This window comes from Zonotrichia leucophrys, chromosome 8 (assembly GCF_028769735.1).
Source record: "Zonotrichia leucophrys gambelii isolate GWCS_2022_RI chromosome 8, RI_Zleu_2.0, whole genome shotgun sequence".
In the NCBI taxonomy this organism is placed as follows: domain Eukaryota; kingdom Metazoa; phylum Chordata; class Aves; order Passeriformes; family Passerellidae; genus Zonotrichia; species Zonotrichia leucophrys.
Window position 1 is genome coordinate 19793058 of NC_088178.1, and position 111620 is coordinate 19904677.

The 111620-nt window shown below is 51.0% G+C and overlaps 3 protein-coding genes and 1 long non-coding RNA gene across 14 annotated transcripts; 1 reads left to right on the forward strand and 3 right to left on the reverse strand.

Moving 5' to 3' along the window:
• Positions 1-7339: 7339 nt before the first annotated feature.
• LOC135450987 (uncharacterized) lies at positions 7340-11036 on the reverse strand. 2 transcript variants are annotated; one of them, XR_010441190.1, is made up of 3 exons: positions 10338-11036; positions 7901-8026; positions 7340-7704 (listed from the first exon to the last, which is right to left on the reverse strand). It is a non-coding gene; the product is annotated as an uncharacterized LOC135450987 (long non-coding RNA). The 2 variants fall into 2 exon arrangements; XR_010441189.1 differs by having other exon boundaries at positions 7340-7707.
• Positions 11037-11442: 406 nt separating this feature from the next.
• Positions 11443-21110, reverse strand: MED8 (mediator complex subunit 8). Of its 4 annotated transcripts, none has more exons than XM_064719735.1 (7): positions 20979-21110; positions 18226-18344; positions 17042-17186; positions 16595-16735; positions 16126-16207; positions 14904-15152; positions 11443-11913 (listed from the first exon to the last, which is right to left on the reverse strand). In XM_064719735.1, exons 1-7 carry the CDS (start codon positions 21075-21077, stop codon positions 11849-11851), a joined length of 900 nt encoding a protein of 299 aa, XP_064575805.1. In that variant the 5' UTR covers positions 21078-21110; the 3' UTR covers positions 11443-11848. The 4 variants fall into 4 exon arrangements, with proteins under 4 accessions (XP_064575805.1, XP_064575808.1, XP_064575807.1 ...); XM_064719738.1 differs by lacking the exon at positions 20979-21110 and adding an exon at positions 20832-20978; XM_064719737.1 differs by lacking the exon at positions 20979-21110 and adding an exon at positions 20571-20924.
• SZT2 (SZT2 subunit of KICSTOR complex) lies at positions 21071-73932 on the forward strand. 7 transcript variants are annotated; one of them, XM_064719726.1, is made up of 72 exons: positions 21071-21105; positions 21300-21425; positions 21585-21758; positions 22105-22275; positions 24089-24220; positions 26162-26321; positions 26795-26901; positions 27057-27267; positions 28299-28469; positions 33493-33724; positions 34379-34508; positions 35737-35879; positions 36436-36588; positions 36937-37051; positions 39544-39749; positions 40138-40362; positions 40796-40874; positions 41172-41269; positions 41516-41684; positions 42172-42286; positions 42774-42887; positions 43378-43578; positions 43700-43812; positions 44297-44438; positions 44958-45116; positions 45719-45923; positions 46107-46219; positions 46666-46924; positions 48260-48425; positions 48510-48602; positions 48779-48860; positions 48992-49273; positions 49638-49776; positions 50015-50131; positions 50240-50303; positions 50663-50848; positions 50921-51253; positions 51381-51570; positions 51967-52041; positions 52201-52339; positions 52575-52695; positions 52934-53063; positions 53170-53322; positions 53439-53541; positions 53897-54014; positions 54245-54356; positions 54764-54882; positions 55346-55510; positions 56121-56205; positions 58493-58681; positions 58793-58990; positions 59330-59499; positions 59669-59835; positions 60250-60347; positions 61161-61293; positions 61403-61530; positions 61823-61953; positions 62143-62325; positions 62752-63022; positions 63220-63299; positions 63627-63752; positions 65464-65669; positions 65788-65881; positions 67223-67303; positions 67706-67780; positions 68645-68858; positions 69135-69318; positions 69617-69739; positions 69977-70478; positions 70798-70914; positions 71014-71082; positions 73217-73932. In XM_064719726.1, exons 1-72 carry the CDS (start codon positions 21076-21078, stop codon positions 73358-73360), a joined length of 10908 nt encoding a protein of 3635 aa, XP_064575796.1. In that variant the 5' UTR covers positions 21071-21075; the 3' UTR covers positions 73361-73932. The 7 variants fall into 7 exon arrangements, with proteins under 7 accessions (XP_064575796.1, XP_064575800.1, XP_064575799.1 ...); XM_064719730.1 differs by having other exon boundaries at positions 65791-65881; XM_064719729.1 differs by having other exon boundaries at positions 52578-52695.
• A 582-nt stretch (positions 73933-74514) lies between these two features.
• HYI (hydroxypyruvate isomerase (putative)) lies at positions 74515-77429 on the reverse strand. The gene is made up of 8 exons (XM_064719740.1): positions 77222-77429; positions 77034-77145; positions 75836-75950; positions 75611-75689; positions 75382-75431; positions 75137-75206; positions 74830-74964; positions 74515-74644 (listed from the first exon to the last, which is right to left on the reverse strand). The coding sequence occupies exons 1-8, from the start codon at positions 77415-77417 to the stop codon at positions 74556-74558; spliced, it is 846 nt and encodes a 281-aa protein (XP_064575810.1). The 5' UTR covers positions 77418-77429; the 3' UTR covers positions 74515-74555.
• Between the last annotated feature and the right edge of the window lie 34191 nt (positions 77430-111620).

Here is a 111620-nt window from a genome sequence, read left to right on the forward strand (position 1 = left end):
CTGGCTCGAGGGTGGTGGTGACGGCATGAGGGAGACCAGTACAGGTCCGTAAACCTGCGGTGTCACAGGCTTTTATCCCGCTCGTGACACCGCAACAGGCACCACGAGCTTTCGGAGACACCGGGCAGAGCCCAGAGACGCCGGTCCGGACCGCGGGCAGTTTCCAGAGGGTTTCCGTCCTGTGGCGCCTCCACAGCCAGGCCAATCTGCATCCTAAAAAGTGCCCGGGACTTGAGTCGCGCTCATCTGCTCTGAAGGCGTTTTCAGAACTCACTATTCTAATTGTTAGGAATCATCTTCTCATTTCCAGCTTAATTTGATGCACGGCTGGTTTATAAACACTTATTCCTGTGCCAGCGTTGTAATTTATCTCACCACGGTCTTGCCTTGGTGTTCATGCTGCAGTGTGTTTGTAGACTGCAATCATCTCTCTCTCAGCCATTACAGGGAACACTAAACAAGTTTTTCCAGCATTTTCTTACTAGTCTGCCTTACTGTTCCTGCCCCTAATGCCATGGTAGCTCTTTCTGCTGTTCACATTTCCTCTCCTGAGGATGGGGGACCAGGAGCAGTTACAGACTTGCGCTCACCTAGTGAGAGTTTCCCACCTGGACACAGGCAGGGCTGCATTTGCAGAGGTAGGTCAGTGTCTCTTCTGGTGACTTTCTTGCCTTTTTTGGTGGTACAGCATTCATTTACTTTCCCCTACATTGTCAATGCACTACAACATTCTGATTTCATCACGTTACACCTAATATTTGTGCCAGTCTTTAAGGAAAATAATTTATAAAAATATCCACAAAGTACCTCAGTAGTAACCTGTGTGTCCTGATATGCTCCCTTTCCTCAGTCTTTGCTTCCACTCCTTCCCACATGGAATTCCTGTGCTTGTTTCTCCCCCAACACCTACCATGGTTACCTAACTGGTCCCAAGGTTCAGAGCTGCTTCCCTGGAAGACACACAGGGCCTATAGCTTTATAGAAAGGGGTTTTTTTAAGCTGTCAAGTTAGTCGACAAAATAAATGTTATTTTATCCTCCATTTCGTGCCTGTGTTCTGTGTTACTCTTTAACTGGATACTGTTAACACCAGACTGGCAGAGACAAAGCAGTCTAGATTGCTTTTCTCCCTTGTTAAGTATAGGCATCAGCCTTGTTTGTTACTCTTCACTGCTTTTCTTTTTTGTTCTTTTATTTTGCAACATTATTTTTAGTTTATTTGTGTTTCAATTCAATGGAAACCCTGCTACAAAGTTTGTAATGAAATTACAGATCAATGGATTCCTTCAGACTCCCTCATACTGGATTATTTTCCACCTTGTATCCTGCATCACATAGCTTTCTCCAAGCATTCCTCTCTCCTCTGGATCCACCCTTGCTGGCAGGCTTGTCAGGCTCTAACAATGAGCCCCAAATTGCACATCCCAGCCTCTTCCTGCTATTGGAATTAATTTCCAGGTCACTGTCTTTTCTTCTGCTCTGAATGCAATTTATTTCTCCTCTCTTGGTCCTGGATTCTACTTCCCTGTTGTGTCTGCCACATCCATCATTTCTGTATGGTATTTGCTCATCAGTTTTTTCATTTCTATTGCACCTTCTGCTTCACTCCTTAATTCTCCAACACATCTAGTAGATTTCACCATTTTACTTCTCCTCCATCAGTTTGTTGTTCTTTTCACACTCACTAGCTTTGATGAGTTCCCTTTGTCTGCACATTGGCCTTTGTTTACTTCCCATGCTCAGCAGGTGTGTGGGCTCCTTGGTGCTCACCCTTCCCACACGTTGGCAGTGCTGCAGCAGCCTGGGCAGGAGCTCCAGCTGGAGCAGGGACCCTAGGCTGCAGGAGCACCCTGGGCTGCAGGAGCACCCTGGGCTGCAGGAACATGGATTTGGTGCTGTGCTCTCCAAGGGGTGATGCAGGGTCCCCTCCTAACCCCTGGGGACAGCCTCCAGCAAGGACTTGACTAATGTGGTATGTGTTGTGGATCTGGGTTTCTGCCTTCCAGTTTCTTTGGAAGCAAGGTAGCACAAGAACACATAGCAAAGAAAATCCCTCAAAAAAAAAGGGAGGTTGGGGGACACAAGTGGTGTGACCTGTTGTGTACAGCCTGATCTTCCCCAGGTGTCTTGGGACAGAATCTTTCAGAGATGAGTAATCTTCTGCTTGCATCGTGAATCCTGCCCATCTGAGCTGAAATCTGGGGAGAGAGGCTGTTTGCAGCCAGCCAAGCGTGTCACCCTGACTACAGTCTGGACCACCAGACCAGAGATGATCCTGTCACATGCCTGCACGAGGGAGTTCTGCCTGCTCTAGCCACTCCTGCAGCTGGCACAGCCCTACAAGTCATTAATTCTTCATCTGCAATGCAAGAAACAACCTGAGCTGGCTCCCAGCAGCCTGGGCTGCACCAGACCCCAGTCTGGAAAAGCTTAAGCTCCTTCCTCCATTTCTTATCCTGGACAACAACATAAATTTTCACTTTAGCTTTAGTGAGGGTCTTGCTGGTCCTTCTTAGCATGGGGACTCAGTCAGATGGAGGTGGGTGGGAACCTCTGCATTCCTCCTTTGCACTGTTCCCTCCACTGCTCCTTGTCTCCTGCTTTCTCCTTGCTCCTTGCAGAGCCAAGGGCGCCTCTCCCTCCCCTCACAGCTCTGCCCTGGTGCAAAAAGCAGGCGTGGGCTAATGTAACTTGCTGAAGGCACAAATACTGAAGCCATCCTCAGTGCACACAATTACCAGACTATCAGATGGGAAGGTCTGTAAGAACTAAGCAATGGAAAAGGAATGAAGTTCATTGAGAGGTTATGACCTCAGGGATTAGTAATGATAATTTTTTTTCTGCATGTAATGAGAGATGCTGGTGCAGTGTTGCACCTTTTCTGGTGCCAGTCTTGAAGACTGGTTTAGGCTCACCATGCACCTGGGTGGGAAGGAGGTTTCAGTCTCTTCAGGTGTCAAGTTTCTCAGTTTTTTGACAATTTAGAAATTCTAAAAATCTTTGTTTTCTGGGGAACTAAAATATCCTTTTTATCATGCCTGCTTTATATAGTAAATTTGTATTTTCTTGTTCAATGAATTTATAGCTATGAATTTTTTAAAATACTGATCAATTGAATGGTGAGAGGTTTGTTAGGCAAAAACATTAACATTATTCTACTTGAAAAAATCTAAAAGAAAATAAAAACTTCAAATGAATTCAGTGAAATTAAACACATAAACAATTGGCCCTGTCATTTTTCAGTAATGTATTTGACACACATAGTAAATTTACACACCTTAATACACTTGAGGAGTGGAAAGATGATTTACAGGTCCTCCCATCCTTTTCTATTTAATCCTGAAAAACCAAAAATTTTGCATGTGATCAGATAAAAACAGTGAATGTAAATTGGCTCTCTAATGTTGTTTTACCCTTCTCCCTTTCCCTGAGGTTGGGCTCTAAAGCAGTATCAACCACAAATCATTGCTGCACACTTTCTCTGTGGCTCCATGGAAAAAATGGTAAGTTGAACTTGCTCACAATCTCAATGCATCCAAGAAATGCTCCTACAACACCTCTGTCTATACTGAGAGAATTAAAAAAGCCTTTTATGGCCACTAAAAGTGGTGAGAGATGGCACTACTCAGCACCTGAAGGCCCATTAAATGACATCATGTCACTCTGCAATTTCAGAAAGTGGAGGTGGGCAGGTAGGCTGTGCCTGGGCATGTGTTCAGGCTGATGTGTTGCCTCCTTCCACGGCTGATATCAAGATTAAGTGACTCACCTTGTGAAAAATTTTTGTTATTTGTGCTGATTACATTGTAGTGGCAGTAAAGGCCAAGTACCCCATTACTGTTGCTCTCTTCCCTTAAGCCAAAAGAAATGCTTGCATTCCTGGAATCTGAGTTCCCCATAAGCCCCTCAAGCTACCAGCAAACAACCCACAACATTTCTGTAGCCAACAGGCACGAAATGGCCCCACTGAAACATGACAGTATAGATTTACATTAAAATGCCACCTACAAAAAGGCACTCCCTGAGATGGAAGGGGCAGTGTGAGCATCACCTGGGATCTTGCTGGCACTGTGGTGGTGCCCTGGAGCTTTGACAGCAGACTTTCACCCCGGTGTGTTTAATTGCTGGACTTTGCCTGCCAGCTGGGGTGGGCAGCACACATGACTGTTGTTTCCTACTGAGACAAGAATTCTTTGTCAGCTGCATAGCAGCCTCTCCAGTGTGAGCCCTGCCACCCACTTCCAAGGGTTGGCAGCATCACCCCAGCAATACAGGGCACCCTGGGGTCCTCCACAGACATGCCAGAAGTTTCAACCCACTCTGGACCTGTTAAAGCATCCTTACTTGTTCCTGTGTCCTAGAGGATAGTCTTATGGAATAATGGTGCTTGTTTCAAATCCACCAAATCATGGGGCAGGGGGAGGGAAAGAAGCTGAGCCATAGCCACAGCAAGGTGTCTGAGGATCCTAAAAGCTTGGAGAAGCCCATTCTTCAGTGTCTCTGCACAGCAACAGGGATGGTAAATACTCCATAATACCTCAAATACCTTGAGGTGGTCCCCTCAAGGCCCAGAGTGCACTGGCAGGAGGCGGGAAATGGTCAGGAGGTCGGAAGGTTTCAGGACATGTAGCTCAACAGGAGTCCTTGGTTACTGTACAAGTGTTGGTGCCTGGCCACAGGCCACACCTTGGCAAAAGACCACAGGAACTCTGGGAGCTCTGTCTCTTGTAGGGACATGAAAACTGCCCCTTCTCAGGGACCTTTCAAGGCTGGGCACATGGGCACATGCTCCTGAAGAGAGAAAAAGCAGGTGATGAGAAAGCCACGGCCCTACTCATCCTCAGAGTCCCCTTTCCATACGAAGTAATTTCATTTCACCTCTGTGATTTAAAGCCCACAGGAGTTGATAATCTCTGGCAACCTGTCCCAGACTGCCTGGGGCCTGAGGGAGCAGCTGGGTGAAGCTGTGTGACTTCTTCACTCAGGGAGTTGGGATCACAGTCAGATTTGGTGACTCGACACCCATACGCCACGCTCCACAGCTGTGTCCCAGGACTGTCCTCCTAACTTATGGAACAGAGGTGCCATGCAGCTCCATGGAGTGACCAAAGGCAGAAGAAAAAACCCTCTCAAGTGCTTCAGGCTGTGCTGGGGACTTTCCTGAGAAGATTTTGCCTTGACCTGAAGTGGCCACGAGTCTCAGCAGAGGCTGCCCAGGGCAGGGGTCGCAGGTGCTGCACCTTGGCCATGGGGCAGTGGGGTGTGAGCTGCCAGGCATCAGGCTGAGCATGCTGCTGGTCACTCCACAGGGACTAAGCCATAGAAAGGATATTGTCAGAGCAGAGGATTGTTCTGGGAGAACAGGCTGCACAAAGAGGAATTGTTTTGCCATGAAATGAGGCCATGTTTAGCTCCAGCCAGGGCTGGGCTTTGCCTGCCTGTCTGGGCTGGAGGCTGGCAGGGGATACTCTCCTCTCTGGCCTGCCTGGCATCTTCTCTGCTTCTGAGGTTGTCCACTGGCACAGTCAGCAGCACAAGTACCTGTCCTGAGACCCACGGTGGGTCGGGAGAAAAAGGAAATTGAGGGATAAGAAAACTTGTGGCAGGTCTGCCATGGCCCACTGCACCTGCCTGGCAGGTCCAAGGGGCACAGGGAAAGGGGAGAGTAGCAGTGAGGCAGTGTCCATGGCAAGGGGCTGCACTGTTTCTCCCAGTAATAGGTGTAATAGGTATACTCACCTCTCCAAAAAGTGTTGTTGATAGCCTCCTTGAATGCGTGTGAGGGGACAAGCATCTTACACCTGAGCTCCAGCAAGACACACCAGGGAGCATAGGACACAGAGGCAAAGGGAGAGGGAGCTGCGTGCTCAAAACGTGGGTTGGAACACTCCAGTAATTTCCTATTGGTTTTACTGCCTGTGTGAGTGAATCCCAACATTTAAGTGGAATGGTGGTTGCACCCACAGAAGCATTCTGTGAGTCATTATTTCCCCAGCAGCTGCAGTGGGGCTTCCGCAGCCCGTGCTGCCCGGCTCCTCCTGGGGCTGCCCGGCTCCCCCAGGACTGCCCACCTCCTCCCGGGGCTGCCTGGCTCCTCCCGGGGCTGCCCGGCTCCTGCCCAGCTGCGGGGGGGAGCTGCACACGTGGGAGCTCCCGCACAGCCCCGTGTGAAATCAAGTCACAACCAGGTGCATTGTTCTGCTGACAGAGCAAAACAGGCTGTGCCATCATGACAACGATGATGATGATGATTGATGCTGTTTCTACTGCTGTGATGTCCATAGAGCCCAAATACACAAAAACAAGACAGCCAAAATTGGTTCCACAGTCTCACTTATGCAGAACATGTTTCTCAGGGGGATGCAAACCTTCCTGTGTTAGCTACTGCCATGGGTTCTTGGGGCAGTGCTTTGAAGTCCTGCCATGATGCTGCAGCAGAGCAGGAGACAAGAGCTGTCTCTCATATCACACAGCAGGACCACCCCGACTTCAGTACCAAAAATAAACTCCACATAAACATCCGCTGCATGTTTCAAAGGCAAATTCCCGTGGGAGCAGCACACCTCTGTGCTGCAGGCCAAGGTGCGCAGAGCCCAAGATTGGGAGGTGGCAGGGGGAGACAGACATGTCCCACTAAAGCCACCTGGCAACAGGCATAGAGGTCTGCCTTCAAAAGTGGAACATCCTGGGAAATGCTGCAGCTTTGAAATAACACCCACAGACAGCAAAGCCCCAAAGCACGGCCTTTACCCCAATGCATGGCCAGCAAATAAAAAACTTCATGCAAAAGTACCCTGGGGCACAGTCTTTACTCAGAGGAAAGCAGCTACCATACCAGGCTGGACTTAGCACCCACTGCTATTTCAGTGCAGAAACTGCTTGGACACAATGGTAGCAAAGGGAGAAGGCTTAGAATCAGCAGGTAAATCAATGACAGAATCTGAGCAGCAGTGATAAGATAGCTGCAGCAGGAACTACAGCTCTTGAACCCCTGACTTTAGAAAATATGCATCTCAGTCAGAAATATACATGCAGTAATTTCCTTTCTTTAAAAAACACACACCAAAAATATAAAAAGGACAAAGGCTTCTCCTTCAGAGGAGCCAGACAGCATGCTTTGCATTACGCTTATATACAGGGTTACCCCTAGGGAAATTGCAGAAGGTTTTCATTAATTTCTAAGTGCAGGTTTCCACCAAGACAGTGTTCCTGGATCCAGCCAGAGAGCTGCAGTATCATAGGAACAATAAATAAACTGTGGAATCACATCAGCTTGAACTATTTTTATGGCATGTATTACAAACACATCCAAACATCCCATTTCTTGAGCATGAGCTTTTACCACCACAGCATCTCTGTGAGGTACAAAGTGGTAACATTTTATGTCCAAGACAGTTGAAGATTTATTGCCCTTGGGGGGAAGGAGGAGATCCATGGGATTTTTTGAAAACAGCTGTGTATTCATTTGTAGGCACTAGCTGTCACATAGACAGGCTCTCCTCCCCTGGGACCACCAAGCTCATGCAGGGAGCCCAGGGAAAAGCAAAGACCCAGACTGGGGAGTTGTTTCCAACACTTGACCACTTACCCTGTGCTTGTGCCTTTGACTTCCAAGCAGTCTCTGAGCTTTTCAGAGGTCAGTTAAAATGCATCTTCTGCTGCTGTTTCCACGTGTTTGTCTCTCCTCAGTGAACTGCAGGTGAAGCTGCTTTGGAAACAATGCAGATGAAAAAGTTAGCTGAACACCCTTTGGCAGCACTCACCCCATTATCTTGCTTCTTAGCATAAAAAGTGCTCTGGCTTCCTCAACCCAACCACCACAAGACTTCTTCTTTGGTCCCAGATGTTTCTGGCAGAAAAACCCTATCCTAGTAGGAGGATGGAAACCAACCCTGCCTTACCTGTGGTATGGAACTGAAGAGGTTCCCCTCACTCCTCTGTCCCCCTATATTTTCAGTTGCTTCTTCCCTCACATCTCACACACTTCACTTCCACTATAAAGGCTTAATGACATCAACTTAAAAGATCTGTAGGTTAAAAAAACAAACAAAATGTTATGATTTGCTTGTTTAAACAGAAGACATCTGTGTGCACATCGCTGCTTGGGGACGGGACAAGAGAACAAACAAGCAGCAGGTGTTTGTCGTGCTGATCACTGGATGCAGAGAGATGCAGGGAAGTGGTGGCACCACTCTGAGCCTCATGGCTCCCAGGGATGATGCAGCCCAGGGCAGCAGCAGGACAGGCTGTGGGCACGACCCAGCATGGCTGCATGTGCAATACAGACTGGGAACAGTGGGCCTGTGGGTAGCTGGGCAGGAAGGAAAGGCAATAAATATCTCTCTCCTGCATTTGGGAGAAGGCCAGATGAGGCATTCCTGTCATGAGGGTGAAACACTTTCCACTCTAACAGTAACTCAGGAGGATGTTAAAAAACAGTTGCATAAGGCAAATGTTGAAAACTCTTCAGTCTGGGTATCCTGCATCTAAAAAATAACATTCATTTTTAAACATCCAAACTATTAATGCTGAGATCCAGTACCACAAGGAAACCTGGAGAAGCTCCAGAGAACAAGCAAGTTGATGTTATGCCAGCATATTAAAAGAGTAAACAGGATGGCCTAGTAAACAGGTGTGTCTATTCAATAGACATCCTATGGAAAATAATGACCAAAAAATATGTGATCATATTGATAAAGACTTAAAGCAGAGAAATGTAAATACCAATCAACAAGGATTACAGACAATAAGCCTGTCAGACTAACATGATAAATTTTTTGGTACATTCTTCAGTATCAGAGAGCTGGTACAGCAGTGTGTGCAGTCAAGGAACAAGCTCATGGGTGGCCTGGCCAAGTGTGAGGCAGGAGAGGAGCTGCTCCCCTCCGGGAGCAGGCACTGAGCCTGTGTTTGCAGCAGGGTAAAGCTGGTTATAGGTACTGAGGGGAGGTTTGGGGGGCCAGAACAAATCTGTGCCCTTCTCCATCACTCTCCTGCACCTGAACTGGAGCCCAGACACCCTAGCAGCACCTGTCATTCCAGGTCTGAGCTTCCTTCCTGCCAAAATTATCCTGCTTGGAAGAGATGAGTTCAAAAGGGATTGGATAAGGCAGGGGAAAAAAACACAAGAGTTCAGAATGGCAGCACATCCCATGCTCACAGGAAGTGTGCTTCCCAATCACCTACTTGGCTGCTGCAACAGCAGGACACAGCCTGAGCCTTTGCCCTGACCCAGCAGGTCACACTTTTATTCTGACACAGTGCACTGGGAACAGTGAATCCCTGTTGGACATGCAGACCACAGTGACAAGCAGTGGACCATGAATTCCACAGTAACTTTATGGGTAAAAGGCTTGTCCCTGTTCCCTGTTTAAACATTCAAATACTAGCAGCGACTGGATAAGGAGGTTAAAGTCGCTCTACATCTGAAATTCCCATTCCCACAATTAGAATAGCATGTCCTGGTCCAGTGTCCCAAGGGACACAGATGCATAAGAAGATTTGGATGTGAGTCAAGAAATGGAAAATATGCCTTAAAGCAAAAGGGACTTTCATCAGTTCAGTCTGTCTTAACAAAGGATCAGGAAAGCTTGATCATAATATCTGACTCCTCTGGTACTAACAACTCAGAGGCTCAGTTCCTTCCTGAGAAGATCCACTGACTTGAAGGAAATTAAAGAAATGCATCTTCAGTCTAAAGTGAAACAAGGAAAACAGTTTCTAGAACAACCTACCAGCCACTGTAGCAGGGACACACCAGTTTAAAATCAACTGTTTTCCTAACAACAGTGCTCTAATTTACACAAGAACTAATTCGAGGCAGCCTGTGTCATGCAGGAAGTTACGCTGGGAGCCTGGCCAGCCTCCCTGCTTTATAATCTACGGAAAAAACCTGCCTGTGCTTCCCTCCCTGCAGTCCAATTGTGTGAAAGGTCTGGCCTGCCCCACTGGAGGCGGTTTGGGAGGCGTGTTACTCAGGCTGGCGTGGGCAGCAGGCATCCATGCCCTGCCTGTGTCCCGGGCTGCCCGAATCGCTCCAGGCAGCTGCTGGCCCTGCGCTCTGGCACCGAGGCATTTTAGCTTTATAAGGAAGCCAGTCTGAGGGGATGAAGCAAAGCAGAATCCTAGAGCTGAGGCTCCATGAATGATGAGTGCCAAGGATCTGACACATACAATATTCTGCCTTCCTTTCCAACCAAAGCAAGGACATGAGACAGAGCAGGGAACAGCCATCCCCATGGTTCTCAGCACGCCACAGGAATAGCCCTGCAGGCTCTGATTCCCCAGCTGCCAGGCTTGGTTTTGCACAAACCACTCACACTGGAACCAGTAACCTACCTCCACACCAGTTCCCTGCTGAAGTCAGTGGCATCCCAGAGAGCCAGGACCTCTGCATTCATTAGGACCAAAAAGCAATTGCACTAGTCTGGCGGGGATGCTGCCACTGCAGACAGACTCATTTGTAGTGGAGCAGCTTTGCTATTGTATAAGCTGTTTGTGCTTCCAGCTCAACTTTCTGCTTCCCAGCTCAGTGCTTTTCAAGGGCCAGCATGTCAAAATGGGTCAATAACTGCCCTAGTCACAGCTTTGTGGACGGTTTTGTTTTGGGAGAACAGCTCACAGCCTCCACAAATAAGCTGGATCTGATTAGCTCAGAGGCAAGCAGTGCAGGAGCAGCTGCAGGCTGTATCTGCTGAGTGGAGATTTCCTCACCCAAAGATTGCTGACAGATGCTATTGAGTAAAACACACTGCTGGCTTTCAACACAAGTCAGAAGGAAGTCCATGCAAGAGCAACCATAGGCAGGACATTTGTCCTTTAGGATAGTGCTGTATGTACTGACAGGCTCCACGGCATATGTCCCCACCCTTTTGTCTCACGGGAATCTCTCATTAGGCAGATTATATGTTACAGCTCAAGGGCATAAAGTAGAACAGGGATGGCTTCACACTGCTCAGTTCCTAAGAGAAATGGGCCAGACTTCACAACCTGGCCCATCCAGAAGTGTCACAGTCCTGCTCACATTGAAATACCTTTCTGAAGTGATAAATGACTCCTGAAGCAGCTAATAAACTTTATAGAAAACAGAAGCAGAGAAGCACAGAAGTGAAATCAGATCCAGCTGGGATTTGCTGCAGCATCAGAATACAAAAGCTCTGAGCTTCTGTTCCTCAAGTGCTGTCTTCTTGCTGTGGGCCTTGAAATCGTCCTTCCCAGTATCTTGCATTCTGGAGTAGAGCCATAATTGGTTTTTGATGCACAAGATGGTTGCTGCTTATGTTTGTACCCTGCTGACTCACTCTGCTACACCCCTTTACACACAGACCTGCAGCTCCAGCACTTGGCCTCCAGCATTTTCAGTGTGGTTTAGACTGAAGCTGCTCTGTAGCCTTACCCAAAGGGAAATAAGAGTCCTTATGAGCCAAGAGATGGACACAGTGTCTCACAGTGAGCATAACAAGGTCTTTATTAAACAAGACCGAGTAAAGAAAGAACATACCAAATGAACAATCAGAAAAAAGGAGCTCTGTGCAGCTCTTCAGGGTCTCTATCAGGAAAGGGTAGCGATCCTCCAGAACAGACCTGGAGAAGATGGCATCCATACCAGAAGCAAAGTCCTCTGCTCTGGCTGAACAGAGAAGTACTTGTGTCCAGGAGACATGGTCAGCAGCAGCTCCACACAAGCCACCCAGCACTAAATAAAATCCAGGGAAGGGCCTTATAAACCCTGTCTTCCCAAATATGGTGTGTGGATATGCGAAGGGACTTGGAAGTCCTAGAAGGAATCCAGGTGGGATGCCTGCAGCAGTAACAAATGTTGCTGTTCCCCGGGTCTGGTTCATCTCAGCTCATCTCTGATACGGATGCATTGAGGCAGATTTTATATTTGTTTTTATGCCACTTGGCATTTTTCCTGGAGAGAGAAAAGAGAAAAGGTAGTGCAAAATCAGTAATATGAGAGGACATTTGCTCAGGAGCACACAAGACTCACAACTACCCTGTCTGGGCTTTTTCAGTTCCACTCCAGGCTCATTGCTACAGAACCTTTCAGCTTCTGACCTACACGATCAATCTCTTCCACAAATTTGCATCTTTCTCTACTGACAAATCTCCTTGACAATTCCTGTGTCCCCCTGCTATCCCCTTCAATTCTATTACTTTTTCATCCTCAGTAAGCCTTTCCCTTTGTCAGGAGGGTCCTGCAGGAGTGTTGGACTTAGTCTCACAGAAGCTGCTGGCAGCAGCACACACAGAAGACCCCAGACTGTGTCCACTTCCATTTCAGAGTCTCAGTAGCCCCTTCCCTGCAGCATTATTTATAGTCAGGGTGTATATATAAATTACTAAGCCTCTCTTAGATTTCATAATTTCTTGTAACCACATCCACCCTCTTGGGCATTATTACTCTCTGCTGATAGCAATCTCACTGGGAGTGTCTTCAAAGACATCTTACTAGCAGCTTACACTAAGTAAGTAGAGTGTTAGACAAAACTGAGATGATCTGAAAAATAAATAGTGATTAAAGAGCAGCACAGAGAGATATTATAGAAACACTCCTTCAGTGTCTTCAAACTGAATCAGAAAAAAAGGGTAACTTCTGAAAGTTAAAGTTATAGTGCAGCAGGATGAGAAAAGATTTGATAAGCAAAAGCCTAAACCAATAAAGATAATTAAACTTTCTCAAACATATTCATAGTGGGTCACTCCCAGCAATGAATGGACAGGTAACTGATAGACATCTAACAGTAACTGATAGATACTAAAAATCAGAGACAAATACTGTTAGATATCACTCCAAAAGCAACAGTGAACCAAACTGTATGGTTCACCCACAGCTGAGACACTGTGAGTGGCTGTGGTTTTCCCAGCCTTGAGAACAACCAGAAAAAGTGCATGTAAGAGTGAAAAAGAAGATCCAAGTTATAATTTTCACACAAAGTCATAATAAGGAGAATAGGACTTAGCAAAGGGAAAACCACCTAAAAATAGATAAAGGAAGGAGACATGACAGATTTCCAAAACATGAAAGCTAGTATGGAGGAGGTAACTGAGGAATGATTATTCACCATTTCTCACAACATGGGTAAAAAAAGAAAAATGCAATAAAATTATCAAGCAAAATATTCAAACATCAAAAAGATTTTAAGCAAAATGTGATAAAGCTGTGGGACATACTGCCATGGGTGTTGTAGAAGTCAAAACTGCAATTCAAACGGGAACTGCAAAAATTGATGGCTCCTGGACCCAATGGTATCAAACCAAACACTGGCTTAAAATCCCTAATAGGCAACTGTGGTAAAGGTATACTTTGTTCTTGTATTCTTTCAGGCTCAGCTATGGACACTATCAAAAGCAGAATAGTGCCCTTATCAAGAGGTACTTTCCCTACCACACAGGCTGGACAAGTGCTCTCGTTATCAGTGCACTCTCTGCGAGCCCTACAGAAGTGACTGCCTCCCCAGCCTGGATACAGTATCTCTGGGTATTCAGGAGGAATCACAGGAGGTCTTCTTTGTTACCAAATTACAGTGGAAATTACTTTCTAACTCTTACATAAATACATATTTAACTTAGGATCAATACTGTTGCTCAAGTACACATCTGAACAACAGTCATTATATACAGGCAAGAAAACATCAATTAGGATATAGGATATCCTAAACTTCAATTAACATAAACATTCTGACAATACAGCCTGCAGGTCCCCCAGGCCAACCCCATTCCTGACAGCAGAGGATTTTTAAGTAGGAATACCAGAATAGAGCAAGCCTGCAGTGACATCCCTGCAGAATACCTATTCTGCTTCTAACATATTGTGCCTCAGGGTCAAGGAATCAGAGTTGGTATCCTCAGGATTAGATATTGACTAATTTTTCATCCAGAAGTCTATCTACTTCTTTTTCCATCTCATATAAACATTATCTGCCTATCACACACTAGGCAATGTGCTCTACAGTGTAATTATTTAGCATTCAGAAAAGTATCTCCCTTTCATTCTAAATCTACAAGCCCACATTTTGATTGGTGCAGTTTCACCAATCCTTCTGTATCATGGGAGGCAAATGAGGCTTCCTGCAAATGAGGCAAATCATTACTCATTTGCCTGTTGTATATAATTTGGGATTTTATGTGCTTCCAGTTTCTTCTCCCTAGCCCAAAGCTATGCTCACTAGCACAGGAGATATCAAAACATAATATTGCAGATGTGGGTACCCAATGGATTTACAGAATAGCCTAGAGATATCCTGTTTCTCTGTTCCTTTTCTAGACATTCCTAGCATTTGGCTTGCATTTCTGCCCCAACTGAATACCAAATTGTTGCCTTTACAGAACTCTTCTATCATAGATGTATTTCACAAACACAAGTGACTAGGTTAGAGTCCAGGTGCTGGATGTGTAGTCAAATTTCTATGCCTATGTATTTCACTTTATATTCAATGCAAATGTCATCTACTGCTGTTAAGCAAAGTCATTTTGTATAGGAAATCCTTCTACCTTTTTACAGAAAACTTTCTTTTCTTACCTTAAATAACTCATTATCATCAAACTTCTCCATTTTATTACCTACCCACAACTTAAATTTCACAGGAAAACCTCCAGTATCCCTGAAAACTACACTGTGATCTCTCTCCACATTGATTCCTATGTTCACTAAGTCTATTATTAAAACAGTATTGCAGTGGGAGTTAAGGAGCTGAAGCTGGTTGGCTGGGATCCACCTCACCCTCTGAGCCAATTTTAAACAGGTATTACTCCTCTATTATAACCTGACTCATATCATTAAGGCCCAAAAGGAACGTCATACTTAGTCACATCTAAAAGGTGACTGGGGAAGAATCTTCACATCTGCATTTGTCTTTCCTGGTCCCTGGGTTTCAACTGATCTCAGATCTGGAACTTTACCTGGCTGTCCTGCTGGTGCCATCTGCACTCCTGCCAGCATTGGCTGCTGCTGAGCTGGTGCACCTGTCATTGGCACCTGCTGCATGCCTGAAGCACCTGCAATGATGGTCCCAGCTCCTGGCTGGCCTGACTGGACAGATGCCCCAGAGCCCGGGGGTCTGCGGTTTGACAGCCCCTTCCCAAAGGCCACAGCTGCTACCAGGGCATTGGTGTCTGCAGGGTTGAAGGTCTGCTTGTTCTGTCGTAAACCTGTAAAAAAATGAAGGTAGTTTGGAAGTTATTTTTAGACTTGGCAATCAGGACTAAGAAGTAGCATAGCTGGTCCTGAATTTACTTTTTGGCTCCTTTAGTGCGTGCAATAGAGATGAGTTTCTTACAGGCTGTCCTACAGGAGTCTCAGCAAGGTCAAGGAAGCTGCAAAATCAATGGACACTGGTGATCCAAGAGCTTTTTCACTGAGAGCAGAGCATAATCTGCCCGTGGAAGGAGGATAGAGTGACCTAACTCCTCCATGCCCATAAGAAGCTGCCACTAAAGGCTATTGAATGCTGAATCCTATGGCAGGTAACACTGTGATTCAGACAAACAATAGCAACACCCCCTTTTGGAAGCTCATAAGCAAGGTGGTGTCTGCAAGTCTTTTTGCCACACACTGTTATTCCCAGATAGTGGACAGAACCTGTGCTCAGGTCCTGTGTCAAAGATGAGAGTAAAAACAATGCCACTGCCTTTCTGGGTAGTGTGTGGCGCTCCCAGGAATAGTGAACACCACAACCAGAAAAGGTTGGCCATGAGCCTGAAGCACCTATTATCTAGACAGGATCACACAAAAGCCTGCCAACATGGGGACTCCTTCAGAACATAGCTAAAGGGTTTCTCATTCACTGCTGCTGCATTTTCACAGCTATTTTTATTAATTAAAGTTGATTGGGAAATTTTCTTGGCAGATACTTATCACCTCCTCAAAGGTGGATGTGTCAAAGGGCTGGAGTGACCTTCCTGCCATGCACAGGTCACACAAGGAAAACACATTGCACCCACAGGCTCCCTTCTCAAATTAGGGAACTCCAGGACAGCCAATCTTGCATCTTCTGGAATGTTTTCATTTGTGCTGCTCAACTGTGTTTCCCATACTTCAGTCTCTCCAATATACCTATTTTTCCCTCTAATCTCTCAAATTTGCTGCTTAGACCCATACCCCACTCCCACCTCAGTGACATACCTCCACTTTCAGATTCACGCTCCTCTTTACTGATTTTCTCCAGCAAATTTGAGCACATTTTGTTCAGACTTTGGATCTGTTTCTGCAAAATGAAAACTGTCAGAAACTGCCAGGATACCTCCAACTCAGTACAAATCAGCAAGATAATTGAACAAGCTTTCCCTTCCCTGGATCCATGTAACCAAATATAAGTGTCTGGTAGCTGAGCTTAGAGTGCCCAGTGCTAATGCAGGAGGGTACTGTGGAGATGGGACAGCCTTCACTTCTGACTAGTTGGACAGCCAACTGGATACCCTTGTGAAACTGTGGAGGAAATCAAACCTCAACTATGGTCAGCTGGAGAAATCTCAGACAGGAAAGGACACAGAGGAAAAAGAAAACTGGCAAATGGAAGGGTGGAGGAAGCAGTTAAAAGGCATCTCGTGCCCTAGGGGTAAGAGGCAGAAGTATCAAACCCTCTTTTACCTACCTGTGCTGCATCAGGGCTGATTCGAGCTGCATCTGTGATCAGCTGCTTCTCCTGCTCCTCCACCTCAGGGTCGGGCTTAGTTCGAAGGTGGTCGGGCACCACTTCATGGCTGAACACTGGCACACGTCCCTCTGTCTGCCTCTGCAATGGGGCACAAACCTCACTCAGAGCCTCTCCCTCCAGCCCAGCAGCAGGCAGCTCCAGACCAGGGCATAGGCCATGGTGCTGATCAAGGGAAAACCTTGATTTGGGGAGCCTTAGGAAGTTTCAACAACTTGTCTAGGAATTTGCACTGTGCCTGTTTAGTAACAGCAACATATTTATTAACAGCAACACCTCCTGTAAAGTGTATCCAATGCAAGTGTTTGTAGGTGAAAACCCCACAGCAAAGCAGCTCTCAGACAGAAGTACTTCCTGCCCTTTCTGATACTCAGGGGACATGCTTACCATGATCTCCTCATCGCGGTCTGGAGACAGCACCAGCGGGATGATCACCTGGTTCCGCAGCAGCGGCGTCTTCTCGTGCTTTAGCACTTTATTCAAGGTGTTCAGCTGTCCTGAGAGCAATGCAAAGCTGTCCAGAACTGAAGGCCTGGAAAAGCAAATAAAGAAGATAGAACATGGAAAGGAGATGTCACACAGGGCTCTTCTCTCTTCTTCACTCAAACGGCTGAGGAGCAAGGAAACAACACTGTCAGTCCTCAGATCAGTCTGCTCCAGACAGTAAGCAGCAAAACCTAGGCTGAATATGCAGGTGTGGACAAACCCCAGTCCTAACTGGAAAAGGCTCAAATGGAGCAAATACCTCAGGGACATTACAAGCAGTACCACTGAAAGTGGCAGTTGTGTGGGATTTCAGTAACACACAGAGAAGCAATTCTTTCCTTTCACCACCTCTCCCAGTGAAACTCCGGAGTAAGGTCTAAGAAACAATTTCATTCTGAAGCAGTACAGCCAGGGCAGAAGACATTTGTAGCTTGGTTAGCCAGACTAAGAAACAATGAAGCTAAACAACTGATAATCTTTTCAAGGAGGTTCTCTCCATCTTAGTTTCTGTGCTGGATTCATCAGCTCTCCTGCCTTCTGCAACGTGAACTATAAATGTTAACTTGTCTGGGAAACTTTGCTGCAGTGGCAGACACTAAGATTACCATATAGTTTATTAAGCTGCATCTATAACATCTTTATGTTCCATATTCTCCAGGAAGAGAACGCCATCTTGCAAGGCTCTCAAACTGCAGCAAAGCAGAATCAGCAAAACACAAAAGCTCAGTTTATATCAGAGCCATAAAAAGCCAGAAAAGGTCAAGAAATGCAGAAAGAACCATTCCTCATTTTATAGTGTATGTGGGTCTCTAAGGTCTTTCATTTGAGAACTCCTACTCACTGCAGATGCAAGTCTAGTTCCCATCAAATGTCTGGATTAAAAGGTGTTAGTGTGACTCTAATTACTCTACAACATGAAGCCAATGGACTTCAACTGGTTTTCTTGTGGAAGATCTGTAATGGTTCCTCCAGCACAAATTTAAAAAGAAAATTGAAACCTATGGACAAGAAGCTAATGTTTTTTAATTAATCCTTTGAGCCAAGTCTGAAGAGCTCTGGCAGTGATCAACAGTGAGACACTTTACCATGTGAGTCGATCATACTCGTTCTCCAGCTTGTAGATGAAACTGACCAAGGAGTTCTTCAGGTCGGCCACCTGACTGATGAGTGCCTCCAGGGTCAGCTCCAGCTGCTTCTCCTCTCTCTAAAAAAAGACAAGACAGACAAGGGAAGAGAACAAAGAAGTTGTGAATCCACACCCATGCATCCATGATCCAGTCTGTCCTACAGGCAGCCTCCTTTTCAGAGAAAGCAGAGGCAATGGAGACAAAAATCCCATTATTTCACACTGATCCCTTTCCGTTAGGTCAGGCTACTTAGGCAAGAGACTTGTGCCTGAGACAAAGGCTTGGCCAGCTGTCCTGCTAAAGATCTGGATGAGTGTCTGAAAACACAATCATTTACACCTGCTTTTCACCACATCAGGCAAAGTCATCAAAACTAGCTCACGACACCTTTGTAAGCTACTTAAGCTAACCTAGATCAAAGTAAGCTTTCCCTCAGCCTTTTCTGAAGCAGCTGTGGGTGCTGTGATGTCAAACATCCAAAACATCTTTGTAAAATGACTACCCGGACCGTGGACTACTGAAGACTCCAGTTTGTGTAATTCTTTACTTTCTTTCTGCCCATGTGACACCTGCAGCTGCCAAGGAAACTGGCAGCTCCTCCTGGCACTGCCCTGCCGTGACACAGACTGGCACTGTACCCACACACACCCCTCACCTCCTGCCTTTTGCTGGGATTATATTGTTTAAGAAATCTTCCCCACTGACATCCCCTTCCGGGTGAGGGAGGATTGGTGACAGACAAAGTGTCAAGACTGGGGATGTGCTGCTGAAGACATCAAGGCATGTCCTTGACTCTTGCAAAATCCCTCTAAACTCATATCTACTCTAACTTACTCATGCGACAGTGTTGTGCAAAATATAATTAAAGTCCCAGCCCTAAGGAACTGCTCGTGTAAGTTGAGAACTGTACAATAATCCAAGAGGAGGGTGGGACAAAGCAATCAAATAATAGAAAGGGAATACCGATTGGAGAAGCAGATAGAGTGACTCACATCGTTGGCATGCTTGCTATTGGGTTTGTTGTTGCTCTGTTCAAATACACTGGCCCAGGGTAAGCTTCATGGAGAGATTATCAGGCACCTTCCATGTTCATGAGAACACAACATTATTCTATTTTATTTGTACTCTGACAAGTCGGTAATCACTGATGGGACTTCATTTCACTTTAACCACCTTAAAACAAACAGCTGAATAAACCTTATTAAAATGTGATCCCCAGTCCATGGAGTGGACTCATGAACAGATTGCTGCTGGCTGTTCCACCTAGAGATAAAAGCACTCTCCTTCATCTTGCGACGGGACTAGTCAGTTCCTGTCCAATTAAGAAACGTGCCTGCAACAGTTTGTGTGCCCAGCGTTTGTGCAAGGAGGTTAACTACTGCCTGCGTTACAGGCCGGGCCGGCAGCCAGCGTTTTACTGCAGAGGTGCAAGGCTGCGCACCCACGGCCATTGCCCTGGCGCCCTGCCCGTGCTGATCCAAGAAGGCCTCAGGAGGATGAATGAAACCCCATTGCTCAAGGAGCACTCTCACGCAGCACGGCACTCCAAGCCTCCCTCGCCAGGCTCCTCCCAAAGCCATCGGGAGCTGGAGGCACACGCAAGCTGTGCAAGAAGCACCCAGTGAGTCTGACCAGCGATTCCAAGGAACGCTGTGCCTCCCCAAGAGGACACTTTGAGGAGTTTGTTAGCAATGTTACACTGGCCCGAGGTAGTAAAGGTAGGGCTTATGGTAAGGGCTCTGAAGGACCTCCTGATACGGAGTAACTGAGAGGTAAAGGTGAAATACAGAGTAGGTAAAGGTAAAACAATGCAGGCAGAGAAACAAAGGAGAAAAAAAATCCTGGCTGGCAAAACAAAGGGGGAAAAAAACCCCATGACTTTCTGTATACAACTACATTATCTGAGCTGATAACGTTTTAACTCTATAAGATCTCAGAATTATCTGAGGGTAACCCATGAAAATATCTGCCCAATCCTGGAAAGGCAGTCAAGGAAGTAAAGGCGACCACAGGAGTTATTAGGAAAGCAACAGAAACTAAGAATCATTATGTCACCACATAAATATATCCCTCCTTTACATCTCGAATACTACGTGTCACTCACTCTTGTTCCCCCCACTGCAAAGGAACAGAGTAGGAATATGTACTGATAAAGGTAACGAGGATGATGAATATCCTTAGTTCCAAAAAAAAAAAAAAAAAACCAAACCAAACCAAAACTTTAAAAAAACCAAACAGTGAAAAAGCAGTAAAAAGCCTGGCATGACTAAGTGGCTGAAGCAAGGAGAGACAATGTAACAAACCCCATAAACGAGGAATAGCGGGACAAGCTGTTTTCACTTTCTTTTCCAGCGGGACAACCAGAACATCAGTCTGAGGCCAGCCAGCTGCGCTTTCAAACAAACCAAAGGAGGTGGATCTTGTCCTGTCAACCTGCCCTTAATACTCTTCTCTTTGGACAGTGCGGATGCCACAAATTCACAGCACTTCAAAATTCGGTTCTTTTCCCATTAACAACGTTTCATTCAAGCGGGACGGGGGCACTCAGCCGCACACACGCTCACCCCACGGCCGTGCAGCAGCAAGGGGCTGTGCACAGCAGAGCACCGCACCGGCTGCTCGGGGACGCGCTCGCGGCAGCCCCGGGTGCGCCCGGCTCGGCTCGGCTCGGCTCGGCCCGGCCCAGTCCGGTCCCGCTCCCCGGCCCTCACCTGCATGGCGGCGACAGCGGCAGCGGCGGCGATGGCGGCGGCGGTCCCGCCCCGTTGTCCCGGGAGAGCCGCACTTCCGGGGCGGGGCCGCGCGGACATGGCGGCGGCCGAGCGGCCCGACGGGGAGGTGGGTGCGGGCCGGGAGCGGGGCTGGGGGAGCCGAGCCGAGCCGAGCCGAGCCGAGCCGAGCCGAGCCGAGCGCGCAGGGGACACGGCCTCCATGGGGAGCAGCGGGCCCGGAGCAGCCCGGGGTGAGCGGCGGCGCGGGCGCTGTCCGGGGCTGCTCCGGGACTGACCTGGGCCGCTGTGCTCCCGCCGCAGGTGGAGGAGGCCGGACACGTGTTCCTCCTGATGAAGAAGGACTATCGCATCTCCCGCAACGTGCGGCTCGCCTGGGTGCTCAGCCGCCTGCACCAGGTGATCCGGGCCGTGCCCGAGCCCGAGCTGGTGAGTTGGTGCTCAGGGCTGCACGGTGTCACCGCCGCTGGTGCTGCACCGCCCAGCAGCACCTGCACCCTGCAGGGCACTTGAGCCCCTTTCCTTTCTCTGAGTCTTCCTTTGGTGTTGCTCGATGTTCTGTCATGTTCCGTTTGCTTGTTCTGGCAGGTAAATTCAGAAAATGAGCTTGATGTTCTCAGCATCCTGCCTAACGGGTGGCAGCCCGACGAGCCGGTCCAGCCCAGGCCCTACCTCCTCGTCCCCTCCACACGGGTCACCTTCCTGGCCCGCCAGTACCGATTTGTGATTGAGCTTGATCTCAGCCCTTCCACGGGGATTGTGGTAAGAGCAGAAACTGCCTCGGTCTGGGGTGTTCGGCATTAAAACAGAAACCCATTTCTATTTGCTGAGAAAAGGTTTATTGTTCTCAGTGTCAGTCTGAACTTTTGCAGAAGTCTTGCTTTTCCTGGGAGGGAGCCATGCTGTGCCCTTGGCTGGGAACTTAATGGCAAGTCCTGTTTCTCCATTGGATGCATAATGTGTGACTGCTGTTTACAGGAGTTGTCACTTTAATCCAGCTGCCATTGCAGAAGCATGTTTGTGGTTGGGTTTGCTCAGTGGGACAACCACCAGTGAGACTGAAGGTCCTAGGAGATGAAAAAGCCATTCCCTTTCTCTCTTTCTGTAGGATGACTCAACGGGGGAGATAATTTTTGATGAAGTGTTTCATGCCCTTTCCCGGTGCTTGGTGGGATTGTTGAGACCCTTTCGTATCCCTGGTTCAGACATTATCTACCAGCCAGAAATCTTTGTCACCATTCAGGTGTATTCCTCCATCATTGGCCTGCAGTCCCACCAGGTAAAGTTCAGGTTCTGCCTTGGCACGGTGTGAGCAGCTCGCTGTGCTGTGCAGGTGTCCTGTGAGCACAAGGGAAATGGGGCAGGTGGCAGCTGGGCTCTGCTGCAGGCTTGTCTCACTAGAACACATGGCCTGGCATGATGCAGTGTGTGTGTGAGCAACTTCTCCTTCCTGGGCAAGAAGCAGAGGTTTCTCTGGAGATTGCTTCCCTCAGGCATGATCTTAGAATTGGGCCACAGGAAATATTTACCTCATGTCGAATGTGTGCTTATTGTTGTTGTTCTTATTTTGTTGTTTGGGGGTTGTTTTTGTTTTTAATTTCTGTTGGTTAATTCTTTTTGCCTGTTTTAATTAGCTTGAAGCATTCAAGAAGAACTTGTATGACCAAAACCTTGTCTCCCTATTCCAGCTCTGTAGCAGTGGTTAATTCAAAGATAATTGCCTCTTCCTACAAACCTTGGTTTTTTTGCACTGGTCTTGAATATGCTGCTTCTTGCTGAGGGGACCAGCCAACCCCAGTGTTGAGATTTTTCAGTGAGATTTTACTTGTGTTATGGCAGGTCTGTTTAATAAATTTGAGTCTGGTTTATGGGGCCAGTGTGTTTTTGAAGTTCATCCTTGATCTCTTCCACCTTTCAGTATTTTCACATAACTTATGTGTTTATGTGTATTTCATCCCTTTGCTAACACCAGGGGAAGTGTGTGGTAACAGGAGGAGCTTGTGCTTGTTCCCTGCCTCCCCTTCCCCAGCCCTCCCTGCCTAAGCCTTCTGCCAGGGTTTTGTTGTACCTGAGGAGTGTGGCCATCACTTTGGTCTGTTCTGAGGTGCCACTGGAGTAAGTAAGGAATTTGTCTATTTACCATTGATGTTTCATGTGTCATCTTGTCCAGCAGTTCTGCACACCATCATGCTGTGCCTCAGTATCTCCCCTATTTACACTATACTGAGCACCCTGAAATTGCTACATTTTTCTTCTTTGAACCTCTCTAAATTCCCACTTTGTATATGAGGCCATGAACTGTGATTCCCAGGAACAAATGGATAATTCTGTTTCTTTTATGGAGGAAAAGCCGTATGTGTGTATGTATTGCTCATCCAGGAAAGACTCTCTGTGGTGATCATTTCTTTCTCCTGTGTCACTGTGACGTCTTGCCCATATGAGGCTGAGGGATGTGGGTAACATGCAGCACCCCACCAATCTGCTGAGGTCTTTGTCTGCATGTTGTATCTTTGTGTCTGGCTGTGGACAGGGATTGCCTGTACCAGGGTGACATCTGTAAACAGGTGTCATGCCTGTCACCCTGGGGGGTTGCTGTGGTGGCAGGCTTACTCTGTCACATCACTCAGCTTCTTGTAATGTCCACTCTAATTGTTTCTTTTCTTTATTTTAATTTGCTGTTGCCCTTGGAAGATAATTTGTTCAGTCTATAGGTAAGGTAGATTTGAACAAACAGGCTTTTCTTTAGAAGCATCAGACTGCAGTTAATGGTTTTAACAGTGATCCCACATCACCTTCTCCTAATAACTGATTATCCTGGAGAAAGCCTAATGAAGTAGAAGTTTCTTGCCCAAGAAGGAGATTCCCCAAAGTGTCACATAGGCATCTGCTGTGGGATGCACATTAATTGCCATGAAGTACCACTGCTCACAGGCAGTTGCTTTTGAGCAGGAACAGAGAGAAGTGGCCTGTGCTGTACCCATGCTTTGTCAGGGATGTGTTTGACCTTCACTGTGCAGAACTGTGTTCCTGTGTACAATCTTGGGTGCTATAAGACCTTAACTTGATGCCTGACATGTGTGTCCTTGGGCCAGGTACTGTTCCAGGGCTGTCAGCTGGACGAGACGAAGCGTGAGGCCTTTCTGCACCAAGTTTACACACAGCTCTGTGCCTTTGAAAACAAAGTGGCAGAGATGCTTCAGCAGCAGTATGAGCCCAAACCACAGGTAAGGAGGGCAGGGGTGTCTGGACTCTCTTGGCTTCCTGGAGATGTGCACTCTGAAGCCCCTCTGAGGTGGGGTGACAAGAGGAAAAGCAGCATAGGTGTGCAGAAGGAACAGCTAAGGACTTGGTGAGATAATATTGTGGGATCCAGACATGAACACTGAGGAAACAGAACCATTAAGTGTTTAGAAGGACTGGTGAGAATGGTTACCTTCCCCAAAGTTAAGACAGCCTGACTGTAGGTCATGGGAGAAATGGTAGGATGTGCTTTCTCTCTGAAGAAGGTGGCAGGAGAGGTGATTATGTCCGTGTAACTAATCTATAAATAGCAGCGAATATGCCCTGTTACATTTCTTGAATGAAAATATTTCTTTGTTACCATGAAAACTGGCCATGAAGCTGAATAAACAGCCAGTTTTTTTCAAGTTCTCCTTGAAATCTGTGACAGATGTTGCTTAGTAGCCATGGATATATGTATCAGCAAACTAATGATAGAGTCCTAGTATGGTGTGGGTTGGAAGGGACATTTAAAGATCACCTCTCTTGACCTGCTGGCCATGCTGCTTTTGATCTTGTTGCAGTCAAAGTCATTGCTGGTCTGGCTGAGGTTATTTGGTCCTTAGTCAGCATTAGTTATTAGAATTCAGGCAAAAAGGAAAAGAAAAAAGGCCCAAAATCAGATGACCAAGAGGCTGTTGGTGATGTATTGCAGTTGCATATCTGAAGTGCTTGGAATCTCATATTCTAGCTGAAATTTGTATGTTTCAATGCTAAAACTGCTGGCCCTGAAACAGAAAGTAGATTGCCGGAAGTAAATAACTCAGCTGGTGAGTCCAGATGGTGTTTTTGCAGTGCTTTGTATGCATTCCTGCTTGATGCAATATTTCTCTCATGGTAAACTACCCTGTAACTTCTTCCATGCAAATGGGGGAGAGAGACGCTCTTGCAGGCCAGAGGGACTGGTGAGTCCTGCCACAGGCTGTGGGGTGGAGGTGGGAGGCCCCAGGGGAAGGGCAGGGACTGAAACTTTTTTCACTTTTGAAGTTGCACTTGCTGTATCATTGTTAACAAGTATCTGAGTTTAAAGCATCTGGCAAATTAGAGTGATGGACAGTCAATGTTTTTTTCTCACAGGCACAAGCTGCTCCCATTTGTTCCTGGCAAAAGTTTAGTTAGTTCTAGTTTTATTTTCCCAGCTCCAATCATCTGTAGCTTTGTAGAGGGGTGGGGGTCTCAGCCATTCTGTGCATTAGCTGTAAAAACAAAGACATGTTTTATTACAGGGTTGATGCCAAAGCCTTGTGGGGATTAAGGGACTATGAATACAGTAGGTTTCTCACTGGTGTAATTATACAAATTTCAGGCTTTGCCTAGGGGATATTTTTCATAGAAGGTGCAGAAGCTTACCTGCATTTGTTTATATCAACACTGCATAATGAGAGCCATTTGAGTTAAATACATAGACACTAGACTTTGTCTTTAGGAGGCTCCTTGCTCCCTCTGCTGCAGAGCTTCACAACTGAGACACAGCTGCCTCTGCCTCTCCAGTGTTTCTGAGCTGAATATAGTAGATTGAGTAGATGCTGAATAGCTGCAGCTTCTAAATGACATGGGGAGAAGGAGGTATTCACATCTCTTTAACTGGGAACTGCTTTGCTCCACAGAGGAGTTTTAGTGACCCCAATTTTCCCTTCTATTAGAAATCAGTTTAATATCAAGCTCTGAGCATGTTGTACCTCCACCTTCAAGCAGCCTTGCCCAGCTGCTCTAAGGGGCCCAAGTGACCAGGAGTTTAAGAGCACCTGGAAGTTAAAGCTACGGGTGGAGTCTGCTGCAGTGCTCCAGAGTACCAGACTGAAGGTGTTTGGAAGAGCAAGAAGTAGATTTGAGCTGAAATCTGCCCCATGGGGCCTTGTGTTTTGGGGGTTTTTTAACTTTTCCAGGTGGATTTATCCCCCCTGAGCCAAGAGAGCCCTGGTGATGTGCAGGAGTCATCTGGGAGGAAGCCCAGTGTGTCTGTGGTCACTGCTGACGTTGGCCTGGTCAGCATGGTCCGGCAAGGGATCCTGGCCCTGCAGCTGCTGCCCTCCAACTCCAGCGCAGGTTGGCTGCGTCCTCGGGGTTAAGGTTGGCCTGGTTGTTTGTGAAGGGTTCTGTTCCTCCTGCTGTAGGCTGAGGTTGATTTTATAAGGGCTGGTGTGTGCATAGATCTTTCTATTAAGCATGAAATTTCAACTGAGGCATTTACTCTGCATTCTGGGGGCAAATTGTGGTGGTGGGAATGGGGAGGACCACACTGTGCCAAGTGCTGTGTGTCAGTGTTGGGGAGTTTGTGAGGCAGTACAGGTGTGACTGTTGCTCAGGGCAACCTGGGCTGTGAAGAGCTGTGCCCTTTCTGTGTGCTGTGCTGTACCTAATCAGGATGTTTGCCACCTCCATAATGCTTTGGAAGCTCTAAATCACCTCAGGATTTTCCTTCTACTTTTGCCCTGCCTAAACTTTGCCTGGTGTATTTCCTGGGACAATGACAGCTGTTTGAGATGGAGGATGGCACTAAGGTGCTGCCTTGTTTCCAGGTATTATAATAATTACGGATGGTGTGACCAGTGTCCCCGATGTGGCTGTGTGTGAGACTTTACTGAACCAGCTGCGCAGTGGCACTGTGGCCTGCTCCTTTGTGCAGGTATGTCTGCTGCTGCCTGCCAGTGTGGGTACCACAGGGATAGAGGTGGTGATGCTGTTCAGCTCCAGAGGGGAAATGTGGGTCCTTGACCAGCTGTCTGCTTTGTTCTCAGCACTGCTGTTCTCTCTCAGGTGTCTCCTTTATCCATCCCATAGGTGGGCGGTGTCTACTCCTATGATTGCAGCTTTGGCCACGTTCCCAATGTGGAACTGATGAAATTCATTGCCATGGCCACTTTTGGTGCTTACCTCTCCACGTGCCCTGAGCTGGATCCCCTGAGCCTGGATCTGAATGTGTATCACAAGGCATTTCTGCTGTACTCCTTTCTGCGTACTGGGGAGTCCCTGAACCCAGAATATTACTGTGGTGAGGAATGTGCATGTTCTTGTTCCAGTAGATGGATGTCTTAGAGCACCTCTCTTTGGGGTGACTCTCCAGGCTTGGTTATGCTGATACTCTCCCTTGTCATGCCTTCTGTAGGCTGTGGGCACAATGGGTCACACAGCCTCCCCTCTGGGTTCCAGGAGTTGGGTGAACCAGGGAAAACAAATGTCCTATTTTCCACCACCCCCTAGCTCAGCAATCTGAAGTTAGGCCCACTGTGTTGGGATGTGGAGGGGGTTGGAAGCTCTTGCTCACCCTTCTGTGCACACTGGCTAGCTCTCAGGTGGGGATGTTCTGGAGAGCTTGTCCTAACAGGGCTTGCAGATGGCAGTTTGGATTGAAAAACTAGACCCCTGAGAACTGTCCCAAGTGCCTCTCCTGGTTGTTCTTATTTTGTGACTGTTAGTGACTGAGAGTGTGCTAAGAGAGATTAGTTTAGTTACCAGTAAGACATGGAAACACCCTTTCATCTCCCAGTGATATGCTGGTGCCATCTGCTCTTTCTGTGACTTGGCAGCAGAAGCCACATTAACTGGCAAGTTTGAAGAGTGTTGGCTTGGGACTTGAAATGTTGAATCTTAAAAAGATCAGCTGTTAGTGGTTTAAGCTCCACATCCTGATACCTTTTAAAAAGCACCTGGGAGCTCAGGATTTTCCAGGGAAATCAGTGAAGCCCCAAAGCTTGCTGTGTGATTGTTGAAACAGATGTGCAGTTTCTGCCTGTCTAGGCTGAATGTGGAATTCCAGTGCGTGCCTTATTGCAAATGCTGTCCGAGAGGAAGCAGTGCCTGACACCGCACCCTGTCCCTTTCCCAGGCCTCTTGGCCACACTAATGAACCTTTTTGCAGTATTGCAGAATCGAGAGTGGGTGTAGGTGGTGCCTGAAGGATGTACTGTTCCTCAGGAGAACAAGTGTTCCTGGCAGCTTTTATGAAGCTCATGGGGAGACCTGTTCCTACAGGATGGGGCTCAGGGGAGCTGCTCCCTCACAAACCCATCTCTGCCATTGCAGTGTCCCAGCACAGGCTGTTCAACGAGCACCTGGTGTCTGCAAGCAGCAACCCTGCTCTGGCCATGCGGAGGAAGAAGCACACGGAGAAGGAGGTGCACGCTGACCTCGTCAGCATCGTTTCGGTCCGGCTGCGCGAGGGCTACAGCATCCGGGAGGTCAACATCACCAAAGGTGACTGCTGCCCTGGGGGCTGGACACAGCTGGGACTCTGTTCTCAGCTGCTGAGAGGAAAGCACTGGGTCTGCCAGCTCAGCAGTGCTGGTGTTGTGGAGGAAGGAGCCATTTTCCCCAAACTCTGTTTCCATGAATAATTGCCTGATGCAGGGCTGCCCACTATTGTGCAGTTATGCACTTGCCAGGCTCACCCTCTGTGGCTGTGCCTGGGGAGGGACAGCCAGTGATGCTCTGTATCTTGGAAATGATTCCCCACAACTGCAGAGAAACTAGTGACAGAACTGGGGTTTGCAGAGTTTTTTTTTCAGATTTCATCTCTAGTTCTCCTTTTTTCATCCCTTTATATTCTCTGCTAGATGCACTCCAAAATACTAACATGAAGTTGAGCCCTTTGGTACAACAGACTTAATGCCTCCAAACTACAGTCTTCCAAAAGAAGAAATTGGGCAAAACAAGGATATTGTTACGTGAAAATGTCAGATTAGTCAGGACCATAACCAATTCTAGAAGACCATAAAACCTTCCAGTGATCCCGTTCTCATACCTGGCTCACTAGACATGGCACCTGGAGTGTGAGAACTAGCTGCTGACTGGGGACCTTGAGGGTTTGATTATCCTTAGGAGTGCCAGTAAATCCTACCTAAATTTCCATCTCCAGTTGTGACTAGTGATAGTACTTTAATTGAAAGGAGACATGAAAAAAATCCGAAAGCGAGCTTATTAGTACTCTAGAATGTGTTTTATATCAGACAATCAGTCTGTGATCTAACTCCAAAACCATTCTAAACTTGCCATGTGATGTTTTCTGTGAATTTACCGTGGTCTGCCTAAAAAACATATAAATCCCCTCTGCCCCTCCCTGGTTGGAAGGCTGTCCCAGGGCTTCCTTGCTCTTTCTCTAGCTTCCGTTCTAAACTCCCCAAGGCCAAGCTAGACCTGTGTGACTATTATCTTTAATTAACTTTATCCTCCTTCTCTGACTTGCACGAACATATTTAACAACATCTTTCTCCTTGTAACCTTTTGGCAGGTTAATATTAAGCAAGCCAATATTTCACTTTCTTTTGTAAGGGCAGGCTGTGTTGTTTATTCAGGTTAATAGCTCTTATATTTTTTCCCTTAAGTTGTTTTCTTTTCACTTTGATCTCTCATTTCTCAAAACAGTTGATAAGAGTGTAGTAAGTGTGGTTTAATCAATGCCTTGTTCAGCAGTATTAATATTTCTCTGCTTCTGAAGTAAAATGCCAAATCTGATAGATGAGGAATCACGTGGGCTTTCTCCATGACTGTATTGCAGAAATCCCTGAGTCTTTCACACACCTTTTCTTTCAGCTGATGAGTCCTTGGGGATGTTTTTTGGGTTTTGTTTTTTTAGTAGTCCCTAAATGTGCTGTCCTTCACATGATATTACTCCTAAGTTTATCTTGCTCAGTTCACATACCCGTTCCTCTGTGATGCCTGGCAATTTCAGTTCATTTGCCTTGATGCATCTTACAAACTGAATGGATCTAAACCACCTTTTTTGGGGGGAAGATTGCTAACAATCATATTAGGTGGGATAATTCCTAAATTTGGTCTTACATTAATCTCTCTAGTTTCTTGTTTCAGGAATTTTCTGCTAAATTTTCCAGGTGAGACAGCTATTCTGATAACGTCTGCAGGTTGTTTTCACTAATGTAGGTGAGGCATGAGATTACTTCTCTTAAATCCAGGCAGGTGAGATCCATTGCATTCTCCTTGGCTAGGAGTGTCTGTGAAACAGTGTGACAAGTCCATTCCTGTCCTCTGTGTCTTTTATTCTTCTGTGCACAAGTTCACTTACAGCTTGAACAGGGCTGGATAAAAAGCCTTTCTCTTTAATCTGGCAGCAATGCTGAAGTGCTTTTGGTGGCTGTGTAGTCCTGTATAGAAATGCTGGAAGAGCATTCACCAGGTATGAATCATTCAAAAAGCAGACAGACAAGTTCATGTTGTATCTTTTTGTGTAAAGGTATAGCTGCAACCTTTGGGTCAGTATATTGTAAAGCAGTGAATTCCTGCACTCTGGAGGAATGGATTAGAAATATCACCACATGTTACCATACTCCCTGCATTTTCCTCCAGATATTTGCCTGCTGGCTTTTACTCCTTGGAATGCTAAATGGATTGGTCTCCCATTTTTACAAGAGCAGAAGAGCAGCTGGATCAGAGTGACCTTCTGTGATGAATAACTATGGGCAGGTGTACAGGGAGGAGTAAGAGCAAGATAAACACACATGATAATAATCTCCATTCCCCTTTACTTTTTTCTTCCTTTGAAGCCAGAAATAATTTCTGTGTATTTTTTTACAAAAAAATTAAAAATGAAATGTCAGAGGTTTCAAAAACATGGAGTGTATTTCTATGCAGCCTTCAGACTAGTAGCAGATAATGTTACTTAATACTTGGGAAAGGCTAAATGCTCTGGGGAGTTGGTGAAAATTTTGCTGAACTAACAGGTTAAAGTAGAGTTGAGAAATTATTCAAGACATTTAGACATTCAGCACTGCCTTTGCTAAGGAAAAGCATGTTTGGCTAATCGGGGTTCTCTGAGCCATTCTACAGAGAAGTGTATAACAAAGAACAGTTAATTAACCTGGATTGCCAAAACTTGCCAATTAAGGGCTGTTAAGGAGCCAGCTGGCTGTGAAGCAAGAGGAAAAAAGTGTAGCTGTGGACTTTGACACTGTCAGTTTTCTCCTTCGCTTTACCAAAAACAAAATAGAATAAAAAGCTAGCTTTGTGCTCAGAGTTGCCTGGAGAGGTTGTTTGTGATATTTATAAGTACTCTGGTTACCCTCACTGTTTGATTTTTAAATATTTAGGTATTTAGGAGGCAACTTGGTTATTTAGGAATGCAGAAGTACATGTGAAGGGGAAAGGATTGGAAGGTATGGAGGAGAAAGAAGCTTTGGGGTCATGGTGTGTAATGGAGCCCAGTTCTTTTACTTTCTGGAACATTGTTGGGGGATCTCCCTCTGTAACAAAAAAAAATTCTCACTGACCATTTTGTGTTGAGGACAGCCTGGAGGACACTTTTCAAAACATAATCTTCCTCTGTGAATCAGTCCAGCACCAAAACTGGCTGGGCACTAGCTGAGCTGTGAGAATGGCTGTTCTCTAGTGACAGGAATCATGAAGACAAAGTGAGCTTTCTGAAAAAATCAGAGCTGGACGTTGTGAAGGAAATCAAAGTAGAAAAAATTTTATTTGCTATTAACTCAGGAACCAGAAAGATATTGCTTTGCAGTAAAAAAAAAAACCTAAAGCTTAATCTAGATGTAACTTCAAACTAAGTAAATATTTTGCCTGTGTTTTTAGTTCTGCTTGTGTGGGATCACAGGAGTGAAGCCAGGATGACTAATGGAAACAGAAGTGGAAGTAGGAAATATTTTCATTTATGATCTAAGCAAAAATGTGGGAATTTATTTATCATGTTTGCTGTTGATGAAGTAGAAAGGCTTTATTATGAGAACTAAAATATTGTGCAGAAAGCAGTGGATGAGCTCTAAAGCAATAAGAATGAGGTGACAGTATGAAATAAAAAGAGATGAATCCATAAATTCTTGTTTAGCCTCTCTGATAAACAAGACCATCTTCATAGGAAACAACAGATGGTGCAGTCCTGGCAAGTGCATTTGTGGTAACACAATCCATCCATTTTAGAAAGTATTACTGACTTTAAATAAAATCCTACTAATTCCCCAGATCAAGTACAGGTAAAATACAGTACACACTTTTGATCATCTTTGTTCAAGACAGGTGAATTCTTAAGGTGCAGGAAGATCTGGGTGTGTTAAGGGGAATGAATGTTCTGTCACAGTAACAGCTGAAACTGGGTATGGATTTCTCAGTACTGCACACTCCTTGTCAATGTTATGGAAATGAAGTTTCTCAGAATAAAAATAATCTAATCAAAAGAACAACCAAGCATGAATTTGGCATGTACTCTGGAAGGTTTCTTCTAAACGTTGATGGGGGAAGAGTCCTTGGAGGGTACCTCCCTGCAGGGACCATGAGAGCAAAAAGATGACTTCAAAGTGGAGCTCAATCAGCCCATGAAGGAGATGGCATGATGTGTCTATGACAGCAGCAAATGCAACTCTGCAGGAAGCAGAGCATCAGGCTGATGATCTGTTCAGAAGGTTTCCAGCACATCCAATCACTTATCACACAAACCCTGCAAGTCTGGCAAACTGTAGAGCAGGCTGGACATAGAATAGATGATGGAGCAGTTGAAATCACAGCGTGGTCATGTGTTTCCCTGGGATGTTTCAGTACAAATACACATGCACAGTCAGCAGGAGTGGGATAGTTCTCTGCTCTTTTGGCTCAGCAAGGCCTGCTGTCAGGTGTTTCTGTTAATCTTGTTAGACAGGCTCATTTAAAGGAAAAGGTTAAAAGAAGGATAGGTGAATATTCATTCTTAACATCTTAACTTTGGGAAGAGAAGGTAAACATGGTGAGAAGCTTTGAAGATTGAAATTCTAGATTGCATGAAATACAGTCTGTGCAGGATGAATAAAGGTTAATTCAAGAATTAGGCCTCATCTTCACCATTGTTTGTGATCTGTGTCCATCAGGTACCTGTGTTTCTGCAATGGGATGGATTAACTTGGCAGTGTGGATGACAAAACTTTATAGTTGAATGGCCCTGCTCATCTGTGCAAAAAACCAGTTTTCTTGGAAACAAAGATGAGGCTGTGAAGAAGACAGTCCATTGCAAATGTCAGCACCTCCTCTGAGTTTCAGTTACCTTCTCTAGTATAGCTAGTGCATGTACACTTCAAGAATTGCAAACTCTTTGCCAAGTGCTTCAGTGCAAGCAAAGCCTCCCTCAGTTGGAGAGGAGAGAGTGACCAGCTAAAGCAAACAGTTGTTAGATTGCTTTGTTCCCCTCAGCAATCAAACAATCTCACGGTACTCATAAATCCCTGGTCTGAGATAATGCTCAGATGTGTACGGAACAAGCACCTGAACTTTCTCTTCTTCTCCCATGCAGGTGGGTCTCAGCTGGAAGTGAAACTAGTGCTGCTTTGGAAGCATAACATGAGGATTGAGTACTTAGCTGTGACACCCTGGCCCCTGGACCCATCAAAACGCAGCACTTGGGTGGAAGTGACCATGGAGGGAAGCTATGACATTTTGCACGACATCAGCTGCACCATGAGGAAGCCCATCACCAGCCTGTACCGCACCACAGTCATCCGGCGCTTCTGGAACACCCTGCAGAGGTGAGCTGCACCATGCCCAGCAGTTTTCAGTGCCACCAAGTAATTCCTTCCTTGGCATGCTAGGATGAAGGTTTTGCAGGTGGCCACCCCAACCCAGGGTTCAGAAGGAATGTGCTCTGAGGAAGGGGAATGACTCATGACTGATTACAAGCTTGCTGTCTGGCCAAGGAAAAGATTTCAATTGGTCTGTGATCTAGTTTGTAAAAATGCTTCAGGGTAATGGTATTGCTGCTCCTGGATCTGGATCCTGGGATGCAAACCTTGCCTCTGACTGCCATCCCATGGAGGTCATGTGTTCTTATAGCACAGCCTTACAGCTGTGCTGCATGCTCACACTGGGAGCAGCAAACAATTACACGTCTCTGGGGCTGAAGTGCTTGTGGGTCACAGCTGTTTCTGCCCAGGGTGGCTGTTACTCCCAGATATCTAGCAGATTCCTCTTCTAGCACTTCATTTCTAGCTCTGATCATCCTCTATATGGATGAGGCTTCTACTCAGGACCCCTTTAACACAGGGAATCACAGCATTCCCTGTAAAGCTCTATTGGTGTAGATGGGCTCCCAGGACAGAGTGCTGTGTGTGCAAGCCCTGTGCTGATGGGGCAGCAAGGGGGAGAGCATGGGCTTTTGTGGCTAACTGCCTCTTCTTTTCCAGCATCAACCAAACAGATCAGATGCTGGTACATCTGCAGTCTTTTGACACAGTCCCAGAACACTTTACCATTCCTGAGAGCACCAAGAATGGGGTGCCCCTCTTCTACATCCCCCCAGGCTCCACCACTCCGGTATGTTCCCCCTCTCTCTGTTTAACATGGGACAGGTTGTCTCCCCTGCCTATTCTTGTACTCAGGCTTCATCTCTTTCTTGTCTTATCTTCATCTTATCCTGCTCAGTCAGAGAGTTCAGGTGTGGTGCAATGAACATCCCATGCCATACATTTCCCCCTCTGAGACATCACCCTATGTCTTAATTGTTGCAGCTACATCTCTAAGCCCAACAGCAAGTCTCCTAAATGTGCTGTGAAACCTTCTCCTGCAGTGCTGTGGTGTGTGAGACTGATGGGAAGGCTGACACACTTGCTTTTGCTCTGCCTTTTCAGTGGATACCCCATAGGCATGGAGTTGCTGCTGGCTGTGCAGCCAGTGCCCTGGAGATGTAGCTCAGGACTGTCAGGTGAAGATGCACGGTGTGCTGAATAGTTGTTTAATAGGCTCATTGCTCTGAGCACTCATGTGGAAGGTGCAAGAGAGACACTTGTCATCTGCACAGCAGAAACTAAACAAAATACGAGCTAATAGTTTCCACTGCAAAATTCAAACTCACTGAAACTCACTAAGCAGAAGAGCCAGCACATTATCTGTTCCCTGCCACCAGTGTCCTTGGAATAGATGGAGGAGGACTAGGAGATCTTAAACCTAGCAGAGCTTTACCTTCAGAAAACTATCCCTTTTATTTTATTGTCTAAGTTCTTTTTTAGGTTTGCTTAGTCCATTTCCCCTATATAGGGCTATGTATCCCACAGTATATCTGGGGTATCCCATCTTATGGGTAACCACCGCTGTATTTCTATGTCAGCAGAGTTGCTATAGTTGGTGGAATCAATGCCACCATATAAACCTATCAGAGTTGCCCAGTGCCACCCATTCTGGCACCCTATTTGCCTGAGCACTTTCAGATGAGTAATCTCAGTGTTTAATTACTTTGCTGACACAGGCCATATATCCCCCTCTCAATCAGAAGGCACACCATTACATATGCTATCTTTTTCATGGTTGATTTACTTGATGCTAAGTAGTTAAATTCCTAATTAACTTGACATTTCAGGAGCCTAATTTATTTTTGCTTACGCTGTACTGCCTGTTTCAATGTGAGCACACTTACTCTGTTCAGAGGAAATTACCCAAAGCCAGAGATGTGACCTTCTTAGTCTGCAGCAGCTCAGCTGCTGGAGAAATTCTTGCTCTCTCTGGGTGGAGAACTTTTGTGCTGAATATTGTCCCATCATTTTCTCAGGTATTATCTCTGCAGCACAGTGGGTCTGACTCAAGCCATTCCCAGTTTGCCTCCTACTGGAAGCCCATCCTTTCCATGGATGCCAACTTCTGGCAGAGGTGGCTGCACATGCATCGTATAGTCGTCCTTCTGGAGCATGACACGTACGTAATGGGCAGGGCTGAGCTGTGTGCTCACTGTGGGCCAGCCTGGGAAAACAGGGTGTCCAGGGAAGGGTCTCACTAGTGGGGCCTGATGTATGCTAAAGGTTTGTTTATCTGAGAGGGGCAGTAGGTTGGGAACTCATCTTTGATTGGAACAATAAGTTGTTTCTCAAGTCCCTCTTGGGTTTTGATTTCCCCATTGCAGGGCGTATGGGGCCATTCATTTGGGAGCTAACCCACAGTTTGCTGCTTTCCCAGAAGCGATGCTTTCTTGAGGCTGGTCCTAGTTGCAGAATAATGTGAATAATAGCCATATATTGCATGGAGGGAGATAGGATACAAGGGATGTGCTCTCTGCAGCGTGGAAATTCCAGTGCACTCAGGAGTGTGACTCTCCCCAATGCTTGATTAGGAGAGGTACTTATTCATTGGCTGCTGTGGAGGAAAAAAGGCTGACAGACCAGTCAGAGTAGGATGGATGTAGCAAAGCCTCTGTGGATTTTGGGGGAAGGAGAGACACTGCAGCTCTGCAATGACCGTGTGTCCCATGCTGCAGGCCTGTGCCCAAGCACCTGCACACGCCGGGCAACAACGGGCGCTACAGCACCATCCAGTGCCGCATCTCGCACTCGGCGCTCACCTCCCTGCTGCGCGACTGGAGCAGCTTCGTGCTTGTGGAGGGCTACTCCTACGTCAAGCTGATCCACGGGTGAGTGCTCTGAGGCACTGCTGTGTGGGGAGCTGGGCCTCTGGCCAGACCAAGGAGCTGGTTAGACCTGTGTGTGGCTATGGGCCTGAAGCAGATGTTTACAGGAGAGGATGAGAGCTAGACAAGGGGGTATGAAATCCTGCAGTTTCTGAACTGTTCCATTGTGTTCAGGTGCAGCCTGGAGGGAGAGAGAAGCCAGCTGAGGGGCTTCTGCATGCTGGAACTGATGTGTGTTACTGTGAGGTTGTGTGAGTTGTTGGGCTCTGTGGAGCAGAACCTCTGCTTGGTCTGGCATGTTAGCAGCAAGATCCATGCCATTTCAGCCTTGTCCTGATCCCTCCTCCCTAGGTCTGAGGATCTTACCCCATCCTCGTTCTATGTGGTACGAATCATCTCCAAGGCTCCCTGCATGGTTCTCCGGCTGGGCTTCCCCATTGGCACACCTGCACAGGCGAGGAACAAGGTGAGAGCTGCCTGTCTGCTTCATGGGGTGGGGGCGGAGCAAGAAGTTCTGAATGTGGAAATGATGGGTAGATCACAGGCAACACTGTAGGCAGCTACCCTCTAATAATAACTACCATGTTAAGGCTTAGATGGGCTTGAATCTACTGTAACAGATTTGTCATTTGGGACAAACTTTGTTTGTTAAGTCTATGAAAGATCTAAACCCAAAGACTCGAAGATCAATAGAATAGCTGGTCACATGGGTGTTTTTCCTTCTGCTTAATTCAGTTGAGGGGCTTGAAATGACTCAGAGGTTATCTAGTCTGTCCTTCTGACCGAAGCACAATCAATACCATCTGTAAAGAACAGCAGATACTTGTCTGACTCATCTGCAGAGACCTCTGTGATAGATGTACTGCATGTTCCCTGGGCTATCTCTTCCAGGACACATATATTGAATCTATTGGGCAGGGAGGAAGTTAATAGTTAAAATGCAAACAATGCCCCACATAAGCGGTACAGGGAGAGAAAAAAAATTAGTACCTAGGAAATGTTTTCAGGATAAAAGTCTGTCATATAGACTTTAATAATTTTTTTGTATCAAAATAAATGAGCTGCCCTAGTCAGATGCAAAAGGTGGAGTTGCTGTGTGAACTCATTCCCCAGTTATATAAGTGTTCCTAGGTAAAGCATGAGAAAGATACCCTGCTATTAAACTGTGTGAACTTTTTAATATAAACAAGAGGTTTATCATTAAATCTAGATCTTTTATCTTCACAAAAGAAATCTTTGGTTTGTCTAGCTTAGCTTTAGTGTTAGAGACTAGTCTGAGGAGAAGCTAACAAACATGGGAAGGGCCATTTCTGAGATAATGAACCCAGATAATGCTAAATGTTCTGGCACTCTGGCAGATCTGCCCTTTCATGACTTTAGGGGATCCAGGACTTGGGCACTGGTTGCTGGGTCAACATGTGGGCTTGATAATGTTAAGTGACAGGTTTTTTTGAAGGAGTTTCGTCTGGCGGGTGCAAATGAAGAAAGTATGAGACAGGCACCATACCTTGCAGTTGTGGGCGAGCTCCAGGTCATTGCAGCAGGAACTATATGTAGATCATAAATTGTATCAGCCATAATTTTTTTTTTTGCCTGCTATAGAGCTGATTAACTACTCAGTGTGGAGGATGGCAGTAGAACTTAGCCTGCTTTGTTTAAGGGAAAGAGGGTTTTGTGCTGAGCAGTTCAAATTTCCAATGCTGAAGGAAAGCACCTCATACAGTCGACTTTCAGAAAGCTTTTTGGTGAGACTTTGCATAGGGCATGACTGTAAAACTGTAGGAATGGGATGTCATAAAGCAAACTGCCTTGGGGAACAAAGGAAGGAAATTGAAAAAGTACTCTGTTTCATCACAGCAGAAGCTGTTTGTGATTTTCCCAGTCTTTTTTCTAGTCCAAGGGTAGGGAACTCATTTGCAGAAAGGTAACATGAGCTGAGGAAATGTGCAGGTGGCACAAAGCTGTTTCAACCTCTGTGCTTTGGTGACACCTAAGCAGCACAGTGGTGGCTGGAAGCCAGTATGGATAAGTGCAAAATAGTGGGATTTGGGAGCTTAAGCACCATTAGTGATTCTGTAATACCAGTATGAAACCTTGAAGGGGACCCAAGTGGCAGCACAGTGCAGGAAAGAACTCTTGTTTAACATTTGGGTTTGGAGACATTCCTTTCCTTGAAAAAGACACAGTAATGATGAGAAAAGTTACTGAAATAGTTAGTGTTGAGGAAGATGGAGAGCTGCTGTTCTTCTGTTTAACTACAATGGTAATAAAAATTGAAAAAAGTTGAACAGAGATCATGAAAAGAAATCTAACTATAGAAATTTCAAAGAAAACACTGGGCTATTGTGGGAATCAGATGCTGGTAAGGGTTGAACTGTATTCAGAGCTACTAAAAGCTCAAAAGAGTAATCAGGAAGTCATTGTGAAAGTATCTTGGAAAAAAATAACCTAAAAAATAGCTCGGGCTCCTGAAACCTTTTGCCATAGAGGTTTGACAAATCAACATGGTAGTGGGGGAATATGTAAGACAGAGCCAGAGCTGTTCCCACAGCTGATATGGACTAGTTTACATTTACTGTAGGTGTTGAGGAGAGGAGGAGGGAAGAATGAGGGTGCATGCTTGGACTGCATCTGTGGAGGAACTGGCATGCAATTAATTTGTTTTTAATCTGAGTTGTGGAAGGCAACTTCTTTAGCCTTGAAATAGTCTCTGGGTGGTTTTTTATCTTCCTTTTGCTTTTAAAAATACTTAAAGTAGGGACCAGAGAGCCTTGTGTCATCTTGACCTTGGTCTTGCTAGTGCCTCAGAAGTAAAATTACCTTTAACTCCTGCTCTTCTGTGTATTCAAGGAATATTCTGTTCCTTTTGGTCAAGTTCTTGTTCTAGACACTTATTTTGAGTGGTTTATGTCTCCAGACAAAGTTGGTCATGTTTGCCTTTTGCTTTTGCCATGACAGATAGTGGAAGAGTTACGGGACCGAATCTTGCAGCTGCGCTTTCCCCACAGGGTGCAGAGCAAGGAGGCAACTCCAAAAGCAAAGAGGAAAATGTTGGGCAGTAGTTCCCCCTCCAAATCCCCACCTGTGGCTGGGGCCCAGTCAGCCCTCTCAGACAGACCCTGCCTTGTTGTGCTGCACAAACCGTTGGAGAAGCTGCTGATCAGGTAGGGATGGAGCACCAGGTTGTCACCACCTTGCCCTGTGAAGGGGGAAGGAGGAAGATCTGTGGATGGTGCTGTCAGTTGTAGGATGAGAGTGCTGTGAATGAAACTGGTGCTTGTTGGGGTAGGTTTGGGTTGCATGACTGTGAGCTGCAGCAGGGATTCTTGGTGGACAGGCAGATTTATCACTCCTAATGAAGTACAATGTGGAAATAATTTAGGTACTGCTCTCTGAGCAGGATCCTGTGCTGGGCCAGCACATTCTGCTGTTGGAAGACTCTGTCCTGGGCCCAACAAGTGGGTTGTGAATCCAGACAGCTCTGACCCTAAACAAAAAAAAAAAAAAATTATTTTTTCCATGTCAGCATGTTACACTTCTGCCCTCTCCCAGGTATGAGAAGCTGCCTTCTGACTATCGAGCCCCCTTCATCCTGAACCTGGAGCACCCCCCCGTGTCTGGTCCCCTCACCATGGTGGCCAATCGCACCGCCTCCTCCACCCTGGCTTCCCTGTCCCGCTACTTCTACCACCAGCGCTGGATCTGGAGTGTCCAGTCAGGGCTGGCACCCGCTGTGCCCATCACTGCTGTGGCCCAGCTCCTGTCCACACTCACAGAGTAAGTTGCACACCAGACAGGGGTCCTTTCTCCAAGCTGGTCCTGGGGGTACAGGGAAATCAGTGTCAACCTTGCTTATTACATTTATAATGCCTTATAATAGGTAAGAGTTAAAGCTGCCATGCAGAGGGTTTTGGTCCTGTATGCAGCTTCTAGAGCCACTTGGGTCAGTGCTTTACCCAGCTCTTAAGCTGTAATTGGAGAAAATGAGAGAAAATGTCCTGGAAAACGTGTAAAAGGTGTTACTGTACCTGGCGTGTGCTGATCTTCACACGGACTGTTCTGGCAGTGTCATATCTCCCCATTCTCTGTGTGCAGCTCCCTGTCTTGAGAAGGACAGTGTTTTGGGGTAAAGGGTACAGTCATTCTTGCATTTAAAGCTTACAGTATGGGTGGAGAAGTCCTGCAGGTCTGACTTCCTCTCTGTTGCAAGGGTTCGTCTGTCAGAGGGTTTCCACTTTGCATCCAGTGGGGATGGCATTATCAACATGGTGCTGGAGCTGCCCATGCAGGTGAGCCTGGCTGCTGTCCTCATTGCTGCTCCTGGGGTGGATTCACCTTCCTGTGGTAGATTTATCATCTGCTTCTAGCACACACCTTGACACATACAGGGAGAAAGTAAAGCCACTTGTGGGTTGGGCATTTTTCTACCTTCATCTGCATTTGGAGAGCTGCTTTGTGGTAGGGGTGTGCTGTGCTGGAGGACTTCTGGGGGTTGGGAGAGGCTTCCTCTTTTCATCAGTGCTGTTTGACGGGGCTGTCTGTATAAGGGGGTACTGGCTAGGGCTCATGCAGTGTCTCCTCTCCAGATTGATGGCTCAAGTGAGAGCAGCAGTGACAGGGAGAAGCACACCTGTGTCGTCCAATACATCCTCTTCCCACCCCACTCTACCTCCACCAAGGACAGGTGAGGCTGCTCTTCTGCTCTCAGGGGGGGCAGTGGAGTCACAGCTCCAGACTTTTGCAGCCAGTGTGGAAAGGAGGGAGACCTCTACCATCTGGTACAGATAACCAGTTGTCATTGATCACCAGGTTGCTGGGGCTTTGCCTGCCACTCTTGGGTTCCTGTGGCTGCTCTCACAGCTGAGAGAAACTACAGTGGGCTGCTGACTCTGTGCCACCTCACAGGACTTTCCTTTTGACTTCCCTCCAGCTTTTCCACAGATGATGACAATGATACAGAAGTAGAAGCCATTGAAGTGGACACAGAGCTGAACTTGGTCACTGAGTGCTGGGTAGAGCCACAGAGTGGCCATGTGCACAGTACTGCTGAGAACTGGAAGCACCTCCATGGCTTGCCCTACCAGAAAATACCTAAAGCAGTGAGTTCCTGAAAGGGGAGGGGCATGGGCTCTTTTGTGGAGGGACAAGGGTTCAGTGTAAGTGCACCACAAAACTGCAGGTAAATACTGAGGGCCAAAGAGGTGGGAATGCTAGTCACAGAAGTGTCTGAGGTTTCTAAAAGAGAAACTGGCCACTGGCCATAAAAGGTTTCTTGATTGCAGTGCAGTAGATGCAATGCTGCTTTGGGACAACTGGGAAAATACAAATTATTTTGTGAAAAGTCATTGCATTGGAGGAGAGCAAGCTGGACCAGAGCAGGGACTGCAAGTCGTGCTACCAGCACTCCTTCTGAGCAAGGTGAAACCAGGCTAAAGGGCTGATGGAGAAGGAGGGAGCAATGAGTGAGAATAGGGTGGCTCAGGGAACAGGATTATAGATGTTCCCTCTCCTTGCTTTTAGACTCTTTTCTTCTGCATTTGTGGGTATAATTCTGCTGCATAAACTGAGCCTTAACTCTTACTGCAGCTCTATCCCCGGGACCTTGCGTGCATCGCCACCATGCTGACCTTCGAGTACATCAGCCAGCTGTGCCAGAACAAGGAGTGGGTCTGCCCTCCCTCAGACACCAAAACTGCTGAAGGTGAGTCCACCACCTGTGTCCTAGCAAGCTTGGTGGAGCAAAGAAGAAGCTAGGTTTTGAATGTCTCATGACCCACAGAAGGTAGAACAGGTATTTTGGCAACTTTGTAGACTTTAATGGCTGTGGGTCACTTTTTTGCACTTATGCTAAGTTGGCAGAGAAATGGCTTCAGCCTGGGAAGGCCAAAAAAGCACTGAGGCTTTCTCCCCAGGCTGGAGAGGTGACAAGGTGACCTTGCTTGAGCAGGGAGGTTAGTCCAGGTGACCTTTCCAACATCAACCATTCTGTAATTGTGTGAGAGGAGCTGACTTCAGGAGCAGGGGGAAGATGAGCTCACCTCTTCAGTGATAGGGCTGGTGTGCCTGGGCAAGTGGTTTTATAGAAGTCATAAAGTATATTAAGGAGGAGCTCCTCTGTTCTCAGTTTCAAGTCACAGTTCCCAGAGCAGTTTGTGGAATGCTGGTGGTCCTGTTCATCTCTGTTGCAGATCCAGACATGGGGCCTGGCTTTCGAGTGCATGAGATCCCATTCCAGTTCAACCTCATGAAACTCTTGCCCAGGTGCCAGCAGGTGGAAATGTTCTTTCTAATGCTGACAAAAGGTAGGTGCCCCTTCACCACCTGCCTCCCCTTGTCCCCCCTCCATGGCTATGGACAGCCTGCTCCACCTGCTTGTCTCCCTGGGCAGCAGCATGTGAGCACTGCCATGCTTCTTTTGGTAGCTCAGTGCTGTTCTTCCCAGCTCTCAGCCCCAGGCTGTCCAGCTGTATTGCTGCCTTTCCTGGGATGATAATTTGTAAGAGCTGCTTTTGAAATCATTAAACCTAGATAGCAGCTTTGTGGTGGTGGTTCTTGTGTGTACCCCCAGCGTCTCCACAACAGTTAGAGTAGCAGGGTAGGTGAGTGCAGGGTAACTAATGATGCCAAAACTCCACGGCCTCCTCAACACTATCCAAGTCAGTCTTGCAGAGGTGCTGGGGAAGTTACTGGCTATGTGGATGTGTTGTTTTGCAAAGGGCTGTCTCCTGGGGTCATGGGCCGGGGTGGCTATGGAGATGCTGTCTCTGAAGCTGCCATGGTTTTGTTTTGAAGCAGAGAATGAGGAGGTGACCAAGGACTCTTCGTTTGTGCCCAATGAAATGCTACTAAACCTCTTCCATGGCTGCCTTCAGCATGACCTCAGTGACAGGGAGATCCCCATGGCTGATGCTGATCATGTGGCTTTCATGGAGCAGGTTCTGCAGCGGGATCGTGATGGCCATCAGCCCCCCTTCACCCTCCCTGTCATCAGAGGTAAGGACCAGGAGTGTGGCAGTAGTGACACCAGCAGCAGTGAGGTTTTTCAGGAGCCTTGCTTTCAAGTCTCACCCTCAGCTGGGGTGTCTCAGATTGGTTTCTCTGTGCTCCATTTCAGAAGAAACCCTAAAAGCTTCTGGGACCCTGGAGCAGCAGGATGCTTCTGCATCCTATCATCTTGTTGGCAGCAATGGCACCAGGGATATGACTGGCTCCACAAGTACTCTGCAGGTACTGCTGTCCTTCTCCTGAACCCCCTCAGAAACCGAGGCAGCAGCTGATAAAGAGCAGGAGGGTTAAAAGGGCTGAGAAAGGCTGAAAGGCAGCTGTTCTTGCCCACCTCTGGCAGCAGTTTAGGCTGTATCCTGGGGCTGAAGTCAGGCAGTAATCTAGAAGGTGTGTAGATAGTTGCATTCACTCTGGGCCAAGCCTGTTACAGCAGCATTGGTACTGTGCTGCAAGTTGTTCTGAAACCATGGGCACTCACTGCCTAGAGTCAGAATTTGCCCCAGCACAGCTGGCTAAGCATCTCCTGACTGTTGTGCTGTACTTCCTGGAGCCAGCTGCTCCCAGAATATGCAGAGGTGACCAGGGGGGTTTCAGTGCTGTGCCAACCAGCAGGCCTGGAATAACTTGCTCTGTGTGCTTGCTACCTGCCTCAAGGTGGGCCTGTGCCATATGCCATGAGTTTATCCAACTTCTGCTCTTCCACCAGAGCCTTGGCAACACAGAGCTGCCTGAGGATGATGTGACACTGAGTGACACCTTGGGGCCCTTTCCCCCTCAGTGGCGATGTTATGCCAAGCTGGTCAACCCGCAGCACGTGTTCCTGACCTTCCTGCCAGCCACCTTCTCAGGTGAGGGGGTCTGTTGTGGGGAGCAAGAGAAGGCAGCAGTCCTGCACACCTCCTCAGGGAAACAGAAAAACCAGAATCAGCTCTTGTAGGGTGGAGAGAAAATTGAATAGCAGAGTTCATGCACAGTCTTTTTGCACCACATGGCCAGGAATAGAATAGTGCCAAGTGTTGAATGTCCTGTTCTTTCCTCAGCATGTGGTGCTGCCCACATAGGGTTTTTAGGTGGGGGATGTGGTGTTGAGTTGTTTGCTAGCTGCAGCCATTTGGACTGTTTTCCCAGTGGGGTTGTTAAGGAATGGATTAAGGAGGTTGCTAATGGGATGGTCTGGGAGAGTCCCTGCTTCTGGGCATTGGCACTGGTCTGGCTTCCACTGAGGCACTGGTGAAGGCTACTAGGCTCAGGTGAAGCTGCTTCTACACACAAAAAGGTAGCAGGAAATCTGCTCTCTTGGGACTGTAGATTGAGAGGTTAAGCTGTTCTCACTGGACAAAGGATGATTTTATTTCCTTTTCCTCCAGATGTGCAGAAGCTGATGGCTTGTGGGTTGGACAAATCTCCAAAAGATGAGAGTCCATCTGGAGAAGATACCATGGGACCTGTCTGTGCAGAACGAGTCAGAGCTGAAGAGGGGGATGCTGCAGTGCCATTGCCAACCCTCAGCATAACACCAGCTCATGGTACTGACAGCACCTTGTTAAAGTATCAGTATCCTTGCTATTCTTGAGCATACTATTGAGCAGATTAAAGCAGGAGGAGTAGCAGGCTGCTGCAGCCTGTCTGCTCCTGCCTGGCAGTCAGCAGAGTTGAGACAAGAGGCACAGTGATGTTCATGGGGGCATGAAGGAGTATAATGTGAGTTGGGTGCCCATGGCCTAAGGTTGATTCCTTGTGGGCAAGAAGGTTGCAGGTAAGATAGAAGCTGCTAGGAATGGCAGTAGTGGGCTGCACTGGAAAGTCAGTGACTCTCATTTCATGATCCAGACTGGCACTGTCAGCAGCACACTGTCTTAGGGAGAAGAGCACAGGTCTTGAGGTGTATGGGATTTGTTTGCACAGCCCCTAGGGCAGATCAGACATGCTCACAGTGATGATGAACGGTTGTGCTGCTGCAGGAGGTAGTGGTGGTGCTGATGAGCAGTCATGGCTGTAAAGGGGATCAAGGTGGCCAAAGCACTGAGCTGAGTGGTTGGGTGCTGGGCAAGAATGAGTGGTGAGAAGCTTGAAAAACCAATATCTAACAATATCAGAGGTCTTCATCTTAGAATTGTCACTTTTGCAGAGGTGAGCCAGGACGCTGGGGAGCAGAGTGGCCCCTCGCGGAGAGATGTGCACATCTCCTTCTGCCGGCAGAACTCGCAGTCTGAGCTGGCCGAGAGCCGCCGCTTCCGCTGCCCCATTTACATCTACAGCTGCTCCCTGGAGCTGCTGCGGGAGCAGCTCGTCAGCCCGCGGGCACAGCGCCCTCCTCGGGACATCTTCTTCAGGTAATGCCCTCCATACTTGGTACCTAGACAGGAAACAGACAGGGCTGTCCTCTTGGCTTGGCCTCTCTGCCTTACAGTAGTCACTGCCTGTGCATGCCCTAGGCTCTGCTTCACTGGCCCAGAGCCATTTACAGTCTAAAATGTGCTTCACTGGTGCTAAAGGCTATGGTTCCTCTTCTCCAGGTCCCAGTCCCTGGAACGTCCTCCAACTGCTGCCTGGCTAGACCACAAGCACAAGGAGTTGGTGACTTACTGCACACTGCTGCAGGAGCACTCCCACCAGTGCTATGTGAAAGGTGAGCAGCAGCACAGTGGGACTTGTGGTGGGACTGGCGTTGGACCCTGGATCTTGTTCTAAGGAAGCAATGTCTCACTTTCCTTGGGATCTTACTCCAAGCAAAGGGAGGAGCTGTGGGACTGATGTACCACCAGGAGGGATTTAAAGATGCCTCTGTGCATTCCCTATGGGCCTTGCAAAGGCTGTTCTCAAACCTTTGCAGTGCTGTGAGGGAGGATCCCTTCTTTGATGCCTTCCTCTCACCTTCAGGGCGACAGATGCTGTGGGCACTCTGGTGTCACCCAAGCCAGGCTAACACATAGCATGGGTGCCCTGGCTGCCTTCTGACTCCAGCTCTCTGCTGGGGCTTGGTGAAGATCCATCCATATGTGCCCACTGCCTGACTCCCACAGCCTCACATCCTTGGGCTGCCATGGGATGCTCAAGCACTGTGTTTATCTCTAGGGCTGTTCAAGAGCCTTCAGCAGTCACACAGCATCAGCTCCCAGGACCTGCTTACTGCCATGGACTACTGTGAGGAGCTGCTGCAGGAGATCGACATCACCAACTTCCTGCTGACGGTGTGCAGCCACGTGCGCTCGTTCCGAGAGAGCCACCAGCATTTCCACACACACTCCAAGGCAGCCAGCTTCCAAGTGGGCAGCATGGATCAGGAGGAGGAGCAGAGCTCTAGGGAACGAGGTGTCTTGGTCTCTGAGTCAAGGTAGGGACCCATCTCAGTCTTGCTTTTGTTCTTAGCATCGTGCCAGGACAAATCTTTTTTCAAGCAACTTCTAGTGCCTGCTAGAAGGAATGCTGTAGGGCAGGGCCACACAGAGGAGCAGATACTTACAGTGAGATACCCACCTGGTATGGTGTCCACCAGGACCCTCCATTTTTTACAATCTCTGATGACATCGATCCTTTCTTTCTCTGATAGTCTTGGCTCATTGCTGTCCCATCTGGCCTGAGCTGGAGGGCAGTTTGTCTGCAGGCCTGCAAGACTTGTTTCTGGAGAAATTATGCATCTCCTGCTGCTGTTTGACTCATTTGAGTTTGCTGTTGACTCTGGTGTGAATGACAGCTTTGTTACCCTTTTCTAATGAATAAAGTGTCTCTTTTTAAAATTAAAACTCTTGGAAAAAATGCACAAGGGAAGCACCAAGGCAGAATTGAAATATGTTAAACTTCTGTCCTGTTCCTTAGGGTATTTATGAGGTTTGTGTCTCCTCTGAAAGCTTAAGGGAAAAAGAAGTGCTGTGCCTTAGTGTCTGTCAAAGAAACAGACAGTTTCTTTATGTGAATTCACTAGCATTTGTTGGGAATATCCAGTGCTATGTCATCTTATACTGTAAATCATTGAGGTGAGGCTGTGAGTTTGAAGAATTTTCAGTGTTTAAAACGTAAGGTGACTTCAAGTGCTACTTTCCACAAGAAAAACTGTGGCAACATTTTTTGTTGTTGTTGTTTATAGGATATTATGAATCACCTATCTGAGTGCAAGTTGCCTAAACTTTTACTGAAGAATGTATAGCTTGTAACACATTGCACCCAGATCTGCCATCTGTATCACTAATTTGAGTATCAGGGGAGTGCTTTGACCAGTAAACATCCCACTCCTCAGATTGCTTTTCCTGAGTTTTAGGGACTAATTCTGTCATGGAACTGCTGAGTGAGCATGGGCTGAGCTTTGCTGCCCAGACCCTGGGGTGCTGATGTGGTGGTACTTGCTGTGAGGTGCCCTGGACTGGCTGCTGGTAGTTGAGGTTGCTGCAGGCCTGTCCTGTAGTTAGTCTGTGTCTCTGTTTCCCAGGCAGGGTGTGTGTGTGGTGTACAGACCCGGCAATATGATCAGCATGGTGAAACTACCTCAGGCCTGGCTGCAGACAGCAGCTGGGCACAGGGGTGGCTGCTGGGCTCTGGGGTTGTGGGTGTTCAGATTGTGTTGACACAGATGAGGTTTGGGGAGCTGGGAGGTGGGATGCTGGCAGGATGGATAACATGTAAAACTTGTCTTGTTTCTCAATCTGCCTGTCTGACCTGCCCACAATCCTGTCAGTGCTGAAATGGAAGACTACAGTGAACAGGACTCCCATAACATTGCCAGCCCCACAGAGGAGCCAAAGAGCAGTGTGGGCACCAGCTGCTGTTCAGAATTTCCCCTCTCACTGCTGGAAATTGGACAGCCCTGCCAGGCACACCCAGACTTGCATAAAATTATCCAGGTGAGGAATGTGCAAGCTTGACCTGGCTTCAACAGGAGTGTGTAGAGTAGGATGTCTGTTTCATACTTGGGATTTCTCTTTTAGGAAAAATTCCTGGAAATTGGAAGTTTACATTTCAAGCCAGTGCCATCAAATCCTCACTATTTCTTCTACTGCCCACCATCAGCCAAGAAAGAGGTAGGCATGAGGCTGTCCTGGAGGCACCTGGTCCTTGTGGAGTAGCTTTTCTTGCTGTCAAATATGGGTTTGAGGCTGGCAGACCCATGGGTAGACTTAGTCCCTGGAGCTCCATCAACAACCTGATGTATTGCTTGGCATTGTTGTAATATGTGCCCTTTCTCTCTCCATCTCAGGAGGAGGCATCTCGGGATCAGGCAGACAGGAAAGGCAGTGAGGACATGGAGGGATCAGAGGCAGAAATGGCAGCTGAAGAAGGTAAAATTTTCTTGCTCTGTCTTGGAAAAGAAAACGTCTGTCCATGTGGTGATGCCTTTCAGAGCTGGGTGTGTCTGGTTGGGTCTCAGAGGTGTGGACCTGGTTTGCTGACAGGGAACCTGTATCAACAGGAGCAGTGTCTGGGTGCTGCATTGCCACAGAGAGTGACCCAGAGCTGGAGGTGGAGTACCGTGAGAAGCTGGAGCACGAGTTCCCAGACACAGATTCCCTCTCAGACTCCAACACAGTGAACCAGGATGATGACTCCTTCAGCGTGCTGGGAGGGGACTCGCTCAATGAGCAGGAGTTCCTGGAGCAGGAGATGCCCCCGCTCTTTGTGCACCTGACCTGCTCAGTGAAGCTGCGCAGCCAGCACAGCTCCATGCCCGTGCAGTCCCTGCCAACCTGTCTAGGTAAGAACAATTCTTGCTGGGGGGTTAAATGGCAATAGGGCTTCTGTCAGGTCCCTGCTGGGTGAGCAGCCCCTGGAACAAACATGCTGTGTCTTAAACAGCAATCTCCCTGGACCAGCCTTCACTGTAAACCCCCACGGTTTGCCATCATCAGACAAGGGCTTTTCCACCAGGTCTCCCACTTGCTGTGGGATTGGTCATGGAAGGTTGAAAGGATCATGGAAGATGATGGTGGCCTTCTTGAGCCTGTCCAGGTGTGTGTGACAGCCACCTCTTGCAGTCTCTGTACTTGCCACCAGGCTGGGTATGTGTGCAAGCAGAGATGTTTGTTGCTTGAGTCCCTTGGTTTGTGATCTCTCCTCAGGGGAAGTTCTGGGCTGCCTGGAAAGCTGCCAGGGCTTGAACACCATTGACTTGGGGGACCTCTGTGTGACCCTGGACATCTTTGTGTTGACACTGCCCCTGGAGATAGAAGTTGTGAACACAGACATCCTCCACAACAGGTAGGTGGAAAGAGGCCCAGCCACCCACCCTCTGTCTGCCCTAGCCAGACAGTCATTCTTGGCTCATCTCCATGTACTGAGACTTACAACTCTTCTTCTCACAGAGCCCGTCACAGCCTTAAGAAAACTAAAATATTTCCTAGATAGGCTCACCTTCCCTAGAGATCCCTTTTGTGCTCTCTGTGTCTGTTTATCCTCTCTGGCTGCAAGGCTCAGGCTGCTCTCTCTCCTGTGACAGATGCACCTCTGAGAGCAGCGTGTCCTTCACGCGCTCTCCAGGGCAGCCGTCCTCTTTCCGCTCGGACGAGGACATCATGCACAACCTGGAACGGCTCCCATCCACTGGGGATGAGAGGTAGGGCACTGCACAGCCCTCACTGCTTCCTTTTACTGCCTGCGAGCTGCCCTGTGGGAGCTTCAGGAATGAGAAGGACTGGTTGATTCTTTGTCTCCTCTCTCCTAGGCACCCTGCCCTTTCCAACCTCCCTGGAGTGCACAGGCAGGCTATTGAAGCCACCATGAATGAGGTAAGTCAGATTTGCCTCCCTTCTTCCAGCTAGAGCACTCAGCTGCTCTTCCGCACTTCCTAGCCTGCTCCAAGCTGCAGCCTGTCAGCTGAACTGACTGTTAGGCTTCCTGGTGTCACATAGGCTGTTATCCTTGTGGTTCCCAAAAGTGTGGGATTACCCTGAGAAAATTCTTGCTGCAGTTGGGGTGGGCCAGGTAGAGCTGTCTTCTAAAGGCCTTTTCTTAGGTACGTTCAGGAGATGAGGGATGTGGCTGATGAGAGAGGCTGCCTTCATCCTGTTGGGGCTTGGGTGAGAGCTGGGGGAGGCTTGCAAACGCAGGTGACCTGGATGTTGCTCTGTGTCCTTGCTGTGCTCAGATTCGCTGGCTCCTGGACGATGAGATTGTGTCAGCGCTGCGTCACTCGCAGGTCATCAGCACCTCCATCCTGCACAGGGTGGCCACCCACATCTATAACTCCAAGGGCAGGCCCAGCTGCCACAGCGAGGTGGTGCTGCTCCAGTTTGTCTTTGGGCCTGAGCACTCTCTGGAGAAGTTCAAGGAGGTAAAGAGAAAGCCCTGAGGCAGCCCCATGCTTTGCTTGCTAGCAGGATGCTTATTCTTCTCTGTGTTGCAGGAGTTCAGGAGAATGGCTCTGCCAGGCTACATGCTGAATGCAGAAGGCAACGACTACCACTACATCTCCATCAGCCGCCTGCACTCCAGGAGGACTGCTCCAGAGCCTTCAGGGACACCCTGCTTGCAGCAGCCAGCTGCAGGGGGCACCAGGACGGGTGGTGGCCAGGAGGGGACCAGTGAAACAGAAGCAGAAGGCTCTGAGCTGTCACACCACACAAGCTGTGTCCTCCCAGAAGAAGGCCAGGGTCTCTGGGAGTGGCCAGAGAGTGAGACACGCATTGTGCCAGACCCAGGAAACCCTGCAGGTGGAGGCAGCCACACACAGAATGAGGTGAGAAGCACTGAACAGTCTGTTGGTGAGAAGCTGTGGGACACTGATAACAGAATGTAGAAGGATGATGGGATTTTGTTTCAGTGCCTGTTTTTCTGGTAATTTTTGTGACTTTGGCTCGATGCAGGCTCCAGGAGATATGCTGAGACTTGATCAAAGCAGAGCACCAGGCCAGGACTCCATGGAAGAGGCAGTTGCAGAGACAACCATACAGTCATTGCCATCATCATCCTCTGAAAAGGGAAACAGTGAGAAATCACCACTGGTGACACCCTCTGCAGCAAGCCTGTCTGAGTCTGTAACACAGGGCAGGGAAGGTAGGAGCTGCAGTGTGGGCAGGATGTACCTCAACAGCAGAAACTTAGAAGGAAGAGGCCAGTTCTGGCTGTGACATACATAATATAACTGCTACTCCTGGTTCTGTCCCTAAATACCTGGATTAGTACCAGCACTTTGGTCTCTTCCTTGCCAGGGTGCTGGCAATTCAGTGCTTAACAGTACCCAGGATGCTGTGCTGCTGCACTGATATCCCTGATGACATGACTGATATTCCTGGTGACTTCAGAGTGGCTGTGAGAGCCCCATTCCCCAGCACTGCCTCCCCGTGGCCAGCACAGCCTGATTGTCCTGTGGCATGATGCTTCTCCAGCAGATGGGGCATGTGATGGGGCTTAGCAAGTACTTTCATGGCCAAACCCCTCTTCTCTTTGCAGGCTCCAGCAGGCAGCGCCCCAGCCGTGTGCAGAGCCTCGTGTCGAGCCAGGGCAGCATGGACTCCGACCATCTGGGTGAGCCTGCCAGGGCAGGGGGGCACTGACAGTGACACACAGGAGGGGTCTGTGTGCCTGGGCTGGGGTGAGCCCTGAGGGCAGGGTTTGTGAGTGGCTGCCCTGCCCACAGAGGAGGTGTTTTGCCAGGCCTAGGGCTGAAGTGAGGCTGCATTGCAGGTTATGATGGGGGAAGCAGTGACTCGGAGTATGAGGAGGCCTTAATGAGTGACCAGGAGCCCAGGTGTCCCCTTATGCCGGATTTCTGGCTCATCATAAAAATCCATCAGGACCGAGTGGAGGTCTACTACCACACACGGTAAGGGGGCTCCCCTGTCTGACCACTGCCTCTCTGCACTGTGACCTTGTTGCCACTCAGTCATTTCTGGGCAGAATCTCCTCCCTGCCCAGTGTGGGTGGGAGGTTGCAGGACTAGATTGGTGCTCTATAAGGGGAAAATTGCCATCTTTTCACACTGTGTTCCTGCTCCCAGCACCCAGTGATGGGCACTGTCCAGGTGCCCTGCTGACCCCATCCTCCCTTTATTCATAAAGCAGCCTGAGTGTGGAGAAAGCAGAATCAGCAGAGACAGAAGAGGAGCAGCCAGGGGAGTGCCAGAGTCTCAACCAGGTGGTGGTGAAGAAGATCAGTGAAATCTGCAGGGTTGTCAATCAGGTAAGAAATCTTAAGAGGGCACTAACAGAGCTGCCAATGATTAGATGGCTTAGATCAGAAGAGACCTCTGGAGGTTGTCTAGTCTGGGCTTAGCTCAGAGGGTCTGGGGAGCCAGTTCAGCTGGTGGAGTCCCAGCTTGGGGGGTCACAGGAAAAGGGACTCAGTTTGTCCCTAACACTTCTTGCTGTCTTCTGTGGCTGTGCAAGCAACAGAACCAATCTTTCCTCATCCTTTGCAGCGCTTGCTGCTGCAGGACCTGCATGACAGCCACATATGCAACTCATTACTGGTGGCAGAAAGTGAGGAGGACATCTGGAAGAGTGAAACGCCCTATACTTCATACAGGCAGCGTGTGATGCCCACGGATGGTATGGATATTCCCTTAGCCATGCCTCAGCTATAGTGCTACAGAGATGCCTAAGAAGGTGTTAACTTCCATGCTGTGGCCCCAGCTGTGTCCTATGTTCTTTACAGATTACTCTGTAGAGGAGAGCTACCAGCCCCGGGACTACCTGGCTGCCACCATGCAGTTCATGCCAGGGCACTTTGCCTGTGGGGTGGTGTGGAGCACACTTATCCACGTGCATTCACGCCTCAAGATGGGCCCCAACATGGGCGTCTCACGAGGTGCGTACAGCCCAGGCTCTTCCCTCCCCTGTGGCGTGTCAGGAGTGCAGCTGCTGGCTGGATTGGCACTCCAGGGAAGGCTATGTGGGATAGCTAATGTCCCACATTGCCCACAGCTATCCAGGCACTTCGCTCCGTGCTCAACGCCTTCTCTGTGGTGAACAGGAAGAATATGTTTGTCTACCAGGAACGTGCCACTAAATCTGTTTTCTACCTCCGGTAAGAAGCCAGCCTGACTTGTTGGCCTTGCTATGTGTGTTACACAGACTGAGAGCTCCTTGGGACAGAAAGTGTCTGCCCAGCCTCAGGGACCAAAGCAGCAAATATCTGATTTCTGAGGAGTCGGTCACATCAAGCAAGACCCATCCTGCTCTCCCTGTGCTTAGCCTTTACATAGGAGGAAAAATGATGGCTTTTTTGAGGGAGCCAGAGAGCAGTTTCTTCACAAACTCCATATTCTAAGGACTAGTCCCCACAAAGTGTACAGGGGAGAGCAAGGAAGATGTGGATCTTCTGTGGATGTACGATGCTGTCATCCTTGGGAATGAAGGCTGACATGTCTTTCTGTATTCAGGCTGACTGAAACCACCCACAGTGGGAAGGTGTGGGAAGCAGAGAGCAGCCTGAGTGCATCATCTCGCTCCCTGGCACTGACACGCAGCCAGGAGCCCATTTACACTGAAGATCTCATGGTGAGTCTGCTGCTCTCTGTCAGTGGATGTGAGTGCTCATGGTCACGGGTGTGGAGGCAGCTCAGTAGTTCCAGCAACCTGGATTTTGTGTGGGGTAAAACTTACACTAGAGATGTGTGGAATGGGGCAGCAGTGGGTGGCATCTGCCTGACCCTGCTGGCAGCCTGGGACAATGATGGATCTAGAATTCAAATGAAACTACTTCCACATGGCTGCTTTTGTTTCTCCAGGGTTCTCGTTCCTCTCTGGACACTGCCTCATGCCGTAGTGTGGACTCTGCCCGCCCTGTGGGACAGATAGACAGACACATCCAGCTGATGGTCCATGGTGTTGCCCCAGCAGGTATGAGCATCTGACAGCAGAACTGTGCTGATGTAAAGCAGAGGAACAAAGCTCTGCACGCTGCCCTCTTTGCTTGAAGAGAGGAATCTCACTCCTGGGCAAATAGCTCTTCCTTAGCCCAGAGCTGCTCTCTCTTCTGTGTGGGTGTAAATATAAGGAAAGGATCCATAGTCTACAGTGAAGTCTCCTGCAGACCCTGTGCAGGAGTGCATTTGTCTTTGCCTACTGCACCACCAGTCTTCTGTGATTATAACCCCATAGAAAAAGATGTCTGAAGTAACTGATGGTGGGGAAAGTCATGTTCCCTGTGTGAAGATGGTACCTCATAAACAGGGAGGGAGAGGTGGCTGTAGTCATTTTTACTGGATGGGGTGAAAAAGCTGCTGTTACCTGTGCTCCCCTGTCAGGGCCTGAGATCACAGACGAGCTGGTGAAGGTGCTGCGCAGGCGCCTGGATGAGGCCACCCTGGACATCATCACTGTCATGCTGGTGCGGAACTGCAAGCTGACCCCAGCAGATGTGGAGGTACCTCACTGCCTAATCTGCTCTGCTCATCCCAGGGCACTGTCCTACATTTTCACCTGTCTCAGCTGTTTCTGCCCCAGGGGCAGTTTGCTACATCCTGTTCCCTGCTCCAGTGCTTGGTCAGGCTAGCATTTACTGAGGGATATACTGTGTGGGTACCAGGGTAGCTGGGAGAATCCCTCTGCTGGGTTTGTAGCATGTGTGTGTGCCCTCCTTCCCACACCTTGGAATGAATATCTGCCTGCATCTTGGGGCTGTCCTGGGCAGGGCCAGGAATTGGACTTTGATGATCCTTGTGGTCCCATCTAATCAGGATATTCTATGATCTGTCTCAGGGCACTGTCTAGAGTTCTGCCCACCACACTTCTCCCTTTGCAGAGCCAACTGACATCATTTTTATCAGTATTAGAGCCCCAGGGCAGGCTGCTAGTCCCAGCTGGGTTTTAAAGGCTCCTGTGTGCAGTTTATCCAGCCCCCCGGGACGCCGCCCACCGAGGTCCTGCAGTTCTCGCTGCCGCCCTCGGCCGCGCCCTGGCTGCACGCCGTGGCCCATTACCTGCGCCAGAACCTGCTCATCTTCCTGCACACCCCCAAGTACACCGACAGCAACGTGGAGCACCACTTCAAGGTGAGCAGGGCTGGGGCTGGGACAGAAGTCTGCCCACCTTCAGCTGCTGCTGGGGGTGTTTGTTGGGGCAGCTCAGACACCATGTGGCCAGCTCTGCCGTGGAGGGTTGGGAAGAAACTGACACTAACTCCTGAGGCCTGGAGGAGTTTTACAGGACAGCACATCCTGATGAACCCACACAGGCCATGCTGTCATGACAGGCAGTTGCTGTGCAAAAAGCAGCAACTACAAAACTCATGCCCACAGTCATCTCCCAGGAGCATGGGAGATGACCCCCTTTCGAAGCTGAACCTGGCTCCTTGCATGGCTCCCTCAGATCTAAGGACTGAAACATCAGGATTAATAAAAATTTGGGAACTGCTACCCACTCCTTAGCAGGGCTATAGTAAAGACAGAGGGTAGTAAAGACAGATACGTAGTGCCACATAACTCTGTATGAACTGTAAGATGTTCCTTCACCCAGCAGGGGTGATCCCTGGCAAGTGTTTTGAGTGTTTTGAGTAGATCTAGATTTGATTTTACGGGTTTGGGAATCTGCATATGCACAAGCCTCTTTCCGTTTAAGGCAAGTTCTCTAATCTTTGTCAGTATTCTTCTTTGTTCTCCTTAGCACTACTTCAACCACAACGGGAGCATCCCTGACCAGGATCTCTATTTGTACAACAAGCCAGGTGGCCAAGGCACTGGTGGAAAAGGTATTGTGCTCACTTCTTCTGAAACAGGGTATGGGGGTGTGTGTTAGGAGGTGTTTCCATGCTGGAGAGCTATGAGTGATTGAGGAGGGTCAGTGCTGGGGGGGAGTGTGTTCCTCCATGGCTGCAAAGTGGGTAAAGTGTGTGCCTGAGGCACTGCACACCTCTGCACGTGTGGCAGAGCAAAGTAAGGCCTCCCACAAAGCAGCTTGCTAAGCTTGACCTGTTGCTGCAGGAAGCAGCTCTAGCCACAGCCAGACCTCAGTGTGGGCACAGAGGCTCCATGGGGCAGGAGGTGGGAGCAGTTGTGGCAGAAGCCTTGCTGCAGAGGGAAATCTGGGTGTGTGTAACTGAGTGTGGGCTGTGTGGGCAATGTCCTTGCTTTTTCTCTAGACTGCTGGAGAGGGGATTGGGTAGGGCCCACCCTGCAGCAGGTTGGTAGGTTGTCACATCATGTTTTGTCCAGGCCGTGTGGTCTGTCACCTGGCCATTGTGTGACTTGTGCCCCTCGTGCACTGTTTGAATGTTCTTCTGTTGTGTAGGTACCATGTCGGACCTTGTGCAGCACCTCTTTCCACTCTCTCACTTCCAAGGTAGCACCCCTGGCTCCAAGTGTTAGTCCATCTCCTTTTCCCATGCAGCTCTCTGGTCCCAGCTGTTCTTGTTTTCCTTGTGTTGTGGCTTCAGCTCTGACTCCTCTGTGTGTTTGTGTGTGTATGTCTATAGCTGAGCCCTGTTTCTTGCTGGCTGGATAAAGGAGCAAACAGAACCTGTTGCCTTGAGGTGGCAGCTCAGTGATTCCCAGCTTGCAAGCAGTCAACTCCAAAGTCCTGCATCTTTTTTTCCCACAGGTCCAAACAGGCATCTCTTCACTGAGGAAAATGGGAGTCCTGGTGTTTCAAATGTCATTGATGCTCCAGGGTGTAGCATCTTCACTCTCCCAGTGTCTGTGTCCTGGTGTGGGGTGTTCCCTTGCTTAGCAAAGGGCTGGAGTGACCAGGCACTTTTAGATGTGTGCTTTGTAATTCAGAGATCTTAGGTCAGAGGGGGCTCAGAGACCCCCACAGATGGGAGATAACAGTTCCCCAGCACCCCACGTCCAGTGCACCAGGCAATAAGACCCTTGGCAGCTCTTGCTGATGTACCTCACTGAAGCAGAGCAGAGATACAAAAATGGATGTAAAAGGGAAATGTGCCAGAGGCTGAAGAGGCTGAGTGTGGGAATTTATCCAGGAGAAGAAAAGGGGAATGGTCTATAATAACCACATGATCATTCAGCCATTTTGGTGGGCCTGGGGCCAACTGCCAAGGCAGAGTGTTGAGGAGTTTGTGCCCTTTACTGCTTAAAGAAAGCAAGTCTGGTTGGCAGAGCTCATATTCACTGTCATGTGGGGCAGATTTCCTGCTCTGTATTGACACCCATGTCCTTCAGAGCTGCCCTGTTGCAGCAAGAGGCTCTGTGGGGGTTGCTCATAGGTGTAGTTTCCTTTCCTCAGTGTGGATGCACATGAGCTGCCCTCTGATTTGAACCTCTCTCCTTTGTGAGCATCTCTCTGATCCCAGTGCACTCCCCTTGTGTCTGCTATACCTTGGAGGAAAGGTTGCTGCAGAGCTTATGCTTCACAGGGAGTGATGGAGACTGGGTGGTTGTGCTGCTGAGCCAACAGGCAGGGGCTGAACTTTTATCTGCAGTGAGTCCAGGCTAGTCCTGGGTGTGAGCCTTCCTTAGCCCCAGTCCTGCCTGGTTGGGGTGCATGGGGAAGGAGGCACTTGATCCTGTTCAGGTGTACAGGGAGGAGGGGGCTGTGAGTGTAATCTGCAACAAAGTGTCCTATCTGCAGGGACTATACATCCCTCACAGCCTGGAGGGGGATGATGAAGAGTATTTGGGCCCTGCACTCTGTCCCTTAAGAGGACAGGCATGGTGACCCCCATCCTGGGTCAATCTGCATAAAGGCTGTCCTGGTGCAAATGGAGATACTTTCCTCTTGCATGTGGTGCTGGACAACCCAGGAAGCTCCTGCAGGGCAAGGTGAAATCTGCTGTGACTCTATGGGAGAGAGATTCTTGGAATGATGGGGACACCCTGTGCCAAACATGCTTCTTACCCTGGCTCCCCACAGGCACAGCTAGCCTCTGCTCCCCTGGCTGCCTCCCCTCCTGTGGGCCCTGCCTGTGACACTCAACTCAAGTGGTGACACGATGGTGCCAGCTGGCAAAGGTGCAGGTAGGCATGTGGGGCTGTACTTGGTGGGTGTTGATGGAGGCTGTCTCGGGTTCTGCCCCCCAGGAATCGCGTGCATTGCGCTGACATTCGTGGATGAGCACGGCAGCCCCACCTTACTGCCCCACGGGGAGAGGCCTGACCCTCTGAAGCTGCCTTGCTCCTCTCCCATCGTGGGCCTGCTGCAGGACAGTGACTTTGAGAGCCTCACAGCCGTCAGCAGGCACCAGCCTGGGGCTGAGCCCCTGCCTTCAGGTGAGGAGCTGGCCAGCAGCCGCCATTGTCCACAGCCAGCACATCCTCTGGGGCACCTCGGGGCTGGGAAGGCAGGGATGAAGAGCCAGCAGAGCTCCCCTTTCCCCACAGAGCCTTGCGTGCGGGTGCGCCTGGATATCTGGGAGAAGGGCAACATCAGCCTGCTGCAGCTGTCGGAGAAGCTGCGCGGGGCCCTGCGCCACGCGCTCTGCGACGCCGTCATGGAGTTCCTTGTGCTGCCGGCCCCGCTCTGCGTGGAAGCTGCCTGCCCCCTCAGTGCTGCTGACCTGGAGGACCTGAGCTCTGGGGGTGAGAGCCTGGCCAGGATGGCTACCTTGGGCCTTCACCCTGCCTTGCTCCTCCTGCCTGGCCTGCAGGAGCTTGGCTGTACTGGGGGAATCTGGTTGGGTGGGCAAGGAGGGAGAAAGCTGCTCTCCCCTGTGGTGTCTTGGGGAAGAAGCATCATAGACATTGGTGTTGGAGAGATATTTAAGGGTCTGTCTGTTCCCTGAGACTGAATCTACTTTGCTGGATGTTACTGGTGGCTCTTTTCCTTTTCTCCAGCCAGGCTCTAGCCAGACACAATGGGGTACCCAGCAGCTTTGCTGGGGGAGGCTCTGAAGAGTTTGATTTGCTTTGTCTCCCCAGGAGGCCTAAGGAGGACCATGTCAGAGACCAAGGGCCTGGCCCTGGCCAGTGGGGGGCCTGGCAGAAGCTGTCCTCCACCCCTGCACTTCACCTCTGCACCTTCACCAGGCTCTGGAGAGCCAGTGACGCCCACAAACAAGCTGGGACGCCGCAGCTTCTGGGACATGCTGGTAACGTAGCTGAAGGAACAGGGCCTATAACATCCTCATAGTGTCAGAGGAATGGACAGTAGGGATCTGGCTGGAAGTGGGAAGCCAGGCTTGCAGCAGGGACTTTGAGATCAGGGCACTGACTGGGCTGTCTATGTGCACAACATTAACTTATCCCTTCCTCCCCCAGAGCAAGACAGAGTCCTCAGAGCTGGGCAGCCCCAAAACTACTGATGACATTGTGCTGGAGAGGCCAGAGGAGGCTCGCACCAGGCGGCGGCACAAGACAGAGAATGTGAAGCAGCACCTGAGCCAGGATCGGGCCACGGCCACAGCTGAGCTGGAACAGGCACAGAGGCAAGCACAGCCTGCAGGCTGGACAGCCAGGATGCAGTTCCCCCAGTCTGTTGTACATTGCTCTGCATCCTGATGGCCTCTGGACCACACTCCTTTTCCTTGTAGTTTCTCCCTTACACTGCAGTTTAGGAAAGCTGCTTTCCACACACAAAGCCTTTTCCCTTACTGCTGGAATGTTGCTGGGAGCACAGCTGTTTCTCCCTGCCAGAGATCCCTTCTCTGCACTGTGGGGCCCTGTGCAACACCTGACACTCATGGCTACTGACCAAGAGTGACCCAGCTCAAGGATTGTGTCAGCCCAAAAAGGAGGCTGCCAGGGCTCTGCTCTGGAGCTGTGAGGGGACTGTTGCACTTTTCTACCTTCACTACAGATGGCTGATGTAGTGTAACTGTGCTTCCCTTCGCTCTCCTCAGGCGCCGGGCCTGCCAGTTGGAAGAAGGAGATGTAGGTACCATGCACCCACTCTTCAATCAAACCTGCCAGCAGTGGATGGCATTCATGAACCACCTGGGTATGTGTTTCAGCTCCTCCAGACAGGCTGGGAGAGGGCCTTTGTACCCAGAGCTCTCAGAACAAGTCCTCTTCTGGCAGCATCCATCTTCATTCCTTGCTGGTCCTAGTTACACACCCTGTCTCTCCCCAAACCTCCCCAGAGTCACATTGGTCTCAGGGCCAGCATCAGCATTAGAAAGCTATTGCAGGAGGCCTGGCATGTGCCTGTGCATCAGAACAAGCATTCTAAAGCCTGGGTTATATCTGCCATGCTCCAAGTCTGGGGCTTGCTGAACTTGCTTGCAGCTGCTTTGGAGACCTGGACTCCAGCAACCAGCTGTGGTAGTGCTTGAGCTCCCAGGTGTAGCAGGAATGGAGTATCTGAGCCTCTGCAACATGCTCTGGGACTGTGAAGTTTCATGGGAGACCCTCTTGCAGGCAGGAAGGGAGAGGATTGCAGGGATTTGGGGTTGTATGGCTGCCATGTTGCTACTTTCTGGTTGCCTTTCACTTTGGTGTTTGTACATCCTCTCACACTCCTGCTGGCAAAGTAGAGCTCTCCTCTTCCTCTGATGTGGAGTAAGTCAGGGAACAAGTAATAAGTGGGGGAATAAAGTGCTGTGCTCAGAGCATACATGGTGTTTGGTCCAGGTCCCACTTTGGGCCAGAACCTGAAACCAGGTGTTAGTTCAGGCTTCATCTTCTCGTCCATGTAAGGTTCTTGTTCTCCAGCTCTGCCTGTCTCAGGCCCTTTGCCCTCTCCACTGCTCATGTGGGCAGGATGTGGCTCTGGGGCAGCTTGGCACTTGTCCTACAGTACATCTTCCTGCAGGGTGCCCCTCAGTGCAGCAGTGCTCCTTGGAGATGGTTTCTCGTTTCCTCCTGTCCTCCATCCTAGTGGAAGTGGTGAACCTGGTCACTGCCCTGGCAAGTGACACCTCTGTCAAAGTGTTTGAGCAGCTCTGGTGAGTTATGCAATTCACAGGTGGCTGTTTAGCACCAGCAGGTGTTGATCAGCTGTACTTCTACTGCACAGCTCTACTTGGCAGCCACCTCTGGGGCTTTTCTTTGCAGCTACCATCGGGGCACCGCCTTCCTGCCCTATAAGTCTGGTCAGAATACCAGCCCTTGCCCTGGAGTCATCAGACACTTCATCCTGCTGGGACGCAACTTCCAGCAGTGGCGTTGCAGCACAGAACAGGGTGAGTGCCTGGCTGTGGTCCCTGGGACTGTGCTGGGATCTTTTGTGGGGGGACGTCAATGAACAGGGGTCCCCTCCTTACTGGGACAGACTGCTTGTGCCCAGAGGTGGGCACTGGGTTGTCTGGTTTTGCCCTCTGAGACTGTACTCTTGAATGTGCTTGTGACAGTTTATTTCAAGATGAGCTGACAGTACTGTGGCAAAACATCCTGTCATGACATCTTAATGGCATGGTGGGACATAAAAGTATGGGATGAACCAGTACCAAAGGTCATAATTGTGGCTTCTTCCAGTTCACAAAGGGCTCCAGCGCTTTGAGGCCATGGAATTCAGCTCAGCAGAGAGAGGCTCTGATCCCAGCCTTGTTGGTCGAGACCTGGTGCCCCGACAAAGGTTCCTCTTCATGGAGATCATTGACAAAAAGGTAGTAATGGCTGTGGCTGTTAACAGGGGACTGTAACTGAGCTCTTGCTATTCTCCCTGTTCCAGCCTGTTATCTGAAACTGGCTGCAGCTGCAGCAAGTACCACCAGAGCACCTGGGGCAGCCTGAGCCACCATGCAGGCTCTCTCTGAGCATGGCCTTAAGTCTTCCTCCCCTTCCTCCCTCTCCAGCTGACCCTCTACACTTACAACTGGTCCCCAGACCTGGGGGCCAACTTGAACTGCTCCCTGACACGCCTGCTGCAGTGGCAGAATGCCCGGTCCCACATCGTGCACTGCCTGATCAGCCAGAAGCTGGGACTGTTCCACCACCACTGCTTCATGGACACGCCCTGGCATGAGGACAGCAAGCAGGTAGGGCCCCACTCCAGGCAGGGCAGTCCTTTCTTCTTCAGGAAGGGCCTGGGCAGTCTGGGGGTCTGAGGAAGCTTGCAAGCACCTTTTGTGTCCTGATTGGCAGGGCATCCCCAGACATTCACATGTCCAACTTGACCATTTCCAGCCAAACTGTTGCCCTGCTTTTGGAGACAGGTGATAAGAGAAGCCAGGTCCTTCTGCTGGCAGCACTTATTGGTGACTGAATTACTTAGGGTGGAGGCTGAGGAATGGGCTCCCCACTTCACATTAGAGTCGTGGTGGGCCCAGGTGTGCTCCTTTTGGAACTGGTAGTGAAAAGGCTAACACAGATCTCAGCAGATGGCCACAATTGGATTTACTCTGGGGGTTCTTGCTCCAGGGCTGGCAGCAAGGAGGCTTTAATGGCTGTGTCTGTTTGCTTAGGAGCCAAATCCTTTCCTGAACTCCACTTTGGAGGTGGATGCGCTGATCCGGAGCCCGTGTCCCCCACCCAGCAAGGAGCAAGGCCGGCTGGGCAGCTCTGCCCGCAGCCTCCCGCCCCTGCACTTCCACCCTGACGTGGTGCCCTTTGATGAAGCCCTGCGGGATGTCACCACCATCAGGCGCTTATCCCACGGGCCTGACATGGGACCTTTTGACCCTGTGGCTCGGCATGGGGCCCAGTTCCTGGAAATCAAGAGCATGGAGAGGAAAGGTAAAGCTGATCGGGGGCTGATAGCATGGGAGCCTGCCTAATAATCTCACTTCTGGAAAAGGAGATCAGAGCAGAACAAGAGTTTTGTCAGGGGACAGTTCTCTGTGGGAATGGGTTATGGCCTGTTCAGGATGGGAGTGAAGGAGAGTAGCAATACTTGTGGCTTGATGCTCTTGTGCCTGCTCTCTTTCCTTCAGAACTGGAGAAACAGATGAAGATTGAAAACCTCTTTGTCACCTGGCAGCAGAGATCAGCTCAGTCCAACATGCCTATCAGTGTGAGTGCAGCCTGGACAGGTGGTGGGCTGGGCCTTCTTACAGCACACTGGGAACACCATCAAAGGGGAGCACTGCAGCTCCAAGCAGGGTGTGTGGTGGGGATGGTGCTAGGCAGTGGAGCAGTGGTGTCTGCTTGAACTTTTGGGATTGCAGGGCTCTGAACCATGTTTGGGCATGGGGCCTCACTGCCCAGCACTGAAAAGGCTGTAAAGCGGGGGATTGGCCCGGTTATCTCCATGTGAGCAGCATTGCAGTGTCATGGAGAGCTCATTCCCAGCCTCGGTGAGGGGTGTGTGCTGTAACTGTGCTCCTCTCATGTTGTGCAGCTGGCAGACCTGGAGACTCTGAAGCAATCCTCACGCCTGGTTCACTACTGTGCCACCCCCTTGCTCTTTGACCCAGCCTTCCGGCAGCAAATCCAGACTGACCAGCTGGGCAAGGTCGAGGGGAAGGTGAGTGTCAGCAAGCTCCAGTGGGGTCAGGCTTTGTGCACAGGGACAAAGGAGCTGTCTTTCCTAAGACAGGGCTGCTCTGGCCTCACTCCTAAAATACAGGATGGATTTGAATGCTGTAAATTGGAAACTGAGAAAATCCTTGGGTCCTCAAAGCTTTTCTCCTGCAGCTACATTATCCCTGGAGAAGATTGATTTCCTTTTCTACTCAGGGAATTCAGGGCTGAGTCTGGAGAAGCCATCAAGGGCACTGTCTGGTGCTGGTCTGTTAAGGAAGCAAAACTTCCCTTATGCATTCAGCAGCCAGACCTGGTGAGCCTTTTCTGGACCCAACAAATAGCCAAAACAACTGAAGGCAAACCAGCTGAATCCTGAGCAGGTTGCAGCCTGACAGACTAACCAGTGCAGATCCTGTACTGGCTGTTCACACTCTGTATGTGTGTCAGAAGGAAAGAACAGGCTGTTGTAATTTATCAGAATGTCAAAAGGATTTTGACAATCTTTAAGCAGAAGTTGCTACAGAAATTGAACACTCACAGATGAAAGGGAAAGTATCATCACAGAATGAAAATTTCACTTTGTTTTTGGAACAGAGGAAAAGGGAAATTGGTTATTGGATTTGAAGAGCCTTGCAGCAGGGGTTTCAAGGTGCTGTATTGGTTTCTGTACCTCCAGGTCTTTTGCTGGGATGTATGAGTTGCCAGGCTTTGCAGTGCTGGAGGGCTGTTCAGATTGGTCAGAATCTGGAAAAAGAATGCAAGGAACTCAAAAGGCACCTGAGTAGCCTGTGAAATGAGAGCTTTTGTGGGAGCTGGGACCTGGTTCACAGTAAAATAGCACAATGTGGAGAGAAATTTGAACCCTCTTGTATTGTACACTCACTGCAGAGCCTGTACAGAGCACACATGTCAGTGGTTTCTGCAATTTGTGAACAGTTGGGTGCAGCAGCCACTGGTTAGAGTACATCAGAAAGAGGTGTTAGTGTAATGGGTAATATTCTAATAAATTTCTAAAATACTTGTGTATTAATGTATTTGTATGGCCAGTTAGTGTGAGACCAGACATCTTGTGGCAAAGGCACTGAACTGGAGAGACTTTGAGAAGGTCAGAGAGTAGCTGGAGAGATGCCAGGTAAAGAGACATCTCTTGTGGTTGGTGGACCAGATAGGCAGAAAGCCAGATAGAAACATGTAACAGAACTGCAGGCTTAAAGTAGAGAGATCAAAAAAAGAAACCTTAGTCTCTCAGCACATAGAAAAGGAGTATTCAAGACATCAAAAGGAGACCTGAGTGCTTAGAAGGAAACACTGTTCCTTTTCAGTGCTACTGAACTGCTAGGAAATCCTGAGAAGTCAGCAGGATTCATAAGGGGATTGGACTCTTACCATGGTAATAGGAGCTGAAGCTCTGGGCTCTGCATGAGCCAGTTGTGAGCCACTAACACTTTGTGGAAGCTGTTCTGGGGGAGGGAGATGTTCTGGGGGAAGCAGCAGGTTCCTGCAGGTTATTGCAGCACTGCTAGGTCAGTGCATGGCTGGGTAGATCTTGGATCTTGCATTTTGGTGCATGCACTGAGACAGTGCTTGGACAACCAGATGTTAGTGCTCTCTGGCAGAGAGAGATCTCTACCTTTTGCTCAGCCAGTGTACCTGGTGTCCCCTGCTGGGGCCAGTCACAGCAGTTCTCCTCAGGAATTTACTCTCTCCTGCAGAAGCGGCACCGCTCCAATGACTCCACGGCGTCGGGGAGGGACCGCAGCCACAGCTGTGACTCGGCAGATGCACTGCCCTGCAAGGGGAAGGAGGAGCCCTGGCTGCAGGAGATGTGCAATGCCTTCCTGCAGCAGTACATCCAGTACCTGCAGAGCATGGGCTTCATTCTGGTCCAGGTGCGGCCACCGTCACCTACCACTCGCAGGTCAGTGATGTGCTGGGAGCCCTGGTGTTTGGGAAGAGCCAGCACACTGAGCTGTGCCCTGGTTTGGCACAATAGGGCTTGGCTCCCTGCTCAAGGCTGTTCCTGCTCTCATTTCCAGTAGCACAAGCCGGATCCGAGCTCTGGCAGCAATGGGAGTGGAGGGTAGAGGGTCCTTTTCCTACACAAAGCCGAAACCAGAGGGAAGTCCAAAGGTGAGTGCATTTCTGTTACAAGAGTGGAACTGGGATGGAGGTCAGGCTGTGGACTGGGCCGGTTCTGGTTGGCTTTTGAAGTTGTTTCAGGCAGAAAGGAAGTGGGAGGGCAGAGTAAGCATGTCTAGAGCAGCAGCATCTCTGAGAGTTTGAATGGGATGAGATCTCCTTGCCCTCCTGCGTGTCCTCCTACAGGCCTCAGAGCCCTTTCCTGGCATTGGGTGGAACCAGGTCAAATAATCAAAAGACTGGTAACAGCTTGGAGCTGGTCAAAAGAGGAATAGGATGACCTAGGGCAAGGATCTGCTTTTGGGTGAGATTCTGAAGTATTGCCTGTCAGAGAACCTTCAGCATCTATGCTTAAGGGCAACTCTAGGGCAGAAGGATCTTTAGTTAGAGTGAAATGAATGCAGAAGTTAAAGAGGTTGGAGAAGATAAGCCTGGAATGGCTCTACTCTGAGAGCAGGCTGAGGTTCCTCATGTATAAAGAAGTGGTAGCTAGGGAGGAACAAGTCAGAGCTCTACAATATTGCAGCTAAACTGGAAAGAGATTGACCCTTTCCTGTCTTATTGAATACAACGCCTAAAGACCATTAACTGAAAGTATTTGGAGCCAGTTTTAAAACTAAGGAGAGTGTTTCTTTGAGCAGCAGGTTTTGTGAACACAAAAGATTTTGTGAACACGTGAGTTTTGTGAACATGAGCTTACAAGACTGAATAAGTGAGTACCTGGGAGAGGAATCCACTAGAGTCTCTAGCTAAGTAGAAACTACCTATGGCTTGTGGAATCACCCTGGGATGATGGTTGCATGGAGCATTTACTCACCCTTTTCTGATACTTTCTTGGCATCTGCCTTTGGCTGATCTTGGTGCAGGACTGTGGGTAAGACAACGCCTTGTAGATAAAACAAGAAGAGAGCAATCTGCTGAGCAAGTTAAGAGGGAGCAAATGAATTTGCTGTCAGCTAAACTCTGAATTGAGACAGGATGTCTCTGATAGCTGCTGTATCAGGCAGGCACAATGGTCTGGGAACACCACAGCAGGGAGTGAGGTTCCGTGGACTATCGTTCCTTGGCTCAGTGTCCTACACTCTAGAGACACCTTGTCTTGAGCATGCAGGAGGTGAAGGGATTGATGTGCCTGGTGTGTTCTCTCAAAGGCTGTTTATTAGGTTTGTTAGGATTCTTTTCACTGTCAGCTCTGCCATCTCCTTTCTTCTCTCCAGTGAGATTGCTCAGTTGATGAGGCCTCTCTTTTTCCACCTCTGCCACAGAGCATTGTGGCAGCTTCACACCCCTGTGAGCCAGAGAACCTCTTCAGCTTTGTCCTTCTCTTCCCAGAGCACAAGCCCTGCTGTTGCCACCTACCATCTACAGAGAGCTCTTCCAGGTGGGATTGTGCTCATGGAGTTGGCCTTCCAGGTAAGAAAGCACAAGAAACAAAGTATGATCTCTAGGGTATCTTCAAAGATAGTGTTCAGAGATGACAAAGGGAATGATGAGAAGTGCAGCATGGACATGTGATTCTTCATTTGTCGTGGCCCACTTCTTTCATGGTCCTGCAAGATTGGGATCAGCTGGAGATGATTCTGCGGGACTCAGAGCAGTAAGAGTTGCCTGGAGGAATGACAATGAAGAGCTCAGCACCAGTTAGGGTGCTCTGTGCTCAGCCACGTTAGCTGGTCTGGCTTGGTTCAGACAAGAGGTGATACAGAGCGTGGGATGGGAGTGTCTGGGCCCTAGGCCAGGTGTGAAGCGTGAGGGCTGTGCTCCTTCCCTGGAGGGGCGCAAGGCTGTGCTGTGCTCACGTGCTCTCTCCTCCAGGGCTGTTATTTCTGTGTGAAGCAGTACGCGCTGGAGTGCTCGCGCATCCCCATGGGCCAGTCCGTGAACTCGCAGGTAATGGCTCTGCAGGCACAGCTGCTGCTCATCAGGGGATGCTTCGTGGGGAAGAGTGATCTCTGGGACATAGTGGGCATTTCAGGCATAGCAAGTTCTGTAGACCTCTGCTCCCTCCTCATGGAAAAGCAGAGCTTCACAGAGCCTTCTGCAGCCACGTGCCCTCCATGGCGCTGCTTGAGCAGAGCTGGAGTGCAGTGAAAGGGGGTGGGAGGTTTGGCAAGAGGATGACTCTTGTCCTAGCTTGGGGAGCAAGACAGAGCAGACTGGGGAGGAATAGGAGCAATTCTGGCAAAGATGCCTGCTCCAAGGAAAGTCAGTGCATGGCTCTCTGCTTCCCTTGGAACAAGAAGGAAGTGGAATGGGAACAGGGATCTGTGAACATGATTCCTGCCCTTTGCTAGAGGATATTACTTTCTGCACCGGAAAGGTTCCTTTATACCTCTGTGCCTTGCTCTACAACACTCTGGGGCTGCTTGCTCCCTTCTCCTTTGTAGGGTCAGGGTGTCTCCTGTGTGTTCCCAAGGGCACTGTATGTCTGTGTAGAGGCTGGCCAGCCCCAGGCTGTCTGAGACAGGAGGCATGCATGACCATACTGTCCTTTCCAAGAGAGCTCTGTAGCAAGGCTGGATCTTAGATATGCCAGGAGTGTCTCTCCTAAGCTTAGAGCCTTCCAGGATCTTGTCTGCAGATTTGCTGAGCCATTCGTTCCTGGAAAGCTTGCACGTGCATGGGACAGTATTATGAGGCTGCTCTGATACTGGGGCAGCTGCACTGGCTGAGCCATGCCTTGTCAGCAGGGCTTTGCAGGAGGGTGTGAGGTGTCTGGTAACACTCCTGCCTTGACTCCGTGTCCCCCCACAGCTGTCTATGCTCTTCACGGAGGAGTGTGACAAGGTGCGGGACCTCATGCACGTGCACTCGTTCAGCTACGACTTCCACCTGCGCATAGTCCACCAGTACCTGCTGGGCTCCCACATGGCTCTGCGCCAAGGCTACCATCTCACCAGCTTCCTGGAGGATTTCATTGCCCATCACTCTGACATCCCCAAGTTTGGCCGTAATCACGTTTTCCAAGGTACGTAGATCAATATATGATCAGTCTGGGATTGATCACCAGCACATAACTTGGCAAAAGTCCTTTGCAAATAAACCTTCCTGACCTTTGGAGTATTCAGGGAGATGACAGGGTGAGGGTGATGGGAGGGTCTGAGCTCCAAGGAAGGTCCTTGTTGCCCTGTTGTGGAAGGGGCAGGTTGGTTGCTCTGTCTCCTGGAGTAGATGGGAGGACACTGCTCTGCCCAGGTAAGAGGCACAGAGTGTCTCCTGTGATAGCAATGTATTTTTCCACTAGGCACGCTGGCCCTGCCCACCAACATGATCACTGCACACCAGCTGTACAACTACATTGCTGACCACGCCAACACCTACCACATGAAACCCCTGCGCATGGCCCGACCGGCCACGGGCAACGACAGCAAGAAGGGAACACCAGGCACAGAGCAGAATGAATATGCACTGGTCTCTATTTGGAACAGGTGAGTGCATCTGCTGCAAGTTCCTCGAGCTGCTGGAGATTGGTGGCAACCTGCCAGTCCTGGGGACACTGCCCTAAGGTGCCAGCAAAGCTGATTGTTCTATACAGTGCCAGACAGCAGTTCTGGCCAGTCCTTCTGAGATGGCCAATAGTGGTGTGTATGTGTGCAGCTGCATTTGACATTTCCCATGGCACTTCTGAGCACTCCTGCTGTGTGGAACTCCCCGTGTCCGACAGTTCTGTTGTGATCAGAGAACAAAGTGAGGCTTCCTTCATACTGATGTGCTTTTTTATCCCAGCTCGGGCTCCTACAAGGATTCTGAAGGTCTGCGTCACCACGATGACTTCGATGTGTCCCTCCTGGTTTGCCACAGTGCTGCACCGTTTGAGGAGCAGAGCGAGGCAGAGAGACGCATGCTCCGGTGAGCACTGGGGGCCAGGGACAGCAAAGCTTCCTGGCTGGGGAGGAGGGCTCTGGGAGGGACTGGTTCTGTGTGGAATAGCACAGGCAGAGTTGGTGGTGTCTGGGGAGGATCACTGTGGGAACCTGGGCAAAGAAGCATTGTTTCTGACGGGGACAGAGGGGCCTGTGGTTCATTAGCAGTGCAGCTGAGAGGGGAGCAGCCCTTCCCCAGCTCACAGTGTCTCCTTGCTCCCAGGTTGCGTTTCTATGTCATCATGACGAGCCAGCGGGAGCTGTTTCCGCGGCTCACGGCCGACATGCGCCGCTTCAAGAAGCTGCCGCGCCTGCAGCGGGAGGTGCTGGAGCCCATGGTGGGCCGGGCGGCCTGGGAGGCAGCGGAGCCAGAGCCAAGCCTGGGCCAGCAGCTGTCGGCAGAGCGGGAGCTGTGGCAGGATGTGGAGGACAGCGGCGAGTTCTATGCGGGGGGCACGCAGGTCAAACTGGGGCCAGGGCTCTTCTACACCTCTCCGCTCTTCCCCCTGCTGGCCTCTGAGGTGGCCTCAGCCCAGAAGCAGCTCAGCAGCATGGTGCAGCTGGCCAAGTGCCACTGCCGCAGGGACAACCTCTGGAAGCGCCTCTTCCTTCTGGAGCCTCTGGCTTCTGACAAGCTGAAGCTGGGCAAGCTCTCGCTGGTGGAGCTGGAGGAGCTGCTTGATGCCGTGCACGGGAAATCCATCGCAGATGTCGACCCCCAGCTGGTGAGCAGCAGGGATGGGGCACAGCACAGCAGCTGCTGTTCTGCTCTGGGGATGGAGTGGGGTGCCAGGTGAAGGGGCCTGCAATGCACATCTCTTCCTGCTTGGTGGGAAGGTAGAGGCAGGAACACAGCTCCTAACTGGCAGGGGAAGGGGGAGACTGCATGGACCTGCCTATAGAGAGTGAACAGCCCTCAGTCAGCATCCTCAGTGGGCTGTGAAGGTTGCATCTGATTTGGGGTCTGAAAGCTGTTGTAGCATTATGGCTGCTGGTGCTATAGCTAGAGGGAGGCTGAAGATCAGGCCTTTTCTATGCCTTCAGGAATGCTTCCTCACCATGACAGTCTCCTGGTACCAGAGCCTCATCAAGGTGCTGTTGAGCCGCTTTCCCCAGAGCTGTCGGCACTTCCACAATGCTGAAACCGGCACCCAGTATCTGGTAAGACACAGCCCATTGTCCACCTGCAGCCTGTCCCTGTGTCCTTGTCCTGGTTGTGTACTGGCTCCTTTCTAACATGCTCTGTGACTCTCCTGACAGGTTGTGCTCAACCAGAAGTTCACAGATTGCTTTGTTCTTGTGTTTCTTGATTCTCATTCAGGAAAAACGGTGAGTCCTTGGGAACAGAACAACAGCTATGTGGGCTCAGGCCAGGAATCTGTCTAGATTGATCCAGCAGTGGCCAAGGGCAGGTGTGCTTGAGAACACAACCAGGTCAAGAAGCTTGTAATGCTTCTCCTAAATACCGTCCCAGCATCTGAAAATCTATAGTTTAGGCCCATCCTGAGCTAGAAGTGGCCTTTACATGTATTTAATAGTCCTCCACAGCTTAATTTCCTTTGGTTAATTTCTGGCACCCATGATTTCCCCTGACTTGCAGCTCTGTAAGGCAGCTGCAGTCTAGGGGAAGTTCCTTGGCTTTTTTTTGAAACTCTTACTGTTCTTTCCATGTGATGTTCCTTTGTTCGTGTATTAGAAAAGAGTGAACACTTGATCCTCTTTTCCTTCACAGGGTTGCTTTTGGATCATTTTCTCAGCTGTCTCTCTATCCAGGCTAAGCAGTCCTTCTGTATTCAGTCCAAAGTCAGATCATACTGACTCTGGCTGGGACGGGTCACCAGTGCTGTGGGCTGCTCCTGTCTGGGCAGAGAGGAAGGGTCCTAGCAAACCTGCAAGGGCCTTTGTCTTCACTGAACTTGAGGGAAAAAATACTTTGATTTCAGTTGTGCTCCCAGGCAGGGTACAGGATAGGTCACAGGGAATGCAGCTCCATGTGAGAGCAGGGGATCTACAAGATGCTTCAGTCCACAATAAGGCTTCTGCAGAGACTGCAGAGTAACTGATGCTGTATAAAAGAAATCATGCTCCATCTGAAAAGCAGGTAGGGGAGACAGAAGAGATCATGCTTGCTGAAAGGCTGCTCAGTGCCTCCTGCCACCTGATGATCATAGTGTCACCTTGTGGTCATTGATATGATAAACCCAGAACCTCCATCCCCTCTCCCAGTGACTCTCATTTTGCAACAGAAATCCTTTGTTTTCATAGCATTGTATTTTGTGCTTAGCATTCATCCCATTCTTGTGGCCTCTCAAAACTCTCTCAGGGTTTTGGTGGTTTTTTTTTTTTTTTCATTATCCCAATTGTCTTTTGTATTAGCCTCAAATTTTATCAGCATACTTCTCATCTTTGTACCAGACTTGTTAAAGTACTAGGCAACGTGAGTCCCAAAACCTATCCTGAAGGAACTCTATCTGTAACCTCTCTCCATTTCTCCTTTCAGCATTGCCATGTTTTCATCTTATAATTTTTGAGTTTAATTGCTATCTTTTCAGCTTACCTAAATTTCCCATGTGACACCACATCAAATCCATCCTGAATCTCAGATAAGATGTACCATGATTCCTTTGTCTAGTAATATTGCCTTATCAAAGTGAATTTTAGTGTTAGCACATCACTTTGGTAACACTGAGCTGCATTTCCCTCATGGTTCTGTCTCCCCCACTCTGCTCTGAAACCTTGCGTGCTGCTGGAGCTGGGCTCACAAATAACTTCCTTTCTCCTCCTAAATGATGGTGGTACGATTGCTGTTTTGTAGTTACACAGCTCTTCTCTTGGCTTTACCAGTTTGTAAGGGACCCTGGCTACTGGATGTGCTGCATTTCAACTCTGGAGAACATCCTGTCCCTGCGTCTTGCCTCCGTGACGCTGATCTGAGTGCACTGAGTCACATTTTTGTTCTGCTTCAGCTCCTGCAACCTCTCCCTGCTCCCTGTTCCTCTCTGCCTTTGCCCTGCCTTTTCAGTACAGTCACTAGTCAGAGTAGAGCAGGCAGCATTTATTTTTAGGATTGCAGTTATTACATTTAATCTCCTTCCCTTCCCCATTTGTTGCACTCCTACTCTTTCCCTTAGAAGAAGAAATTTCCCTCTAATTTCCCTGGAAGCGCCTGTTATTGTGGAGGCAGTAGGATCCCCTCCTCTCCTGTGGCTGCTGCCAGGATTAGTGTAACTGCAGATGCATGAGAGCTGGGACAGAGTGGGCAAGTTCTTGCACCGAATTTCCAGCAGAAAAATTAGGAGGAGGTTCTGTTACAGGAAGAGGGACTAGTTTAGTGCCTCTGGCATTTTGGGACTTCTCCCACTGTTTGCCTAACACTGCCAAAAAAACGTCCACGCACCAGGGCTAGGGATTGCACAGTGCTTGTCTGCATCCTGTCCCCTGACCCTCTCCTCCCTCTTGGCAGAGCCTGACTGTGGTTTTCCGGGAGCCGTTCCCAGTGCAGCCGCAGAACAGCGAGAGTCCTCTGCCACAGCTTGTGTCCACATACCATCACCTGGAGTCAGTGATCAACACTGCCTGCTTCAACCTGTGGACAGGCCTGCTCTAGCACCGGCACCCCGTCCTGGAGCAGCGCCTGTTCCGACCTCGGCACGGCCGTGCCATGGTGACCTGGGGAGGAGTGGCTCTCTGGGGGACCTGTGTGTGGGCACTGCAGGCAGCACTGCCAGTGGCACCTGTGGCTGCTGGCCCAGGAGCCTGGGGATGTGCATCTCCTCACTGGCTGGCTGGTATGGCCCTTGTGTGCTGTTTTCAGTGGGCTTGATACTGAATGGCCTTGAACCAAACAGCAAGGGCAGGAACTTGGCTGCTGAAGCCTGGCTGAAGCAGAACAACTCTCAGGGACGTGGCTTTGGCAAGCGTAGGTGAGTTCTGCCTGCTGGGAAGGCACTGAGGAGCGTGCACGGCACCATCTTCTGCATAGGGCAGCACTGCACAGGAAAGACTCCTGAGTGCAGGGCTGCCTGACTGGGCAGTGAGGACAACTGCTTCTGGCCTTTTGCTTTCCTTGGGAGAGCATGAATGGGACAGGAAGGGTGAACTGGATCACAGGAAGGTTTTATGGAGGTGTACATTTGAGGTATTGATCTATCTGTGAAATAAACTGAACCAGATCCCTGCTCTGTTGCTGTAGGCTGTGGAAAGCTGCCTGTGGAGGATGCAGAGCAGCTGTGGCTATAGGTTGTGTTTGTTCTGAAATCTTACACTTGCTCCAGAGCAAGAGCAGCAAGGCAGTCAGCCTTGTGTATCCATGTGCAGGCAGCTCCCAGCCTACTACCTTGGATCAGACAGCCTGGGAGGGGACTGCTTGCTTCACTTGCAGCCCTGCTGCAGAGTCAGTGCTGGGCACTGGCAACAGCCATGAGAGCTTTAGTACCTGGAAGTCCAAAGTGTTCTTTCCACAACTTCAGGCACCAGCTGGAATGCTCCCCTTATTGGGGAGACTTAAACCTCTCCCTGGAAACCTATGCAGCCTGGAAGTTAAAGTTTTCTGTGTACCTGAAGTCACCTACAGTGGTGCCTGGGCCATCACTAAATTGAAGATGCTACAGGTGGTACTTGTGTAGATGAGGGTCCAACAGCTTGGGCTGGCCCAGTAAAGCCTCGGTAAGGGCAATGACATAGATGCTCCTAACCTCATTCTGGGAAATCATCCCACCCACCACACTCCCCTAGTCCTAGAGAAGACACGTGCTCCTCTGTTAAGCCATTGCTTTGTCTTTTATTCTCATGGTTTTCTCGTTTTACTTGGCTGCCTTGCTGGTCCCACCATGCTGCAGCCCTCGGCTTTCCCAGTAGGATCGCAGCCAGCCCAGACCTTCCAGGGTGTCTCCTGCAGTGACAGACAAGGTCTCCTGCTGCAGCTGCAGCAGCTTCTGTTCAGGACAGAGCCCTCATCCCCAGGTAGGGATTACACCACTACCTGTGCCCCCAGGACCTGCCTGTCTTTGCACAGTACCCAGCCAGCTGGTCTGTGCTTGGCCCTGCCCGTGGGGCTCAGACCTGCAGGCCACTCACCCTTTGGAGCATACTCGCACCCCACATAGCCAGTGTAGCCAAGGGACTCCAGGAGCTCGAAGATGTAGGGGAAGTTCAACTCCCCAGGGCTATCGGGCTCGTGCCGCCCTGGCACCTGTGCAATCTGGATGTGACCTAGGGAGGGAAGGGGAGAGGCCCTGCCCAAGGCAGCCCTGCCTGCAGCCTTCTTTGGCATGAGACAAGGTGACCCAAGAGCAGCCCCACACCCCCAGCCAGCTACAGCAGAACATGGAGTAGGAAGGCCCTGTCAAAGCCACTCCCCAGTGGTCTGGGCACAGGGTGTTACCAATGAGTGGGAAGTACGTCTCCAGGTTGCGTGACAAATTGCCATCCATGATCTGGCAGTGAAAAAGGTCCTGGGGGCGAAAGAGTAAAACGGAGGGTGCAGCTGGTCAGCAGTGAGCAGTTAAGGACAGCTGTGCTATGGTCCCTGTCCAGTGTCCCCAAGAGGATATAACAAGCCCATGGCCACCAGAACTCTTTGTGGACCTGTGCAAGTTTCTCTCATGGATAGCTTCAATGCTGACTCACCAGCTGCAGCTTCAGGTTGGGCCGTCCCACTTTCTCCAGGATGGCAGCAGCTAAGGGGGGCAAGAAATGAGAAACCATCGCCTCCAGGGTGGAAGCTTTGCAGAGAAACCCCAGTACGCCCTTTATCAACTGTGCTCCTTCAGCATTTCCCTCCTTGTGAGGCAACCTCTTGCCTTTCAGACTTTGGAGATCCTTCTCCTCTGAAGGAGACTCTTGTTGTCTGGCTTACCTTGGTGTGGGGTGTTGAGATAGTAGCGAGGGTCAGTGATGCGGCTGTTGATAGGCTCCAACAGTCCAATCATGTCTTCCTGTAACACAGTAATGTCACCCTGCGGAGCCTCCTGTCAGCTCTGCAGCAGGAAGCATAACTTCCCCATGCCGGGCAGGTGGGATATTCCCCATCTTGGGTATCCTAAGAGCTGCACACACAAAGGAGGACCCATTCCCCACTTACCTGGGACAGGAGGTCAGCAGTGTATTTGAGATTCTCAATGAAGGTGGTTTCCATCTCACCTGCCACTGCAGCCCGGTCTGTGCCCAAGGGAACCCGCCCAGCCATCACATGAATCCTACAGGCACAGAAAGATTATCACAGGCAGCAACTGGCCTGACCTAATACACCTTCCTCTGCTGATGGAAAAGGGGGCCAGGCTGGGGAGCAGACACAGAAGGGAGTAAGAAGAGCCATCTCTCCTCCAGGAGGCACAACAGCAGCCAGCGAGCTGCCAGCCAGGACACAAATATGCACTATCCCACCTCAATAGACAGAGAGATGACTTTGAACCTTTTGCCTGACAAATCACAGACCTTGCTTCTTCTCTCTTTTGTTAACTGCCTTCAGCTCTTTCACCCTGACTCTGGAACTTTCTTGGACTCTTGCTCCTTGGCGGGGCCCCAAAGCAGCATGTTGGGCATCTGGCATGCTGCTTCTGCCAGGGGCCTGTCCCATGTGTGGTGTTACTGCTTGCTGGCTGTGACCAGGGAGGGGACAGTGCCCCATGCTGGACTGCCCTGCTATGAAAAGCTCAAATGCCAGGCCATCTTCAGGGGGGAAGGCACACAGCAGAAACAAAAACTTTTTCAATGTGCAACCAGTGTGTTAATGGGGCTGGGCAGCCTCTAGCGTGCCTGGCCCATGCCCTCCACAGCGCTTTGGACTGAGTTGCAACAGGAACGAATGGTGCAAAGTAAGAGGAATAAAAGGGCCCAGTTGGTTTGCTGAAGGGAGCTGTGCCAGGCTAATTGCATCTTTTACGGTGTCTCTGCTGTGCTGGAGTCAGCGTGGCCTCAACAAAGCAACTGTTGTGGTGTCCTGGTGGAAACGATTCGTGCAGTTGAGGAGGAAAAAGGGAGGATTATCCTGGGGACTGTTGTGTGGAGGTGGGAACAAGAGCCTCTGCTGCGAAGGGCAGGGTCAGGCTCGTGCCTGGCAGCTCTGGGTCCGAGCACGCTGAGGCCGCGGCCGCGCAAAGCGGGGTCTGCCCCGAGCTGGCTCCGTCCCGACGCAGCCGAGCAGGAGATGCTGCGGGCACCGCGGGGCAAAGGGCAGCTCTGCTCGGGCCCAGCGCTGGAGCAGGAGGACAGCAGAGGCACCCCCCGGCAGCCGCGGGGCCGGGAGCGCGGCCGGAGCGGGGGTCCCGCCTCGCACCTACCTGCGGCAGCCCACAGCCCTGGCGTAGTGCACGGCCGCCTCCAGGCCCTGTCGGAAGGCTGCCTGCCGCCCGGGCACGGCCGCCAGCCCCAGCTCGCCCGCCTCCGGGTCCCCTGGGAGAGAGCGGCAGGGTCGGCGGAGGGTCCTCGCTAGCCCACGCACGGGGGGAGCAGCGGGACGCGGCCGTACCGGGGGGGGTGTTGAGGAGCGCGATCTGCACTCGCGCCCGCTCTGCCGCGGCCCGCAGCTCCTGGGCCGGGCAGCCCGCCGGCCAAGCCGCCTCCACCGCTCCGAACCCGGCGGCCGCCGCCGCTTCCAGCCGCGCCGGCAGCGCCGGGAGCTCCGGGAAGAGCCATGAAAGGTTGGCGGAGAAGCGCAGCGCCATGGCGGCGGGGCGGGGCGGGCCGGGGCGGTGCTCCCGCGGCCACTCCGGGCACCGCGTCCCGCCCGGGCTGCCCCGGCCCGCCCGCGGAGCGCAGCGCAGCGAGCCCCTATCGGCGGGGGCAGTGCTGGGCTCGGCCCTGCGGGCGTGCGGCTGCCGAGGGCTCCGGGACATGCCCGCGGCAGTGGGTGAGCGGCCCCACGCCGCCTGTGACACGCGTGGGGCTCCCGGCTGCCCCGAGGGCCTGCGGGACAGGGCCGTGCTGGGGGCGTGGGGAGCTGGAATCCGCTCTGGGAAAAGGGGGTTTTGCCCGGTGTTGGCCTGACACACGCGAAGCGCCCTCTTAATTGGTTTCCTGGGGAGCTCGTCTCTGACAGCGTCTCATTATGCGAGAAACGCTCTCTCCTTTTGTCCCATGCTCTGCATATTTTACCATAAAATGTTCATTTCCAGTTCTGCAGAGCCGTGGCTCGGGCGTGCAGGAGTGTGACCCGGCGGTGCCCGCAGGCAGCCCCGCGCTCCCTGTGCCATTCCCCGTCCCCAGGCACACTCGCAGGCTGCCCGGCTGGGGTGCGTGTCCTGCCCTGCCCATTCCCGGAGGCTCTGCCGTGGATGACAGAACGGGTACCATGAGCCGTGGACGTTTTGCAGCCCCCAATGTTTCAGATTGTTCCTGGGGCCTCCTACCCCGTGCCAGGTGAGCCCTGCATGGTCCGGCTCCTCTGCAGCCCCAGGCAACTGCAAGCCCCAGTTATTTGCTTTGCTGTGGGAGCCCAGCCTGGGTAGAGGCCAAACACAGCAACAGGTTTTTGGTGGGGGGTCAGTGCCGGGGCAGGGCCGGTGAAGGGAATAACAGTGGTGAACCTACCCACTAAGGAGCCTCAACTCAATTAAAGCTATTGATTAATCAATTAGAAGAGGCTTGAGTTAACTTCTCAGTAATAATCCAAACTGTCAATTGCAGGGAGTGGCATCCATGTCCTCGGGATGCAAAGGGGCCAAGAGATGAAAAGCCTCTCCACATGATCCAGCACCAACTCAGCTATACACCAGGACTAGTGTATCCCCATGACGGCTGTGCCCTGAGCCCCATCACCCCTGCTGGGATGTCCCTCCCAGCTCCCCGGTGTTGGGACAGGCTTTGCAGAGTGATGTGACCTGGCTGGCTGCACGTATATTCCCAGCTCTCCTCCTTTTCCAGCACACGTCCCCAGGGCACAGACTGCTCCCTGCCCGCAGCCGCCATGCCAGCAGAGCGCTGCACCTTACACATGTCCTGGGGCCTCACTCTGTGGGGCACAGCGGTTGGCATCCTCTTCAGTCTTTTCCAGGAGGCACCTGAGTGCAGCTGTGTGGATGGCAGAGCTGCACAGTCATTGGAATCCCTAAAAAGAGAGCTGGTACCTGCCTGGCCTGGGGCTGCAGCCTCACTGGGTCCTTGCACCTCAGAAAGGCATTCACTGAGGCCGTGCATTGCCCCGGCAGCCCTGGCTGCATCTCCAGCTGGAGCCCAGGCCAGGAGTCAGTGTGTGGGAGCAGGAAAGCTTTGCTGGGTGGGGGTGTCAGTGAATAAACACAGAACTGAGCCCCAGCATATGAGTGACCTCAGCAACCAGATGGGAATGCACAGAGCCCTCATGTAAACCTGCCCTGCGATGGCAGGCGAAGCTGAAGGCCCTGCACTGAAGCATTAATAGCATCTTTATGTCTCTGGTAATATATTGCATTGATTTTCTCATGTTATAACTGCGGTTCCTGCATTGCAGGCCGGTGTTTTGTCACTTTACCTTGACAGGACGCAGAGGATTTACTCCCTGCCGTGGCACACACAGCTCTGGAGCTGTGCCTCACGCTGCTCCTGGGGCCTGTGCTCAGCAGCCTCTGTGTGAGGAGCCAGCACAAGGAGCATGGGGGCAGATGGGCCTTGTGTCCCCAAGGAAGATGAGGAGGGGGCCAAGTGGGGCGCTGGAGAGGGAGGGCAGCTCTGTACCAAGCATCTCTGCTGCTGCCCAGGAGTTTTATTAGCCTGAAGAAATCCTAGCTTCTGCACATTTTATTGTCGAGCTGACATTTCGTTGCAGACCCAGCTCTGGCCTCTGTGGTGGCTGGGATGGGGAGGTGGCAGTGCCTTGGGGTGCCCTGCGGTGCCAACAGTGGAAGCTGCCCACTGAAGTGGGGACACCAGTCCTCCCAGTACCCCATAAATCTTTCATCTCATTTTGCTGTAGGGCAGGTTTTATCTTTCTACTTTATGAAAGATATTTTAATTTAAATTGACATTTCTGTATTTAACTGCTTGTCCCAGGCTCCCAGGTGGCTCAGCTGGCACCCTGGGGGCCATGAGGGATGAGGTGCTGTGGCCTGGGGTGTCTGGATGGTGCCATCCCACTGACACTTCTTACCCCATCCCTCCTGGGCACCCCCAGACCTGTCCCTTTCCCCCTGCACCCTGTGGCTGTGTGAGGGAATCCAGTGCTCAGGCTGGGAGGGGCATCCCAGGCATCCCTTCCCCCCAGGCTTTCTTCTTTCCTCTAAGGCACCCCAATATTTTGCAGCCATGTTTGGATTTTGGCTTTTATAGGGAGTAAATTCTAGCCTCTTTATGTGTAGAAAATGGCTGGGAAAAATAATCCACATAATTTTGGATTATTTTGGAGGCATCTGCAGGAATTTTGCTTGTATTAAATCTCATGATTTTTTACCAAAGATGGTCTTCCTTAAACCTATGCCCTCAGGATGCAAAGGGGCCAAGAGATGGAAAACATTTCCACAGGATCAACACCAACCCAGCCCCTCCTCCCCAGCTGTGTACCGAGGCCTGTGTATCCCCATGATGTTCCCTGAGCTCATCACCCCTGCTGGGATGTCCCTCCCAGCTCCCCAGTGTTGGGACAGGCTTTGCAGAGTGATGTGACCTGGCTGGCTGCATGTACATCCCCAGCTCTCCTCCTTACCGAGAATCCCACCTGAATTTCTTGGACCTCCTTGCTCCTTGTTTCCATGGCCATGGGCACCAGTGCTAGTTTGACTCAAGGACCTGGCACTGAAGAGAGGTGTCAGCCCCGGTGCCCACTGGGGACTCCTTGGTGGGATTGTCACTCTGTCAAGTCCTCCCCTGCTTACTCTGGTCAGTGCATACTGTACAGAGTTAATTTGTTAATTAGTGTCTTTCTGCTGCTGAGCCACCTGTTTTCTGCTGTTGAGGTCCGCTGTGCCCTTCAGCCACCTTCTTGCTCAGTTTCCACCTCCTAAAATCAAGAAGGCACCTTCTGCTGCTAATGATGGGGTGCAGCAGGACTGTGCCTCAGCTGGGACTTGCCCTGGTCCTGTGGAGTCCTCCCATTCTGGACCACCTTTCTCCTCCTCCTCTTCCTCTTCTTCATCTTTGCCTTCTTCTTCTATTTCTTCTTCCTCCTCTGCTCCTTCCCCTCCATCCCTCCAGCCCCTCCATATCTCCCCCATTCCCCTATCCCCTCTGCCTTTCTGTCCCCTTAATTTTTCTGGTTCCAGGCACTGCACAGCACATGAGAGATGCAGGGAAAGATGGTAGTCCCTCCCAAAGCTGTGACAAAGATTCCTCCAGGATCCCTAATGAGCACGTTGTCCAGCTCAAGCCTTTCTTGCAGTCTCAAAAAACACGTGGATACAGAAAATCTGTATACAAGTCATGGGAAACAAAAGCCCAACCTTTGCCTGCTTATGGCTATTCTTCATCAAGAAGGATTGAACTTGGTGCAAATATGATATAAATCCCAGCAGAGCCAAGTTAAGGACTGAGCACCCCTGCCTCCCTGCAGCTCCCAGCATGGGTGGGCTCTCCATCAGCTGGCCAGGATTTTCTTGCTATTCCAAGATTTTGTAGGAAATTAATGAGGAGGCCAAATTCTCCTCCAGCTCTTGGAGGAGGCCAGGGCGGGCGGTGCCTGGGCCCGCTGAGCTGGCAGATGTTGTTTAACATTCCCGGCAGTAATTAATAGATGGTTTCATCACTCTTGTACAATTCAAGCATGTCGTCCTGCTTCTCTCCAAATACAGAGCAGAAATATTTGTTAAACGTGGCTGGTGTTTTCTCCCCATCATTAGTGCTCGAGCGGCTCCAGCCACTCCAGGATTTATCACCGTGCCAAAATTTTGTTTGGCCTCATGATGCTGCCACCATCCCTCCCTCCACTGCTGGCTCCTCCTGTCTAGAGGCTCCCTTTATCACTTCCCCTCTGATTGATGTCCTGCTGGTTGCACCCTCTCCTTTACATCATGATTATGGATTCCTCCCTTTTCCATTCATTACACAGCAGGAGGATGGGCTTTGGACAAACTGTCTCCCTGACCAGGGCACCCTGTAGAATTCAACCCAGAAAGGATCTGCAAGGATCACTCCCACAACCTAGCACCCATGGTGGGCTGCAGGGGAAGGGCTCTCCTGGGAGTGCTTCATCCCACAGTGTCCAGGTGGGCTGGTGAGGCCACCCCAAGCAATGACATATGTGGGGACACAGCCTGGGTTGGGCTGGGCACAGCATGGTGACATCAAGCAGTGGCTTGGGAGCAGGACAGAGCTGCCTTGAGGGAAGTGGCAGCCCATTAGCCAGCATTGCAGGCACCCCAGGGAATCACTGCAGATACAAATTAATCGGAACCTCCCAGCTCATCATTAGTTATTAATAGTATGTATTAGTTATTAGCTATTAGTTATTAATAGGAGCCTGCCAGCTTGTCAGCAGTTCACTCCAAACAAAAGCAAGCGGGTTCCCCCCAGGAGTGCCCTGGTCATGGCAGTGGCATGGCACAGTGTCAGTCCCCATGCCCAGAGTGGGGACATGGGGAACAGGTGCTCAGCAGTGGCCAACCTGATAGGGGAAAGCAGGCCCAGGGTGGGAAGGGGATGCTCCCACTGCATGCCTGGCTGAGCCAAGGCGGACCAGGTGCCCGGGGGCTGAGTTCAGCCCTTCCCTGCCTGCAGGTGCAGAGATCCTATGCATGTCCAGGGCACAGGCAGCCCCTGGCTCTGACCCCCTCAGTGAGCAGCCACAGCAATGCCGGCCCCAGCACACTCAGCCCTGTGCCTGACACCGTGGGGCACAGGAGCCAGTCCTCGTGGCCCTCCTCCCCAGCACAGCCCACTGCAGCCCAGTCACCATGTTAAGCCATCTCTTAATTAATCAGGCTGATTGTAATGTGTTTTTAGGGCATTAAAATTCAATTGTGGAATTCTCCGCTGGCTGGGCTCGCAATGAATACAGAAGTTTGCCTAATTAGAGCTGACACACAGCCGGCGGGAGAACCAGCCAAACAGCCCCGCCAGGGATGCCCACCCCGGGCTCCTCGCCTGGCCCAACACCCCCATCCCTGCCGCTGCGGGGACCAGCACCCACCACCCTCGCCGTGGGCACCCAGCTCTTGCCCGGGGCACAGGGAGGGCAGCGCTGCCTGGCCCTGGTGTCCTTGGGGACAGACTCACCCCTGCACCCCTGCCAAACCCCTGCCCGGGCACCCGGCAAGAGCAGAAGAGATGTTTCCTTATCGGCAGCATCAGGTCTTCGTTGTCATTACTACGGTAATTATCATCTCATTTGGAGTCTTTAGCTGCCATAATCTGTCTCTTGCACTGATTTATTCCGCAGGTCTCTTCCCCAGACGTGCAGGAGGGAAAGAGTCATCAATAAAGAGTCAACGAGCTCCGTCTCCCGGGAAAGCCTCTTCCCATCGGGAGCTGAGCAGCGGTGCCCTGCGGCTGGACCGTCCTCCCGGAGCAGAGCAGGGCTGCCCACATGGCCGGGGCCGAGCCGAAACACCGAAACACCGAAACCTGTCACTTCCCAGCACCATTGCAGAGCCGTTCCCCCAAACCCGGTGCGTGTTGATGATTTCAGCTGCTGCTGGAACCAGCACACACGGGCTGAACTGACCGTGCACACACAGGTGGGCTGGGAAGCACAGGACGGTGTTCAGGGATGGACAGGCACCCAGGGGCCACTGGGCAGGGTTACCTCCTGCCTGGCTCTGGCGTGGCTGGGCCAGCAAAGCCCTGCTCCCCATCCTGCTCCTGTGCCCACATCTCCATCCCTCCATCCCGGGCGCCAGCCAAGCGGGGCTGTGCTGTGGGCTCCAGGCTGGTGCATCCCCTGGGAAGGGTCCTGCAGTGACGGGTGATGGATGCAGTGGGAGCCATCTGCTCACGCTGGCTGGCCCCACTGCCCAGCTCTCCCTGGGTATCACTGGGGCCAGAGAGGGCTCTCCTGCTTACTGTGAGCAGCCACCATCTCTCTCCATACACAGGGGACCCCAGGCACAGGGCTTGTGGCAGCAGTCACCCCAGCAGTCAGCAGTCATTCCTGAGCACATGGAGCAGGATATCATCCCTGCAGTGCCCCCAGGAGAGATTCTGTGTCTCCACAGCCCATGGTGCCCATCCCTGCTCCCATCCTCAATCCCTTGTTTGCAGCAGGGTTCCTGAGGCAAGTGTGGTGTCAGCAGGACAAGGGGCAGTGACCAGGTTTGGGCACAGGTAGGAAGTCACTGCCCGAGTCCCCACAGCGCAGCTGAGCCTGGCAGTGAGGCCCAGTGAACTGGGGCAGGCAGGGTGGCAGTGATGCCATCGCCCCTCACAGCTCCATCCCCAGTTCTGTGACTCGGCTCCCATCCCACCATTGCACCCACCACAGCTCAACCTTCCTAATGGAATCCACTTACATGCAAAATCCCCACAAAAAGTGGTAATTAATGAAGTCCCTTTCATTACCATTATGCAAATGCGATTAATTTCAGCTGTTATGAATATGCAAATATTATAATTATGCTCTAATTGCCAATGTGTGTAAGGGAGTGGGCAGAATATCAAGTCTCAGACCAGGGCCCAGGAGCTTTGGGGTGCAGAGTCACTCCAGGACGTTCCAGGCAGGAGGGGGAAGCCCAGCTAGAGGGGCTCTACTGCTCCTGTGGGCTCAGCAGAAGGGTGTGTGAGGGCACAGGCAGCAGGGACATACATCAGCCACCACCTGCCTGTGTCATGGATCCTGCATGAGCTCCTTCTACCCTCCCCCCAGTGCTCCAGGATAGGCTCCAGAAGCTCTGCACTGCATCGTGACCCCTAACCCCTCTGCCAGGTAAGCCTGTCCCCAACAACACTGTCCCTCCACTCCCCCTCCTGTGAAGGCTCACATGACAGTCACTGGGCTGCAGGGAGGACGAGGCTGAGGAGGAGGAAGGCTACCAGGACACGTGGTGCTACAGGGCTGGAGGCAAACGGCAGCGGGGGGCAGAGATGTGTCCTGACCCTGCTCTCTGCTGGCTGAGGCAATGCCAGCCCTGTGCCCACACACAGTGCCACTGCTTTTGGTAAGCCCCAGCTGTGTGTGACTGGTGCAATCCCAGGATGGAGCCATTGTCACACTTGCTACAAGGGGATCCTGTCCCCTGAGCAGCTGAGCCCTCCAGTCCTTCACTCACCGTTTAGTTGGGGGTTTGGCATGTCCTGGGGTGCTTTGGGCATGCTGGGGCTGGGGGCAGTCAGCACATCACGGGTGCTCTGGCAGGGCTGCAGCGAGCGGGCTGTGCCCATGTCCTGCATGGGGCCATGGGGTGTTCTCTTTGGGATGCCCTGCGTGTGTCTCCTGCCGCCGCAGGCAGGCACAGCCGGGCCGGGCCGTGCAGCCGGCAGCCAGCAGGCTGTGCTCCTGCTCCCCACAGCGCTCGGGAGACACGCAGGGAAGGGCCGGAGCAGGGCTCTGCTCACCGGCCGTGCCGCCGCCTCCCCCAGCGCTCAGTCTGTCCCGGGGCAGCCCCGAGCCGGTCCCAGCTGTGCTTGGAGCCGCTCCCAGCTGTGCCTGCAGCTGGCAGAAGCACCTTTCCCGAGGCAGAGCAGCCCACATCTGCCCCAGCGCCTCCCAGCCCGGTCCTGCCGTCCCTGTCCAGCCAAGCGCCCGTCCCGGACCCGCGGGGAGCAGGAGCGGTGCCTGCCCGTCCGGATGGAGGATGGAGGGTGCTGGCCGCTGGCTGAGCTCCGTGCAGGGGCTTTGTTGTGCCACAAAGGACGGGGGTGCTCTGTCCCGATAGCTGTCATTCTGTCACCCCAGCCCCCCACCGCAGCCTTCGGTCTTCTGTCCCCAGTGGTGCAGGCTGCCATGCAGGGAGGGTGGCAGAGGAATAGGGCTGTAGGGACACTGCCATCCCTGCAAGGACCCCAGTGCCTGCTCCCCACGGCCCCAGCAAACCCATCTCCACAGCCCAGCGAGGCTGATGGCTCTGAGCCTGGGGAGACTTTTCTTCACCCACCACCACAAGTCTCTTTTCCACAGTGGCAGGGACTGGTTGGAATGCACATATCCCTCCTGTTCCTCCCATGTGGGACGAAGCGAGACTCCCCCATTACTGCTGGTTTGAGCACTGTGTGCCTTACTGGAGGACTGCTCAGACCCAGGGAGGAAAAACCAAGCAAGGCGGCAGGTAGCAGGGTGCCCAGGGGCTGGCAGGGACAGGCAGCCCCCATGTCTGCACCAGTGGCACAGCCTGGGCTTGTCCCCAGCCCCACATCCCTCTGGCCTCTAACCATGGGGCTCAGCTAAATGAGAAGGAGAAGGAGGAGATTGAGAGGCTCCTCAGATCTGCCTCTTGGTTTCCAAGGCGATGAGACATAATGGCTGTTCATCCCGGCAGGGTCATCCCTTTGTGCTGGAGCTCTGGAAGAAGGGGCTGAGGATCAGCTGCAGCCCCCAGCCCTGGCATTCCAGCTCCCCAGCCTGTTGGGACGTGCTGAGCACCGCAGCCTTGTCCCCGCCGGGGCCAGCTGTGCTCCGTGCAGGTCAGCACTAGCCCAGCACTGCTCAGGGGCACAGTTTACTTCACTCAAGCCGTTCCCTGTCGGTCGCCATCAGGAGGGAGCGCTGTGTGTGATTCCCCCACACTGCTGCCACCATGTCCTACGCATGCTGGTGGGGTGCCAGACCTGGGGTGACCCTCAAGGCTTTCAAACCAAGCTTGGGCCACCCATGGGTGCTGTCACCTCTGTGTCCAGTGGTCCTCCAGTGACTCGCGGCAGGTGCTTGGTGTTCTATTCCCTGGGGTATGACGAAGGCACAGTCACAGCTCTGCTCCCTGTGATGCCCCTTGTGTTTTCCCAACTAATTGAATTCAGAGAGATTTCTTCCCAGCAGTGCCAATCGATGAATCCTGTGTTCTCGGCCCCCACCCCCCCCCACCCCGGCCCTTGGGATGGATATGGGCAAAGGGAAAAATTGAATTTGCAGCCATTTTCATTGGGATTTAATTGGGCAGTCTCACCTCGTTGCCTTAATCCCGGGCACTGACGTGCACAGCAGAGACGGCAGCTCCCCTTATTTATCACTTTTCAAATATTTGCCTCTTTGCAGTTGTGGGAAATCGATGCTCCTGCCTGTGGCATGCCGGGAGCGACCTGGCCGGGCGGCCGGGCGGCTGGGGATCCATCAGCCGCTGCCATCGCTATCGACAGGGCGATTGGGGTTTAAGAGGCACTTTGATAGCAGAACCGGCACACATTAAGTGCTCGTCATCAGGGGATGATCATGACTTATTACGGCTAATTCTCCCCGCGCAGCGGCAGCGCCGCAGGGCCCTTCCTCGCTAATCGCTGCCCGGCTCCGAGCCGCGGCGCCGGCGGAGCTCTCCCCGCGCTCCCGGGGGACCGGGCACAGCCCCGGGCTCGGTGCTCGGAGCCTCTGGGGATCCTTGTCCCCGTGTGGGGTATGGCTGGAGGGCTGGGCGTTTTCTCTGCCCCTCACCACATATCCAGCCTGAGGGCGGCTGAGTCCCTGCCAAGCTCCTGCCGGCCCGGGTGGGATGGTGCAGGGACTGCAAAGCTCTGCTGCAGCCACGGCCGTGGGTGGAGGGGACAGATGCTCACACTCTCCCCCTCACCTCTCACTGAGCCCTGGTTGTGGCTCCATTTCCTCTATCGTGCACCATTGTCCCCCTCAAGCCATCAGCATCCTGGTGACCGAGGGTCTCAGCTGGACAGGAGACAGGACCAGCATCTGTGAGGATGGCAGCACTGCCAAGGAGTCCTGTACAGCTCGTGTGTACCCAGGGATGGAGGACAGCTGGGCTGTATGGTGTCCACGCTTCCTGCAGTCTGAAGTGGGGGGGAAACTCTTCCTGAGCTCATTCCAGGCAGCCCTCAGTGCTCCTGGTCACTGTCATGGTAGCTTGGCTCTGGTCCCATGTTCACCTCTGTGGATGCCTCCTCCCCAGGCTGCTCCAGGATCCCTGAGAAAATCTGGGCAGCCTTCAGTTCCCTGGCAGAGATACTGTGGGGCAGCCACATGGGCTCTCACTGTGAAACCAGCCAGATTAGTGTCATCCAGCCCTGTCACTTGGAAGATGTCCAGAAATGAGCAGCCAGAGAGAGAGGGATCCTCAGTGGCAGCAAACAGACACTGCTGTCACCACACAGTGCCTCTGGCACACCAGGGCTACCAGCTGGCAGAGGGAACATGGAGGCACTTCCCAATGGACCTGTGCAAGGGATGGGAGCAGCAAGTGGTCCTGTCCTGTCCCCTCTGGATGGGGAAGGGGGTACCAGCCTCCCAAAAGCAGCACTGAGACAGGTGGGGGATCCTCCTGGGTTGCACAGAGTTCCCCCAGCCATGGTGCAGAGGACAAAGTTCTTGACAGCTGTGTGCCAGAGCCTTGCTGGCCTGGGGTGGGCACACCCTGCAGGAAGGACATGTGGAATTGGGAATGGCTCCATGCCTGGCTGCTGCAGCCTTGATGAAATCCATCCATCCATCCATCCATCCATCCATCCATCCATCCATCCATCCACCCACCTGTTCCTCCCTCCCTTTCTTCCTCCCTTGGCTCTGCCTTTCCAGCCAGGCTTGTTCTGGACTGTCCATCTTGGGTCACACTGGGGCTGGCTGCCCTGGCAGTGAGGACACTGCCTCTAATTTCCAGCTCAAATTCTTCCACGGTCAGTTCAAACCCATCACTCCTATGCCAATGCTGTGCTCCAGCCTGGCAGTGCTGTGCCCTCCTGGGTGCTCATCCTCCTGTGTGCTCAGAGAGAGAGCCTGTGCCCTCCAGTCCTGGAAGTCTCCATGGGGACACCCTCAGGTGGACAGCAGGGTGCTTGCAGAGGGTCTGAGCCCAGTTTCCCCCACAGCTCCTTGTCCTGTGCCCTTGCCCTGTGTCCCCAGCTGCCTGTCCTGGCAGTTCGAGGTGTGCTGTTCCCAGAGCCACCCCTGGTGTGACAGGCGTCACCTCTTGTGCTCATTGCAGTGGGGCTCAGCCCCACAGTAGCCTTTAACAAGGAACCTAATGAAATACAGGGGTTAAACCAGGCCGACGGGGCTGGTGACATGCAGCTGACTGCTGGCTCCCATGGCCTCGGTGCCACAGCCACCAGTGACTCCAGTGGGGTTCCCCAGGGCTGTGCTGCTCATCCTGGCGTGAGGAGCAGCTCCCAGCACAGGATGCTCCAGAAAGGGCACAGGGGCCAGCTGCCCTCCCTGCCACTGCCGTGTAGGAACCCCTCTCTGGAGATGAAGGATTCAGCAGAGGCTGAGCTGGGGCCTGGGGCTTTGGAGGATGGGAATTTGTTTCCCTGTTAAGAGCTGGGTTTGGCTTTTTTAGCAGCCTGTTTATGGGAACGGAACCGCCCCAGCGTGAATTATTCATGGCCCCTCACAGGCTCATTCTCAAAATATCAATTTCTCCCAGTCATGTCAAGCAGCACTTAAGCCTAAAAGCCTTGTTAAAATGAACCAGTGGCCCAGTGAGCTGGGGAGGGGATGGAAGCAACCAGGAGCAGAGCTCTGCAGGGGGATCCTGCCCTTGGCCTCCCCACCCACCTCCCGGGTCAGGAATTGCAGGAGAAGAGCTGGCACGGGGTGGAGGGCTGGCATGGGGATGGCAGGCACCACCCCGGAGGGGAGCAGGGAAGGTGATTGCAGTGCCTGGGGACACTCCCTCCAGGACAAGCTGCTCTTCTCAGGCAGAGGGGATATGCAGATCTCCCTGCTCTGGGCACCACGGCAGCACTTATGGAACCACATGAGGAATTAATCAGGTGGAGGAGCAGGGACGAGTGCAGGCATTAGCACGGGGAGCTGCTGCAGCACACACCAGGACAGCTGTGGCCACAGATGCCACAGTGATGCTCTCCTCCCGCAGGGCTGCAGCTGGGACACTGAGACCCCCCTGCACTTGCACAGAGCCCTGCTCAGCAAGTCCTCCTCCCTGGCTGGGGACCATCGATGCCAAACCCTCTGCCCTCCTGCTGGCACAGGGAGAGGGCAGGGCAGGCAGTCTGAGGGCATCTCCAGCTACCCCAGCAGGGCAGCCCCAGTGGCAGCAGGGACCTTTTAGGCAACAGCTGGGCCAGAGCAGCACTGCTGGTAATTACTAATTAAAATGCAGATGCTCCCCAAACTGCAACTTTTAGTTTCTCTAGCAACTGCTAAATGGAAAGCAATGAGGCAGGGAAACACCGAGTGATGCTGTGGGTGCCACTGTGCCAGTGCTGGTGTCAGTGCAGGCAGGGGATGCTGGTCCTGCCCTGGGACACCCCAAACACACCCCACAGCCCCCTGGGGCATTTCCAGCCTGGCTGCTGGGAGTAGAGCTGGTGGTGGGGCTGAGCCTCAGACAGCATCCTGCCCTTCCCCTGCTTCACACAATGCCATTCCCTGCAGCCCCTGGGCAGGAGCAAGGCTGGATTCATTCCTTGTCACCTGCTCCAAGCCCACCTGCTGCAGGTTTCCTGAGCCCCACTGGCCCCCAGCAGGCCTGTGCATCCTGCCCTTGCCCTGTGTTCACGGTGATATCAGGTGAGTGGAGAGCCCACAGCCAGACAGGGTGCCCCAAAGCAGGGATGGGAGCTGGTTTTCCACAGAACCAATTGCTCACAGGGAGCAAAAAACCTAAACAAATAGAAAACTCAGAGATTAATGTGCCCTGCCCACAGAATTGTGTAGAAATGTGTTTCAGGAAGGAAGACACCCCATTTCTCATTAAACCTATACCTAAGCACATCACCTCATGTTGCAGCTTGCTCTGCTGTGCTTTTCCTGGCACCTCAGGCTGTGATGCTGCAGCAAACCATCTTCTTCCTCATTTCTCAAATCTTCCACACACCAGGGAAGTTTTCACTTACATTACCTGTTGCTCCAAACAGTAAATAGTTTTAATCCCCAGGGCTTCTCCTTGGCATAGCCTTTCTCTGAAGTTTCCCCATTAACAAGACTAGGTAGGGAATCTGTCCATGGGCAGGTTTTTAATCCATCTACTGTGTCCTCTTAATTCCTCATAAAACAAGTTTTTAATCAAAATGTCATGTGGCAATAAGTGAAATCTGAAGGGAAATCCATGGTGCTTTGCTGGTGGAGCTGTCTGTGCCCGCCAGGCTCTGCTCCTGCCCAGAGGCACTGGGTCTGTTGTACAGAGCTGATGGGGGACATACAGAGGGTTCCCTCTTGGCTTTTTGACATGGCCCCAGATGAACCCTCCATCATTTCACTGAGTTCAACATCTCCCCACTTGGTCTTTGCTTTTTGCACCATCCCTTTTTCTTTGCCGTCCTTGTCCAGGGGAAAGCAGCTCTGCCTCCAACAGGGGGTTTGGGCCACGCTCCAGGTTTTGGGCACAGCTCTGTTTTCCCCTCTTTTGTCTAAATTAATGTCTGGAGGACTCATCAACAAGATCCCTCTGCACTGGGCTGATCTACCTGCACCCACAGACCTGCCCCTGCTGCAGCTGCAGTTCTTGGCACATTCTCTCCTGCTGCAGGGCTGTGGGTCACCTGCCCACTGGCATTATCAGCACCAAAGTGAGTGCCAGAGGGGCTGCACAGGTGCCCTGGGTGGGAGGATGTCAGCATGCGACAGTGTGATCATTTCCATGGCAACAGCATATGACAGCACCGTGTGCTGCTCCCCGCTGCTGGTGCCGGTGCCTGGAGCTGGGGTGGCCATCAGGGTGTTCTCCTGGAGGGAGCAGCATGGCAGGGACACCCCCTGCCAAAGGTGGGGTGCAGAGGGCTGCCAGGACCCTGAGATCCACCTGAGCAAACCACAGCTGGTCCCTGACCCCCTCTGTGAATGTGGGGCAGGGCTGTGCCCACAGCTGCCTCACTGGGGGCATGTGGAAGGCAGGGATGCCCTTGCCCAGGTCCCCGTGCCCTGCAGGGAGGGCAGAAGCCACTCAGGAGCAACACAACAAGGTGGGCGCCACAGCTCTGCCACCAGCATGAACTCCCATTCCTGGCAGGCTCAGGACAAGGCAGCATCCCCGTGTGCCCTATGGATGAGGGCACTGACATGCAGATGTGCACACCATGCAGACCCTGAGCACAGCACCCTGCTCTGAGCAGAGCCAGCTCTCAGCCCTGCTCCAGGGGGGCCTGGCAGCTCCCACTCCCTCTGCTCCTGCCCTTCTGCAGCCCACACTGAGCCCAGGGTGAGCCTCCAGGGGCTGGAGCTGAGCGTGGCAGGGGCTGCACGGCCAGTGGGAGCAGGACAGGTCGGCAGGGACAGAGGGGAGGTGACCAGCAGGGCAGTGCTCAGCCTTGCTCCGTCCCCAGCACGCCTGTTGCTCAGAGAGACCTGCCAGGGAGAATGGAGTGGGCACTTAATCTCCCCCTGTAAGTTTAATTAATGGGCTGCAGCACTCATTCTGTGCTGCCTTAATTGGTACAAGCTGCAAACGCTGTGGAGCCTGGAAAAAAACATTTGGAAATGAAAAATATATTAAGCAGGAAACAGATCAATGGTTCTTAATGAAGCTGATTCGGGGGCTGCCTGTCGTCGAGGGGCCAGGACGCGGGAGACGCAGCTGCTGCCCCGGGGCCATGGCCCGGGCACCCTCCCTGCTTAGTGAAATGAGCAGCCCTGGGCATCGAGCATCAGCCCCACTCCTGCCTGCTGGAGACTCGTCTGGGGCTCTACCTGGTCTGTGTGGGGGGCTCTGGGGCCGTGGGGCTCTTCCCCAGCATTTTTGAGGGCAGCTTGAAATCTCCTTGCAACAGCCCTGCTCAGCTGGAGCCCCCTTCCAGCCCTGCACAGCTGGAGAGGCACCCCAGGCACAGCTGGAAAATCACCTCTGCTCATCTGCAGCCCCTGGAACAGCTGTAAGGACCACCCAGGGTACAGGTGGGAGGGTAATCCCAGCACAGCTGCCCTTGTGGGGCTGCCCCAAGAGCACACCCAGCCCCAAGGGCCCGGAGTGGGGTTGCTGAGGGCTGTGGGCAGAGCTGGCCGTGTTTCACCGAGGTGCTTTAATGGGAATTTCTCCCTTTGCACGGGGCAGGGGCACGGCTGGGCTGATCTCCATGAGGGGGCCAAGGGTGCAGAGATGTGCTGAGGGCTGTAATTGCCTCAGCTGTGCACAGAACATTAGCTGTGCTTCCCAGATATTTGCTCAGGGGAAAACAAAGTCATAACTCACCAAATAAATCATCTCTCAGGCGCAGCACCCAGGGAGCAGGTGCCCCCTTGCACTCGTGCAGCTGGCCCAGCACAGAGCATCCTCCACCATCCCTTGGGGGCTGGCAGGACCCCTCAGGACACACACTGGGGGGCAGAGAGGGTGCCCAGGGAGCTGAGGGGTGTCCTGGGAAGCAGCAGTGCAACTCTCCCCACTGAGGGCAGAGGGGTGAGACACCAAGGACTGGCTGTAGACAGCCACATGCCCCAGCTCCTGTGCAGACTAGCACAGCTCCTGGACTCTCCAAGCTGTGGGGCCAGGGCAGCCCTGCAGGTCCCCCACAGGCCAATGTACACCCCAAGGGCACCCATTGCCCAGAGTCCAGGCCCGTGAGAGCTGTAAATCCCCCTGAGCCCCGCGTGGGAGCAGAATGCCACGTGGGCAATGGGGAGCTCGGCACTGGCCCGTTTCACACAATACATTTCATTTAATATTTGGCATTTCACTTCATTTACTTGACAGCCAGCTAACAAATTAGCACGGCATGGTATCAATAGCTCCAGACTGTGTGGATTAAAATCTGTTTAACCAATAGATCTGAAGAATAAAATAGTAAATGAGAGCAGTGTGGCTGCTCCGCTGGGGCTGCAGCACAGCTGGGAGAAGAGCAAACTGTGTTCTGACATCCAAGGGGGATCAGCCACCAGGTCACCAAGTGGGAGGGCCCTGTGGCTCCCAGTGCTGGCAGCAGCAATGAGGACACCAGAATAGCTTGGTGCAGCTGTGAGCAGGGAGCCGTGGGGATGAGCAGCCCCTCCTGCCCCTTGGCTGCCCGGCTGGCTTGGCAATAGGCAAAGGGGTCTTCGGGGACCACTTTGATTTCCTGATGCTAAATCCCAGCCCCACTAATGTGATTGCTAACAGCATGTGGCCCCTAATAGGGAAAGTACCCTGCAGCCTGCCTGCCCGCCTGGTACAAATTGCAAATCTTGTTATGGGGTTGTGTCCAGATTTTTAACATGATAATAACTCCCCTACTCAATTATGCCTCTGGCTCAGTGTCCTGATGGTCCCCAAGAAAGGGTTAAGCAGCTGCACTCTTCAGGAGGCAGAGATGGGGAGGACAGGGGTTGTTTATGGGAACTCCATCATGATGCCCCAGGGTCCCCAGAGCTGCCCTTTGGTGGCAGCAGCCCCACAGGGTCCCCAGTGATTCCTGGCTGGGGACTGCTGCCTGTGCTGCCTCACACATGGCCCCTGCCCCATGGATCTGGCTCCTGGTGCTAATCCCAGGGCTGGGCAGCAGCAGATGAAGCCCTGTCCTGTATTGGTTTCTCTCCCACCAGCCTTGGGCACAGCCATGCTGCTCCCAGTCAGCCATGCATAGGCTGCTCCTCACAGTCTAGTTACAAAAAGAGAGAAAAAAATGGATAAATAATTTAAAACATTAAATCCTTTGCACCTCTTTAATGCTTTGCACTTTCAAGGCCCGGTGTGCCCATTAATTAATGAATCATATCAAACACTCTCGCCTTGCATCTCTCCTGGTCTTGCTGTCCCTGCTGTCCCCTTCCCAGATCCCCTGGCATGTCACCAACAGCCCCTTCCCAGCCTGGGGCTCTGTGGTGGCAGCCCTGGCCTGGACAGACAGCCCCAGTGCAGCCCTGGGGTGCCCACAGGCCTCCCATGACATCCCCCTGTCCTGTCCCTTGCTGCTCCCATTGTCACTGGGATTACTGGTGGGTGCTGTGGTGGAGGGATCTGAGACTGTCACACTCGGGCTGACATTACATATTTGTTACTCAATATCTTTTTCAAGCCTTTGAGCGTGTGACAGAAATGAGACCACGTAAGTACAGGGATCATTTTCCTTCTCCCGCCTCCAAAACTCAGTCACCCTGCAACAGGGTGTAATAGCTGTTTAGCAACATGCAGGGATGTTACTCAGCAGGGGGAGAAGGATCCCACATCCCTGAAAGGTGATGGATGCGTAAGTGGAAATTACTCCATCCTGTATTTACCTGCAGGAGTGCTGAGCTGGGCCACGGGGGTCGTGCTCAGCCCCCACTGTGGGTACACGCTGCTCTCTGTTCCCTGCTCCTCCCCAGCCCTGCCTGCTCCCAAGGGATCACAGCCGTGTCACAGCCAGCCCTGCTCCCAAGGGATCACAGCCAGCCCTGCTCCCAAGGGATCACAGCCAGCCCTGCTCCCAAGGGATCACAGCCGTGTCACAGCCCTGCTCCCAAGGGATCACAGCCGTGTCACAGCCCTGCTCCTGGGTCAGGCGGGATGCTGGGTGTCCCTGGCTCCCTTGCAGGCACAGCAGGAACAGGCAGGGCTGCTGCCCACAGGAAGCTCTGGGTGTGTGCCAGCTGCCTGCAGTGTCACAGGAGAAGTGGGATTTAGTCCAAACAAAGAGGTGTTTTCAGAAGGCAGAAATTAATAACACAAACCCTAATTTAAAATTATATTAGGCTATCAATTACTCCCCAAGCGTCCAAGAGCTCCGCTGCCAGCATCAAATTGCCAGCTGTGATAAATGGTTTTATTGGAACTTCATAAGGTCTGAAATATTTGCGATAGGAAATTTTCATAGATTAATTAAAATTTTGTAACAAGCTGGAGTGGTTTGTGGCAATCCCCTTCATGACTGGCTTAGGGCAGGGCTGGGACTCTCATTTCCTCAGGTTGTCCCCAGGGACCACCATGGCAGGAGAGCCTTGCTGGTGCTGTGGGAGCATTGCAAGGAAAAATCCTGTGTGTTGGGCAAATTGGAAGAGACAATTATCAAACCCTGAATAGATGGATGATTGCAATGTGCTTGGCTTGAGCCAGGACTATCCAGTGTCATTTCTTGTATTAGAGTTCTTCTAATACTTCAGTAAAGAGTGAGTAGAGGAAAAAAACCACTCAACAGTTTATTCAGATTTTCAAAAAGCCTTTTGACAAGATCCAGCACAGGAGGTTACTATAGAAATTAAGTTGTCGTGGAGCGAGAGGCAAAGTATTGCCATGGATCAAAGGCTCACCAAGAGAGAGAAAACAGAGGAGGAATAAACGGGCAGCTGTCATCCCAGCACAGGGCAGCTGCAGGGGCTTGCAGGCTCTGCCAGGCCCTGTGTCACTTAACACATCTGTGGGGTGTTGGGGAGGAGAAGCAGCCCTTTGAGAGACACTGTGTGGAAGCTCCTGGAGGGTTTGGGGCTGTTGCATGTGGCAGGCAGATCATGGCAGCCCTGCAGGGCTGAGCTGCAGCACTCCTGCCTTGCCTGCCCAGCCCTGCTGGTACCCGGGCACAGCAGCAGCAGCAGCAGCAGCAGCATCCAGCTCCTCCAGCTTCTCCTCTGACAGGACACACTCCCAGGGCTGGTAATTTCCTGGGGAGATGCTGAGGGTCAGTTTAGAGAGCAGACAGGCTGGCAGTGCCACTCTGCCAGCAGTGCTGTCATGTCCCTGGAGTCACCCTCTGCCCTGGCAGTGTCCTGGGGGAAGAGGCTCAGCACCCAGAGCTGCCGCCCGTGGAGCAGAGCCCCCAGCCCAGGGCACACCTCTGTCTGTGTAGGGGACACACCTGGGGATGCCCTGAGCCCCAGTCCTCCATAGGACCCTCTTGCACATGTGGCTCCAGATGCAAGGAGCAAAGGGGGGTTGACGCCCTGACAGGCAAAGCCAAGCCACACAAGCAAGAACAGGATGAAGGGTGGCTCTGAGTCACACACACCCCCAGATGAGGTGTCCAGAGAGGTGCATGCACAGCAGGAGAGGTGGGCTGTGCTCTGGGAGTGCCCAGCCCTCCCACCTGGGCAGGCAGGAGTTCAGCAGGGCTTTGGCACATGGCTGCCCCATCCCATCCCATCCCATCCCATCCCATCCCATCCCATCCCATCCCATCCCATCCCATCCCATCCCATCCCATCCCATCCCATCCCATCCATCCCCACCGTAGCCCTGGCAGCCAAGCACTGTGCAGGGTCAGCACTGGCGCCAGCTCCTGCTTCTCCCCCTCCAAGGAGAACCTGTTCAGCAGGAAAGGGGCCCCACGGTGCCTCTGTGCAGATAAGGGAGGGAATGTAAACACCCTCCCAGCCCCGGCATCCCAGCTATCTGAAGTAGCAAATGCCTCCAGAGCAAATTCCTCCCCTCTGCCTCCTTCATCAACTGTGGGGGCCTCAAGATCTGCAGGGACATGTCCACCTCTTGCTCTCCTGCAGCCCCTCATTTTCATTCATCCCACACACCTGTTTGCCCTCTTCACCTCTACCTGACCCTTCCCTGGCTCCCTGGGAGCTTTCTGGACCACCCTACACAGCCACCCCATCCCTCCAGGAGGATGAAGGGTGGTGGTGGGCTCCCCCCTGCTCTGGCAGCCTCAGCCTCCTGCTCAGGCTGGTTTTGGCGGATGAAATATTTCTGCCATATGACCCTGCCAGCAGTCAAAGAGCATTTCTCACTGATTTCAGCATTCCTCACCAATTTTGCCAGCTGGAGAACAACCACGCTGAGGAAACAGAGGCCTTGGAAGAGGCTTGGGGTGTTTCAGGGCACCCCAGTATGGGGCACTGAGCATCACTGCCTGGTGCTTTGGCTGATATCAGACAATAAAACTCTCCTCCCCCCTCTGAAATGAGAAAATGCAGCTGCTGTTTGCTCCCTTCCTGCATTTGTGGGCTGTGGGGGCAGTGCTGCTGCAGCCCTGGGGGATGCTGCAGGGTGTTGGGAGGAGCCACAGGTGCTCACGGCTTCCTCTCTCACCTGTGCCTGGGCTCGGTTCCCGTCCCCCTCAGCACCAGCTGCTGAGCTGCTGCCTTGTGACCGTGGCCAGGGGCTGCTGCTCCACAGGAGGGATGTGTTGTATTGTACTAGATGACCCACGGAATATCGCAGGGATGCAGGCAGGAATGCAAACCGGCTGCACTGGGAGAAGCAAACTGCACCCGGGGGCATGCATGGCAATGAAAAGTCCCCAGCAGCAGAGAGGCACTTGAAGGGGTGCAGGGCTGCAGAATCCAGGAGTGCTGGAGCTGGCATCACAGCATCCCAGAATGCTGCATCTGCAGCGAGAGGCTCCCAGAGAACCTGTTGATATGGCAACCCTGCACGGGAGAGTGCCCATCCCACTCACCTCTGCCTCCCCTCCGGGCGCCTCCTCACAGCCCCCAGCCCTGCAGTGTCCCAGCCAGACCCATGGTCCCTGGGGGACACACAGCTCGTGCTTCAGGGGTGAAATGCAGGCAGATGTACAGCAAAATGCTGCTCACATCAAACACTCTCGTGGAAAACTCATCCAGCATTCTCAGACAATGCAGGGCTTTCAGTTGCCTTTTGGATAGGAGACCCCAAGGTCCCTGTGGGCTCCTCTCTGCAGTGCCAGTGATGCTCACAAAAACTACAAGGAGAGGGATGGATGGATACTGGAAAAAGAATAGAAACCACTCCAGAAAGGGGTGCTAGTGCAGCAGAGCCATGGGGTGAACAGCTGTTGGCTACCCTGGCTCACTTAGGGACTGAGCACTGTCCAGGTGGAGTGACAAGCTGTGAGTTTTGGTTGAGAAGAAATTCAGTAGCCGGGAAGTCTTCAGCATTCACTGTATCTCTCAAAACAAGGAGAGCACCCAAATGAGTTGACTTGGCATTTTTAAAATCAAGGAAATACTTTCTCATGACACACATTGAAGCTGCACACCCATGGGTCTGGTGGAGGCAGAAGGGGATCAGTCCCCACCTCCTGTGTTGACCCTTTTTCTGTGTGTGGCAGCACTGGCAGTGCCCACTGGCTTCACCCAGCCCCATTTGGCTGCCAGAGCCCTTTCCATCCCCTCCCCCTTGTCTTTGGAAATGTGAGAGTTTTCCTGACTGTGAAATGTCTCTGCACAGTGAAAATCCTCCCTGTCCTGCCCTGCCAATGTTTGGAGGTTCTGGGGAGGCACAAACATCCCCACAGCACCCACACTGGCACTTGGGAACACTCACAAGGTGGCAAACATTGCCTGGCATGTCAGACATCAATTTTTCATCTGCCAGCACTGATGCTGGAGGGGTCTGGGTGCTCAGGTGTGGGGGGACAGTCTGGTGGCACCACCAGCTCTCAGGTCTGCCTTTGGAAATGGTGGGAGTCACTGGTGATCACAGATTCTGGCTCTTTAAAATCAAATGGTGCTTAAAATTAAATTTCTTAGCTGGTGACTGAGATTTGATGGATGAAAGGCATTTCTCCACATTTCCAAGAGATTTTTTGGTGGCAGCTCTGTCACTGGCCTCTCTTACCCTCACCATGTGTCAGCCTCAAACATGGTGATGGCCCAGCTGCCTTCAGGGATGCACAGGGCACCCTGTGACCCCTGGGAAAGGTGAGCACAGGCAGCAAGCAGAGAATTGCTATGAGATGTAATTAAGCCAGACAAGGAGCAATTCCTCACTGCAGAGCTGCAGTGGGCTGCTTTAGAGTGTGATTCAGATCCATTTCAAGAGCTGCTGAGCCTTTAATCCTACCTGCTAATCCCCTACCTGAACCTTTACCTTCATTTCCCAGGGACTTTGGTGCCTTATCACAGCAGGGTGGTCTCTACAGAGGGACCCCCTGAAGGTTGGTGCCTCCAGCAGTCCCTTTTGTAGGGGCCAGAGCACGTGTTCACACCCCTGCAGATGTTTCTCTCTGCCATGGGGGGACAGGGCAGCGTGCCCAGCACAGCCCCAGCATCTGCAGCGATGCTTGAGCTGAGGCCAAAGGCTTCCCTCCACGTGGGCTTGTTTCTGCCTCCCCAATGCTGTGCCCAATGCTACACCAGCCTCAGACCTGTTCTGGCAGCTTGAGAGCACTCAAGGACCCACACGGATGCAAGCCCAGGGTGTGGGTCTCAAAAGCAGAACATGCATTGGTGCTGATGCAGCACATCACAGCCCTGGCACAGGGAATGCTGGACCTTGCCAGAGGGCTTCTCCCAGCTGGGGAAACAAACCTGGATGAAAGGTAGGATGGCTCCTTGCTAGAAACCCCAGCAGTAAGGCTGGCTGGTGGATCCCAGCGTGGTTTGACCTCCTGCAGGCACTGGGGGCTCCCCAAGAGCATCCTGGGGCTGAAGCTGTGACCCCCGGGGCAGGACCTGGGGTGAGGCATGCAGGGCCCTGGCACAGCTCTGGGCAGGGATGGCACCACAGGATGACCTTCAGGAGCAGTGTCAGCACCAGCTGGCAGCTCTGCTGTGGGAGGAGGTCATGAGGAGTGTCAGATGTCTGCGGTGCCATCGCACACCGGACGCCTGTCTCCGCACCTGGTTAATTATTAACCACTCCGTGCTGCTGCTGCTGCTGAGGGGGCACAGCCAGGCCAGCCCAGCTCCGCTCTGTGCAGGGACTGCTGCCAGAAGTCATCTCCAACCCAAGCACAGCCCTTCCTGCAGCACCCCCACTGACTGTGGCATAGCAGCAAGGCAGCCCTTGGAGCAGGGAATCCCACATCCCACAGAATTGCTGTGCCACCAGCCAGGGACAACACACGTTCACAATAACGCCTCTCTTTTCTCCCCTGCAGACTTGTGCCTTTTTTTCTCTTCTTCTCTCCTCCTGGCTTTGCCATATGCAATAAGGAGTAAATAAAGAACACTGATGAAAAAAAAAATCAAGGGAAAGGCTGGGAATCCTTTCCCTGCAATCTCACTCACACCAGTCCTGGAACTCTGGTGTTCCCTGAATCTGTGGTTTACAGGGCTCAGGGACTGCCTGCTCCAAGCCCTTGATGCTGCAGCCAGGAGGAACCAGAGAGAGCCAGGAAAGCTGGTGGGACAGCGTGGCGATGCCACTCCAGGCCAGATGGGAGCTGCAGGAGAGGGGTGACTTGGAGAGGCACAAGAGGTGACTTCCACTCTAAGACACATATCCAAAGCACCGTTGGCATGTTTCTTTTCCTCTAACCAGTCTCACACAAGCCCCAGTTTGGCTTTCAGCTGCTGTTTGAGTGGCTGGTGGGAAAAGAATAAAAGATTTCTGAATTTCAATAAAAGCCCCCTTATCTCATCCCTCTCCATCAAGGCTGCTCCACATTCCCTGCCTTCCAGGCTCAGTGATTTGCATGGTAATGGCCTCTTCATCCCAGGGTCAGATGGGGAATTTCGCTGGAGCCAGACTGCCGGCTTGGCCTTGAGGCAGAGGGCAGGGCCAGGGTCTGCCCCAGCAGCAAGGCCGGGCTGGAGCCAGGCTGGTGAGCGCAGGGGGAGCTCGGGGAGAGCCCTGGCAGTGGGGAGCCCCAGGGCCCCCCAGCAGTGCGGGGTGTGTGGGGAGTGAGCATGGCACGGGCCTCCTGCCCGCTGGAGCTTGGCTCCGAGCGCCGCTTCTTCCCTGCTCGTGCCAGATGGCGGCTGGTGCAGAAAGGCAGAAATGTTTAGTAGATATTTCTGTTCTGTATTTGGAATGAAGCAGGAGGATATATTCATCTCCAGATGATACTGTGGATGGAATATAAATCCTGCCATCTGTAACAATGGGGGATGTGAGGCATGATCTCCTCGAATTCAGCATTTGCAGATCATCCAGACAGCTGATGCTCGAGAGTCTAGAAGGAACCAGCTCAAGCCAACACCACAGCTTAAGAGATCTTAGAAAAATGGTCAAATTCTGAAAGATTAGAGAAATGTCAGTGTAGTTCCACTGTTTGGAAAAATTTAAAGGCACAGCCCAGAGACACGCACATGAACTGGTCGGTTCTTGTCTTTTTGAGGGGTCTGTTTTGGACAGCCTTATAGGTCTGATTGATAAAGACAAGTGTACCATTATAGCAAACTGGAATTCCCCAGAGCATTTTGCCTATTACCATATGACATTTGGAATGCAAAAACCCACAATACAGAAGGAATTATCAGAGCAGGAACTAAGTGGACTAAAACCCATCTCAGATCTCACTGTGTGGCGGCTGCTGGGGACACTTCAGAGGATGGAGGTGTCCCCAGTGAGACTCCTGGGGGAATCTGTTCTTGTTGCAACAATGTGTATGTTTTTATCCAATGGTCAACCTGACCATAAAAAAGCGGTGATGGTGAAGTCTGCAGGTGGTGCAGTGACTGTCAGGGATGTTAACAACAAGCAGGCCATGTTGCTGCTTTTGTATCTTCTAAATTGCCTGGTAATATGGCCATAATCCAACTAAATGCATTTTAATTTGGGTGCATGCGAGTGAAGGCAACTGAGAACAAAGATTGCAGCCTTTATCTCCAGGTTGAGGCTTGGAAAGCTGTGACAGAAGGAGGCTCAGGAATGATTTTGGGTAGCTGACTCCACATGAGCTCTCATTTCAACAGCATGCTGAAAGCATCCAACATCTTCCTTGAATATATAACAGAAGAGTATCAAACAAAAGCAGGGGAGCATCTTGACTCTTCACGTTACTGTTGAAATGATTGCTATGGATGTTATTGGCAACTTGAGCGTCTAGAAGTAAAAAGGTCACCAAAGTTCAGGGAAGGAAAGCCACACATACTATCCAGGCATCAGAAAACAAGATCTGGTACAAGAGTGGAATGGTAAAAACTGGTCAGTTTGCTGGAAAGAAGATTGAGGGGTGCTCCAGTCTCAGCCAGAAATGTTCCTGACAGTTCAGCAGTCTCCGTCTCACAGAGACACAACACAGAGGAGCAACAAGATCTGAAGGCTGAAGCAGCAGTTAGAAAAATTCACTCTGGAAAGGAAATACAAGATACTAGCAGGAGGGCAGGAGATGTTGGATCAGCTACCCAGAAGGCAGCAGTTTTACCAATTTTACAACCAATTCCTGTATGTGAGATGGGTAAATGCAGATTCTGGGGAGGCTCCACAGCCTTGTTGTGCTCAAGCTCTTCTGTACCCAGGGGTGCCACAGCTGTCCCAGGGACACCAGGACTGCCTGTGCTGGCCTTGACATGTTCAAGGCCTGCATGGCACAGGGCAGGAGTGGCTCAGGACTGGTTTTGTTTCCCCCTCTCCCTTCTTTCCAGGATGCTGTGTCCAGCTCAGCAGGGCTGGGCAGCTCTCAGGACACGGGGGTTGGACACCGTGCAAAGGAGTCACCCCTTGCTAAGCTGAGCCTTGAGCCCAGAGCAGCACACCTTGTGAGTGCCCCTACCCAAGCACCTCTGCAAGGATCCTGCTCCTCTCTGAAAGACTAAAGTGTCTCGTTTGGGGAAAAAATGCTCTGGATATAAAGCAATGTCTCTTCCTTAGTGATTTTAGGTTGGCTTTTTTTTTTTTTTTTTTTTTTAATTATGAAAATGTATCTATTTCTTTGAAATAAAAAGTTTGGAAGTTTGGTGTGTTATTTTATTTCCCTTGCCTCTTCTCCCATCTCTTTCCTGTTAGTTGTTCCTGCTCTGGAGTGGAGCAGAAGGATAGTGGGTGGGGACTGCCTTATGACTTTTCCCTTTCTAGCTGGAACAATGCCAAACTTCTTCAACTTTGGAAAAGTGACAAGAGAGAAACAAAAAAAAGAAACACTAATTCTGGTGATTTGAAATGGCAGAATAAGAAAAACGGGTTTGGGGTGGGTTGGGTTTTTCCTGAAGAAGAAAATTAAAGCGGGTAAAGTGAAATCCATAAACACACAGGTGGAGAGAATGTGACACAAGTGAGTGAGGGTGCACAGAGGTGTCAGATTTTGGAAACAGAAACAAATTAAGGAAAATATTTCATTGGAACCAAGCAAAACAGAAATAAGATTTTTTATTATGTTGCTTTTCCATTTTTCTCTCTTTGTGCAACAGCTAGAGCCCTGTCAGGGCACAGTCACATCCCTTCAGGGAATGAGCTCCTGTCCTTTGCCAGGGACATCTCCTGGAGAGCCCTGCACCAGGCAGCCCTAAGCTAGAAGAGCCAAAGGAAGTGTCTCCTTCCTTGTCTGCATGTGGATTTCTGAGTCTGCACAGCCAAGAAAATGTGGCTGTGATGAGATTTGGAAACTTAGAGGGAGAATTAGAGAGGGAATAAGCAAAATATGTCAGCGCTGTCTCTGCATTGAGGCTGGAAACCAAGGGAATAGGCAGGAGCAATAAGAAGTTCTCATGCATGAAGTCAATTGTGATTTGGCTGGCATTGCAAAGGTCTGGGGGGAGGGAATGTGACTGAAATACCAGTGGGACGCTGTGCAGAGGAGCCACGGGGAGCAGCACTGCCCTGCCAAGAAAGGAATCCTGAGAGGGGAACCAGCAGAATCCCGGGGAAGGCAGCAAAGGCAGCTGCCACCACTGCAGCCATGTAGCCCTTTCACACCAGGATGGAGCCTTGGTGCTGAGCACAGGGCACATGGGAGGCTCTGACGTTGTTTAGAAGGAAAGCTCATTTTTATTCATAATTAATTGCAATGCAGATTAGTAGTGGATGCACATGTGATGGGCTTAAACCTTAAAGCTCAAACATAGGATTGTTGAAAACTTAGTGACTCATTAATAACAGACAGACTTGTGTGGAGAGGATCATTAAGTAAATGAGTTACAGAAGGCTGTGAGAAACTGCAATAACCTGAACCTCAGCCAGAGGCTTTTGGGGTGAAATTGAGCACGGGCAGCAGGTCAGCTGCTGGGCTGGGCTGTACACTGCACTTGCATAGAGATGGGGGGAAAAGCCTGGCAGGCACCAGCAGGGCTCAAATCCCTCTCTCAGAATAAGCAGCTATTTATGCTGCATCGTTTCCAAAACAAAAGGCTAAAAGTGAAGAAAATAAAGGAGGAATGAGACATTTTCTGACAGGCAGGAGTCCCTGTTTGCTGAGTTTTGTTGGAAACACAAGAGGAAAATCATATCATATCTAGTCAAATATGGCACAAATGATGCAGAAAATAATTCTCTGTGGTAGTGGTAGAGTTGTGCCAGGGTGATTTCTGGCACAGAGGGTAGAGACAAGATTGTACATGCAGTGAATGCCAGCAGAGCAAACCCTTGTGCAGGGGTAAATATGTTCAAATGAGTGGTCAAACTTTACAGTGAAAAGAAGGCGAAATGAGTGTGCAGCCACCAGAAGTTGGCAATGTTGCCAAGCACAGAAACCGTTGCCTCCATCCACCCAAAATATCACATATTTGTCATTATTTGTCTTCCAGCTTCTGAGAAGGCAGTTGCATCAGGTTTTAATGCCCTTCTCTGAAGCTCTGTGGGATAGTAACTTATTTCCCTCCCCTACAAGATAAAATAAATTGGCTGGAACTGGGGAATAGATGTGTTTATGGAAGCATCCTTGAAACTGGAGCCCTGGGCAATGCTGTGCTGAGCCAGCCCTGCCCTGGGGCACAGGGGAGGGCAGGGGGTGATGGGCAGGGAGTGATGGGCTGAGAGCAGGCACCTCCCTTGGGACTGGGCAAAGGCATAAGCCACTCTGGAAATCACTGTCTGAAAGCAGCACAAGGTGCTGCAGTAACGGGAATTAATCAAGAGCCTATAACAAAGACTGCTTTGCATTTAGAATATAAAAAAGAACAGCAACACACAACACTTTTGTCTTTAAACAAGCACCAGATAATGAATTTCCAACAATTCTATCCAGAGGCACCACTTGAGAACCTCTCCTGATTATGAACTTAGAAATATTTTTATTGTAAATGCCACAGGATGACATATAGGGAGATATTCACCCTGTGCCACTCCACACTCTCTGTGACAGTTGAGTCCCACTTTAGTTTAAAGCTGGTGCACAGAATGTCATTTACATTAAAAAAAATCATCTGCAAAGAAGGAGAAACATTTGCTATAATAGGCTTAGCCCGGGAGGATTCTCAGATATCTGGTTGGACTGAGGCTGTCTGGAAAGGGAACACCACATTGAACTCCAAAGGTCAGTTACTTCCATGATCTCTCCAAACAAAAAAAAAAAAAAAAACAAGAAACACCCCACACTTAAAAGGTAAAGCAAAAACGCAACACCATATAGAAAATCTGGGAGCTGTTGAAAGAAGAAAAAATGTCAGATGGAGCTAATTCTGTATCTGTCACTGCCAAGGCAGCTTAAGGAGGGAGATGCTTTGGTTTACATTATTTAAATGCAGCTGCAACACATGAACACTGCTCTGTGAAACCACTATGTGACAGGAAGGTTCCCAGCAAAAGGGGAAAAAATCACTGTGAAATGAAGGGCATTTGCTTCAGCAAATAAACTGTGAAGAGACAAGCTTAAATCTAACTTCAACAAGATCTTTAATATGCTATTTGGATGTTGTAAGGGTATGAGAATGCCCTTTGATATTAGTCCTGCTTCTGAGATATTTCACACAGTAATTGCCTACATCTTTAAGGTACAATGTATTGAAGCTATGGTGATTGCTGTTTTAAATTGGGCGATGGCTCTAAAAAAGCAGAACCGAAGAGCCAGGCAAGAACCAGAGAGAGCGGAGGAGACACTTCAGAATGAACTTTAAAAGGTCAAAATTTGGTCTAGCAGAATTACCTGCACTGTCTCTGAGCTGAGCTATGATGGCTTTGTTGCCAATTTAGATAAAATAGAAGCAATAATTAGAATGTCTAGCCTCTAGGATATAAAGCGGATCTACAGAGATTTATGAAAACAATATAGTATTTGGCAATATCTATTCCTAAATCTATGGCCAGTATTTCCTCAGGAGAGAAGTACTGCAGTCTGAAATTGCCTGGCACCGGGAAGGCAGGGAAGTGAGTGCTGGAAAGGCTGAAGCCGTGGTGATGGAGAGCCTCTCCCGTGCTGTGGGGTCCTGCCTGCCCCTTGCTGCCTGCCCCAGGGCACGGGCAGGGGCCCCAGTGGGTGTGCTGGGCTTGCCAGGGATGCCAGGCAGGAGTTTGGCATGCCAGGGTCATTGCTGGAGCCTCTGGGGGGTCCCCATGTGTGTGCTGGGCTTGCCAGGGATGCCAGGCAGGAATCTGGCATGGCAGGGTCATTGCTGGAGCCTCTGGGGGGTCTCTCCCTGGTGCCCACTGGGGTGTGCACTGCATTTCCTACAAAAGGAGGCAGCAGGCTCTGTAGCAGGCTCCTGGCCCCCACAAAAGCTGTGCTACCCAGCATAGGAACACTTGAGGATGGCTAAACACAAACCCACCCAGGGTCCAGAACAGAAGGAGGAGGCTTTGTGGAGTTTTGTCCTGCCAGCTCCAGCACATCAGAAAGGATTAAAAAAGGCTGCACACTGTTCCTTCCTTGGAAAAGCCTGCAATTGCTTAAATCTGAGAGAGGCAGCCAAGGGTCCTGGGGGAAGAGCCTTGCTCTGGTTCTGTGGGAGTGTGGGATGCCCAGACTGGTCCTTTCCCTTTCAAAGGCAGAGGGGCAGCACGGGTGCTCAAAAATGACTTACCCAGCTCCCAGGCCATCCCCAGAGATGCTGCTGCACCTTCATCTCTGCAGTCCCCAGACAGAGCTAGTGGGAGGTGCCAGGGCCTTTTCCTGTCTCTGTGTAGGCTGACGGATGGTTCTGCCACCCATGGGCAACCACAGCCAGGAGCAGGGAAAATTGTAGTGAGCAGTTCTGCAAGGGAGAATTGCAGTGTGAGTGGCAGGGTGGTGAGAGGAGCAATTCAAAGATAATCCACAGGTATAAAATGTCAGACAAGAAATGCGTAGCTAGGAAAGCATTGAAAACAGCAACAAAATTACGGAAGATGGTTAGGAAACAAGAAATAAGAAAATAGCCCATATATGAGGGCAGAGCTGTGACCTGCTCATTTAATCTATCAAATGCATGAACACACCAGGTCCACGTGAAGGTAAGCAAGTGCCAAAACAATGTATACCTGTAGCAGCATTTGTTTGAACTGTGCATTTTAAACACCCTCCATGTGGACAGCTTCGCTCTAGTCACACTGTGGTGTTTGTATATTAATGTTTTCCATTCAAAAACAAGAACAGAAGGACAGAGGAATTAGGGAATAAATCCGAGTCTTTCAGCAACTGAAGGCTGAGCTGGGCAGACTCCAGACTGGTTTGGGGCTGAAAAAACTGTGCTCACCTACCTTCAGTAATGGTAATGAAGAAATTAAGGATTCTTCTTCAGGAAGGAGAGAATTTATGATAGCGCAACTGGAGAGGCCAAGAGCAAAGGATAAACACAGAGATGGTAAAAGAATATCTGACAAAACTCAGCCTACATATTGTAAATCTGCAGGTCCAGACATAGTGCACCTGAGAATTTGAAAAGAAATCTCTGAAGAAAATCTTGAAAAATAATCTTCCCTTCATCAGAGGGCTTATCTGGACCCAGGGAGAGAACCATGTGCATCCCATTACAAAAAAAGGTTGAGAAGACAGAACCAGAATCTGTTGCCCTTTTGCCTGCGGCTCTCTGGCAGGAGAGTTTCAAACCAGGTTTCATCCCTCCATCTTCTTCTTTCCTGCTTCTCCTTGTTGCTGCTTACCTAACCCACAGTCTCTGCCCAGGGCTCGGCAGCAAGGCTGGGAGCTGGAGGTGAGGCAGCCTGCCTGCAGGGCTCACCTCTTGCCTGTGTACACAGCCTGCCTTGTTTCGGTCCTTCCCATGTGGCAGGAGGGGAATGTTTGCACTCTGCCTTTGCTTTTGCACATGGAGACATTTTTCCCAAGATCCGAAGGGAACTGAATGTCAGTGGGGAGGGAAAGCTAACTCTATATCTTATTTTCAAAGTCCAGCAGCTCACATAACCAACAGCCTTTTTAAGTGCACTCCCTGGAAAATAAGAATTTCAATAACCTCTATTCTCAGGTAACCTGCTGAGCAGCCACACATCTCTCCCTCTCCAGGAAGCAGATGTTTTGCTTTCCTCCCCAGCTCTTTCACATTTTGGGAAAGGACTAAGATGTGAGAGAGCTGGCATGAGAGTGGTATGGAGTTTCTTGAGGCTGGGGAATCTGCCCTTCACCCAGCTCCTCCCAGCACACAGATGAATCACAAAGCTCTCCAGCCGAGTGCACTTAACTGTGGTAATGAGGAAGGGGATGTGGGATGCACCTCGAGCCCTCCACGCAGCTCGTGGTTTTGGGAGTTCTGCAGTAACCGAAGCTGCTCTGCAATCAGCTGCTGCCCAGGACCGAGCCACACGCTCCCTGCAGCCCAGGGGACATCCGGAGGTGGGACCGCACTGCCTCCAGCCCCGTCCATCCCTGGATCTTACAACTAATTTCCTCCTCCATCTGAGCTGATTGCCCTCATTAGCAGCCTGCTCCTCCATTCCCTCTGCGGCCAGTCCTCTCAGAGTTGCTATAACTGAGTTTTCTTAAAGACTGAATGGAAACTCAGTGAAGAATTTGGTGTGGGCTAGAAATTGGTTGGTGAGTCATAGACTCAGATAACCATAAAAATGAGACTTCAAAATTGGGAACAATTTTAGTGACGTTACCACCGGAGACAGGACCGGCACTTGCATTTTAAAGTTTCATTAAACAGAGAATGAGGTAGCACCATTTATATCAGCATCACCAGTGGGCACCCAGTACAGCCTGGGGTGCATCCAAATCTGTCTGGGAACATTACATCCAAGGGCTGGATGCAACAAGACAAGATCCAGCACTAACACACAGAAATCTGGAACCTCAGAGAGAGAGGAATGTGATGGGGTGACCCTGGCTGGACACCAGGAGCCCAAAAAACTTGCTCCATCACTTCCCTCCTCAGCTGGACAAGGGAGATAAAATAGAATAAAACCTTTATTGGCTGAGGCAATGACAGGGACAGATCACTCACCAGCTACCGTCTCATCAAAACAGGCTTGACTTGAGGAAATTAGCTTAATTTGCTAACAATTAAATCAGAATTGGATAATGAGAAATAGAGCTAAATCTTAAAACACTTTCCCTCCACCAATTCCTGCCTCCCAGGCTTAACTTTACTCCCAATTTCCTCTTCCTCCTCCCCTGCAGTGGCACAGGGGGACAAGGAATGGGAGCTGTGGTCAATCCATCACGTTGTCTCTGTTCCTCCTTCCTCTGCAGAGAGGAGATCCTCACACTCTTCCCTTCTTCAAGTGTGGATTCCCCATGGACTTACAAGTCCTGCCAGCAAAGCTGCTCAAGGATGGGGTCCCCCTTCACAGGTCCTGCCAGGACCCTCTCCAGCTCAGGATTCCCATGGGTCACAGCCTCCTTCAGACATCCCCCTGCTCTGGCACAGGGTCATCCATGGGTTGCAGGTGGGTCTCTGCTCCATTGTGGCCCTCCAAAGGCTGCAGGGGCACAGCTGCCTCACCTTGGGCAGCACCACAGGCTGCAGGGGAGTCTCTGTTCTGGCACCAGAGCACCTCCTCCGCTCCTTCTTCACTGACCTTGGTGTCTGCACTGCAGTTTCTCTCACACAAATGCATTCCTCTTTCTGGCTGTAGCTGCTATGGTTTTTTACCCCTTCTTAAATTTGTTATCCCAGAGGTGCTACCATTGTCTCTGATGAGCTCAGCCTTGGTCAGTGGCAGGTCCATCTTGGCTCTGCCACACACGGAGGAAGTGTCCAGGACCTTCTCACTGAAGTCACTCCTGTGGTCCCCCAGTCCCCAAACCTTGCCATGCAAACCCAGCACAAGGAGTGGCTCAGGTACTAGAAAGCAGTGAGATCAAGGGTGATGGGTGAGAGCCAGGCGAATAATGCATAATCCTGCAGTTTAACAGCCCTGAACAGAGCTGATGCCAGCTCAGGATGGAGGGCTGGGAAGAGCCTGTATGGTACCTGCCAGTGCCTGCTCCAGTGTCCCAGCTTGGCAGCACTGCCAGTGTGGTCCCTCACCCCAATGCTTTAGACCAGCCACATTTGTGTGCCTGCCAGCTGTGCACCACACCTGGGGAGGGATACCTCTTGCACTGGGCTCTTCTTGCTTGCCTCCTCATGAGGAGAAGAATCCAAGTGGCCAAGGGGTGGGCAGCCTGTCATTGTGCATGTCCACTTGCCTGAATGCAAGTTCAAAGTTCCAAGTTTAAAATATAAAAAACGTCCCTCCATTTGAGAAATAGAAGTAATAGGAATGATGCCCAGATTAAGGCACATGGTTATGAAAGACTGAAAGAACCAAGGTTTTATAAATTAGCAGTGTGAAGAGTCAGAGGGGATGCAGTCTTGATCTATAAATACCTTCAAGGTAACAATATAAATGAAGGAAGGGAATTAGTTCAGAGTCTCAGAAGATGGTAGGACAAGGAGCCTGAAGTTAAAAAGGAGAAGCTGAGGCTGGATGTAAGATTTTCTCAGCAGTGAGCATTCCCAGGCAGGGCACTCAGCTCCCCATGGCACACAAGGCTGGAGTGATGCAGCAGCCGGATGATGGAAGGAGCAGCCCATGTGCCTGCTCCTCACCCACTGGCAAAGGCTGGCAGATAAAAGTAAGAAAGAAGTTTGAAGCTCTGGCTCACCAACAAAATAATACCTGGCAGAGCAGAGACACAATGGGGGCTGTAGGGTTTGTGTGTTTGCTGCAGCAAGAAGCTCCACTGGAGGCCCTGGAGGGGGATCTCTCTCCTGTCCCATGCCGAGGTGTGATGGCACAGGGTTCCAGGGTCCCTGGGATGTGCCAGTTGGGTCAGGGTCTCCTTTGCAGAGCAGCCGCTCCTGGAGGAGCTGCCAAGGAGGGTGCTGACCACACAGGGCACCTTCCACTCCAGCTGGGGCAGAAGGAGGACAGAGGCTCCAGCAAGACCTGCGAGCATCACCATCCATCCCCATGACTGCATCCGAGCAGCTGCTCGAAGGGTTCAGTCCCATGACAGCTTCCATAGATCCAGGGCTTACCCTGGCTCGGAGGTAGATGAGGAGAAATCCGGTATCCAGTGCTGCCACACAGTGGTGAAGAGGCATTTCAGAAAGTAACATCTGCAAAAACACCCCTTGGAGCAGTTTTGGTTGGAGCCTGAGGTGACTCCAGGTTGGCCTCAGGGGACATCTGGGCGTGTGC

Coding starts and splice junctions, on each gene's coding strand:
- SZT2 (XM_064719726.1), top strand. CDS start 21,076: ATGGCGGCGGCCGAGCGGCCCGACGGGGAG. Junction 36,589..36,936: donor TACGTCAAGCTGATCCACGG/GTGAGTGCTCTG, acceptor CCTCCTCCCTAG/GTCTGAGGATCTTACCCCAT. Junction 48,861..48,991: donor AGAAATGGCAGCTGAAGAAG/GTAAAATTTTCT, acceptor CTGTATCAACAG/GAGCAGTGTCTGGGTGCTGC.
- MED8 (XM_064719735.1), bottom strand. CDS start 21,077: ATGTCCGCGCGGCCCCGCCCCGGAAGTGCGGCTCTCCCGGGACAACGG. Junction 16,736..17,041: donor ACCGCGATGAGGAGATCATG/GTAAGCATGTCC, acceptor GCCCCATTGCAG/AGGCAGACAGAGGGACGTGT. Junction 15,153..16,125: donor GCGTGAATCTGAAAGTGGAG/GTATGTCACTGA, acceptor ATTTTTTTACAG/GTTTACGACAGAACAAGCAG.
- HYI (XM_064719740.1), bottom strand. CDS start 77,417: ATGGCGCTGCGCTTCTCCGCCAACCTTTCATGGCTCTTCCCGGAGCTC. Junction 75,951..77,033: donor AGGGCTGTGGGCTGCCGCAG/GTAGGTGCGAGG, acceptor CTGTGCCTGTAG/GATTCATGTGATGGCTGGGC. Junction 75,690..75,835: donor CTGCTGACCTCCTGTCCCAG/GTAAGTGGGGAA, acceptor ACTGTGTTACAG/GAAGACATGATTGGACTGTT.